The 144,179-nt window shown below is 42.4% G+C and overlaps 3 protein-coding genes across 3 annotated transcripts in view; 2 read left to right on the top strand and 1 right to left on the bottom strand.

The window, feature by feature from the left end:
* Positions 1-1,942, bottom strand: part of LRRC8B (leucine rich repeat containing 8 VRAC subunit B) — a 3,205-nt gene extending 1,263 nt beyond the window's left edge. Inside the window, exon 1 of the mRNA XM_065409878.1 lies at positions 1-1,942. This exon is cut by the window's left edge and continues 194 nt beyond it. Coding sequence (XP_065265950.1) covers positions 1-1,942 — 1,942 coding nt within the window.
* A 75,041-nt stretch (positions 1,943-76,983) lies between these two features.
* On the top strand, positions 76,984-107,045 carry KYAT3 (kynurenine aminotransferase 3). Its single transcript, XM_065409511.1, has 13 exons — positions 76,984-77,084; positions 84,440-84,498; positions 86,099-86,243; positions 90,619-90,768; positions 92,068-92,154; positions 93,209-93,334; positions 93,432-93,552; positions 100,248-100,324; positions 101,850-101,939; positions 102,653-102,839; positions 103,990-104,063; positions 104,642-104,728; positions 106,911-107,045. Exons 1-13 carry the CDS (start codon positions 76,986-76,988, stop codon positions 106,971-106,973), a joined length of 1,365 nt encoding a protein of 454 aa, XP_065265583.1. The 5' UTR covers positions 76,984-76,985; the 3' UTR covers positions 106,974-107,045.
* A 4,656-nt stretch (positions 107,046-111,701) lies between these two features.
* On the top strand, positions 111,702-139,074 carry GTF2B (general transcription factor IIB). Its single transcript, XM_065409336.1, has 7 exons — positions 111,702-111,785; positions 115,089-115,195; positions 132,502-132,635; positions 135,792-135,938; positions 136,075-136,204; positions 136,880-137,161; positions 138,599-139,074. Exons 1-7 carry the CDS (start codon positions 111,769-111,771, stop codon positions 138,730-138,732), a joined length of 951 nt encoding a protein of 316 aa, XP_065265408.1. The 5' UTR covers positions 111,702-111,768; the 3' UTR covers positions 138,733-139,074.
* The last annotated feature ends 5,105 nt before the right edge of the window (positions 139,075-144,179 follow it).

Genomic DNA, 144,179 nt, shown 5'->3' with positions numbered 1-144,179 from the left:
GGACATATGAAATGGTGTTGTGCCACAATTTTAAGCAAGATAGGTTCTTGAGATGTTGAAAGCTCATTATTTCTTCCACTGTTCTGAGATTATTCTCTTTTAAATCTATTTCATGCAAATTGTTTAGGGTGAAAATAGAATGTGGAATGCGCTCTAAATCACAGGAGATCAACTCCAAGGTTCTCAGGTTTACCAATTTTTTCAAGTTGTTTAGTATGACCAGTTTATTTCCCTCATTATTGATAGATAAGTTTTGCAGTGAAGGCAATAGGTCTGTAACCACCTGAGGTATACGGGAAAGGCTGTTCTTTAAGTAAATTGTTCTCAGATTCTTTAGATCCTGAAAACCTTCATTGTATATAGAGTTGTGGTAATCTAGCAAAAAACATCCTGTTAAACACAATTCCTTGAGGTTTTTTAGATGAAAGACCCAAAGTGGAATCCTTCCGATTTCACTGGATTTTAGACGCAATGTTTTCAGATTTTCTTCTAGAAAGTTTAGTGCTGGGTAATCCACAGTTAATGATGAATGATAAATATTAATTTCTTTGAGATTGACTAGCTGAGTCACTATTGAAGGAAGCTTGGCTTCAGGAATGAGTTCCAAGCTTAGAACTTCTATTTCAGTCAGTTCAAAGACACTGTCTGGAAGACCATTTAGCATGAAAAGATGAAGTTCGATCTTGTCCTCGGAATTTCTTATTAGTTTACTTTTCAGTTTTTCCACTGACCATTTATTGTTAAGATTTATCTGTTTCAGTCTGTTTTCACTCAAATCAGACAGAAATATTGAGAATCGTTGTGAATAAAGTGGATCATACTGATCTGCTAAGTGAAGAATAAATGCGAAGTCATTCTTTACATCAGGGATATCACTGTAATTGCTTTTCTCTCTTAACTTTTCAAAAGAATATTGCTTAAGTGAACTTCTCAACATCCACCACAAACTGTACGTACAGGTCAGGCCATAGAAGGTCACTAAAACAACATAAAATGAAGCCAATACTTTAAAAATTTCTGCAAGGGTATAAACACATTGGTACCTTTTGTAACCTGTAAAGGCTTGAACATCAATTACACAATCAATTTCAAGTGTAATAAAAGTTAAATAATAGGAGACATAAATCATTATTATTATAAATACAATTACTTTGATTATAATCTGTTTCATGTACACTCTATATATGACATCCTTCTCTTCAACATGTACTCTGAATCTTTTCACTTTTTCAAATATAGCTTTAGCTTGTTCCCCTTCTTTTTTGTCTAGAACACTCGAAGAGTTCTCTCTTCCAGTTGTTTCTAAACCAGGCTGTGTATATGGCAGAGACTGCCTGTTTGCCTCTGTATCCGTTTGACTCCCAGGTGATGAAAGCAATATTTTGGATTTGGATAGTGGCAGACTCTTCACAGACTGCTCAGCAACTGTTTCTGAGAGGGCTCGTGTTGTCCATGGAGAATCAAAACACTTGTGAAGAATGGCTACAAAGTGCTCAAGCCTTGAACTTGTGCTAGGATAGTAGAGCCAAAAGTTACTGCAAGCTGCAAAAATGAAAGTATGCAGAAGCACTAGGTATGGGAAAAATTTGGCAAACCAATGAAGCTGTCTCTCATAACACACTGCGTCAATGTAGGAATATTGCTGCCGATGAAGATCATTCTGGATTCTCGAAGGGAGAATTATTTGTGTGGCAGAACTAGAGGACACGTTAAGGTTGGTTTTAACCAAATCCCAAGGCACTGCACAACGACTGTCAAATTCTAGCTTACAAGGAAGACAACACAACACTCTAGTTTGAGTGAGCTGGAGAGCCCCGGCTAGTACAGCAACCAGCAGCATAATCATGGTGAGGTAATACCAGAAGACATCCCACCATGGTTTTAATATGTGGTAGGATGACTGAGCGTCTGCTAAATATCTGAGTTCAGTTAGCGTAATCATGACTTTCACCTGTAGGACAGCAGCAACTAGAGAAGAGAAAGAGAAAGATCCTTAGAACAAGTGCTCAAATCTATTTACTTAATATAATCGAACTATGCAATACAATTATTTTAAGTCCTGATTATTAGGCAGTTTACTCCTTTATAAACAAGCATAACAACACTGATCTAGTGGACTGAGCTCTGGACTATGGCCCAGCAATTCCCAAATTGTAATCCTAGTACTTGCATAAAATTGAATAATGAATTGGCAGAAGTCATTTAGGGCCTGATTTAACCCCCAAAGTCAATGAGAAAACTACCTAAATTAGGCATGTTCTGAGTAATTCCATTGATTCCGCCAATAGAACTTTACCAGTGAGACCAAAAACAAGAGTAGTCCCACTGAATTCAAAGTTAAGCATTGATTAAGTGCTTTGTTCAGTCATGGTCTTGTGATCTCAGTGTCACAGTTTTTCCATCTGTGAAATGGGGCTAAAACTTATGTGGCTCAAAAAGGTATTGGAAGTATTTAGAGTAATATATGTAACCTTCTATAAATACTAAGTAAATGATTAGGAAAGGCTTCAATGCTGACAATCCGACCTCAAGAGATGAACTCATTGAAGAGACCAAGTTTTGGTCCATTTCAGATAAAGTAAACATGTCTTACAATATGAACATTTAAACAAGAAGCGTTCAAACAGCATTATATGCATTAGAGATGAGACAGACCCTTTGGTCATTCCATTTTCTACTGCTCTGACACAGGAACAGCTACAAAAATGTGGAACTTAGCTAGGGAAATTCTTACTGAAAACACGAATAGCAGTTTATTGTTTAGCATTTAAAGTTATACAGTAGTAAATATTATATTGCTCCTTTTGAGAAAGGCATTTGAATCACAGCATAAAGAGTTAAGACTACTCTTGGCCATTACTTACTCCTCGGGGAATTCCCTATCACTGCGCACATGCAGAATTCATGTCCTCCCCCGCAGATTTTTTTTCTCCGCAGAATATAGATTCTGCTGGAGAGGCGCTGCAGTTATACCTTTCACCCTCCAGGGGCTGCTTTCGTGCCAGAAGAGAGAACGGCCAGTCTTCGGAGCCAGGTGAGGAGGCACGTACAGATAGAGCAGGGCACATGGGACTGCTGGGGGTGGGGTCACAGACTGGGGCTCAGAAGGGCTAGTGGGATGGACAGACTGGGGCATGGGCTCAGGAGCTAGTGGGTGATGGCATTGAACCAGAGGCTGAATGGGAGGGGGGCTACATGGGGACGGGGGCAGATGTGCCTGACTGAATGGGAGAGGCTAGGAGTCTGCCAGGGTCTGCATGGGGGAGGCACCCCAATAATCCTCCCTCTCCTCCCCCTCCAACTCCCTGCAAAAAAGTCCCTGTTTCATATTTCTCCCACCCATACCCAACAACCCTCCAGGTTCACTCCTAGGCTTCTTCCCAGCAATTACTTCCCTCTCCCTCAGTTCCTCCATTACCCCTGCCCTGACTCTGCCAAGTCTTTGCACTGTTTCTGAGGGGTGTGGGAAATATGTTTCTGTATTGTAGTTTAAATGAATTATTATTACTCAAAGTTTGTATTAATATGTCTAGTAAGGAATCTATTTGTCAAAATAACACCTCCTAAATTTTTTTGTCTGTATTGTTACAAATTTGCTGACAGGCATTTTGAAATAAATTACCAAAATAATTGAAACTGGTATGATTAAATTGTGTTATTTTGACAAATTTATGCAGAATTTTGCAACATTTTAAAACATTGTGTACAGAACTTTTAAATTTTTGGGTGTAGAATTCCCCCAGGAGTAATTACCCTAGCCAGATTACTATGGCCAATTAGTACAGAATAAGGAGAACATTTCAATCTTGATGAGATATCAGCAGTACTGCCTGACATAGACTTGCTGATATTAGATGGAATTCTGTTCAACTGAGGAAGACAGAACGCCCCAAATGGACTAGAAATGCAATACAACTTTGATGGCTGACACCCTATAATTCACATAGGCCCCCCCTCAACCCTTCTGTCTTTCCCCAGCAAAAATTTAGGAGCAGAGTTCTACAGACAAATGTACGCTTACCTACACTTGGTTTTATAAGATATGCTACAGAATAGAAAACTAGCATGGTATGATATTATAATTAAGCACAGCTAAGTGAAGAGAAATACGGATCATGACACATTGTGTTTGCATTTTTTGCTTATTCCTAATTCACAAAATTCAATAGTCAGGGTAAGTGGCCCAATTAGTATGTATTAGCAAGGCTCTATTGTATTTTACGTGTTAATGATAGTAAATAGTTGAGTTTATTTTAATTCAGCAAGTGCAAATCAATATTTATTTATATACCATACATAAATGTTCATACTTACTTTACTAGTTATACAGAATAAGATACACAACAATCTTCAATCAGGAGGTCTACACCTTTTAAAATTCCTTGGACATGCCATCTTTGCATTTATCTTCATTCTGCATGGGAAAACATTGGGAGTACAGTTGAAGTATCTGAGACTATTTTGAATAGAGAGCAAGTAGGTCAGCCTTAATCAGAATTCTTACCTCATTGCTGATGTGACCTGTTTAAAGGGTATGCTTTACAAGCATTTTCTCTAATTCAGCATGTTCTCCATTTTGCAGCCACAACAACAATATACCCAGAAACAATCTGAAGGTCAAGTTTTCTGCACCATGCCAAACCCATACGAAAAATAAACAAAAAGGAAACCACATAAAAGAACTTATCCCTAACTAATACTGGGTGGCAATTCTATAGTTTCTTGCTAAATGAATATGTGGGAGGAACCTGCATGATTTCAAAAAACGCAAGGTATAATTTAGTCCATTTCAATATTTTTTCAGCATTGACATACAAAGAGGTAATAGTTTCCATTACAAGAGTACAAATTCTACAATATGGGACAAGCTAGTAAAATATTGCCAAATACCATTAATACCCATACTCTGGATGCTACTAATCCAAAGTTACAAGATGCTAGAGCTGGGCAAACGGGTTAGAAAGTATACCTTTGTCTGGTAATCTCTGGGGTGCCTCAACTCCAAAGAGTTTAAAATGGGGAGACAGAGGGCTAAGTTTCTAGGAACCTCTTAATGAAAAGCAATTGAAGGAGGGCTCAGATAGCTATTGTCCATCCCTAAAGACAGGTAAAATATCAGCGAATCAAAATGATAGATGTTAGACTATAGATATTCTGTCCTACCTGTAAAGGACTATACTTTAAGAACTTAGGTGTATTTTTATCACTTAGCTAGTTACAGGTGTATAAAATCAAAGAATCAAAATCACAGTATGCCTGTGTATGGGCCTCCTCTCACTAGGATAATCTGAGGCCTTGTTCTTCGGCTAAGGCCTTTGGCTAAGCAGCAGGGGCAGCCATAAGCTGGGAAGCAAATGGTTGAATCCTCACATTCCAAACCACATTGAAATAAGGTGGTATTGGGCTGTTAGGCAGACAATCCTGTCCTGATAGTGCTCATCACCACCAGATAAATAAACAGCTCTTAAGAGGGTTAAAGAAAACTTAGTTTGATAGCATCCTGACTGGCAAGAAATCACTTATCAATGGTTGTGGTTGTGAAACCTCATTTCTGTATTGTTTTATCTTTATGGCCCCCACCAGGGTCAGAGCTGGTAAGGGGGAAACGGGGTAAATGCTATGCGGCATCAGAGCTGGGAACAGAACACTGGGGAACAGACTATCCGCATATAGAGATACGCTCGACTGGTGTGAAGGGCTTCGGAATATGCTTGCTTGGAAACTAACCCCAATAAACATTGCATTGTCTGCGCTTCGGACTTCTGGTCTTCTGCTTTCTGTCTATGTGACAAGAACCAGGGGAGAGGGTGAAGGGAAAGCCCTCTAACACTAGAACTCCACCAGATTTGAACATCTAGACAAACAACCTCTTTGCCCTTCCTTGGTATATGCTTGCAGAGATCCATTCTTAAACAAGATGAAAGAATCAGGGATTGCTAACTTCAAAGGTCCATTTCAAAATGAATCCTGATACTTTCTAAAAACAAATTTTCTGTTGGTATAGCCCCCTCTCTTGCTTCTTAAAACAAAACACTTAAGTTCAAGACCATGAAAAATGGTACTGTAAATATCCAAATTAAGGCCTTGATCCTGCAAATGACTTCATGTGCACCTAGCCCCACTGAAGCCAGTGAGCCTCTGTGCAGGGGTCTACCTGCACCAAGTCTGCTGCAGAAAGAGGGCTGGCGAACTGCTGCATTCAATTCCAACCTAGAATAAAAAGGCAATTGTATCTTTCCTGCAAGTTTAAGTAATACAAAGGCGTAGATCCCAATTAGCAGTGTTTAATCACATACTTAGGAGTGCAATGCACAGTAATGGAGACAACATAAGAAACTCAGAGGGCTGGTCGGAAGTTTCTGTTGGAATGATTTTCTGATTTTTTTTTTTTTTTAAGTCAAAGTTTTTAGTAGGAAAATCTCAATTTTCCAACTTCCCAGCTGCCCCAGGGGAAGGCGTTGTCAATTCTACTCTCTGCCTGCTGGTAAAAAGTGAAATTGACAGAAGCCTTTCAGGAGGGCTTCTGAGCCTTCTGACTCTCTGCTGCCTCCCTCCCACCCCCACTCCAAGCTCGAGGGCCAGACAGCTCTGCCCCTTATGTCTCCTCCCAACTCTGAGGCTGGAGAAGCCTCTCCACCTCCTGCTAGCTTTGGAACTGGGGAGGCTGAGCACCCCATCTCTCCAGCTTCAGGAGAGGTGGGGAGATTGAAAACATGGACTCTGCATCTCTGGCAGTTAGGCTGAAAGGCTCTTGTCAGTTAGACATTCTGCATCCTACACTGCTGTAGTTTATCTGAACAAAGTTTGTTTTTTGTTTAACAGTGAAGTAAAACTGCAATTCACTTTCTATGTCCTATTTGGAGTTGGAGAGCTTTTCCTCCTTCTAGACAGAGAAGTCTCACGGTCTAGTAGATTACTTGCAAGAATTTTAAATGGAGGGGCTGCTTTCATATGGATTTTAAATTAAGGTAGTTTTAAATACAGTACCTGCTTGTGTCGGCCGCTTCCAATCCCTTATTTACAACCCATTTAAGAATATCCAGCTCTTGCCAATAGGTCCCTATGGCTTTGATTCCATAAAGCATCCCTATTCAGGAAGGCTGTGTATGTGTTTTCCTGAACTAGGGCCTATGAGAGGACTTGCCAGAATTATAATATAGACACAGTTCTCTGTGTTTTATTCAGTTTATATGCAGCTCGTTTACTGCTTGCTTGCAGTTGCTAAAGCCTAATTCACAGCTATCCTGGGTACCCACAGTCCCTGGCCTAAAATAGTCCATATGTTACTACTGCCTGCCACACATTAATAACCCTTTGAAACTGATGAGGATCACCAACAGAAAGCTCTGAGTAAAATTAAGACGGTTTTAAAACAAAACAGAAAAAGTTGCCTTTGAACAGACTGCACATTAAAAAGATGTTTATTTACCTCTGCCTCACTGGACTCTCAGTTCAAATAGAAGAGAGAGACTGCTTGTACAAGACAAAGGGTTTTGCCAAGTAAATAAACCAATAAATTAGATACAAATGGGGTTTAGCAACTGTAATTGTGTCTGAATTCACTTATTCCATTTCCTCCTTTGGCTCAGAAATGGACTGCTTTTTATCATTTATTACAGGCTAAGAACAATCCAGATCTACTGTGGAGGTAAAACAAAAAATGAACTGGACACTAAAATGTAGAATATAACTTGGGCATACAGAATAATTGCAAGGAACACATGATATACTGTAGTTGTTACACCAAATTATGACAGATTCCTGGCTAACAAATCAGCTAAAAGTCTCTCATTATATTTACAAATTATTCCTAAAAAAATCCATACCATACTCAAGAGGTGTTTCCAATCAGTCAATCTGCTACTATGAGTGGGTCATAAGTACCATGTTAGACCTTATCCTTTACATTTAAAGTGTGTCTATCCTGGCAGAATATATACTCCTAACCCTTGTGCATTGTTGCTCAAGCTTATTCTTCTTGTGTAATGAGTCACACTTCCAGATTGTTTATCATTCAGCTTTTTAACTCATCCATTTTAAAAGGTTGTAGCATCGCCCAGAAAAAAATTCCTAATTTAACACTGTCAAAACACACAGCCTACAATATTTCAGTGTTACATGAATATACCTACAGGATGCATACGGGCAGTGCTTAATTTGTTATGAAAGAGGTGCCAGGGTCAAGCAAGTTTTTTTTACTTTCATAACAGATGTGGCAAGCCCAGAGGTGCCAGGGCTATGAACTGCCAAGCCTAGAGGCACAAATTAAGCACTGCCTACAGGGAACTGTGCTATAAAGATTTAAGAAACAGCAAGAAGTGTAAAGTTGCTGTCGCATCCTGCACAAATCTGCGCCACTTCCTGTTTACTCTCCCAATCTTTCTTAGACAGAGAGAGAGAGAGAAAAACCAGTTCGGAAACTGAGACAGAAAATACAAGCAAGTCTACATTACAACAGCATCAGTATGGTATTTAATCTCTTAGAAAGATTTCTTCTTGTAGCTATATAGACCTGCTTCAGTCACCAGTGAAATACTACAGGTATGGCTATGTATTTTACAGGGCTCTCATTCTCAGGCCTCGTCTACATTATGAACTTGAACTATTACTGACAAGTAATTAGCAATAATTGCAGCTGAACTGAACTGATGATGTGCCTGGTTGAACTGCAAATGCAGGGAAACTTCATCTAGCCCTTTTTCAAATGCTAGCAACAGTTCTATTTCATAGTGTAAGCAAGACCTCCACTGAATACAGCAGCCCATAGAACTCAATGTAAAATAAAGCAATACAGTGATTATCCTTCATAATGTTTGATAAAGAGTTTGCATGTCCTTTAAAAAATGATGGTAGTCAAGACAGAAAATAGCAAACTCAAATCAATTCAAAGCAAAGACTGATGAAATATGTCCCAAGATATTTTTGATAAACTAAATATCGAGAAAGCATGACCTAGTGACAGTTTCTTAGAACAGTCCTATGAAGCAAAGACTACAATGAGTTTTTGTTTATACGCTGATGGAAGTTTTCATACACACACACAAGTTCCTTTTGTCAGTTTGTAGTTCCCTGTAACACACATATCCAGAAGGTTGCTACGTTTTACTGTATATCCCAGACAGACCACGTGTTTTCTCTAGTCTCTGAGCACAAGTACATTTTTCTATTAGAAAAATTCAAGTGTCATGCTACTAAGTTTTTTAGTGTTTATACACCATCTGGACTCGTTAATGACTAAATTCTGAAACCTCTGGCAAACTATGCTTATGCATTAAAATTAACTTATAGGCATTAATCCTATTTATAACTTCAGTGTTTAATTCTGTAATATTTAAGCAATTAAATGTAATATCCCACCATTTTGTACTATATTTAATGATAATTTTGCTTAAACCAATTTTATTAAAATACAGGATCCGTATTCCAGATTGGATCTGTAGTTTGAATACGTCTGAGTGACTCATCAAATGAAATAATGTTTAAGTGTAGTGGGTTTGACAGTTCTAATTCCATCTCAGCAGCTTTTAACCCATTTCAAAGCCATAAAAGCTTTCCAAAGTGCTTTAATTTAACTGGAAATCTTTCCTAAAAGATGTGAAAAATTCATCCTTACAGTAATTCTGCCGATTTCACTGGAATTACATCACAGACTAAATTGGCCTGTCACCCTGACAGCAAAGCACTAATCAGTTTCCAGGTAAATAATTACTTCAGGTCTGAAAGTCTTACAAGGGTGGTCAATGGAAACAAACAAAACACTAGTAATTAGTTACAATTTATAAAGCATGTAGTCCCTATACCAGTGGCTCTCAAACTTTTTTTTACTGGTGACCCTTTTCACATAGCAAGCCTCCGAGTGCGACCCCCCTTATAAATTAAGAACACTCTTTTATATATTTAGCACCATTATAAATGCTGGAGGCAAAGCAGGGTTTGGGGTGGAGGGTGGCAGCTCGCAACCCCCCAGTTTGAGAACCCCTGCCCTACACAATATTACAAATCTAAAAAGTTTTGTTATACTACTTTGTCTTGTGGTCTCTAGATTTTGCTATCACTTGTCAAAGTTGCATAATTTATGCCACAGTATATATAAGCTCCAGAAGCTGCATTTTTCTCCTCTCCCCAAGAATGCTGAACTGGGAGGAAAAGGTGTGGGTGTGTGAGAGGAAGATTCACTGAACAGGAGTTGCAGTTCTAGTTTTAAAGAGATATTGCTTTTTGTTGACAATTCATAACTAGCAGTCTTTAATGAGCCCTGTTACGTATTATTTGGCTCAAAGTACAATTACATTCATTAACCAAAGAAAACAAATTTATGTAGTCCACACCTTGTCAAGCATTTTAGTTGACCCTCTAATTCTGTAGGTTCTCTTTTCCAGAAGAGCACACGCATCAAGTCTTTTCAACCAGTGTCTTTCAGAAGGCCCCTTCTGTTATTCCAGTGAGACAGGATGTACTTTCTGGCCCTGATAAGAGACACCAACAATTTTTACTTAAAATGTATCCAATACTATTACTGCCAGGTCACTGATTAGGCAAGCTGTAGTTCCTGACCTCCAACACTAATTGCAGAAGCTTTGGAGGAAAAGCAATGTTCAAAAGCAAACAAAGACTTCAAGCGAGAAGCTAAATTTAAACTTAAAGTTACATAAGGGATAATTTTTAGAAATCTGAGTGATAGGAACTATATTAGACACTAACAGTATTCCCATACTAAGGGAAAAAGTGTGAATCCACAAGGAAACAAATCACAAGAACCCTATTTTTATTCTTTTCACTCATCTTCATGTCACCTTTCATGCAGTCTCTGTTCCATCCTTCTCATTACAACCATGCACTCCACCGCCAAATCCAGTCTTTAAAAACAAAGGACCTGGCACTGCAATCAGAACTCCATGGGCAGATCTCTGACTGTGTGTCAGGCTCCACCAAAGTCAACAGACTGCTGCATAATCCAGGCAGATTCAATTGCACAACTGGCTCCTTAATTCTTTCAGCATTACACCCACCAGTATATTTATAAAAATTCTACATGACTTGAGGTTTGGCCTTTCAATGTTGCATCATATTTGTCTGAACTATTCCTTCTTTGTTTTCATGCAATTTAGATTGTAGGCTCTTTAGGGTAGATATTGTGTTTCTCTGTGTCTGTACAGCACCAAGCACAATCAGGACTCAGACAACAAAATTAAGACAAACCCTTTCCTAGCTCTTTCAGGAGGATGCTGTAAGTGAGAAATAGAACATATATGAGCATTTATCCTTTTGTATTCAATGCAACCAATAAAAATGTTTCCCAAATTCTGCAACATTGATAAATCTCTGCAGAAGGTCTTTGAGACCAGAATCACAATTGCCTTGCAGAAAATTCTTAACTAATACTAGTGTTTCCATAACCTATGAGAGTAAATCCCTTATTGAAACTACAGCATGCATATTCTTAAACACATACTGTTGCTGTAACTGTGCTTGACAATTTTCCAGCACTGTTAGCGCTGGATAAAACTGGCATTAGTTCGCAACATCGTTGGAAAATGGTTTCAAACACTGATACAATCCATAGGCTTGAGCATTTTTAGTTCTAAGATGACGGGTCTGTCTATTAATATATGGATGAGGTCTTAAAATCAGACCCAAGTGGGGAGTCACAATGACAACCTTAGCACTGTACTGCTTGATTTTCCTTACAAAATATTATGCAAGAGAATACACACGACATCCTAAGCAGACTGGAACAAAATCATCTACTTGTACCTTCCAATCAACTGCTTTTCATTTTAAAATTTGAACTGAGCTAGATTAGGTTTATTTCAATGTATTTCCCCACCTATTGATGTGCTGCTGAAACGTTCTAAAAGAGGCTGTACTCCTTGTTTGACCAAAAGTCAACTGATCACATATGACAGTGACTAAATCTCAGCAATGCATCAAGCTACAGAATATTCTCCCACGCTCAGTTAAGAACAGTCTGTGTTTGACTACAAAGGATTCAGTTTATCGTTGGTCAAGTAAGCAACCACTAATAAGATCAACTGTACCAAAACATCAAGACTGTAGAAGAGATGGAATAGATTACAAAACTTTGGGCCGAACTGTCATGAATTTACGTCAATGGAGATTTTTGCCTGATTACATCATCGGTCACGTTGGCCTTTAATCTTCAGAGGTGGGTGGGAGGGAAAATCTATTTGAGCTGTAATTTTCACAAAGCTCTGAACAAACTTCAGAAGTAGTGCAAATCACAAAAGAAAACTATCTTACTGTAAGCTGTGACAAGATCATTTTTCTAACAGATCCTGTTTATGATCCACACGTGAAAACGTCAGAGATTCTTTATGTAATTTCTCAGTATTCAAAAGCCACGTGATGCAGTGTCAAGTTCTAGGATGCTGTGTTGGTGTGGAACTACTCTGTCAATTCACTCCTGCAGGCAGCCCAACTGGGTGTCACTATTTCCAACTCAAGAGTATGAACCGTTGACAATCCCAATCACTGAGGGCTGAGAAAGTTGCTAACATTTCAGGAAATGTGAATTTAAACCAAAATAAGTGTGTCTATGCAGAAACTGGTTTAACTGTGGCTTTTTGCAGTTTAGCTTGAACTGACTGGGAATCAGGTCCAGTTAAAATCAAAATAAGCAAGTCTATACAGAAGTTTCCACCAGTTTAACTAAATCAGTTTTAAAATATTTAAGTTCAACTAGTGCAACTTTCCCATGTACAGAAAGCCCAAGACAATCATCAGCTAAGGGAGGAACAAGAGGCCTTGCCATGAGAACAATCTGCAAAATAAATGGCAGCTAGAGGTTAATTTCATGCCCATAAGTAGGTGTTCCTTCATTGGCTTCAGTGGGCATTGGATCACACCCTTCGTCATTGGTGATATCATCTGCCCCTTTATTCTTTAAATAAATTAGCTTCATCACACTCTTCATTTCTTTCTTTCACTTTACTTGCTTTCTTTCAACTGCCCTCAGTGTTTTTCTCTGCCTATGTGTGGAAAATTCTGCTTATTTATGTATTTGTTAATTTCACACAAGACTGACTGCTGATGGCAATAAGGTTTATCAAATTAACCCTGCAACTGATTGTTCCATGAATGAAACTGAGCAATGCAATCAGTGTGGTGGAAGTGCCCAACATCTCAGTATGCAGCAGTAGAATAAAAGTCTGTTCTAAAATGTACCAAATAATTACAGCTGGATTACTACATTTAAACACAGCTTTGTGGCTCCCTGTCCTTTTCTTATCTCTGTTTGGAAGATTTTATATCCAGTCATAAGGGTACACCCTATTGTTTGCGAAAGCGCTCTAGAGACAGGTTTCTATGTTTTAATCTGTGAAATAACTGTAAATAGATACCAGCCCAATTATTAGAACAAATTATTCTAACCTCTTGAAATCCTTAAGTAATAAGGGCAAGTAACTAATACCCCTGAGAAATCTTGCTGGAGAGCATAATTATCTCAGTAGCTAAACCCTCTCCAGACTTCAAACCTACACAGTGAAGATATCACCTTCCCCTGCTAGATTTTCTTCAATTTCACTATTTTAGAGTGGAGAGTTTAACTTGTGCTTTTCTCTTCAAGTCCTCATTAGGCAACATGTGCTTTATGCTGGGTGTCTGGCAGTGTGGATCATACCATCTCACCATAAGCAGATATTTTTGGCCATATCTTTATTACCTTCTTGCAAGTTCTGTGTAAGCTGAGTCATGTGGACCATTGCTAGTTTACTACTGAGACCTGAAACATAAGGCACACAGAAAACTTTTGTCCAGTTCATATGGTGAGGTGCTACACTTTGAATATTAGCCCAACAGGTCAGGCAATGAAACTTAGGACCTGTCTACAAAGGAAATTTTTTCCCAGTGTAGGTTTTTCTACTATAGTTAGACTGTCGTAACTACAGTGAAAGTACATCCACACCGCTTTGTTGATGCCGACTTAATGTACTTCCTCTGTGAGCCACTGTGTCCACATGGCTCTGAACTTTTTTTTTTTTTTTTTTAAATTGCTCTGCATTTTGGGCAGATACCTCATGTTCTGCTGCCAGGCTCAATGCGTTCAGGGATTTTTCTCACAGAGCACTGTGGGATACCTACCAAAACCTACTGGAATGCCAGGACTTGGGGTCAACAGAAATACAAAATAGGAAAACTCCCATGATTCCTCTCCTGGTATCCCATAAACTCATCTGGTTTTAGTGGGCCAGGACCATTTTCCAACTGCCCAAACACATCAGGCAGCATGGAAGAAGCACGGCTAAGCACCATGATCCTGACTGTCATTAATATGAATAAGGTGTACCAGATGTACTGGCAATCATGCAGGCAGGCGGCTTTGAATGAGTTGGAGGAGTTGGCATTACTTCTGTGATGCCAAGCAGATATCGCTAGAAGAGTGGGAGGAATACCTGAAACAGTATGGTTAATTAAAAATAGGGATACATCCACATGAACCTTTTAGCAGTATAACTCATTGTATAATAGAGTTATTTCACCAGATCAGATGCCAGATAAATTGGAAACAAAACAAAACAAAACTTGCATGGACACAAAGCAGTTTATACCAAAAAACGCTAAAGTTATACTGAAAAAAAACCTTTCCCATATAGACAAGCTCTAAGACACCGTGGTCTTTTCATTCTTTCTGCAAGACAGTCTTCAGTATAAGCACATAACATATAGTTCTGTTTGTCCACCTGGCAGGAAAATACAGATTTGGTTTACACCTGTATTTCTACTAGTTTAATAGCACTTAGAGCCAACTGCTTGCCCAGACCAAATGTGTCAAAACATTTATGTTCATCCTACTAGTTTTAAACCCCGCTCCTCAAACCTAAGCTTACTCTGAAGAGCACTTACAGTAACCTTTTAAAATTATTTTGTCAATGAAACATGGTTGTACCTTTAATTTATTAACTACAAATTTGCCTGACAAAGATTTGTACAAGTTCTGAAGCAAAAGTCCTAATCTATGGCATCTAAAATGTTGAATATAGAAAAGGCAGATATAAGAAGCTATCTTGCAGAGAATGCTCCAGATCAATTTTACAAGGAATCCAAATGGTGAATTCTTTGCTATTATAAAGGCATAGGTTTTATTTGCTCTTCATGTTTTATTTATTTGACCTTATTACAATGCCTGTTGATTTTTCTTTTAGTTATTTGATCTATACACCCACATAGAGTCTATAGTGCAATTCATTTTTTAAATGCTAAGCAGAAGAATTCTGCATTTGCTCCTTTTACTTAGTTTCTGAAGTGGTGAAACCTCTGCTTATCTTATTTTAAATACAAAGAGATAAGGCAGAGTTTTTTCAGCACTCAAAACACTCGTCTTACCTGCTGAATGCCAGTCACTTGGGAACTCTGCTGTTGGAATTTCTGCTTGACAATTCCTATAGAGATAACACAAACCAGTTATTATACATGGACAATTATGAACTGTTTTCAATATCAATAAATGCTTTAAAAACCTTAAAGGGTACACTATAGAGAACACAATATAAGATTTATAAATTGATTCTATTGGAAATCATCACTTCCAACATTTGTACAAAATGAAAATAGGACCAACTTAACCAAACTACCGCCTAGTGGAATGCTGTACAGGACCGGCTCGAGGCACCAGCAAACCAAGCATGTGCTTGGGGTGGCACAATTGCAGGGGCGGGATTCCAGCCACCTTTTTTTTTTTTTGCTTCGGCAGTTGCACTCCCGGAGGTGGTTTTTTTTTTTTTGCTTCGGCAGTTGCGCTCCCAGAGTTATTTTTTTTTGCTTCGGCAGTCAAAATATCAAGCACTTCAATTAGGGGGGAAAAGAGTTACCAATAGTGACACTTCACAGAACTGAAATATATGGCCTTCGCTCACTAGGACATCTGACACTTTTAAATATCACCAGGTATCTCAGCACCATGCAAAAACTTCCAATATGCAAAACATTAAAGTGTATCAAGAAAACAAAGCAGTCCAAATACACAGACAGGCAAAACTCTGCATGTTGGCAAAGAGGAAAACCAATTCACGTTGGCCCTCGAGAAGGGACACTTGATCACAGCAAGAGAGGTTAGTTCGCAAACCGTACAAAGAATGTGGGTGGGAAGAATAAGAATTAAGCTAGCAATGCTCAATGCACACATATTAGGGTACCCTTACAGATAAAAGCTAGCTTGTTCCCTAGAGGTTTTACTGAATATACATAACATGGATTGTGAGAGCATTATGTACCCACAGTACTGCTTGAATCTGGCAAGTCGGTTTTCTTCTGTATGACTAACTTCTTTACAATCTTTCCCATTGCATCCACATTGAGAGGGTTTTCATGATAGGAGTTTATGTAATTATATTGATTTAATTTAAAAAGCCAAGTATTTTCTCTGACTGTTGCTAAAGGCAACTCCAGCACTGTATGCCCTGCCTTTGATCAGAAGTTGGATCCAGTTACGAAGCAATTCCTTATTGTAATAGTCCAAGGCCCAGAGAGAGAAGACTGGAAAAAAAGAAGGATTTAGGTTTGGACTTCTACTTGATTTTCTAGCTGTGAAGAACTGTAGAGAGTATGTAGGAGTTGAGAAGAAGGTGGCTGTCAGTGTGAATGCATGGCTACAGAGTGGACTGATTTTAATCATGATTTAAACTCAGCAGGCAGGATATCTTGATTTAAATGGATTTTAATTGTAGCCATGTAATAATTATAGTAGATATTAGAAGATAAAGGGGTAAGGAACTGATAGCAGGGACACAAGTGACCTATAGGCCTGGAACTATAAGAATAGCTTAAGCAGTTAGCATAAAGCTTTATAGCCTGAGTAGGAATTGTTGCTCAATAAATTAGCATACGTAATTAAACTAATAGTGACCTTAAGTCATGAGATGGCACAAGACTTTGTTTATTGTTTTGTAATAATCACAAGTGTTGCAATCTGCTGGTAGGTAACCGCAAGAAGGCAGATTGCACCAGTTTAGAGTATTTTTGGAAGGGAACATCAGCAGATGCTCAACTGCAGGTAACCATGGTAATTCAACTGACATTAGTATATACTAATGAGCTTTGCCTAATTAATATACTAACCTACAGGATAAGGACACCCAATATTATGAGAGTGAGAAAGTGAAGATATGGTAAAGGAGTCCCTAGCCTCTGTTTGCAAGAAGCTAGGAATGAGCGACAGGGGATGGATCGCTTGATGATTACCTGTTCTGTTCATTCCCTCTGAAGCACTTGGCACTGGCCACTGTCGGAAGACAGGATACTGGGCTGGATGGACCATTGGTCTGACCCAGTATGGCCGTTCTTATATTCTAAATAATCATTAAACTGAACTAGCTGAATAAATTTAAATGAAGAAAATGTTCTCAGTGCACCTGCGGAAGAGGCTACTGCTGTTAAAAGCTGGTTTAACACTTCAAAAACTCTGTTTTAAGGTGCTTACCCAGTGACGTGATGTTCTTCAGAACTTCACCAGCAAATGTACTGCTGGAATGTTTTTTTAAATTTAAATCTTTCTTCTTCTCCTTATCCCCTCAACTGGGGTCAGATCATTGTGTAAGCATCCACCATCTTTGTCCATCTGAGGTGGCATTAAGGTCCGCCTGCTTACCATCTTCTTTGATGCAATCTATCCACTGCTTCCTCAGTTTCTCTTTTTTAGCACCCCCTTCTGCCAAGCTATCGTCAGCAGATCTCTTTCATTCATCCTCTGCTTGCATCCAAACTAACGAAGTTGTGTTTCCTGGATTCTGTCAGCCACATCATGGACTTGGACTTTCATCCTAATACTTCCATTTTGAAATCTGTGTGTATTTTATTTTTATTTAAATGATTATTCTATAGTAAGTTTAGGCCTTAACATAAGTTGTCATAATTTTAAGTATGTTTATATTTTTTAAAAGAAAATGTATTTAAATTAAAAAATCATTTTTTATTTTTTTATAATACATTGTTGCTTTTTAATCCACCCTGCAGGGCTATCTGCCCTAAGCTGATTGTGTGTGGTCAGAGCCACTGGTGAGCATGTTTGACCATGGCACACTGGAGAAAGCGTGATGACAAAGACAAGGATTGAGAGGTGGAAAGACTACAAATATAGTCAAGTATCTAATACATAGTTCCAGCAAATTCTATTTGCTACCCAGTGACTTGGGGCAATGTCCCATTTCAGTTTCTCTTGCTGCAGCCTTATAGATGCTGAGCTGTAAAATACTAGCATTGTTGGACTATTCAGTTCGGAGCCTTGCTTTGGTTATTCTGACAACCCAAACTACTGAAGAGTGCCAGATTGAAACCTTGTATGGGTCTCTGTGACGGGGTGTACAAACCACACCTGCAATGCATGCATAGGCTGGAAGAGGACCTTGAGCTACTCTGTTCCCCTTTTAGTTACAGGCTGCCTATGGAGGTAAGCAGATCTACAACCTGAAGCTCTGCAAAAGGAGCACTGTGGGAGGCCCGGCTACGGAGGCCCCTGACTATTGATGGTCTGACCTGCTCAGGGAAAAGGACTCTGCAAGGTGGGAGATTTATTTTGTTTACATGGCTTTGCTGTTCCCTCTTGTGTTGGGAGGCTGATATGAAGTGATCCAAGGAGGCAGACGCACAGCACTCCAGGGTGCAGGACTCAGCTGTCTACCTTGGGGGCCTGGATCAGAATTTGATGAAGAGGATGGTCCTGGGTTCCCCAACCTGCCTCCTAATATGGCTGGAGGCAAAAAGCCTATCCTTGAGACTAGACTCAGGATGAGGAAGACCCCATAACCCAGAGAGTCCTGAGTCTGGGACTTTGGCTGGGTGAAGCCTGAAGTCCCTTGCTGGGCAGTGGAACTAGCATTTGGTGGACCTTTTACATACCCCAGAAGGGGTGGACACAACTTGTGCCCTAAATGGAGGGCTGAATCACAGAGGGGACAGACCACTGCAGGGCTGGAGTGGCTATCATCAGGTGGCTCAAGACTGAAAAGTATCTGTCATGCTCTCACCCAACCACTAGGTGGCACCTCTGGGGTACAGACCCCTTCCCAGTCTCCTTATTAGCTGTCCCCTTCTATGTCTTCCAGCAGTACATGCACTAACATAGTTTATACTTTGGAGAAGGGGCTAATTGCTATAGTTGATGGGGATTCTGGTTCTGCAGGATTTGCTCCAAGGGAAAATAATACAGACAAAAATGTCCATAGATATTTCTCCTACTTTCAGACAGCAGAATGATATTTTATCAGGATCGTATAATGCAAAAACATTAACTACTGCTACCACCATCCCATCAAATAATCTAGCTAATGCTGATATCAAATATAGCCAGGGAAGCGATGCATCCTTGATGCACAAACACTTCACAGGAAACCATTTAGACAGAGGAACATAAGGATACAATAAATAATTAAAAGTTAATCTGTATTTAAGAAACCAACAAGGTGTGCTACTGCTACTTAGCAAGCCAAGCTACAATGACAAAGAACTCAATCCTACAGCATTTAGGGCTAAAATCCAGCCCCAACTGTCTCTTAGCACAGAGCTACTGGGTCCATTTTGCAAATCCATAACCAAAACGGGGGGGGGGGGGGGAAGGGGAGAGGAGGGAAAGGGGAGAAACCTCTGCACAGAGGTGACTGCATGAATGTTATGGAGCAACTTAATTTTGATATCACAGATTTCACCCCCAGTGAGCTCTGAAAAAGGGTATTAGGAAAGTGGGTGCATTCTCAGTGGCTACCTAAACTCTGAACCTGGGAGAAGGGGGGGGGGGGGAAGAGTCCCTATAAAGGGGGCTATCTTGCCCTAATTCAGTACTCCTGGCTGACAACTCTGAAACAGAGCTGTCATCAAGCACAGGATTCAAGACACCACCATTACAAACATCCCATACCAAGGAAACTTTTTTGACAAGCTTGGGGATTCCCCCTACCCCCTTATTTTCTCTACTCCTTCCCAGTATGGCAGCCCTATGAGACTTTACAATAACCCTGAAGCACCAGTAATCACCACACGTCCATATCAGACAGAAAGATCAGGATCTGCGACGGGCTCCCCACATCCTTACATGGCTATGCAGGCCCCAGACATGGAGCTCCTTCATCCTGACCTACCTCAGGCCAGCACAGAGCCAAGAGTCATACCTTCCAGCTTTATGAAGATTGTGGGGGAGTGGGCTTGAAGGCCTGAGCTCCAGTTCAAACAGCAACATTGACACAGCTATTTTTAGAGCGCCAGGAGGCAGGGCCGGCTCCAGGCACCAGCCTAGCAAGCAGGTGCCTGGGGCGGCTAATGAAGAGGGGGGCGGTACGTCCGGTGGCAATTTGGCGGCGGGGCCGTCACTCCCTCTCAGAGCGAAGGACTTGCCGCCGATCGCGACTTTTTTTGCTTGGGGTGGCAAAAACGTTAGAGCCGGCCCTGCCAGGAGGAGCCCCACTACCACAAGTCTGTGGACCCAGGCTGGGAGGCTCGCTCCCAGATGCAGTGTAGACATCTCCTAGAGAAAGAAAAAGCTTCTTCAGGTAAGGTAGGAATCTCTTCTCTGTGGCCCCCATCTTACAGTCTCTACTGTTTTTTTTCTTAACTACTTTCTGATGTGTCACCCAGGTCACTGAAAAACAAGCAGTGTCTTCAAATGCCCCTTGAGGCACCCCAGGAAGTGCAGGCACTCCTGTAAATCTACACAGGGCCAGCCTACAGTACTTCAAAGATAACCCCTTAAAAGCAGAGCTCTCAGTCAGAGGGGGTGTTTCTGAGATATGAGGTCTATGAGGGTTGTCTCTCCATATTTTGGTGCAAGGTAGGGATAAAAGGGGTCAATAGTTCTGTTAGTAGCTGACTAACAGATTAAAGCTGAAGCTAGACAAATTTAGACTAGATGTTAGGGTGTAAATTTTAACAGTGAGGATAATTCACCATTGGAAGAACTTGTTTAGGGGTGTGATGGAGTCTCCATCACTTGAAATCTTCAAATCAAGACTGGATGTCTTTCTAAAAGAGATCTTCTAGCTCAGAAAAGAAGTTTAGGGCTTGATGCAGAAATTACTGGGCGAAATTCTATGGTCTCTGTTATGCATGAGGTCAGACTAGATTACCACAATGGTCCCTTCTGGCCTTAAAATCTATGAAAATTATTCAAAAGCTGCAGGGATTCTGCTGGTCTTGCTCCAACATACTAGGACTTCTGAACACCAAGAAACTAAGATTGAAATGTAATACTCTGCTCTGAAAAAAAATTATGTCCAGTGCTATAAAATGTACAAGTGGTCATGGATTTTCTTCATCTCCATTTTACATGAACTTAAATTTCTTCACTTTTGGAACGGCTTTATAATATTGAACTATTTATGGTCTCTAGCACAGCTAATTGTAATGCTTCTGCCTGGCCTGCTGGGTCACCTTGGGCAAGTTACTGCAACTCCCCGCCCCCCACCACCATCTGTAAAATGGAGATATGATACAACCCTCCTGTGTAAAAGCACTTTGAGATCTGCTAATGAAAAGTACTACATAGGAGCTAGGCATTATTATTATAGCCAAGCAATCAAAGAGCAGGCTCACACAGAAATAAATAGCATGGCTCTACGCACTAACTACTCTGCACAATTCATGGCCAGTACTATTCCATCTGGAGTATCCATAATGGGCTTATTCTCTCTACTCTAACCTCGGCAGTCTACATGCACTCTTTATGCACTTTGTTCTGGTTAGAATAGCTTTTATATTGCTAAAATTACTTGAACGATTATCTAGTACAAATAAGCAGAATTTTTCAAGATCACTGAATCTAAACTAAAAAGCAAGCTGATGTTTTTCCAACACTGATAAGATTTACACAGCTTTGTTAGAAGAACAGTTGTTAAGAACAACAAATCTAAATGAGATTAGCAGGTCAAAATGTATATTACAAAAATACATGCATTATATATATCAAATCGATTCCCAGCACACTGAAATACAGCTAAAAGTTTAAGATTAATGCTGATTTAAAAAAACAAAACAACAACAACAAAAAACTTGTCTAGAAAGTTTTCAAGAGCTTTTAAATTTTGCTGACAGTAGATGGTGTAGTAGGAAGAGAGCTCGAGACATAAGCCCTTGTATTAGAGGCTGGTATGAGGCCTGAGCTAAAGTAGTGGGCAAGCTTTGCGGATATAAAGCAAAGTTAGCAAAAGTCAGGCTGTGAGCAAACGTCATGCTCTGTCTGCTTGCAAGTTCACAGAATCTGGCAAGAACAGGGCTGATATTGCAGAAACACACATTCCTAAGAAGTGCTAGTCACAAAGTACTTATGCAAACACATTCCAGAAGAGTGGCACCAGAACATTCCAATATCAAGGATGATACAAAAAGGATAACAGGAACATACTGACCCCTCCTAAAAGATAAGGTCAGGATGACAGTGTGATAAATAAAAATGTTTTAATCAAACCAACACGTACAAGGAAATGGGTGATAACTAGCCACATCAGGGGGCAGTAACTAACTGTGTCAGAGGGGCAGTACATAACCTGTTTGTATCAGGGTATAAAGAGGTATCTCTATGCGAGTGTCTTGGTCCAGCCGAGAGGGGAATGTAAAGTTCCGCCATTCACGGAGCTGCATCCATTGTCACAGACATACATGTCTTAGTATCCTCAAACTATCAGAGGGATAGCTGTGTTAGTCTGTAGCCACAAAAACAACGAGGAGTCCGGTGGCACCTTAAAGACTAACAGATTTATTTGAGCATTTATTCTTTTTTTCTTTCTTTTCTCTACATAAAAGAATAAATGGACACAAAATCAGACATCAGGAATGGTAAAATACAAAATCCAGTAGGAGAACACTTCAATCTCCCTGGACATTCAACAACAGATTTAAAAGGAGCCATCCTTCAACAACAACAAAACTTCAAAAACAGACTTCAAAGAGAAACTGCAGAGCTACAATTCATTTGCAAATTTAACACCACTAATTTGGGCTTGAATAGGGACTGGGAGTGGCTGACTCACTACAAAAGCAATTTTCCCTCTCTTGATATTGACACCTCCTCATCAATTATTGGGAGTGGACCACACCCACCCTGACTGAATTGGCCTTGTTAACACTGGTTCTCCACTTGTAAGGTAACTCCCTTCTCTTCATGTGTCAGTATATTTATGCCTGCATCTGTAATTTTCACTCCATGCATCTGAAGAAGTGGGGTTTTTTTTTTACCCACAAAAGCTTATGCCCAAATAAATCCATTAGTCTTTAAGGTGCCACAGGACTCCTCGCTATCCTTGTAAAGTGTACCAGGTGCTATTACCGTGCTTTGTTGACAATAAACCTGACCTAGTGCCTTCGCAGCTTAACAGATCTTGTGGTCATTGGGTGGTTTGCTTGAGGTCTACTGTGCTGGCTGTCTGCACGAAGCTGGGGCAGCACACAGGAAAAACACACATACGCAGCCAAAAATCTAACAACACTGGTGACCCACGACCGCTGATCTTATAAGTAAGCGAGCTGTCCTCTTAAAACAGCTTTTCCAAAAGGGAAGATAGGAGATTCTGAGTTTATTATTTCCAAGTCATACATCAGGGGTAGGCAACCTATGGCACGCGTGCCAAAGGCGGCACGCGAGCTGATTTTCAGGGGCACTCACACTGCCCGAGTCCTGGCCACCAGTCCGGGGGGCTCTGCATTTTAATTTAATTTTAAATGAAGCTTCTTAAACATTTTATTTACTTTAGATACAGCAATCATTTAGTTATATATTATAGACTTATAGAAAGAGACCTTCTAAAAACGTTAAAATGTATTACTGGCCCGCAAAACCTTAAATTAGAGTGAATGAATGAAGACTCGGCACACTACTTCTGAAAGGTTGCCGACCCGTCCTACACTGTAACTAAATCCATGGAAGTGTAAGTATAGGTGCAACCCTACAGAACAGAATATATATCATTCTAGCCCTGTCATTGGAAAGCTGATTTATTTTAGCTGACTAAGTTGTTCTTGGTGGTTAGTGCATCTCTTATTAAACAAGATGAAATATTTCTGGTTCTAAAAAGACTCAGCTGTGATTCAAAGTCAGCCTAGTAAGATTAAACTAATTTTGGATGTGTACTGTATATACTCGTTCAAAAGCCAAAAAACGTGACGCATCAAAGAGCGGGGGTCGGCTTATATACGGGTCTACACCAAAATTTGATGATTTTTAACTCTATGGAATCATTGAATTGAATTTCTAATACAGGGATCATCAACCTTTGGCACGCGGCCTGCCAGGGTAAACACCCTGGTGGGCCGGGCCGGGCTGCTTACCTGCCGCGTCGGCAGGTTCGGCCAATCGCGGCTCCCACTGGCCGCAATTCATCACTCCAGGCCAATGGGGGCGGCTGGAAAAGGCGGCCAGCACATCCCTTGACCCGCGCCGCTTCCCGCCGCTCCCATTGGCCTGGAGCGGCGAACAGCGGCCAGTGGGAATCGTGATCGGCTGAACCTGCGGACGCGGCAGGTAAGCAAACCGACCCGGCCCACCAGGGTGCTTACCCTGGCGGGCTGCGTGCCAAAGGTTGCCGATCCCTGATCTAATACATTGCAGTTTTGTTTACCTGGAGCGTCTGCAGGCATGGAGCCCCTCAGCTCCCTGTGGCTGCTTCCCACAGCTCCCATTGGCTGGGAATGGCGAACCGCAGCCACAGGGAGCTGAGGGGCTCCATGCCTGCAGACGCTCCAAGTAAACAAAACATCCCGACCCGCCAGCGGCTTACCCTGATGGGCTGGGAGCCAAAGTTTTCCAACCCCTGAAATATAGGGTCGGCTTATGAAAGGGTCATACAGTTTTTGCTATTTTTACCTATCCATTTTGGGGGGTCGGCTTATAAACGAACGGGCTAATGAACGAGTATATACGGTAATTACAAAGTGATATAATGGCACAAATTGATGTGGTGGTAGAGTATTGATATCAGCTCTATTGTATGCCCACAATCTTGTAAGGTCTCGGGTACTATACTTATAAACATTATGCAAAAATCTTACATCCACCTTACTATCACTGAGTGAAAGTGAATATGTATCAAATTAAGCCATAAAACCAATTTTTGTGAAGTAGTGGGGGGCAGAGGAGAAAACTATATTTCTGAGGTGGCCAAGTAACAAGAGATTTCCATTCTTCAGATAACGAGTGAGCTGCCTCCACGGTGCACTTTGGGTCCATGTTACACCCTGCATATTGTGCTGTTGCAGGACTGTAGGGCCAACTCCGTCAAAAAATTTTAAATGAAGTACTGCAATTTCCCACCCCCACTTTAGAGCACACATTAACATTGCTGGTGCCTAAATGTGACCCTTTATAAATCTTGTTACACACACACACACACACCCATCATCTCTTAATGTAACTACTAGCAATGTTATGTCTTCAAACTGAGCGCAAACACAAAAAGCCAAATACTGCACTGAGGACCTGGAATAATCTCACTGAGTTGCACAAGGTGAATGCAAAACATGACTCAATATCTGTACACACACTTACTTTTTATACTGCCATCAAGGCCAAGTTATACATTACATAATATGGGGAGTGAAATACAATGCATTAAGTTCTTTACAAGAGCGCTACTCAAGTCACCTTAAAAAGTGGTTTAAGATTGACAAAATCTTTTACTTTTGAGATTCAATATCTGCTTCTTCAGTTAGCAATATTACAGGAACAATCACTTCTCTGTAGGTTGCCTTTGAAACACCACTATAAATTTTCATCTAAATACTACAAACTCTGAACCAAGTTTAATAAGCTTACTAACATTGATGTCAATTAAGAACTTTAGCAAATACAATACTGGAGGTCCTTACCTGTGCACTTTTAGATTGTTGGTGTGAGACAGAGTGCACTCTGTTTGGCCCATCTACACAGCCTGCAGCAGCGATCCTCTCAGTCCAGGTTGACAGACTCAGGCTTGAGGGACTTGCACTATCATGCTAAAAATAGCTGTGTAGACAGCGCTCTGAAGTTGCAGCTTGGGCTGGAGATCAGGCTCTGAAGCATACCCCCTTCTCTAGGCTTCAGAGCCTGAGTTCCAGCCCAAACCACAATGGCTACACAGCTATTTCTAGTGTGGTAGTGCAAGCCCGAGTCTGTTGAGGCTGAAAGGCTGGCTGAGGTGGGCCATGTAGAGACACCATTGCCGATACTTGGTACTTGAGCATATCAGTGACCCCATCCCACTTCAGTTAAGCACATGCTTTAGTACTTTGCTGAACTGGGGTCAGTGTCACTACAACGTTAATATTTAAACAAGATGTCTAACATTTACTCACTCAGTTTTCACATGATGCTAATCCAGAAGCAAAGCAATATAGGAATTAGTTTCACTCTCCTCCATTTCTTGCAGATTAGAAATCATAAATTATCATGCTTTTGGATCAATATAAAACCACTGGCTGGAGACTCAGACATGACAATTTCAATTCAGTTCCCAAATTCACCCCTCCACAATATAGCATTTAAGTTTTCAGACTTGTTGTTCTTCACAGGATAGACTTAATATTTTAAAATTTTTATTTATTCAGATTTTATAGTGCCAATAGCATAATCATTGTATTTCAAAGAGCAATATTTTCCTAAAAAATTACAGTATTAAATGTCTAAACTATAACATTTGTCAATACAATTCCTGAGCTAATAGGAAGATACACGTTGTCAAACTGTATACTGGAACTAGAATTACTTTAAGTTATAGAAAGCTTATAATTTAACGTGATTAAGGGATTTAAAAAAAAGCTGGTATCACTTTATTATGGTTGGTGACAATATTGGTTTTGGATACAAGATTGAAATGTGCTGCATCTTTTAAAAAAAGGAAAATCTTTCTAATGTCATCTGAGTGAGTCAAATGTTTTATAAACATGATTTACTATCTAAATAAATAAATTAAAACTACAAAAAGTTAATAAAAACAGCTGCCTCCCTACTACCATGTTATATTAGTATCATCAGATTCCTTATTGATAGGTATGTATGATGCTGGTAGACCAGGTGCCAGCTCGTTCCCATGTCTCTATTGACCACTGACAAATAGATGGAATCCTGTGGCTCACCTGTGTGTTTGTATTGTTAAAATAGGCAATAGAATTACAAGAATGTGTTTAGACTTTATGAAATGCTTGACAGTTGCTGCATGCTAAAAGCTGGGACTGGATGACAGGGGATGGATCACTCAATAGATTGCCCTGTTCTGTTCACTCCTTCTGAAGCATCTGGCACTGGCCACTATCGGAAAACAGGATACAGGGCTAGATGGATCATTGATCTGACCCAGTATGACCATTTTTTTGTTCTTAACAGGCATCCCTCTATCATCCACAGACTAACGGTCTGGTAGAAAGAGTCAATTGGACATTGAAGCCTATGCTGAGGATCTATGGTATCTGGTGAGAGATCTGATAGATACCTGTAACATGGAAGGTAGTGTAAGGCAGTGGTCACCAACCAGTCGATCGCGATCGACTGGTTGATCCTAGAGGATTTCCCAGTCGATCGTGATCTCTGGCAGTGTAGCAGAGTTGCCATTAAGGCAGGCTCCCTGCCTGCCCCGGCCCCACGTCGCTCCCAGAAGCGGCCAGCGCAGCCCCGGGGGCAGGGGTCTCCCCCCACACACTGCTCCTGCCTGCAAGCACCCTGGGAATTGGCTGGGAATGGGGAGCTGTGGTCAATGGGAGCTGCGGGGGCAGTGCTTGCAGAGAGAGGCAGCGCACGGAGCCACGTGCCCCCAGCCGGGGCATGTTGGCCCCTTACGGGAGTGGTGTGGGGCCGGGGTAGGCAGGGATCCTGCCTTAGCGGCAGCCACACTGCACCACACACCAGGAGCCACTGGAGGTAAGTGGTGCCCGGCAGGAGGCCACACCCCAACCCCAGCCCTGAGCCCCCTCCCAGAGCCAGCACCCCATACCCCCTCTTGCACCCCAAGCCACAGTCCTGAGCCTCCTCCCAGAGCCAGCATCCCAAACCTTAGCCCTGAGCCCCCTCCCGGAGCCAGCACCCCATACCTCCTCCTGCACCACAAACCCCAGCCCTGCCTCCCCTCTCAGAGCCAGCACCCTGGCCCCCATCCTGCACCCCAACGCCCTGCCCCCTCCCCCTCCCACGCCCCAACCCCCGCCCCAGCCCTCTCCTGTACCCAAACTCCCTCCCAGAGCTTGCACCCCTCACTCCCTCCTGCACCCCAACCCCTTACCCCACCCCTGAAAGTGACTGAGGGTGGGGGAGAGTGAGCGACGGAAAGAGGAGGGGATGGAGTGAGCACAGGGGGCCTCGGGGAAGGGGCGGGGTGGATCCTGGGTTGCCCTTAAATTCAAAAAGTGATCTTAGACATAAAAAGGTAGGAGACCACTGATCTAAGGGGATAATACTTGGGTCTGTCATAATATTCCGAAGTAGGGTATAAGGCCTTGATCAATAATAAAGGTTGTGAACTGCAGAAAAATTAACAGTGAGAGCCTAGAACTCATGGTCTCCTGACTCCCAGCCCAATGCATGACCTTTCCATACATTACAAAGTATTTTATGGGGGAAGGTCTCTCTCCAGCACTATCTCTGAGAGGAGTGACACTTGGCTGGCCTGGTCATGCACTGGTGGAACAGGAGAAGTGCTAGGAACCCACCAAAAATGCTATACTTTGTGCTCCCACTATAGCAGCTCGCTCTATAGAATTTATCTTGCAGTGTACCATTCCCAATTCTGAGGGATGATTATTTAGTGTCGCTGAAAATTACCCAGAAGTTACTCAGCATGTTTCATCTACTCCAGATGCTCCAGTGCCCTCAGTTTGTTACAACTATACAGGAAATTCAACAGGAAAAATGCAATTGTCTTCCTCCTCGTGAGCATTTTGACTTCCTGGAAGAAAGGGAAAGTGACAGAAAAACTTAGATCAACTCCTCTTCCCTTGGCCTTTGTGGGAGAAGGATCTGTTGGTACAGGCGAGTCTCATCTTATGCGGGGGTTCCGTTCCGCGGTTAGCACGTAAAGCGAAAACCGCGTATAGTCAAAATTACATTGAGTTGAATGGCAGAATCGCCCGCACTACAGGTACAGTATTAAAATTGTTATTTTTCTCGTTTTTGTTTTTGCCGACCACGTAAATCTGAAATCGCGCATGTTAAATGCACGTAAGATGCAACAGACCGGTACTGCTTCCATTATCTAATGTTACTGAGTCCTCTCTACCTATGAAGAAAAGGGAGTTTGTAGGTTAGATAAGATAAGGTCGGGTTAGAAGATGGGAGAGAAGAACTGATAAAGATGTCAGCCTTCCAGTTTAACACCTGTAAGATAGTTACCAAAAAAAAAAAAAAAAATCTTTTCACATCTCAACAGGGCCCAAGGGCTATGCCCTAATGGTTTAATAGAAAGGATATTATTATAAAAAAGGTTGTGCATGAATATAGACTAAAATGGCATCAGAGAAGCCAGAATGCAGTTTTGTAATACATTTTAACATCACATTATTATAGCAGCTATTCTGTTAAAGTAACCATTAAAAACATTTGGTTTTTACAGTGTGTTCTTGTTTCATTAGGGTAAATCTGTTCAAACTAGGACCTGAATCATGTCAGTGTATACTTCATTTTTGTATGGATGAGCAAAAAAGTATGTTGTCACAGGCATCTTTGAAACTGTTTTTAAGGCAAAATTAACAAAATACAGTAAAATTAGGTCATTCTACATACCAACGTAAATTAGGGATTATACCAAGAATTTAATACCTAGGTACAATGAGATGCCATCCAAACTGCTTTGCAAGCCATACTATACATATGATCAATAGTTAGGATTTGCCACAAATCACATATAAGAACCACTATTTAAACTAGTACCATGCCTCCGGCAGCAACTAGTACCTGACATTTTAAATGAGGGGGGGGGGAGGGGGGCAGAAACAAAGCTCCACCCATAACTCATATAACCAGCTGGGCAAGATTATATATGGTGCATAAACATTTCTTCCTAACACACATACTCAATGCACATAATAATCATGATCATCATTCAACTTATATCCTGAGGCTTGTACTTAAATACTGGAGGATATAGTGAATTTGCACTTTACTTTTACCCCCCTTTTATTTTTTTCTGAAAATTAAAAAAAAAAAAAAACATACATGGCCACTATACTTAAAATTAGACACACCAGCTGTGTTTTGCTTTGAGGGTGTGGACATCAGGCAGGATATTAACATATGCAGGAATCCTGCCATCAGAAAGCAGGATCCTTACCCTATCAATTCAGTAAGAAAGGACAGAGAAGCAAAGCAGAGGCATAGCAGGATATGTACTCTCACACATGCAGGGCTGGCTTTAGGCCGATTCCCCCAAATCGGGCCCCGCGCCTAAGAGGGCCCCGCGCCCTAAAGAAGAGCGCCTAACTTTTTAATTTTTACTCACCCGGCCACGGTCCGGGTCTTTGGTGGCACTTCGGCGGCACTTTGGCAGCGGGTCCTTCACTCGCTCCGGGTCTTCCGCGGCACTGAAGGACCCGCCGCTGAAGACCCGGAGCGAGTGAAGGACCTGCCGCCGAAGTGCCACCAAAGACACGGACCGTGGCCGGGTATTCGAATCGGGCCCCGCACTTCCTAAAGCCGGCCCTGCACACATGAGAGTGTAAAGGACTCAGTGCCCTCAGTTTGTTACTATAGAGCAGTGGTTCTCAAACTTTTGTATTGGTGACCCCTTTCACATAGCAAGCCTCTGAATGCGACCTCTCCCTTGTAAATTAAAAAATACATTTTAATACAGTGAAATCCTGCTATAACGTGATGATTGGGCTCCAAAAAATTCGATCGCGATAAATGCGGGGTCGCCGTATAGCGAGGTTTACCATTTCAAGCCGGTCAATTTCTCTTGGGCAGAAAAGGACTTGCCTTTGCGAACTGCCCATAACTGTAACTGAAAGGGTGCAGCTCCAGCAGCGGGGGCTCTCATCCATGCAGGGAGAGAGAGAAACACTTGAGGAGAGCAGGGGAGACGTGCAAGGGGCAGAGGAAGAGCAAGGAGCAGCTGAGGAGGAGAATGGCTCTTCTCGCCAAAAGGAGAAGCGGGGGTAGGGGGGAAGAGGCAGTGGGGAAGGCACATTCCATTATTTTGTTTGTTTGTTTTCTTCGGAGGCACTGCAGCCCCTTTTTTTTTCTTTTTTGCGCTTCCGTGGCGCTCTGGCCGTTTTTTATTTTTTTTTTATTTTGGTGCTTCGGCGGCGCTCTGGCCGCTTTTTTCTTTCTTTTTTTTCTTTTTTGCGCTGTGTGTGTGTGGGAGGGGCGGGGGGGGCTGAGTTTGTGCCTGAGTCACTGATGCTGGTAGGGGTGTCCTGCATCTCAGCAAGGGCAGCATGGTTAGATTTGTAGAGCCCTCAGGTGTTACTTGGACAGCGACGCTAATAGGGGCTGTCAAGCTGGCCCTGAGCCTCTCAAGGTTTGGGGCGATTTGGTGCAACACTTCAGGGCCAGAGGCAGATTAAGGTTTCCTGGGGCCCTGGAACAAAGCAAGTGCCCCCCCCCCACCCCTTCCACCTGCTAGCCCGCCCCCCCATTCTGCCCCATCTGCCTGCGGCCCCGCCCACAGTTCCACCCCTTTCTGCTCCTTCCCTGGGGTGCCACTAAGGGTCCCCCCATTCCACACCCCCCCACTGCAGCTCCTCAACCCGTTTGCTACTTTATGTCCTCCCCACCCCCCACTGTGGCCCCAAGACCAGAGACGCCCTGTCCCCCCGTCACAGCCTGAGGCTGCAGTGGGGAGTGAGTGCCCCCCCAACTCCCCCAAGCTGTGAGGCTGCCTCCCAGGGCCGCAGTGGGGGGGGGGTCCCAGTGCTCGGGCGTCCCCCGCCACCCCCTGCGCTTCTGCCAGGGATGGGTTGGAGCGCTGGGGGCTTCCCCTGCCCCCTTCCCCACCTTCTGCTGGGGACACCGTCAGGGAGGCGCGGGGGGCCCCCAGTTGACCACTGCCCCTGGGCATTTCGGCGGCACTCTGGCTGCTTTTTTCTTTTTTTTTTTTGGCGCTTCGGCGGTGCTCTGGCGGTTTTTTTCTTTTTTCTTTTTTGCGCTTCGGCGGTGCTCCGCCCCCCCCTCTTTTTTTTTTTTTTTTTTGCTTGGGGCAGCTGGAGCCACCTTATGACCGCGTTACATCCGAATTAATGTTATCGCGGGGCGCGTTATACCGGGGTTTCCCTGTATATTTAACACCATTATAAATGCTGGAGGAAAAGTGGGGTTTGGGGTGGAGGTTGACAGCTCGCAACCCCCTGAGGGGTCCCAACCCTCAGTTTGAGAACCCCTGCTATAGCATCAACTAGAAATTAACATTTTTGCTCTCATTTCAGAAACAGTTTCCATAATCAGGACAGTTTAAATGACACCCTTTTAAAAGTAGGTTAAGCTATAGGGCAGTCAATTTTGACAGTTTTATCACTGTAGTGTAATTGACTTTTAATTTTATTGTAGAACTCAAGTTCCCCATTTCTGTTCAGAAAACTGGATCAGCTTTGCTCTAGAGGGTGGAGGCACCACCACCTAATCAAGTTTCATTCCACCACTGCATTTTGATATTTCAACACCATGGCTCGGAATATAAAGAGAAGCTGTGTTTGATTTTAGATAGGAAAGCAGCAAGTGCAAGAAGCCAAGTTTCTTTGTTTTCTGTTGAACGGTTTCTTGGGAGGAAGCCCAGAGGTATTCATTCACAATACAAGCCTGAGCTGCTAATTTCAGATCTGATCTTTTCCTACTGAGCAGATGTTCAGATCCAGACTTTGGGCCCCTCTCTTTTGAAGATCAGATACTAAGTTCACACCTGGATCTAGGGGTTTGCTCATTTCTGCTCATCAGTATTTTGGGGAGAGAAGAAAACAAGCTCTGAGGTAACCTAGACCACAGGGTCACCAGACAACACGCGAAGAAAGCCGAGTTATGTAAAGCAGAATAAAGCTTTGGGTTGGGCCCCAGCCACCCCACACACCTGCAGGCAAGGTTCACAAGAGGAACAGGTTTGTCCCCAGGCTAATTGCAGCTATGGGACATGCACACACGCTACGGGTCTTTGCTCGCCGAAGGATAATCCCCCGTTTGGGGGAGGGGGGGCAGGTAGCCAGACCCACTGCCCCCCCCTCCCGGGGGGGCACAGCAATGTAACTAGGGCCGGACAGAGACACTGGCAGCAACTTGCGTGCCCCCGCCCGGGCCGCCCCGCACACGCAGGAGGCTGATCCCGGGAGCCCACCTCCGATGGGAGATGCCCGGGGGCACACAGCGGGCGGGAGCAGGCCGCTCCCCCAGCCTCCGGTACCGGGCGGGCAGCTCACCCCGGTGCTCCCGGCGGGCGAGCCGCCCCGGTGCTCCCGACTCCCCCAGCCTCAGGCCGCCGCCCCGGCCGCACGTCAGGGGCAGCCAGGCGCTTGCCACGGCCGCCGCCCCCGCTTACCTGGCCGGTCCGCGTCCCCCAGGGCCCAGCGCGCCGGGCGCTCAGCCTCCCTGCCGCACGCTCGCCCCGCGGGGGACCGGCTCCAACCGGCACCTCAGGCTCCGCCCGCCTCGCTGGTCACGTTACCGCCCCTCCGCCAATGGGGGCCCGGCTGGCGGAACCGCTGACCGGGGGGCCTGGAGACAAAGGCGCAGAGCTTCGCCCACCCCCTGCCTCCTGCGAGAGCCGGCGGCCGCCCGCTGCGCCCGGGCCTGGCCGGCGAGACACGCCCCCAGCCCGTCGGGCGCCCCCAGGGGACCCGGCCCAGCCCGGGAGGGAGGCGGCTGGCGAGAGCCCAGGAGCTGCCTGGGGTCCCCGGGCAGGGTGGGCGCCCGGCGGAGCAAACCCTTCCTTGGACTCCTCTCTGCTGCAGCCGGGCTGGGCACATCACTGCGTCCCTGCCCGCGCCTCTGCCCCCCAGGCATCCGCAGCAGTGATCGCTAGGGTAGCACCCCAAAGCCCCAGTCAGGGTAGGGGCCCCAGGGTGCTGGCTGGGCACCCGACAAACACCTAGCACCAGAGACAGCGACTGCTCGCAACAGCTTGAGAGCAAGATCCAGCGGCGGGGCGACGACGGACGATGTGAGAAGCAGCTGTAAGTTCGCATTGTGGTCACAGAGTCCAAGTATGTGCTAGCCACAGCGGTGAAACACCACCTCCTTCACCCATGCGTGGCTGAAATGGAGGCAGTGGCCTTCCTAGGACCTGGCCTTTGGACTCATATATAGTCGGAGAAGTTACAGGTGGACGGGATCCTTTAGGTCATCTAGTCTAGATGTTCCCAAATTGTGATTTTAGATTTACTAGTGTTCTGCAGAGCACTTACTGATTTCATGTCCATAGACAGCTGGCGCTTCATTTCCAGCTGCTAAACTGCATTAAAGAATTTAAAAATACATGTTTTACCCAGTATTCTTATTCTAGGTAAAGGAATGTTGCCACAGGAATATTGCGTGTTTATTAATGGGAGGGAAGCCGGCCAAACGATAATGCTGCTATTAAATGTGGTCCATACCAAGACAACTCCTGATCCAGTCCAACTCTCCTCTGCAGGGGCTAGAGCAGGATTATCCCCTATAATATATTCCTGGCAGAGGACATTTTTTGCCATGGGTAACTTTTCTAATGCTTAGGATTGCTATCTTTCTTGCTGTGTTCTGTGGGGAAAATATCTTTGCAGCACAAAGATGTGATGATGCATTGATCTATTCTTATGTATTTCCTGTGAAGCACCTGGCACATTTGTGCATTCGAAATAATAATAATAATGTTGCCATTCTGGAGTGTTACAATGGAGTTGTACTCAAAGTACATTTAACATCTTTACATTTCCTGCAAGCATAAGTGACCCATCAAAATCAAAGCTGGTGGCAGCAATCCTATGAGCTACTGCAGCAAGGATTTTCCTTTGTATCCATGCAGAAACAAATGCTGTCTGAGTCACAGTAATATGATCTCTCTGTCTGTGTGGATAGCTCTTCCATGCCAATTCAAATTCTAATGGGAACCCTAGAATAAAATTAAAAGGTTCACTAATATGAACAATTCTTTAAATATATATCCACATATTTATTTGAATTTCCATCTTCACTTCCTCTTTCTATAACTGACAGTATAAACTTTCCTTTCAAAGGCCTGGTCTACACTATGACTTTAATTCGGATTTAGCAGCGTTAAATCGAATTAACCCTGCACCCGTCCACACAACGAAGCCATTTATTTCAAAATAAAGAGCTCTTAAAATCGACGAGCGTAGTAGCGCCAAAATCGATTTTGTCATTTCGAATTAGGGTTAGTGTGGCCGCAATTCGATGGTATTGGCCTCCGGGAGCTATCCCACAGTGCACCACTGTGACCGCTCTGGACAGCAATCTGAACTTGGATGCACTGGCCAGGTAGACAGGAAAAGCCCCGTGAACATTTGAATTTCATTTCCTGTTTGCCCAGCGTGGAGAGCACAGGTGACCACAGATAGCTCATCAGCACAGGTAACCATGCAGGCCGATAATCAAAAAAGAGCACCAGCATGGACTGTACGGGAGATACTGGATCTGATCGCTATATGGGGAGAGGATTCAGTGCTAGCAGAACTTCGTTCGAAAAGACGAAATGCCAAAACTTTTGAAAAAATCTCCAAGGGCATGATGGAGAGAGGCCACAATAGGGACTCAGATCAGTGCCGCGTGAAAGTCAAGGAGCTCAGACAAGCCTATCAAAAAACAAAGGAGGCAAACGGTCGCTCCGGGTCAGAGCCGCGGACATGCCGCTTCTACGCCGAGCTGCATGCAGTTCTAGGGGGGGCTGCCACCACTACCCCACTTATGACCGTGGATTCCGAGGCAGGGATACTCTCATCAGCTACACCTGAGGATTCTGCGGACGGGGAAGAGGAGGAGGAGGAGGACGAGCTTGCGGAGAGCACCCAGCACTCCGTTCTCCCCAACAGCCAGGATCTTTTTCTCAGCCTGACTGAAGTACCCTCCCAACCCTCCCAAACCAGTATCCAAGACCACGACCCCATGGAAGGGACCTCAGGTGAGTTTACCTTTTAAAATATAAAACTTGTTTTAAAAGCAAGTGTTTTTTAATGATTACTTTGCCCTGAGGACTTGGGATGCATTCGCGGCCAGTACAGCTACTGGAAAAGTCTGTTAACGTGTCTGGGGATGGAGCGGAAATCCTCCAGGGACATCTCCATGAAGCTCTCCTGGAGGTACTCCAAAAGCCTTGCCACAAGGTTTCTGGGCAGTGCAGCCTTATTCCGTCCTCCATGGTAGGACACTTGACCGCGCCATGCTTGCAGCAAGTAATCTGGTATCATTGCATGACAAAGCCTGGCAGCGTATGGTCCCGGTGTTTGCTGGCATTCAAGCAACATCTGTTCTTTATCTCGCTGTGTAATCCTCAGGAGAGTGATATCGCTCATGGTAACCTGGTTGAAATACGGGAATTTAATTAAGGGGACAGAGGTGGCTGTTCCTACTGGGCTGTTTGCCTGTGGCTGAAAAGAAATCCTTCCCTGCAGTTAGCCAAGCGCGGGGGGGGGGGGGGGGGAAATGGCCCAGAGCTTTTCGCGTTTGGCTAGCAGGGATCTTCCCTGATACCAGCCACGCGGTGGGGGGAGGGGTAAAGCGATCATCCCAGAGAATTCATGGCAGGGTGGGGGGTGTTAGTTTGGTTCCTGCAGGGATCTTCCCTGATACCAGCCACGCGGTGGGGGGAGGGATAAAGCGATCATCCAGAGAATTGGAGGGGGGGGGTTAGTTTGTTTTCTGCTGCTGAAGGTTAACAGGAAAACCGCAGCACTCAACGGGCTTTGCTTGGTATGTGGGAAAGGAGGGCGCAGAAGCCGAAAGACAATGGCTTACCATGGCCGCATGCAAGCCCAATTCTGTTGCCCGGACCTGCGTCTGTGATCTCTAGCAGCAAAGCCACAGGCACTCAATATTAAGAGGCAAAATGCGACCTTGCACAGAAATCACATGTGCTACGTAATGTGAATAGTGTTGGTCACCGTGAAAGAGTATAAGCATTGTTCTACAAAATGTATCTTTTTAAAAAATTCTCTCCTTTTTTCCCTCCCTCCAGCAGCTGCAAATTCTTCATGCCTCCCTCCTCCGTCCCGAAGGCTATCTCAGATAAGGCGTCGGAAAAAGAAGACGCGAGACAATATGTTCGCAGAAATCATGGAATCCGCCCGCAGTGAAAGAGCTCATCTGAATGAGTGGAAGGACACGGTTTCAAAGTATAGGAAAGAATCCAGTGAACGTGAGGACAGGAGGGACCAACGTGAAGACATGAGGGACCAACGTGAGGACAGGAGGGACCAACGTGAGGAGAGGAGAGACGCTCGAGATGAGAGGTGGCGGCAGGAAGATCAGAGGAGGCAGGATGCAACGCTGGGGCTGCTGCGTGAGCAAACAGACATGCTCCGGCGTCTGGTGGAGCTTCAGGAACGGCAGCAGGATAACAGAGTGCCGCTACAGCCCCTGTATAACCCCCCTCCCCCCTCACCATGTTCCATAGCCTCCTCACTCAGACGTGTAAGAACGTGGGGGGGGAGGCTCCGTACACCCTCCCATTCCACCCCAGTGGACGGCCCAAGCAAAAGGCTGTCATTTTTTTAAACTTTTTTTTAGTGGCCTTTTCCTTCCCGCCAATCCTCCTCCCAAACCCCACCCGGGTTCCCTCCCTCTTTTTTACAATCAATTAATAAAGAATAAATGATTTTTAAACGATAGTGACTTTATTTCCTTTGAAAGCAAGCTGGGGGAAGGGGGAGGGTGGGTTCCTTACAGAGAATGAGTCAATAAAGGGGGCGGGTTTTCATGAAGGAGAAACAAACAGAAATTTCACACTGTAGCCTGGCCAGTCATGAAACTGGTTTTCAAAGCTTCTCTGATGCACAGCGCTTCCTGGTGTGCTCTTCTAATCGCCCTGGTGTCTGGCTGCGCGTAATCAGCAGCCAGGCGATTTGCCTCAGCCTCCCACCCCGCCATAAAGGTCTCCCCCTTACTTTCACAGAGATTGTGGAGCACACAGCAAGCAGAAATAACAATGGGGATATTGGTTTGGCTGAGGTCTGAGCGAGTCAGTAACGATCGCCAGCGACCTTTTAAACGGCCAAATGCACATTCTACCACCATTCTGCACTTGCTCAGCCTGTAGTTGAACAGCTCCTGACTCCTGTCCAGGCTGCCTGTGTATGGCTTCATGAGCCATGGCATTAAGGGGTAGGCTGGGTCCCCAAGAATAACTATTGGCATTTCAACATCCCCAACGGTTATTTTCTGGTCCGGGAAGTAAGTCCCTTGCTGCAGCCGTTTAAACAGAGTAGTGTTCCTGAAGACGTGAGCATCATGAACCCTTCCCGGCCAGCCCACGTTGATGTTGGTGAAACGTCCCTTGTGATCCACAAGTGCTTGCAGCACCATTGAAAAGTACCCCTTGCGGTTTATGTACTGGGTACCCTGGTGCTCTGGTGCCAAGATAGGGATATGGGTTCCATCTATCACCCCACCACAGTTAGGGAATCCCATTGCAGCAAAGCCATCCACTATGACCTGCACATTTCCCAGAGTCACTACCTTTCGTAGCAGCAGCTCAGTGATTGCTTTGGCTACTTGCATCACAGCAGCCCCCACAGTAGATTTGCCCACTCCAAATTGATTCCCGACTGACCGGTAGCTGTCTGGCATTGCAAGCTTCCACAGGGCTATTGCCACTCACTCCTCAACTGTGAGGGCTGCTCTCATCTTGGTATTCTGGCGTTTCAGGGCAGGGGACAGCAAATCACAAAGTTCCATGAAAGTGCCCTTACGCACACGAAAGTTCCGCAGCCACTGGGAATCGTCCCACACCTGCAACACTATGTGGTCCCACCAGTCTGTGCTTGTTTCCCGGGCCCAGAATCGGCGTTCCATGGATAGAACCTGCCCCATTAACAACATGATCTCCAAAGCACTGGGGCCCGCGGTTTGAGAGAATTCTGTATCCATGTCCATGTCCATGTCCTCATCATGCTTGTCGCTGCGCTGCCGTCGCCGCTGCCTCCTCGCCTCGTTTTTCTGGTCCTGGCTCAGCATAAACTGCAGGAGAACGCGTGAGGTGTTTACAATGTTCATGACTGCTGTCTTGAGCTGAGCGGGCTCCATGCTTGCTGTGGTATGGAGTCTGCAGTGTTCACCCAGGAAAAAAGGCGCGAAATGGTTGTCTGCCGTCCGTTGCTTTCATGGAGGGAGGGGTGAGGCTGTACCCAGAACCACCTGCGACAATGTTTTTTGCCCCATCAGGCACTGGGATCTCAACCCAGAATTCCAATGGGCGGGGGAGACTGCGGGAACTATGGGATAGCTATGGGATAGCTACCCACAGTGCAACGCTCCAGAAATCGACGCTAGCCCCAGTACATGGACGCACACCGCCGAATTAATGTGCTTAGTGTGGCCGCATACATTCGACTTTATACAATCTGTTTCCCAAATTCGAATTATATAAATTCGGATTAATCCCGTAGTGTAGACATACCCAAACATGATTGCAAAGAGCAGCTTCCCCTCTGCCTCTGTCCATTAAAGACTGAAATTAGTTTTTTTATTCCTACTTAGATTTTTGCATCTAGCTCTTATAATCTGGGACAGGAATGCTCCTGCCTCCTAGTGACTCAGACAGACAGCCCAATCTATTGGCAGAATTTTTATGCCCAGCTTTCATTCTTAGCAGCTCTTTAACAGAGATTCATTTAAAACTCAATTTACAATACAATATTACTCTTTATACCCATTCCACTATAAAAAGCCATTTATCCAACAATCAGGTTGGCTTCCAAGAAAGTGGATCTAATTTTTTTTCAGAAAGGCACCAAACTTTCCTTTTCTGTTCAGAACAGGAGAGAACGGCATAAATCAAATGGCACAAACTCTAGATTTTGTGAAAATGAGCACATGCAAATCCTAAAAAGATAATTTTGTTTTTAGTTCCAACTAAAACAGTTATTTATAAAAATACACACTCCCTTGCAACCCAAACATCACAGCACTAAGAGCCTGAAAATAAAATAGACTCAAAACAAAAGTGAAACTGACTTCATTGTCCAAGCTGAGAGAAATACAAACTGTAAACAAACATCATAAACAGTGAAATGTAAATTTCTTCTTTAATTATTATTTTTAATAATCTAAAATGTTATTAGTAACCTAGGGAAGGAAATGTTTACAAAGTTACTGTTGTTTTAAATCCATAGTATCCCTTTAACCTGCAGGGTATGGACTTTGATTAGCATTACTCTAAATCATTTAAGTGATTACTGTCATGTCAACAAAGAAGATTGAATGGAATTGTCTTCAGTTACTGAACTCAGAATTCTTCTTAATTCCTGGCAAGCACTAGATAGCTGGCTGGCAAATTTCTCCTTTAAAAAGCAATTGCCATTTGGCTCATGACATTCCTATCTCCTCGGCTGATTGCACCTTGATTTCCATCAGAAAGATAAATCCTCTGCTATGTCTGTGCTTTCCTGATACATGATTTAATCTATTCAGTTGTAATAGAACTATTGTCCCTCTTGTAAACAAAATAAAATATCTCCTTATCCTATAATTTTTAATTCTGCTAAATTTTAAAGCATGAGCTATATCCAGGATCTGCCACATTGTCTCATTGTCAGCAACAGGATTAGTGCCAAAAGAAGATGAGTTAATATCCTGTTAAATTACAAAACTAGGAATAGTTATGACAAACATTCTGTTGTGCTAAAAATTAAAGTAAATGTATCAGATTAAATCATAAAACTGAATCTGATACCTCAAAAGCTGCATAACAGCCACATTAACAACTCATAGGAGCCAACCTGCTAGGTTTAGCAGTTCTCTGTTCTGTTACTGACTTAACAGAAGGAAAAGCATAGGAGGACCACTCAACGCATCAATTGCACCTTGGAAAAGTCAAACGGATGAAGATTAACGGTGTCCAAAGGGAATAATTTGTTAGCCACCCACTGAAAGAATCAACATGTCTTCATTTGTGCACCTATAGTCTTACATTTAACAGGCCATATTCATTGTGTTCATATAACTTCATTCTGCAATGGTGTTACACTAGAAATGAATTTCTCCCAACCTTCCTAGTGTAGCACTGCCTCAATAAAAGTTCTCCACACTACATAATATGCATTGGAGATAGCTGGCTACAACAGGACAATCCAAAGTGTTTAAGAGTTCACTTTTCATAAGCCATGCCATCAGACAAAGCTTTTCTAGATTGGTGTTTGGACACTATGAAAGTAGTTACAAATCTGCCAGAATTCTGGTAAGCAACATCAATTTCAAATACTATACTCTGTGTGACCAATGTGAGACAAACATCTACTCTGATCCCTTCAATTTCACAGTTCTGAGAACACTGGGGATATAAAAAAAAGACAGGAGCTATGACATACATAAGTGTCCCAATATATTTTAGAGCAGTGGTTCTCAAACTTTTTTTTTTCGCGGGCCACTTGAAAATTGCTGAGGGTCTTGGCAGACCACTTAATGATCTTTCCAAATATTGTTTGTACCGTTAGCTAACTATTGTAAAGCGCTTTGGATAAAAGTGCTATATAAAAAAAACCTTACTAATAATTAACGTTTTTTGTTCTACACATAAAAGCACACAACTTATTTTAAAATCAGTAGTCTTACCTTTCTAATGCAATGGATTTGCCCTCTCTCCCCCGCTGTGGCAGCCCCCAAGCTGGGGCTGGGAAGGAGGGGGGTCTCTCCCTCTCTCCCCTGCTGCAGCAGCCCCCAAGCTGGGGCTGGGAAGGAGGGCCCCCCCCCCGCTGCAGCAGCCACCGAGCTGGGGCTGGAAAGGAGGGAGGTATCTCCCCCACCACAGCAGCCACAGAACTGAGGCTGGAAAGAAGCCCTGCATGGTCCAAATTCCCCCCACCCCTTCTTCTCACCCCACTGCCCCCTCCCACCTACCCTCTATTCCCCCCAAGGCCACAACCTCACCTTACATGTGCATCTTCTCCAGGGTCCAGGCACCTAATTAGTGGAGTCACGCCTACGCAGCTCCACTAATTAGGTGGGTAGCCCTTCATTCTTTTGTGTGCGGCCGCCCAGGCATGCACCTTAGAGGGAACTATCCACGGACCACCTGAATGGAGCTCATGGACCACTGGTGGTTCATGGACCACAGTTTGAGAACCTCTGTTTTCGAGAAAAGCCATCCACTGCTCAGGTTGCTGGTTCTCTGAACCTACTGCAAACTGTTGCTAACTGAGCTTTCTTCACAGTGCCAGAGAGATCAATATGTGGCTCCCCATTCCAGTGCTGGATAAAGAGCAAGCAACTCAGGAGGACCTACATTTAAACTGGGGATGAAAGGGGGAAAAAAATCCAGGAGTAGACATGTGACCTGTTCATTTTGTGAGGAACTGGACAGGATTTTGCACAACTACATACCATCCAACCCAGAAATGTTGTGGATGCTGCTGCCCACTCCTCCCCCCTGCCCCGAAGACAACCAGCAAGAATTACTAGATGATGGAAAGGCCAATGAGGAGCTGTCCCATGACAACCAGATTCTCTTTGGGACTCAGGACCCGGACTGCAGCCAGGTTTGGGACTGAGAACCCGGATGCCAGCCAGGTTTCGGACTCAGGACCTGGATGCCAGCCAGATTGAAAGAGAACCCGATACCTGCCATGCTAGCTTCTGTTCCGGGTGACGCAGCCATTTTAGGCGTAAGATCCTGAGTCTCCAGCCCCCACCTTCCTCCCTCCTACGGCCCACACTGTCTGTTCAGTCCCCAATACACATTTCCAAGATGGCAGCTCCCCTGCCCCGGCAATTGGCCTCTGTCACATGCTAAAGACCTGACCATCAACCATTTTCAGGCCCACACAACAAAGGACACATGTCCATCTACCTATTTTCCTTTCCCCTCTCCTGCCCAGTGAAACCCCTTCTCAACCGCCATTTGCCATCTCTAAATGGCAGCCGGTAACATGGTGCAGCTGCGGCCTTTACCTTGTTGCTCGGCATCTGCTTTGTGGCACAGCCTTCCAGCTGTGTCACCATCCGGTTTCCCCCACTTCCGTGGGACTCCTCCAACAAGAGTCCAGACACTCCTCGCAGCAGCTTGGCAGTCCACAGCCAGGCTGCTCCTTCAGTGGCTGGGGGGCGGGGAGGGGGGCAGGCCCACCCTCTACCCTGCAAACAGCAGCTTCCTGCTGCCTCTTCCGTCCAGCTCACTGTCTCTATTCCCTCGACCACTTCCCCGCAGCCTCAGTTCCTTCTGCTCCTGCCTCTGGCTCCAGCTCCTTTGCCCTCTTCCCAGGGCCTTGAGCCTGTAAGTCCTGGCAGCCCATCAGGAGCTCTCCCTAGCTCCCGGGACCCTGCTAGCACCTGCCCTTCCCCAGGTGCTGGTCTCTCTGTAGCCCTCTGGGAAGCCAGTCTTCTCCCTAGGGCTCCCTGCAGCAGACTAACTCGCCCCCTCATATACACATATGGACATTGTATGAACATAAAGATACAAAAATGATTGCTCCCTGCTCAGGTATAAATGCCTATAACATACATTCTTACAGGAAAAGAACTGACAATTATTGCAGAACTTATCTATTTTTCTCTACACTTTCTCCATGTCTGCAGGGGAGAAAAAGAAAAATCTAAGTCTGATGACATGATGCTCTTTGCTACAACCACTGTTGCAATGCAATGAATGTGGGAGTCTCTAAAACAGTTAGTGAGGAATATGGATGTAGCAACGGGGTGTGGCCAACCTCCCACATGAACAGGGAGACTCCTTCACCCACCCCCTGATGGACGGAGCCAGGGCATCCACACCCCAATAATCTCCTGAGCATTACCAAGCTTTATAACCCCGGGTGACAGTACCTCTTCCATTGTGTGACAGAGCTGCATGAAAATGGCCCAGCAGTTGATCTCCCCATGCCAAACTGGTTGACTATGGACCAGTAGCATTTGAGGATGGCCAGCTTCCAGATGGCAGTGGTGACCCACTTCTCCATGGGTATAGGGCATTGCATGTTGGTACCCTTCCACTGCAGCTCCAGGGCTAGCTCAGCACATCTCTCAAATAAGGTTGCTTTCCCCATCTTGAAATTTTCTGGTCATCCTAGGTCTGCAGAACAATCCTTTCCCACCAATCCACACTGGTTTCGCAAGCCCAGAAATGGCACTACATGTTGGGAAGCTGCTCTAGGAACCAATCCTCTAGCATCAACTGCTTTGTGTCCCTCTCTTTTTCATTGTCCTCATCCCACTTCCTCTGCTGCTGAATCTACTCCTGATGCTGGAGGAGCTGTTGCCACATCATCTGCTGAGTGGTGCAATGGGCGAAGATCAAAGCTGGACGTTTGAGTGCTGAAATACAGCCCAAGTAGCCTTTTCCTATTTGCAGTTGCCACATAGTGGCGTGGAGCACTGTTGGGTCCATGCTGGCCAACAACAGCAATTCAAAAAGGGTGTTAGCCCACCCAGAAAGGAAACATGGGCAAAGAAAGTGGGATTTTTTAAAAATTTTGAACCCGCCTGGCTTCTGCTTTGCATCCTACAATTCACAGGGAAAAAAATAAATCCTAGGATGCAGACTGAGATACTGTCTGAGAACACCACATGCTTGGCAGGCAGTAAAGCCACCACTGTGTGTATACAGGATGCAAATTGAAAGATGGAACAGGTGTTTCATTTGCATGCTACTGGTGTGGCTTGCATACTGTGTGTTACCTTATGTGCACCCCCCCCACACACCATAAACAAGCCCTGAGCCAATCCTCTTGAATGAAGAATTTGCCTGATAGATAACTTCTTCCGATGATCACCACGTGCATCTCTGACAAAGCTATGGTAGCAATGTTTTTTCTGGCCTGGTTTCTGCTTCTCCCCATCCCATTTTCTGACCCAGAAGACAACAGCTGCATGGTCTGGCTGAAACAATATAGAATCAGCTGATCATCCTGAGAGGCCCATGGAGCCCTTCTGACAACTGTAATCTAAAAATACCATTGATATTTCTACTAGGGCCACTGGCTCTGATTTGAAGCATCTTGAAATGTGGCACCTCAACACTATAGGTTCACAAATACTTTACTTACAATCCTTTGGGCTTTCCCTATTGGTATATTCAGGAAATCTGATACTATTCAATTGCTTCTTTCTCTTACTAAAGTTTCTGTGTCTCCTTTTGTAATTCCTGAAATTGCATATCATATATGTTTAAATCAGAATCTATCTTGAAAGGATATTTTAGAGCAACACTGACCTCTACTGGATATATAGGAACTTACAACTGAATCCACATGTGGTGGACCTGCCAAAATCTTGTGGCACTATATAGGCAAATAAGTAATTCTGCCAATAGCTTTTAGAACAGCATCAAGCTTGCATAAGGATTCTTAATTAGTTCATCTAAGGATTGTGGCAAGCAGAAAAGTTTTATCCGGCATCTGTTGCTTGGGAAGATCAGTGTAGTCTCTGCTTGCATGACGACAATCCCAGAGCCTTGGATATTACAGACTAAAATCAAATAGTCCAGATTCTCACCATTGAATTGGCTAATCTGCACGGTTTGAAATTCTGAGTCTCCAAAGCCTAGTCATATTAATCCTGTGCCTTAATTCCAGTCATTTGGAAAAGAAGAGACCAGAGCAGCCCTGGTAATATGGAAGCAGCCAGTATTAGGCATATGGGGCCAGGATGATCAGCTGCTGCTTTGTTAGTTGCAATGCAATGAGAAATGTAAGGCTTGTCTACAGAAGGATAGCCAAGAAAATTAATGTGAACTAACTAAGGCCTGGTTTACACTAGAAAGTTAAGTCATCTTAACTATGTAGCTCAGGGGTGTGAAAAATCCACCCCCAAGTGGCGCAGTTAAGCTGCCCTAACCGCCCCAGTGTATACAGTACTAGACTTAGTCTACACTAAAGAGTTAGATAGACGTAAGGCAGTTTACGGCGACCTAATTATGTCAGTGTACACATTACAGCCTTGCTCCTGATGATGTAAGTGCCCTACAACACCAACATAATAACTCCACCTTATGTCGGTGTAGTTAGGGCGATGCAGTGTCCGTGTAGACACTGCAAGTTATTTACATCAGCTGTTGGCTGTCATTCTTGTCAATTTCATGGCTCCGGCGGGGAGCTGAGAGCCCAAAGGAATGGGGATCGTGTGGGTGTGGGGGTGGAGCCAGCTCCCAGTGGGGAGCTGCGTGTGAAGCTGAGAGCCTGTTAAGTCGGGGAAAGCACTCCTGGTAAGGACGCGTACCACAATTACTGGGATGGATGTAAGTCGACCTAACATAGGTCAACTTAAGTTTGTAGTGTAGACATGCCCCTACGTCAATGGAAGAATTCTTCCATCAACCTAGTTACCATCTCTCAGGGAGGTGGATTACTTACACTGACAGGGAGACCCCTCCCGTCAGCATTGGTAGTATCTACACTGAAGCACTACAGCAGTGCAACTGCAGCAGTGGAGCTGTGCCACAATAGCATTTCAAGAGTAGATAAGACCTAAAGGTCTGAATTTGAAGTGGATTAATTAAACCACATTAAATCCCTGTGTGGACTGTTATTCAGAATTAAAGTGGCCTTAATTTGGTTTATCTTAGGGTATGTCTACACTACGAAATTAGGTCGAATTAATAGAAGCCGGTTTTATAGAAATCGGTTGTATACAGCCGATTGTGTGTGTCCCCACATAAAATGCTCTAAGTGCTCTAGTCGGCGGACCGCGTCCACAGTACCGAGGCTAGCGTCGATTTCCGGAGCATTGCACTATGGGTAGCTATCCCAGAGTTCCCGCAGTCTCCGCCGCCCATTGGAATTCTGGGTTGAGATCCCAATGCCCGAATGATGCAAAACAGTGTCGCGGGGGGTTCTGGGTACATGTCGTCAGGCCCCTCCCCCTCCGTCAGAGCAACGGCAGACAATAGATTCGCGCCTTTTTACCTGGGTTACCTGTGCAGACAACATACCACGGCAAGCATGGAGCCCGCTCAGCTCAGCTCACCGTTACCATATGTCATCTGGGTGCCGGCAGACGTGGGACTGCATTGCTACACAGCAGCAGCAGCTAACTGCCTTTTGGCAGTAGACGGTGCAGCATGACTGGTAGCCTTCATCGGCGATCTGGGTGCTGGCAGCCGTGGGGCTGGCAGCCGTAGGGCTGCATTGCACCAGCCCTTGCCTTTTGCCTTTTGGCAGTAGATGGTTTATTACGACTGGTAACCGTCATCGTCGTACAGCAGTGGCTGGAACTCCGTATGTCCCCCAGACCCCCATCCCCCCAGTCATATTCTGCTGCCTTCACAATGATGATGATGGCTATCAGTCGTAGTATGCCATTTTCTGCCAAGCGCCCATCGCACATTAGCAGAGTCTTCCCTGAGCAGCAGATCGTGCAATAGGCCTGAAGGCCATCGTCATCATACAGGAAAAATGTGGCTATAACTGCCAAGCGCCCAGTATTTGCTGCCAAGCACCCAGAAGATGCCGAGGGCTATCAGTCATGCTGCACCGTCGTCTTAAGATGTAAAAAATAGATTTGTTCTGTATTCATTTGCTTCCCCCTCCCTCCGTCAAATCAACGGCCTGCTAAACCCAGGCTTTTGAGTTCAATCTTTGGGGGGGGACATTCTGTGTGACAGTTGTTTGTGTTTCTCCCTGATGCACAGCCACCTTTGTTGATTTTAATTCCCTGTACCTGTACGCCATATCATCACTCGCCCCTCCCTCCCTCCTTCCCCTGGTCCGTCAGATACTAGTTTCGCGCCTTTTTTCAGACCAGACGCCATAGCTAGCACTGGGATCATGGAGCCCGCTCAGATCACCGCGGCAATTATGAGCACTATGAACAGCACGCGCATTGTCCTGGAGTATATGCAGAGCCAGGACATGCCAAAGCAAAACCAGGACCAGCCGAGGAGGCGATTGCAGCGCGGCCACGAGAGTGATGAGGAAATTGACATGGACATAGACCTCTCACAAGGCACAGGCCCCAGCAATGTGGAAATCATGGTGTTCCTGGGGCAGGTTCATGCCGTGGAACGCCTATTCTGGGCCCGGGAAACAAGCACAGACTGGTGGGACCGCATCGTGTTGCAGGTCTGGGACGATTCCCAGTGGCTGCGAAACTTTCGCATGCGTAAGGGCACTTTCATGGAACTTTGTGACTTGCTTTCCCCTGCCCTGAAGTGCCAGAATACCAGGATGAGAGCAGCCCTCACAGTTGAGAAGCGAGTGGCGATAGCCCTGTGGAAGCTTGCAACGCCAGACAGCTACCGGTCAGTCGGGAATCAATTTGGAGTGGGCAAATCTACTGTGGGGGCTGCTGTGATCCAAGTTGCCAGGGCAATGAAAGACCTGGTGATATCAAGGGTAGTGACTCTGGGAAACGTGCAGGCCATAGTGGATGGCTTTGCTGCAATGGGATTCCCAAACTGTGGTGGGGCGATAGACGGAACCCATATCCCTATCTTGTCACCGGAGCACCAAGCCACCGAGTACATAAACCGCAAGGGGTACTTTTCAATGCTGCTGCAAGCCCTGGTGGATCACAAGGTACGTTTCACCAACATCAACGTGGGATGGCCGGGAAAGGTACATGATGCTCGCGTCTTCAGGCACTCTGCTCTGTTTCGAAAGCTGGAGGAAGGGACTTTCTTCCCGGACCAGAAAATAACCGTTGGGGATGTTGAAATGCCTATCGTGATCCTTGGGGACCCAGCCTACCCCTTAATGCCATGGCTCATGAAGCCGTACACAGGCAGCCTGGACAGGAGTCAGGACCTGTTCAACTACAGGCTGAGCAAGTGCCGAATGGTGGTGGAATGTGCATTTGGACGTTTAAAAGCGCGCTGGCACAGCTTACTGACTCGCTCAGACATTAGCGAAAAGAATATCCCCATTGTTATTGCTGCTTGCTGTGCGCTCCACAATATCTGTGAGAGTAAGGGGGAGACATTTATGGCGGGGTGGGAGGTTGAGGCAAATCGCCTGGCCGCTGATTACGCGCAGCCAGACACCAGGGCGGTTAGAGGAGCACAGCAGGGCGCGGTGCGCATCAGAGAAGCTTTGAAAACGAGTTTTGTGACTGGCCAGACTACGGTGTGAAACTTCTGTTTGTTTCTCCTTGATGAAGCCTCCGCCCCCCCACCCCCACCCAGTTAACTCTACTTCCCTGTAAACCAACCACCCCCCCCTCCCCTACCCCCCCCTTCGAGCACCACTTGCAGAGGCAATAAAGTTATTGTTACTTCACATTCATGCATTCTTTATTAATTCATCACACAACTAGGGGGATAATTGCAAAGGTAGCCCGGGATGGGTGGGGGAGGAGGGAAGGAAAAGGACACACTGCAGTTTAAAACTTTAACTCTTATTGAAGGCCAGCCTTCTGATGCTAGGGCAATCATCTGGGGTGGAGTGACTGGGTGGCCGGAGTCCCCCCCACCGTGTTCTTGGGCGTCTGGGTGAGGAGGCTATGGCACTTGGGGAGGAGGGCTGTTGGTTACACAGGGGCTGTAGCGGCGGTCTCTGCTCCTGCTGCCTTTCCTACAGCTCAACCATATGCTGGAGCATATCAGTTTGATGCTCCAGCAGCCGGAGCATCGACTCTTGCCTTCTGTGTGCAAGCTGACGCCACCTATCATCTCAACTTGCTCTGTTCATCCCGCGATTCAGCACGCCACCTCTCCTCTCGTTCATATTGTGCTTTTCTGAAATCAGTCATTGACTGCCTCCACGCATTCTGCTGTGCTCTGTCAGCGTGGGAGGACATCTTTAGTTCTGTAAACATGTCATCACGCGTCCTACGCTTTCTCTTTCTAATCTTCACTAGCCTCTGTGAAGGAGAAACATTTGCAGCTGGTGGAGGAGAAGGGAGAGATGGTTAAAAAAGACACATTTTAGAGAGCAATGGGTACACTCTTTCACGTTAAATTTTGCTGTTCACATTACACAGCACATGTGCTTTCGTTACAAGGTCGCATTTTCCCTCTTATATTGAGGGCCTGCCGGTTTGGTGTGAGAGATAACTCACGCAGTGCCAGGCCACAGATTTCAGCTTGCAGGCAGCCATAGTAAGACACAGTCTTTTGGCTTTTTTAACCTTCTTAACATGTGGGAATGGTTTCAAACAGTAGTGCTCTCATTTCCCATACCAAGCACCCGTTGGGTTGGCCATTTAAAATGGGTTTGCAATGTAAAAGGAGGGGCTGCGGTTTCAGTGTTAACATGCAGCACAAACACAACTAACTCCCCTCCCCCACACACCCAATTCTCTGGGATGATCACTTCACCCCTCCCTCCCACCGCGTGGCTAACAGCGGGGAATATTTCTGTTCAGCAGAGCAGGAACGGGCACCTCTGAATGTCCCTTCCCCTTAATAAAATTGCCCCATTTCAACCAGGTGACCGCGAATGATATCACTCTCCTGAGGATAACAAAGAGCGATAAGGAATGGATGTTGTCTGCATGCCAGCAAACACCGGGACCATACGCTGCCATGCTTTGTTATGCAATGATTCCAGACTACGTGCTACTGGCCTGGCGTGGTAAAGTGTCCTACCATGGCGGACGGGATAAGGCAGCCCTCCCCAGAAACCTTTTGCAAAGGCTTTGGGAGTACATGAAGGAGAGCTTTCTGGAGATGTCCCTGGAGGATTTCCGCTCCATCCCCATACACGTTAACAGACTTTTCCAGTAGCTGTACTGGCCGCGATTGCCAGGGCAAATTAATCATTAATCATTAAACACACTTGCTTTTAAACCATGTGTAATATTCACAAAGGTACACTCACCAGAGGTCCCCTGTGTGCCCTCAGGGTCTTCGGTGAGTTTGGGGGTTACTGGTTCCAGGTCCAGGGTGACAAACATATCCTGGCTGTTGGGGAAACCGGTTTCTCCGCTTCCTTGCAGCTGTGAGCTATCTACATTTTCTCCATCCTCCTCTTCCGAACCCTCTTCCCTGTGTGTTTCTCCAGTGAGGGAGTCATAGCACACGGTTGGGGTAGTGGTGGCTGCACCCCCTAGAATGGCATGCAGCTCCGCGTAGAAGCGGCATGTTTGCGGCTCAGCCCCGGACCTTCCGTTTGTTTCTCTGGCTTTGTGGTAGGCTTGCCTTAGCTCCTTAATTTTCACGCGGCACTGCTGTGCGTCCCTGTTATGGGCTCTGTCCTTCATGGCCTTGGAGACCTTTTCTAATATTTTGCCATTTCGTTTACTGCTTCGGAGTTCAGCCAGCACTGATTCATCTCCCCATATGGCGAGCAGATCCCGTACCTCCCATTCTGTCCATGCTGGAGCTCTTTTGCGATCCTGGAACTCCATCATGGTTACCTGTGCTGATGAGCTCTGCGTGGTCACCTGTGCTCTCCACACTGAGCAAACAGGAAATGAAATTCAAACGTTCGCGGGGCTTTTCCTGTCTACCAGTGCATCTGAGTTGAGAGTGCTGTCCAGAGCGGTCACAATGAAGCACTGTGGGAGAGCTCCCGGAGGCCAATAACGTCGAATTCCGTCCACACTACCCCAATTCCGACCCCCTAAGGCCGATTTTATCGCTAATCCCCTCGTCGGAGGTGGAGTAAAGAAACCGGTTTAAAGGGCCCTTTAAGTCGAAAGAAAGGGCTTCGTCGTGTGAACGTGTCCAGGCTTAATTCGATTTAACGCGGCTAAAGTCGACCTAAACTCGTAGTGTAGACCAGGCCTATATTCACTTTGGAAGTGAACCATGCGGCATGAACAGAAAGACAGCCCAAATTTAGGACATCCTGCATTATGCAGGGCTTTTGAGAGAGATGTATTTTCCTTTTCCTCTTTCACTCTGTGTTGTTTCCCATTTTCTGTGACTGTTTGTGACGAAGTGAATGCAAACAAGATAGCGATAGCAGCAAGACAGCATCGTTTTTTGCCCTATTAAAGGGCAGAGGCCCTGAAAAATATAAATGACTCTATAGCATACATGGTACTTGGTAAGGACACCTCTATGCATCTGTTGTCTGATGGTGCTTTTTATGGATGTAGTCTATATCAATTTTTAATTCCTCTTTAGTGACAAGTGGAACCATATGACAGATGAAGCATGAAGTTAAGTCAGTGTTTAAAACTGCCTTCAACCTGGCAAGGTGGGTGAGATAATATCTTTTAATGGACCAACTTCATGCTTGTCCCAAGCTTGTTTCTCTCATGAACAGAAGTTGGTCCAATTAAAGATATTACCTCACCCATCTTGTTTCTCTAATATCCTGGGACTGATATGACTACAGCTACATTGCATCCAACCCTGATAAGCATGGGATTTCCTATGTAGGATGCATATATTGGGCACCATGGCAAAAGGTTACATTCCCCTAAAAGAGATTAAACACTGTTTATGCAGTTTGTGACTCATAAAGTAGCCAAAAACAATGGTACAGTATATTTAATAACTGGGTCCTATATTTCCTGCCTGGCCATCTGTTCCATCCTGCTGGTAATAACCAGAGTATTTGTCATTTTAAATGACTTTTTGACAGAAACTGTCACATCCAGATGCATCTTCCTGTATTCAAATCACACTCTTGTTAGAATAGTGTGTTGTGGCCATCAAACCTCTTAGTCAGAGGTTGCAATTACATACTAATACAGAAAGAGAGTGAGAGAGAGAGAGAGAGTGTGTGTGTGTGGGGGGTTAATCTGCAAGATGAGTAGATAAGAGGATTGTACCATGACTCAAACTGCCCTTTAGGTGGAGGAATATACTGATTTGGGCCCTATTTCAGTGAAGTATATATTTAAATCCCATTTAAATTAATGGGACTTAAGCATGTAATTAAGCACTTTGCTGAATAGGATACATGTAAGCATATGCTTAAGTTCTTTGCTGAATCAAGGCTGTGGCTGGGTTTCAAACCAGCTATATTTACACACTTCAACAAGCATTAGTCTCACTCTGGTTCAACAGTAAAAAGTGCCAGCTCCATCAAAAACATGGATGTAACTTTAATTTTGGCTTAATTGTTCCTTTGTTACCTTTTGCTTTGATGTCCTAAATGTACTGTCCTCCAAAGAATGTGACTCCCATGCAGCATCTTGGAGGGGGCTTTTTAGAAATATTCTTTACACCTCAGTGGTTTAAAAATAATTACTTGAATCCTCCCAACTAATCATTATGTCAGAAAGAGGATTACTACTTCAAAGATGTGTGTGTGTGGGCGGGGGGGGGGGAGTGAAGGGAGAGGGGGGAATGATAGGAGAAGCAGCAGGTACTGATATACTTTCAAAATAATACACAAAGCATGTCAATACAATAATAATTAGAGCTTGTCCCAAAGTGCAATGTTTGGGTCTATCCCTGTCTCTAATAATAATACAATACAATATTATTTGTATAGCATCTTTTATATAAACTATTTTACTAGTTAAAGCAAAACACTTTGAATTACATAACAGTTATAAAGTTAAAATAATAAATAACAGAGGAAAGAGAAATTAAAGATGTATAAGCAAGGGAGAAGACAGATGAAGAGAGGTGCAGATGCTGCAACATCTTGGCTTTTTTGCCAAGTGTGGTGTGATTGTGTGTAGAGCCCTGCAAATCTGCAGATATCCACTTTATGAGCTTGGTGGAGTTTAGAAAACTGACACTTGAGGGTATACTAAAAAAAAAAAAAAAGAAGCTGGACTAGGCAAGGCAGGAAGAGATGAAGGCCTGGATGAGGATTTCAGCAGACTTAGACCTGAGGCAGTGGAATACATGAGCCATATTTTAGGGAGGTGATGGCACCTCCCTAAAATATTACACATGAGATGTGGGGGTTGAAAGGAAATTCAGCAATGCTGATGCCACAGTTACAGTCTGAATTAGGGAAGGAGAGAATGAATGAACTATAAAAGGATACTCTTCTTTCCCATTAAAATCATGATAATCTTTGAGACAGTTAGGATCTGGATCATGAAGCTTACTTAGTCAAGACAGATAAAGAAGTGGAATAGAAAGAAGACACTGAAGTTGTCACAAGACTGAGTAAAAGTGGTACCTATCATTAAGAGGCAGAGTAGCTGACAGCGCTGAAAACTGCACTGAGGTCAAGGTGGATGAAAGAAGAAAGAAAGAAGTTAATTACATAGAGGAGAGTAGTTTCTGTGCTGTGGCCAGAGGAAAACCCACATTGACAACAATTAAGGATCTTGTGTGGAGAGATGGTGAGAAAGATAAGAAATAAAGATATTTTGAAGGAGTGTACTGAGAAAGGGAAGGTTTGAAATAGAGCAGCAGCCAGCAATTGGAAAGTCAGGCTCAAGGAAGTGTTCTGAGTAATGAGAGGAAAAGGAAATACAAACAGATATGGTATATTGTAGAATAAGCACTGCAGTGCTTTTTCTAAACAGGATGTTTTCCACAGTCATCAGCTGTTCTTTAAATGCTGGTGAAGGATGAGCAGGGCCGGATTAACTTTTTATGGACCCAGCGCTAAACATATTTATGGCCCCCCCGGGGAATGATTGTGAAAGGGGCCGGGGGCAAACGCACAGTGGGGTGGGAGCTAAGGTTGGTCCCCGGAGCAAGGGAGGGGCTGGGGAAAATTGCAAGCGCAGCAGGGCTGGGGAGGGGGTAAACAGGATCTCCCCCTCCCCGCCCACATAGAGCGGGTACCTACCTGGTTCTAGCCCATTCTCTTCATCTCTCTCTGCACTGAGCTGCCCCTCCTCCCGCAGCAGTAGGACAGGTTCTCTTCCAGCCCTCTGGGGTGGGTGTTGGGAGTGGGAGGAGCGGAGGCTAATGTGGTGACTCCTATAACCAGACTTTTAGTTTCCAGTCAGCACTGCTAACTGGACACTCAGGTTCCGTTTTCTACTGGTGTTTCCAATCTAAAACTGCATATCTGGCAACAGGGCTGCCAGAAAAACCTTGGGGGGGGGGGGGGGAAGCAAGGGAGTGGAGAGGAACTAGTGGGCAGGGCCAGGTCTGCTGTACTGCCCAGGTAGGTTGGAGACTGTGGGGATCAGTCGACACAGTATCCCCAGCCCAGGTGATGTGACAGCCAGTGCTGGATTTAGAGTTAGTGGGCCCCCCCCCATGCGCAGCTTCATTTTTGGGGCCCCTCCTTGGGACCCAGCCAAGAAAAAGAACATTCTCTCTTATCTCCCCCTTCTCCCGTTTTCCATTCTTTTTTTCTTCATTCTCCTCCTATAAGTAATAGCAAGTAAATGAAAATAAAGTGAGGTACCTTGATTGTTTTTGTAGTCTAACTTATTTTTTTCACAGAACATTTGAAAATCGCAGAGGGTCTCGACGGACCACTTAATGATCTTTCCAAATATTGTTTGTACCGTTAGCTAACTATTGTAAAGCGCTTTGGATAAGAGCGCTTTATAAAAAAAATGTAAATAAACATTGAGGTGCGGGGTCTGGCCAGGAGCTAGGGTGAGGGAGGGGGCTCAGGGTTGGGGCAGGAGGTTGGGGTGTGGAGCGCTTACCTGGGGCAGCTCCTGTTTGGTGTGAGGGGTTGAGGTGGGAATGGGGGTGGGGGGGGTGCAGAAGCTCCTGTTTGGTGCTCAAGGTGGGGGTGGGGATGTGGGGGGGTGCAGGAGTCAGGGCATTGGATGTGAGGGGGTGCAGGAGTCAAGGCAGGGGGCTGGGGAGGTGTGAGGGGGTGCAGGGATCAGGGCAGGGGGCTGGGGGTATGTGAGGGGGTGCAGGGGTCAGGGCAGAGGGCTGGGGGTGTGGGCTGGGGTCGTGGGGGTGCTCATGGCAGGGGGCTGGAGGGGGGTATGCCCTGATTCCAGCCTCTTCCCCAAGGCCCTGCCCCGCCTCTTCTCCTCCACAGAGTGAGCGTGTGAGGCGCCACTCTTCCCCCTCCCTCCTGCCAGCAAACAGCTGATCGGTGGCAGGGAGAGGGGGAGGGGCAGGGACGTAGCATGCTGGGGGAAGAGGTGTGGGAGGGGGGAGATTGGCTGCTGGCGGACAGAGCCCCAGGAGCCGGCAGCACCAAGCTTCTGCCCCCGCAGGAGAGAGCAGGGGGCGAAGAAGAGCGGGCCGGGCTGGGGCCCCTTTGGACCGTGGGCCCAGCGCCATGGCGCCACTGTTCGGTACTGAGGATGAGGATTACACTCCACTACTCCAAGGCTTTTCATCTGGTGATGCCAGCACACTGTTGTCATTTGCTAACACTGGTGTCTTTGTCAAAGATTTACCAAGACAACTTCTAACGCAGCCTCTAACCAAGCTAGGCTCAGAAAGGGGAATTTTCCTTCTCTTAGTAACTTTCAACACAAAACAAATATTTGTTGACTATGGCAGCCCTGCAGGTCCAGAAGGCTGCACGTGACACTTTAGAAGCGCTTGATCATTACAACTATGACTCTACAAAATTGCAGTTTAAATCATAACACTTTATCTGCAAATATTTGGAACAATTTTCTAGTGTACAAGAAAGGAAAATATACTTTAATGCATTCTTATTGAGATCCAGGCTTTTCATTTGGGCTCATCTCCTTCTTTCCCTTACCCTTTCTTGCTTTTTGCATTTAACTCAACTTGGACATGGAAAATAGCTTTCTTGCCCTCAATTTTGTTTGGTTAGTTTCAGTTCCTGGTTCTTAAGAACTAGCATAAGACTATAATGTTTAAGCTGCAAACACTGCAACTAAGTTGCTTACACCCAAACTAAAAATTGTATTTTTAAAGAATAATTTCCTTAAAACCTTTAGGTTTTGTAAAACCCTTTACAAAATAAAATACAAAATATCTGGGCCCAAGCTAGATGATGCTCCTTTGGCAGATAGCCAAAGTTGTAATCTAAATTCTAACAAAAACTTTAACTGTCTAGCAAAAAGAGGCAATTACAATCTTATATAATATACTGTATTTACAAAAGGTTATAAACCCATATCTAGCTATAGGTTGAATCCAGATTAAGAAACTTCAGTGTCCAATATAAGACTGTAGGATTTAGTAATAAAAAATCTTGACTTATCTGTCTCCTATAATATAATTTATAATGTAGTATAATATTCTAGATTTTATTTAAATGTTTCATATACTGTGGTTGTATTTATTTTTAATTAGGAAGAGGACTAAAGAAATTTGTTTAAGAAATTGCCCCTTAAATGGCCTACCTCACTCAGTGAATGTCATTTACTGACAAAAATAACATTAATAAAACTCCTTAAGAAACACATCTACAGTACTTAGCATCAACACTTCAGTGTTTTCAAATTGATGCACCTTCCAGCATGCATATGCCTTTATCCTTTACAAAAAGTGCTAAAAAAACTACCAGTGTGGCCTCCCAGCTCATCAGCTCTTAGGCTTCATTTCAATAAGCTATGTCAACTATCACAGAATCATAGAATCGTAGGACTGGAAGGGACCCTGAGAGGTCATCTAGTCCAGTCCCCTGCACTCATAGCAGATCAAGCATTATCTAGACCATCCCTGACAGGTATTTGTCTAACCTGCTCTTAAAAATCTCCAATGATGGAGATTCCACAACCTCCCTAGGTAAGTTATTCCAGTGCTTAACTACCCTGACAGTTAGGAAGTTTTTCCTAATGTTCATCCTAAACCGCCCTTGCTACAATTTAAGCCCATTGCTTCATCTCCCGTCCTCAGAGGTTAAGGAGAACAATTTTCTTCCTCCTCCTTATAACAACCTTTTATATACTTGAAAACTGTTATCATGTCCCCTCTCAGTCTTCTCTTCTCCAGATTAACCAACTCCAATTTTTTCAATCTTCTCTCATAGGTCATGTTTTCTAGACCTTTAATCATTTTTGTTGCTCTGCTCTGGACTTTCTCCAATTTGTCCACTTCTTTCCTGAAATGTGACACCCAGAACTGGACACAATACTCCAGTTGAGGCCTAATCAGCGCAGAGGAGAGCGGAAGAATTACTTCTTGTGTCTTGCTTACAACACTCCTACTAATACATCCTGGAATGATGTTCACTTTTTTTTGCAACAGTGTTACACTGTTGACTCACAGTTAGCTTGTGATCCACTATGACCCCCAGATCCCTTTCCACAGTACTCCTTCTGAGGCAGTCATTTCCCATTCTGTATGTGTGCAACTGATTGTTCCTTCCTAAGTGGAGTACTTTGCATTTGTCCTTATTGAATTTCATCCTATTTACTTCAGACCATTTCTCCAGTTTGTCCAGATCATTTTGAATTTTAGTCCTATCCTCCAAAGCACTTTCAACCCCTCCCAGCTTGGTATCATCCGCAAACTTTATAGTACTCTCTATGCCATTATCTAAATCATTGATGAAGATATTGAACAGAACCAGACCCAGAACCGATCCCTTCAGGACCCACTCGTTATGTCCTTCCAGCTTGACTGTGACCCACTCATAACTACTCTCTGGGAACAGTTTTCCAACCAGTTATGCAGCCACCTTACAGTAGCTCCATTTGGTTGTTTTTCCCTATGCAGTGGGACTTCGGATTTCTGCCCTGGGCCCCAGCAAGTCTAACACTGGTCCTGCTTGGTGGACCCCCTGAAACCTGCTCGTGGCCCCCCAGGGGCCCCCTGACCACTGGTTGAGAACCACTGGTCTAGGATGTATTTCATCAGGCCCTGGTGACTTGAAGACATCTAACAGGTCTAAGTAATTTTTAGTTTGTTCTTTCCCTATTTTAGCTTCTGATCCTACCTCATTTTCACTGGCATTCACTATCTTAGACGTCCAATAGCTACTAACCTTTTTGGTGAAGACTAAAACAAGAGAATCATTTAGCACTTGTCATTTCCACATTTTCTGTTATTGTTTTTCCCCTCTCATTGAGTAATGGGCCTGCCCTGTCCTTGGTCTTCCTCTTGCTTCTAATGTATTTGTAGAATGTTTTCTTGTTACCCTTTATGTTTCTAGGTAGTTTAATCTTGTTTTGTGCCTTGGCCTTTCTAATTTTATCCCTACATACTTGTGTTATTTGTTTATATTCATCCTTTGTAATTTGACCTAGTTTCCACTTTTTGTAGGACTCTTTTGAGTTTCAGATCAAGGAAGATCTCCTGGTTAATCCAGGGTGGTCTCTTGCCATACTTCCTATCTTTCCTACGCAGTGGGATAGTTTGCTCTTGTGCCCTTAATACCATCTCTTTGAAAAACTGCCAACTCTCTTGAACTGTTTTTCCCCTTAGACTTGCTTCCCATGGGATCTTATCTACAACTCCCTGACGTTGCTAAAGTCTGCCTTCTTTAAATCTATTGGTGTTTTAGCATATACATGCCTGTCTAAATGGAGATGGAAGCTCAAAGCCATTTTGGTAAGAAAAGATCTAATCAGAGTGTTTTTATTTGATCATTGTTGCCTTATTTGCTTTTATTAGATGTGTGTTTGCTCTTTCAATGTTTTGCAATTTCTTTTTTCATAAAACCACAGTCAGTGATCTACAAGCTGGGCTCTTGTGGAGTCTTCTATTATCTGGACTGTATCTTGATCTATCAGCATGATAGATACTTGATAACAGTATTGGTTACTTATTTTAGCAGTTATTTCTTTCCCTTATTATTCATGCCTGTAGGTAGATCATTGTGGGCATTTGTCTTACAAACAAGACCATGCACTGAAAAGCATCTAATTTTCATCCATCTATTTCATTGGATGTTTTGGGGCCATTGATATTATATCAGTCTCGGGGGAGCTGGCATTACTAGTTTCAGAATATTTGCAGCTCTTCATTTTACAAATATTCTTACAATTAAAGAAGAACCAAATTTATGGGTTCATAATCACTAGCATAGTTGATGCACTTCCAGTCGAATATAGCATATTATATAAGTAGTCAGCTTTATAGGGGTAATATAGCAACCTTTACAGACTGATCAAAGCACAAGAGTATGTGAATACTCTATTATCTTGCAGAAAATACATTGTATGAAATATAAAACTAACGATCAGTTTTTCTTTTCCTTTGTTTTCTTATCGTTTTCATTTTGTGTTTGGGGATCCAGACATTAGAGTATAGGATCTTCCCCACCTAACTGACCCTACTACAATAATGGGGTCCACTTAGCCTTATAGGCTCAGACCATAAAGAAGGGCTATCAGCTCAAGAGAGTTGTAGATAACACCTTTGGTTTTCAGAATGGCTTCATTCTGGGCCTCTACTTACCCTCACATTAGTTCTAGTCTTTCTTCTTTTCATATATCTGATCTGTCAGATAAGACACCCATATAGCCCCAATTAATTCCTATTACTCTCTACACAGGGTGAAAGCATCCCCTCTGTGCTATTTGTAGCCCTACCAGACTTTGCTATGTGATAGTATAAGAAATCACTAAAAGTAAATTCTACTTTGTGATATAGTAACTCATCACCAAAAAAGTGTTCCATAAATGCAAAGGGCCTGCCTTTTGCTGTCTTCGGGCTGCTAGAATGGCAAGGTGAAAAGATTTATTACCCCCATGTCGAAATTTGTCAGAAAATAGTTCACTGGCTCTGCCAATTGCAATGATTTATGTTTTGGCTCAGTAGAGAAAAAAAACCAACTTGTTCCATGAACTTCTATAGGATGTAAATCTGTGAATAATTTGATGAAGAAGTCAAAGAGATTTAAAAAAAAAATAGGATAAGATGGTAAAAACTGCATGAATATTAAGTAAAAAAAACTGACTGACAAAACTAAAAAATGCAGTCAAGTCATCCACTCCGTGCTTTACTCAGCAAGTTAAGTAAAAAAAACTGACTGACAAAACTAAAAAATGCAGTCAAGTCATCCACTCCGTGCTTTACTCAGCAAGTATCATAGGGAAGGGGGATATATATATATATATATATATAATATAAAAACATGTGATGTCATTAGGAACTGAGAGTTCTCAGATGCTAAGAGGATAATGAAGCAAAGCTAATCCTGACACTTGGCTCAAACTAACTGGCTGTGATATCTTTTTTAACATCGCTAGCGATCGTTTTTTGGTACAAACTGCTATTTCCTAATTAAATGTTATTCTGCATTCCATCAGGCAAAAGGATCATATGTTTTGAATGAGAAAATCATGTGTGTAACATACACAAGAGACAAATATGTGTGTGTAGTTTGGTGTAAAGAGTTTAGTGGCATGTATTTAGGATGCTTAGTTACAAAAGATAAAGTGAGTCATCTCAAATGAATGCTAACACAGACGCTTACCCTGCAAAGACTTACGTACATGCTTAACTATATGCACTGTGAGTAGTCCCACTGAAGCAGAAAGCTAAGCATGTGTGTAAATCTTTGTGGAGTTGGGGCCCCAATCTTTTTTCCACACCATTTTGTGTTTTGTTTAATGCCACACACTAATTTCTTAGAGCAAACTCTTTTAGGAATGGGACAGTTCTCAATTTTTATTGATGCTATTTTTCAGATATCTGCCTCTGCTTGAAAACCCTGTGCTTAGTATCATGAGTGCAAGATACATTTTAATTCTCTACAAATAATCTAAAATAGTTTTTCTATACATGTTCTGTCATGATTTATAGTTCAATATCATAGTCTACCAGAGCTAGATACAAAAGGTTTACATGATTGGAAAGGGGGCGATTCCTAGCTCTCCAGTGGTATATAGTACCTGTTTCTAGCTCTGAAGGCTTGTGAACTATTGCCCTTTAAACATGTTAATGGTCCTAGACTGAATACCGCTTGTCCTCCTCAGAAATGTATAGTTAGGAGGAAATTCTACAGTTGTGTTAAATAAAAACATTCTCAAGCTTGGCTTTTATAAAAAGAAAAGTGCTGTTTGAAAGCTACATAGGTCTCTATCCTGTATACACATATTCATGTGCTTAACTTTAAGTTAAGTTTCCACAGGCATCCTCCCCACCCCTTTTCTAAGCATCCAATTTATAGGCCTTCCTCACAGGATCTCTGTTAGAGGAGGGGGAAACTGAGCTGAGGCTAAATAATTGTTCTCAGGGAAACTGGTAGTACCACTACAATCTGGATTTTTTGGATCTGCCACTGTCAGGCAGACTAAAAAGCCTTCTCATTCATACTAATGCTGCCACATGCAGAGACAAATAATAAATTATCTCTAAATATATAATTCAGTTAATTATAGTCCATTTGACATAGAAGGAATTTATTTACATGGTATATGTTTATTTATGTGGTTTTTCAAATACTTTCTTCTTTAAGGTTTGATATGTATGCACTGTATAATTCATGGCCTACAGTGCTGCTTTAGGAAGCACTAGCTATATCCCAAGAGAAAGCTGCCCTACATTGTGTGCTTTGCATCAATATGTTCATTGGACCAAGATGCAGGTACTGTAGGCTCTTGTCTGCACACAACTATGGTAGATAACTCCAGCAAACAAGACAGCTGTTCTTTCCATTACAGTTAAGAGTGTGATCTGAACTACATCCAAGTTCTGCAAAGGAATTTTTTCCAGTCTAATTGAACTAGCTTACAATAATCTGTTATAAACTGTGGAGACTCTTGACCATAACTCCTCTTTTACAAATAAGATTTAGCTGTATTATAGTAAAAGAAAATCAGATTTAAAGACTTTATTTCTTACTTCTCATTACAACAGTTGAAGACAGAAATGAATTTCCTGCTATATTTTTTTATTATAAATTCAAATCCAAGTTTTGTTAAAAAGAAACAAACAAGGTGTTATGTGTGATAGTGTGTTAGGCAGGGATATACAGGATACAATACTGTGTATTAACGAAATGTGTAAGAAACTCATAAATTCAAAGTTAATCACAGATATTTCCTGCTCTTTACAATTATGCTACGTTACCCTTTGTGTGGATGTTGAATTAATTAATTATTCTAAATATAAACAATATCTTCTCTTTTCTAAATATGACAAAGAAATCCACAAATGCAAATATCTAGCCACACACCTAAAGGTGTACTTGTTATAGGTAGGTCTTGGGGTTTTGATTTGTTTTTTAATTTTACTAATACTTTGGAAAGTACTGGTTATAAACGTTTATTTAATCCATCAGATCAATAGGTTCAAATGTCATTGTTCCTGCTTTCACTATTGTGGAATAGCTTTTACAGTTACTGGTGTTTGAAAAAGAATCTTTTAGTGTTAAGCTTGCCAACAACATGACTAAGGCTTTGTCTACTAGCACTTCTGTTGGAAAAACTTTTGCCAGTCGGGTGTGAAAAAACACACCTGTGACCGACATAAGTTTAACTGACAAAAGCACCAATGTGAACAGCGCTATGTTGGTGGGAGCGGCTACACAGGAGACCTTACAGCAGCGCAGTTGCAGCAACACAGTTGTGCCGCTGTACGGTCTGTAGTGTAGACATAGCCTTAGGCTTAGTTGCTTAATTAATTTACTCTAAAAGAATCAGGAAGCAAGAGCTTTCTTCAAAATCTTCTGACTGAGACATAAAAAAGTCTGTGCAGCACAGAGCACACAAGGTTACAATATGTAATTAATTAAATTGTTTGTCAAATTTGGGAAGAGCTTGTAAGATGTTAGGTAGTACAGAGAGTAACTAGAATTTTCAGTGTGGTCAGCTAACTAGTTGCCAATCACTATAGCAGACTTAATCAATTAACCATGGTCAGGGGTGAAAGTAACATTAAGCACTATGGGGCCGGCTCTGGCCCCCGGAAGGGGTGGGGCCTCGGGTGGAAGAGGCGGGCTGGGGGTCAGCATCCCCCAACCAGCCCATCTGCACTGCCTGGCCTGTGCCGCTTTGGGTTCCAGTGGTGATTTAAAGGGCCCGGGGCTCTGTAGCAGCAGCAGCGGCCGGAGCCCCGGGCCCTTTTAAATTGTGGCCCCAGGACAGCTGCTCCTTTTGCCCCCCTCCCCCGTCGGTGGCCCAGGGGAGGGCAAAAGGGGCAATGACAGCAGTGCTTTAAGCAGGGTCCTTTGCTGTGGCAGTGCTTTAACGTCAGCTGAGTACAGGCCGGTACCGGCGGCCACTTTTTACCGGTATGCCGTACCGGCCCGTACCCAGGGCCGGTGCAACCACTAGGCGGACTAGGTGGCCGCATAGGGCGCCAAGTGGTTGGGGGCGCCAAAAAGCTGTGCCCCAAACATTTTTTTTAAACAGCGGAGCACAAGGCTGCCGCTGCTCCCCACCTTCCGGCTCCAGAGGGGCTGCCTGCGGCGCGGCCAATCCCTCCCCGCAGGGGAGCAGCCAGCGGTGGAGTGGGGAAGAGGAGGGTCTAGCGCTAGCAGCTGCGCCTTCTTCCCCACGCCGCGGGCCGAGTCGGGCTCCCCGCCGCCCCCGGGGCTCTCAGCGGCGGCGGCGGCGGCAGCAAGCTCAGGCGCGGGGGGGCTGGCTGCCTGTGCCGCCGCTAAGAGCCCCGGGGGCGGCGGAGAGCCCGTCTCGGCCCGCGGCACAGGGAAGAAGGCGCAGCTGCGCTCTGCTCTTCGGGCGGAGAAGCTGGGTGTCTACTCTACCTGCAAGGTACCTAGCTAGGCCGCAGGGAGCCGCACGGGCCCACGGAGCACCGGGGGGTGGGCAGGTCCAGTCCCTGGCCTGGGAAATGGTGTATGTGGGAGCAACCCGGGCACCCCTCCCCCATCCAGCACCACCCCCTCCAACACCCACCGACCAGCTACCTTCTCCCCTGTGCACCCCCCGTCCCAACAACCCACCCTGTCCTGCCACTTTTGCCTCTGGGCAACCTCCACCCAGCAACATCCCCCCCCCGCGCCAGCCAGCCACGGTCACCTTCACCCCTGCATCAACCTCGGGACACCCCCCCACACCTGCCATCTCCCTTCTGCCCACTCCTCCCTTGTGCAAACCCCTCCATGCCACCTTCACCCCCCTGCAACAACCTCGGGTACAGACACCCCCCTGCCTGCCAGCCCCTTGCAACAACCCCCTTCTGCCCACTTCTCCCTTGTGGCACTCTGTGCAATCTCTTCCCTGCCACTACACCCCCGTCCCCTCCACCTCTTGGCCACCTCCACCCCCTGCAACAATCCCATGCACCCCCCTCTCTGCCACCTTCACCCCCTGGAAGAGCACCCATACGACCCCCCTCTTTGCAGCCCCCCCGCCGTGCCCCCTGCACTTTGTGAACATCTGAGCCCTTGGGGGGAACTTGGCCGTAGGAAGGTGGGGGCTGGACATTGGAGGGGGGGCGCCAGGTGAAAGTTTCGCCTAGGGCGCAAAATATCCTTGCACCGGCCCTGCCCGTACCAGTTTACTTTCACCCCTGACCACGGTCCTCCTTTAGTAGCTGGATCTGCTGTGTGTGTCCTACACATTACTGCAACTGAGACTTAAACCAAGACCCTCGTGACAGGCAGGAAACAGCTGTATCAGGTTAGCCAAAAGGGAGCAGTTCTCTAATCAAGGCAGTACAAGCGCTACTGGTGCTCTTTGCCATTCTTGCACATACAGTTATGCAATGGATTCTATTCACCCATATGTGTACAACCTCCAGTATCACAAAAAGGTTGTTTGGTGTCACTTAATTAGCTATTAAACTAGATCCTCCAGTTTGGCTGAGTTGTGATTGTTGTAGAACTAAAGGGGTGGGGCAAAAGTGGCTTTAAGCTACTTTTATGTTCCCCTGAAGTGGTGACCAGACCTGTCCCTGACATAATTTATGCAATTCAGGGACTGATCTAGTGGCAAAAGAGTTGTTTCAGCAGCTCGGGATCAGCCAGACTCAGCAGCATCCTACCCATGTACACTTCACCCAAGCTTGTGGAGTGGGAGGTTGTGTAGGTGCTGGTATGGGAGTATATACCCATCATTGCCTGGATTTTTCAGATGCATGTTGTCTTTGTGCTAGCAGACTTGTGCAAAGTTGCTGCATCAAGACCATGAATCTGGCTCAAATCTTTCTAAAATTAAGGTCTTTCCGGCTGTTAAACATTATTGTGGCAAGTAAAAGTTTATCATCTGCTGCCCTCTGGTGGACATTTTGAGAGGTTACTTTGAAGAGTAGGTCCTGTGGAAGCTCTACTTTGGAAACATTAGATGATTAGAATGAAGTATTGTTGCTAAGGCCTTGTCTACAGGGAAAATTTGATCTAAGCTACGTAAATTGAGTTACGTGAATAGTGTAACTCAAACTGACGTAGCTTAGACCTCCTTAGTGCGGGGTCCACACTACGTGATGTCAACGGGAGACACTCTCCTGTTGACTCCCCCTACTCTTCTTGATCTGGTGGAGTACAGGAGTCAACGGGAGAGCGATCTGCGGTCGATTTAGCGGGTCTTTAGTAGACCCGCTAAATCGACCTCTGATGCATCGATCGCTGCTTGTGGATCTCCCGGTAAGTGTAGACAAGCCCTAAGTGTTAATGAAAAAAAGCTAAATAAAATGTTCATCTCTTTGCAAATCTTTTTTCACATGTGGCTTCCTCTTCTTAGCTCCATGAATGCTGCCTCTAGCTGTCTGACTACTTCTAGCTATTAGAGAGACAAGGTGGGTCAGGTAATATCTTTTATTGGACCAATTTCTGAAAGTGAGAGAGAAGTTGGGCCAATAAAAGCTATTACCTCACCCATCTTGTCTCTCTAATATCCTGGGACCAACGTGGCTACAACTACACTACATAATTCTAGCTATATCTAGGCAGGTTTCTTCTGGTTAGTTTCTGACAAACTGATTCTCTTCAACCAACTCCTTCTCTCTTACTGTATATGTATTAACAGATATATACACACATTAAATATGTACTGGTAATATCCACGTAATACATTTATCATCTGCATTCCAGCCTGATAATCTCTCTCTTCCATTACTACTACTGACATGTTAAGCCTCTTAGCAGCTTCACATCGTTCCCATTAAAAAATAAAATAAAAAATCACCAGAAAATGGATTCTCCTATCCCTCTCATGTGTAATTCCCCATCCAAATAACACTCGTCTATGGTGCTGGATGTTGTAAAACAAGAATTGGATTTAAGATCTAATATCTTGCAACATCTATGTACCCTTGTAACAGGAAGATACATGCTGTTTCTTCTAACTCGGCAAGGTTCTATGATATTGGACCTTAAAAATCACAACATTATTTTGCACAGAAAAGCTACTTAAATCATATTTGGAGTTTTCTAAAATGTGTTAGTGTGGAGAATAAGGGAAATATCATGTACACCTCAATTCACCTGGCTGATATTATGCTGCCTGACTGCATAGTTAAATCAAAGGAGGCGGTTGAGGGGAAACAAACAGGAAACAAAACAATGGAAAAGATAAGGTGCAGTGAGAGAATACTAATGGTCTTTGATGAAACAGTGGGAAACTGTTGATTGGGGGATAACCCCAGCCTGACTCCAGAGAGGCTGGCAAGGTTTATTTTTCCAGGACTCAAATCTAGGATCAACTGGTACTAAAGCCTTAGAGATCCTGGGCTAGAAGGAAAGGACTGGGGGAGTGAGCAGCAGCGACTGAAACGCTGACAGAGAAAAAGAAAGAGTACATACTGCAGCAGGGCATCTTGTTTTTCCCAGACAGAAATTGGAGTAACTGGGCTGAAGGGAACTTACAGAAGCCTGCAAGGAAGGATTACCATATATGCTGTTTTCCTGCTTTGCTCTGTGTGCTATATATGTTTGGGTGAAGAAATAAATAATGCTTTGTTTTGAAGAAGCTGCTTTTTGAGTCATTTTAATCAGTTGCTGTCACAGGCTACTGGAGTAAGGCCTGGCCTACACTACAGAGTTAGGTTGATGTAATTACTCATAAGCGTAACTCTGTAAGCGTATACAGTAAAATGGAGCTCCCACCGATGTAAGTCGCCCACTACCTCGACTAAGGCTATGTCTACACTACAGATCTTAAGGCAGCACAGCTGTACCGCTACAGCTATGCCATTGCAGGAGAGAGCTCTCTCGCTGGCATAATTAAACCATCCCTGCTGACATAGTGCAGTCCACACCAGCACTTTTGTTGGTGAAACTTATGTCAGTCAGGGGTGTGTTTTTTCACACAAGTGGGGGGCTGCCAGACTGAGATCCAGTCTCAGGGTATGTCTACACAGCAGTATGTACCCAAGTATGTACCTACGATCCTGGGCAGGATTGTACTTCCGTGGCTAGCCCATGTTGCTGCAGCTACACTGCTATTTTGAGCGAGTTAGCTTGGGTAGGCCTGCATGGGCTGCAATTGCACCTCCCAATTGCTGTGTAGACATACCTCCAGAGTGGTTGAACCATGTGGCCACACCCACTATAGAGAGAGAAGAAGCCAGGCCAGTCAGCCAAAGGGTCCACTCAAGGAGGACAAAATGGAGTCTAAAACATAGCTTGCCCTGTGATTTGACAATTAGTTATAAACTTTCCCACTCTCTCAAAATCTTGTACAGTTGGATTTATGATTAGGGCCCTACCAAATTCACAGCCATGAAAAACACATCACGGACCATGAAATCTGGTCTTTTGTGTGCTTTTACCCTATACAATACAGATTTCAGGGGGGAGATCAGCATTTCTCAAATTGGGGGTCCTGACTCAAAAGGGAATTTCAGAAGGGTCACAAGGTTATTTTAGGGGGCGTCGCAGTGTTGCCACCCTTACTTCTGCGCTGCCTTCAGAACTGGGCAGCCCGAGAGCGACGGCTGTTGGCTGGGTGCCCAGCTTTGAAGGCAGCGCCCTGCCAGCAGCAGCACAGAAGTAAGGCTGGCAATACCATACCATGCCACCCTTAGTTCTGCACGGCTGCCTTCAGAGCTGGGTGGCCAGAGAGTGGCAACTGCTGACTGAGGGCCCCGCTCTGCAGGTATCAATGCAGAAGTAAGGGTGACAATATCATACCATGCCATCCTTACCTCTGGGCTGCTGCTGGCGGCAGCTCTGCCTTCAGAGCTGGGCTCCCAGCCAACAGGCGCCGCTCTCCGGCCGCCCAGCTCTGAAGGCAGCACCACCATCAGCAGCAGTGAAAAAGTAAGGGTTGCAGTACCGTAACCCCCGCTACAATAACCTTGTGACCCCTGCGACTCCTTTTTGGGTCAGGACCCTTACAATTACAACACCGTGGTATCCTGTGACCTGTATGGTATTTGGTACCACACACAAGCTGTACATTGTTTACCATTTTGTATTTTTTAATAATTCTTTATGAACATTAATAAAATATTAATCACACACACAAATCGATCCTGGGAAACCTGGATAGGTGGCTACATACCCTGCTTGTTCCATGTAGGGATGGAAGGATTAATCCCCATCTTGTTGCTGTAATGGGGTGGGGGCATGACACCTGTTGTAGGGGAGATGACTGAGGTCCCTGCATCTGTTTGGGGGGGGAGGGGGTCACATGCCCTGGTTGCTCTATAGAAGTGGTTTTCAAACCGTGGGTCGTGAACCAGAATTGGGTCGTGGAATGGAAGGCACTGGGTCGCGGCGGCTCTGGTCAGCACCACCGACTGGGCTGTTAAAAGTCCTGTCGGCGGTGCTGCAGAGCTTAGGCAGGCTAGTTCCTACCTGTTCCAACATCGCGCTGCGCCCTGGAATCGGCCAGCAGGTCCGGCTCGTAGGCAGGGGGTGGTGGGGCCCCACAGGGCTCCTTGTGCAGTCCCCACCCCGAGCACCGGCTCCGCACTGGGAGTGTGTGTGTGTGTGAGTGAGGGGGGGCAGTACCTGCGGGTGAGAACCACACGGAGCTGCTTGTGGTGCCTCTACCTAGGAGCCGGACCTGCAGCTGGCTGCTTCCGGGGCGCAGCGCGGTCTGCGGTGCCAGGACAGGTGGGAAGCCTGCCTCTGCACCCTGGCTCCGCCGCTGACTGGGAGCTGCCAGAGGTAAGCCTGTGCCCCAATCCCCTGCCCTGAGCCCCCCCCGAACCCAGAGCCCCTTCTGCACCCCAAACCCCTCATCCCTAGCCCCACCCCAGAGCCTGCACCCCCAGCCGGAGTCCTGACCTCTTCCTTCAACGCAAGCCCCTGCCCCAGCTCTGAGCCTCCCCAAACCCAGAGCTCCTTCCTACAGCCCAAACCCCTCATCCCCAGAGCCAGCACCCCCACCCCACAGCCCTCACCCCAACCGTCTACCCCAGCCCTGAGCCGCTCCCACACCGCAAACCCCTCATCCCCAGCTCCGTTGAGTCACGGGCATCAACAATTTTCTTCAACTAGGTCACCAGAAAAAAAGGTTGAAAACCACTGATCTATAGGGTGGGGGACACGCGCGTGGAGTGGGGAAGGGACGCCCCCAGCGCCCCGCCCGGCCGTGCGGCGGGGCATTTCTCTGCTGGGGGTGGGTCCTTAGGGGCAGTGACGGGGTCACAAAGGGGAGGGGAACCGGCCCGGGCACAGACAGTCGCCTGGAGAAGGAGGCCCCGGCCTTGCCTCTCTCCCTGTCCCCGCCTCTCTCAGGTGGGGCGTGCCGGGGCTGGGCGAAGCGGAGACGGTGAGTTGCGTGTCCCCTGCTCGGGCTGGCTGGGCTGCCGTACACGCTACGCCTGGGAGAGGCCGCGCGCGGCCCCGGGGTAAGGGGACAGCTGGCCTCGGCCTGCTGCCCGCGCCTCGCTCCCTTCCAGCCATTTCCCGGGCTCCTGCGGACTCCGCAGAGCACAGCAGCCGCCAGTGGTAGGCAGGGGGCTGCGCCCGCGAGGAGGAACTTACAGAGAGCCCCCAGACTTCGGGGGGAGAGGGGAGGACTGCAGAGAGCCCCCTGGCTACAGAGGAGGAGGAGCACGGGGGGCAGCAGAGAGCCCCCAGGCTACAGGGGAGAGGGGGCTGCAGAGAGCCCCCAGGCTACGCGGGTGGTGGGGTGTTGTAGGGAGTACGGGGGGCAGCAGAGCGCTCCCAGGCTATAGGGAGGGTCTGTCTGTGTGTGTGTGTGGGGGGGGGTCTCCCGAGAGCCCCCAGGCTTGTTTGGGGGACATTTCCCACTGTCTTCTACTCCCCAAACTTCAGAGAATGGGGAGCAGACTCCAAAGCTGGTTCTAGATTTTTGCCTCTATCTCTGTAATGATCTCTAAATACCAAACTATGTTGAGGCTCAAAATCAGGCTGCAAATCTAACCGTGTGCGACAATCCTAAATAAATAAATCTGTGATTTATAGAGTGGCTGATGGCTTGTGGGCATCCCAACAAAACTGAAATGGAGGTACTGGCATTGTAGCCGATTCAGACTGGGTCTACAACTTAGGTTGACCTTGGGCTGGTCTACACTGGGGTGGGGGGATCGATCTAAGATACGCAACTTCAGCTATGTGAATAGCGTAGCTGAAGTCGAAGTATCTTAGATCGATTTACCTGGGGTCCTCACGGCGCGGGATTGACGGCTGCGGCTCCCCCATTGACTCCGCTACCCCCTCTCGCTCTCGTGGAGTTCCGGAGTAGACGGGGAGCGTGTTCGGGGATCGATTTATCATGTCTAGATGAGACGTGATAAATCGATCCCCAATAGATCGATTACTACCCGCCGATCCGGCGGGTAGTGAAGACGTACCCTTAGTTACATTGAATGGGGCTGTGGAAAATGTCACATCATTTGTAACATAGTTAGGTCAACCTGACCTCTGCTGTAAATGCAGCTAGGTCTATGGAAGAATTCTTCCATCCATCTAGCTACCAGGAGGTGGATTTAGGCCATGTCTACACCACCTCTTATGTCGGCAAAATTTATGTCACTCGGGTGTGGAAACACCCCCCCCCCCCCACAACAACATAAGTTTTGCCAGCATAAGTGGTAGTGTGCACAGTGCTATGTCGATGGGAGAGTTTCTCCCGCTGATATAGCTACCGCCACTCATGGAGGTGGTTTTATTACGTTGACCTGTCGGCATAGAGCAACTACATGAGCATAGGTGCTGGAACTAAGGCTGTGGGGGATGCTACAGCACCCCCTGGCTTGAAGTGGTTTCCATTATATACAGGATTTACTGTTACAGTGGTGTAGTCACAGTGCTGCTGCAAAGCTTGTAGTGTAAACCTACCCTAAGGCAGGTGTGTCTCAGTGATATGGCCTTTATTTCACTGTGAAAGCATTTCTGCAATTCTTCATGTTACTCTGCTAAATCATAGGGAAAAAAATGTATGTTGAGAGCACTTAGGCCCTCATACTGCAAGGTTACACCCATGTGTAGCCCATTGAGGTCAATGAAGTTCCATATGAATTTAAGGGGGTTAGCCCATGCCAATCAGATTACAGGACCGGGGCCACAGGGCCTTCCATTTCTGTGCTGCAAATGTTACATGCTTCAGGATGAAAATAATCCGTAGTGATTAGGCAGTTATCAGTGAAAGCATGAAAATAAATATAATATTAACCCACTAAATACTAAAGCTAGAGTGGAAATTAAAATTACAACTCAGCTCCCTGCCATACAGTACATTTTATGTTCTCTTCTCATGCAATATGAATCTAACACGGAAACAAAAATGATGAATCTTGCCCAGGATGACAACATAAAAATGGGTTTCATGCACATCAAAGACTTGTGTGTCCTTCCAGAGAATGGCCTGCCTGTCCTGACCGTACCCCTCTAATGTTAACTCTAGCAATAATTGGACAGTGGATAATCTCTTGGGTTGACCTATCTTGTATTTTATAAAGGGTATAAGTAAAACCTTGGAGTGAACTCAGTCAGAGGAGACCCTTTCCTTGCCCTAAGCCTCTATGCCCCAGACATAGCAGCCACATATGAAGGCACAAATCTTAGGTTTGGTCCTTGAAGCACTTGAAAACAGGAGAGAAAGCTGGTTTGAGATGTTGACAAGCTCCTATATTTGCAAGTCCAACAGAAAATGTAAATATACATTATTTTGAGGACTGAAGTGTTTTTAGTATTTTTGAGTATCATCTTCCTCACCAGAGCACACAAGGAAATGGGGCTACTCACTGTGTATAAAACTACATGCAGGCTTAACTCTGTGAGATCAAGGCCCAGGAGAGTTTCTTCAAGCTCGAGAACAATGAACTTTAAAGGGAATTAGAATTGTTACAAAAATTGAAAGATAGCTGGAAAGTGAAGTGTTGCTTTTGGTCTTTTATTTAAAAGAACAAAACAAACAAATCCTCTCCCTCACACAAGTTAATTTTATTTTGATCTAACTTCTTGTCTTTTCCCACTAGATAGCTCCGTGTCCTGGTTACAGACCCATACAGGAACTACCTTGAAGATCCTGTTTGGTCAAGAGGTTGAGCGATAGTGCAGAAGATGTTAGGTCTGATACTGGGTTACTTTGCCAGGAGGAGTCAGGTGCTGGAGAGCAGGTTATGGGTAGGTGGTGCAGAGTAGGGATGGTTGGGATCTGATCTTGGTCAGAGAGGAAAGGTGTTCAGTTGTGTACCAGGCAGTGGGATACAGATGCTGAGCAGAGAACTGAGGAGCAGCATGAGACCAAGACCAGAGGCAATTTACTTGAATGATAGGGGAGCAGGAGGACCAGAGGGCAGCACTAGGGATTGCCAATAAGAGGAGACCGTAAGAGCAGCCACTAGTTCTTTTCTCTTCCAGGTAGCTTCGCTCTAGGGCCTAGAGGCATCAGGGGCTTGAATTTCAGAATGGCGGAACATCCAAAGTGCCCTTTGATTACAACCAGAGGTCCTCAGCTTCTGTGAAAATTGGGCCCCAAGTGTCAGATCTTCTCATCCACTGCTGAACACTTTGGGGCTCCCAGTCACTGCTTCTTGCCCATACAGGAAGCCGTCCCCAGGTAGTCTGGCCACCTAGTGCAAAAAGAGAAAACAAATTTAAGAGACAATAATTTAACACCTCACCCCCCCCCCATAAAAGACCAACATTTTTATTTCTAAAGAACGTCTCAAATTAGCATAACTATGATTCAGAACACCTCTAGAATTGTAGTACACTGCAATGATGGAGTTTAATGTTCTTGAGCTGGAAGGAGCTCTGCATTTTCACGAGCAAGAACATAACATAGGAACATAAGAACGGCCACAGTGGGTCAGACCAAAGGTCCATCAAGCCCAGTATCCTGTCAGATAAAGGTTTATTCTGGGGCTTTATAAAATATTTCATCCCCCACTCAGAGCAAATTAATTGACAAACTGTTTAAAGTGACAGAGCCCAGAACTGAACTCACCTTAAAAATAACATTTAAAAATCCCCCTTGATCCTGTAGAATGTATCAGTCTATCTTGTACAACACAGACCTAAATGTGTAGGTTTATGTGGAGGCAAACACATAGCAGGTCATGTTGCCTTTGCTTTTCTCCTGAGAGCAGAGTATGGACTTATAAAGGAACCGCCTGCTCTTCCCGCTGGAGAAGACTCTGTTTGGAAGGAGTTAATCTGGGTTACAAGAGGGAGAAGACAAATATTTCTGATGGGCACAAAACTGAACACACTTGCACAATCTAAATAATGGTCCCCTTTAAATCTGAACAAATAAACCAAAACGTGGCACCAACAGAGGCTATCTTACAAGTCTAGATTGGTAGTTATTGCATGCTGAGACTCTGGTCTTTCTCTGTTGATATTGTTCAACAAAATGTTGATAATTTTCCCGCACTGTGCCCTTCATAAAACTTTCACAATTCGGTGTATTTTAATGGTGATAACAAAGGTCTCCCAATTTTTAATTCCAGATGTTCTTATTGATAGCAGTCAAACATCGGCAGGGGTCCAGGACTGCTGCTCTGTACTACAGCATAATGCATGCTACCTCTTGCTGTGCTCAGACTTCAGCTTGCTTGTCCATTGTGGTGCTTATCATACTTTCTTTTTTGGTGTACAACATTTTGACCCTGTTGTAATAATCACTTACATGCACGAGTAACTTCGCTCATGGGAAAACTTACTCGTGTGCATAAGGATTTGCAAGATTTCAGTCCTTGTTTATACTTTTGTTCTGGTCTCATCTTCTGCTTCTGTTCCTATTAACTCAGCAACAGCAGTGCAAAGCAGACAAGCTTCAGTGTGGAATAACTGCTGAAAATGTTTGATGCAGTGCTGCATGAGAACTATAGGAAGGCTGTCTATGCCTAGCAGTTGGAAAAATAGTGCTATTGTGTAATCTTATAAAATCAATGCTATCCATGGTGTTTATACTAATATACACCTCTACCCTGATATAACGCGACCTGATATAACACGAATTTGGATATAACGCGGTAAAGCAGTGGTCCGGGGGTGGGGGCAGGGCTGCGCGCTCCGGGGGATCAAAGCAAGTTCGATATAACGCGGTTTCACCTATAACGCGGTAAGATATTTTGGCTCCCGAAGACAGCGTTATATCGAGGTAGAGCTGTATTTATAAAATAAATTAAATATACCTACAGGGGCCTTCAAAATCTGGGCTGATTTCACAGTTACTATAAATGATCATATCACATGGACTAAGTGCTATTCTGAAAAATATTTGTAAAAGCAGATACAAATCAAACTCAGCAGACCTGTTTCTTTTCTATATTCAGTCATATCTGCTGACTTTAGTGTCAAAAATAGGTTTTGTTGTGTTTTTTCTGTTAGCCCAGCAGTTCACAGAGCTGATGAGGCTACTGGATACTATTTCTATTTGTTGATCATCGACAGAATTGTTTACTGAGTTCCAATCAGCTACACCTTTGCAAATTTTTGAAGGTAGTAAGACTGCGCAGATGTCAGTGAGGGTCTAATTTGGCCTGCAGGACTCTTATTACTGGTGATGGCTGCATGAGATGGAAAGAACCTATTTTGGCTCTCAGGACTGTGATAAAGTTTGTAGTTCTGGCATATAGTGGTGGTTGGGAATCAGTATACTTTTAACTGGACACATTTGATGTGGAGTCATTGAAACAATACATATGAAAGTTCAAGATGCTTTTAAAAAAAGAATATTTTTTTGGTATGAACCACACTTTAAGGACAAGGTACAATCATTCGTCTTTGACAGAGGATCTGTCCTCAATGCTGAAGTTCTGTGCTCTTCTGGAATTAAATCAGACCCTTTCCGTTTTATTTGCATAGTTTCCATTGCATTTGTAGTCCACTAAATCTTTCTAGTTTAGGTACATATGGGCAGCCTACCTCTCTCTTTATTTTTTTTTTTAAGACATTATTTCTCAGATTCTCTTTAACATCTCTCTCCATCCCCCATTGGATATAGAGTCTGTAGTTTTCCTGTTCTCTAATCATTGAGCTTTGCAGTACAAAGTTAATAATTATATTGCTGTGATGTTACAGTTCTGAAGTAGGTCAGTTAGGTTACATTGGAAGTTATTAGAGAAAAACAATCATTTTAACATTGTCATCCAATACATTTACTTAAATACACATTCTAAAAGTGGCTGTCCTGTAGTACCAGCTTTTATTCCTTCTTTTTTGTGGTCATGATTTACTGGGCTCATTTTTTCAGGTCAGTGAATGGTCTGTTACTCTCTACAAAATGTCTTCTGTAGGTATATTATTTTCTGCTCTGATAAATTTGATGTTTGCCAAACCAGTTTAAACTTGATAGTTACTTTTATATAAAAGTAACTAAATAATACATAGGTCTTGATTTCCACATTGACTAGTGATTTTTTTTTTTTTAGGCATCTCAATTTTGGCTTACCGAATTTGACACACCTTAAAGGGGACTGATTTTTTTCAAGGATGGATTCTTAGTACTTTAAAATCAGTCGCCTTAATAGCATTTCTCAGATGGGTACTACCAACTGTGATAGTAATTTTTTTTCTTTTTTGTTCGCTATGTGAACACTTGTTCATAAAAAATCCATCTGCAACCACTAACTTGTTTCAAATATGCTAATGAAAAGCCATCAGATGATGGTAATTTTTAGTTGCTCCAGACCTGGCTGGATTTGAAGTAGTGGGCTAGAGACAAGTTTCCATATCCCATTATCAATCCCCTAGCTGTATAGACTTTGGATTTAGGTTTTTGTTTTTGTTTTATTTTCATCCATCTCTTGGTGAAGAGACCATTATTTAATTCAGTTCTGTCAAATAGATTAAAACTTCCTTTTACATTATATTAAAAAATGTCTTGCAAACTCACTGTTTAAAAAGCTTCACCCCTATATTTAGGTATGATAAGGAAATAAGCTACTAGGGTGGGTGTGGGTAGGTTTGGGAGAAGAAGAAAAATCTCAGGCTCTAAAATTGCTTAACTTTGTGTAGGAAATGCACATTTCTGGTCTTGCATCTGTAAGTACTAGATAAAGGCTTATCTTTTTTTTAATCTTATAAATTATTGTGCAGGCATGTTTTTTGCTCAGCAAAGCCTCAGCTGCCTTGGCATTAGGACACAGCTACTGAAGACAGTTTATCCTGTAAGATTCTTCAGATTTTCGACCTCTGCAGTATGTATTCCATCAGTTTGTAGATTACACTATATGTATGTCATGCTGTATTTATTTTAGAGATGCACTCATTTTGTGATGCTGCCGGTAAGTATATATTGGATTGGATGTCTACTTGGTTTAGTTCACTGAACCGATGATAAAAATGAGATTTTTGCCAGGCAGTTTAAGATTCATCCATGTTCTGTGAGGAAGTCCACAAAGCATTATGTTTTCTCCATTTTTTGTTGCCTTAATCCCAGACATTTAATATGAAAACTGCAATAAATTATTGTTCAAATCAATCAAATGTTAAACCACACTAGCATGGTTGTTGTTCTACATATCTGTTTCATTCTTTAAGGCAATATTAGTGGACACTGGGGAGGAAAGATGGTCCCGTGGTTAGGGCATTAACCTGGGACTCAAGAGAGAGGTTCAGTTCCCTGCTTTACCATAGATTTCGTGTGTGACTTCGGGTAAGTCAGTCTCTCTGGCCCAGATCCATAAAGGGACTTAAGTGCTTAACTCACAGTTTTAGACCATGGCAATTCATTGCTGTCACCTAACTCTGTAGTTGTCTAAACTCACTTGGTCCCTAAATTTTTCGCTGTAGAAGTTCCCTAGGCACCTATGTTTCTGAGCATGTGCACTGCTGCCTCACTCTAGGTGTCTGGATGTCCATCTCCTGCTTAAGCCCTAGTACAATCCACAAACCAGGGGATGGTAGACGTTTGCCGACCAGCCCCAGTCCAATATGCATGCTCAGAGTATGCCTACCAGATCGGGCCCCATTCAAAAATAAGAGGTGATGGTGAGGCCTCCCTCGTGGTGGTTAGAGCACTCATTTGGGATGCAGGGATCCCAGGTTCAGGTCTCCCATTTGCCCGATGGGGAGAGAGGATATGAACTGGGATTTCCCACTTCTCAAGAGAGTTGTCTAATCACTAGGCTATGTGATATTGTAACATGGGTATCTTAGTCTTTCCAACGTGGAACACCTTCAACAAGAGAGACTGAGAGCGCTCAGTCATTTGAATATTGTCTAGCCTAGTGGTTAGTGTACTCTCCTTAGAGGTAGAAGACCCCTGTTCAGATCTTCTTTCCCCCTCATGTGGAGGGGGGAATTGAACCTAGGTCTCCCACTACAACCACCTTCTCCTCTGGCATTTCTTACAAGAGCTGCCTAGACACCTAAGCCACCTGACTTCAGGAGAGAGGTTCCCAGCTGTGGACTGCAAGCAGAGATAGGTACTTCCCTGCACTTAAGCGCCTAACTTTTTGATGGGGTGGGACTTAGAACACACATCTTTCATAGGCATCGCCCATTGGCTAGCTTATGTGCTTCCCATCTAGCATGCTGGCATTTGTCGATTACATTCTTAGGTGCGTATCTCTCCCCATTGACTGTATAGGGACCCTAGATGCCTAACCCAGGCTTTGTGGATCCCACTGTTGTTCTAGTGATTTTTGTAGGTGCCTAAAGCTTAGGTGTTGCAATGCCTAAGTCCCTTTGTGGATCTGGGCCTCCATTTCCCATCTATAAAATGGGGATAATAGTATTTCTCACAGGAGTGTTGCAGGTGCTGAGATACTATGCCAATAGGAGCTAGCTATACAGGTACTTGAGAGAGAGCTACACTTGATTAAGTGTATTGACTACAATATATTCTTGAAGTCTCACTTAAGTTGCTTATGGAATCATGTGACACCATTTTATATCTAACTTTGTCAAAAGAAGGTGCAGTTTTTCACCATGATAGAGGAGATGCTAGGGACAGTGTAATGGAACATAGTAATTACATTACTGGATCAGTCCAGCATCCTGGTCTCAGACAGTGGCCATCACTAGATACTTCAGAAATAGGTGCAAGACCCCCATAGTGTACAGTTATAGAATAAATTCCCCTTGGGGGAAGTTTCTTAAAGTCCAAGCCAAGTTGGCTTATGCCCTAGAGCAGGATGTTTTATATGCATTGTGTTTTATATCTTATCCAATAATGGCGTAGGTGTTGTAATTGTCCGTACAGATCCTTTTTTTGAATCCTGTTAAGTTCTTGGCTTCAATAATAGTTCATGGCATTGAATTCCACAGGTTAATTATGCATTTTGTAAAAGTACTTCCTTTTATCCGTGTTAAACTTTCACTTTCATTGGGTGTCTCCTTGTACTTCTATTATAAGAAAAGGTAAATAGCACCTTCTCTGTCATGTCCCCTCTTATTCATCTCCTTTCTAAAACAACCATTGCTAATAGGGTCTGGATGTGCTTGGAGGCCATGAATTTAGATCTTGAAGGGGGAATACTTTGTGTTGCTTAACACTGATCCACTTCAGGTGATTAAGACTCTGCTAGCACTTCATCTTAAATAAATCACTTCCATTCCTTAGCTTGAAGGATGGTAGAACCAATAATGTAATTGAAAGAGTAGTGTATGATATAAAATAGGGAAATTCTCAGCATTCTCACTAGCATCTGGACACACTTCAGTAGTGTTTTTTCTTCTCCCTGGAAGAAAGCCCCATTCTCTTAACTGAAATTATTAAAATGAGGTATAATTAATTGCTTGGCCTTTTAAAAGTTGAAGTAAGCAGAGCTAGAATTCAAAACTGAGCTGAGACCCTTGATAGCCAATACCGGGTCATCAATTCCATTTTATGACATCAGAATCAAAGCTAAGATCAAGGTACATAGGGAGAGAAAGCTGTAATAATTAACAATTGAACATACAATGTTCTGTGATATGAAGGCTGAATCTTTTAGTTCTCAGTAAGATTTCAGCCAGGAGAGAGAGATTTAGTACCGTTTAAACTTACTATAATTCAGTCATAACAATCCTGCTATTGATCAGCCTGTTGTGGTTAGCTAATTGAAGAGATCTTAAGAGTTGGTCAATGCAATGAGCTACCCACTGGACCACACAGAATTCTGATTATTAACTAGAGAGATTCAGCGCTAGACTTCTCAGTTCTACATAGTAAAAAAAAAGTAGTCTAGCATGTGAAAACAGGGAAGCTGCCAGAAGTGCTTATTTGAAAAGGGCATGATAAAATATTCATATTATTGGGGGGTGTATTCTAGCCAAACACTAATCTCAGTCTGCATTGTGCTCATCAGTGCAGAGGTTGAGTACTCTTTTTAGACACCTGCATATGCCAGAGTAATCTGGTAAAGGACCATATCTAACCAAAACTCCCTTTTAACCACAATTTGGATATGTCCCTTGGCACATTCACTTGCCAAGTTCTCCAAAACGGATTTGATGTCTTGTTGGGATAAATGGGACCTGTAGTATGCTGAACTTCGTTGAAATTTGTGCCATGTGTCTGAGATTAGAATCTGGCCTGTGCAATAAAATTATAGTGAAAGAAGTGATTTGACATCATAGGCCCCTATCCTGCAAACACTTGCAACATGGGCTTAACTTTACTAGCACAAACAGTCCAATCAAAACCAGTGGGGGCTACTCACACCAATAATATTAAGCATGTGTATGTTTGCAGGATTGGGGCCTGTTAGTATTAAATTAGGTGGAATAATTGGGCCAAAGGTGTTAATATAACCCAGATACTGTCCGACATTAAATAGTTTTAAACAAGGTTTGGGGTTTGGCATACAAAGACCTCAGCCTCCTTAGTACAGTACCATGGCAAACACACCATTAAAATTTTTCTAAGACTTTATTATAGATACAGAAAAAGAATGAAAAACAGTTAAAGCATTTGAAATGTAAAGTATTGAATAAGGCTTTTGTTTTACAAAATCCCTTGTTCCCTTCCCTTTACCTGGAGAGGTGGTTTGACAATCTCTTAGGTGGTATCAAAGATTGAAGTAACTGTCATTTTGGGTGGAAAGAGAAGAAGTTAGTTGAGATGGGCTGGAGCTGCTGTTGCTGCTATTAAAGTCAAATCCCATTTCGTAAGAGGAAAAAACAAGACACAAACAAAGGGGGAGAGAAAAGAATAGCAAAGAAAATGTAGCTTTTGTCTCTGAAGTTGACTTTCACTTGCAAACCTCACTGCTGGAGAAAACAGGCACGGCACACCATCTTATTAGCCATTCTGGGACTCAACAAGCTCATCCCAGCATTGGGGTGCTTCGGGCATTACTTTTAGCTGCCTCTCTGGTCACAGGCTCACAGCAGTGTTGCAAAATATGCAGTCTTGGCTGACTAAGCCAGGCTCATATTAGACAGAAGGAGAAAGGGGAGAGCGATAGGAAAGAAAAGAAATGTGGTACGTAAGGAAAAGAGCACAGCGGGGGTGGGGGGAGTGAAGTTTTACATCCCAGGTTGTGTTCAGGATTTAGCTGAAACTTCTGGAGGTTGTGATGTCATCTGGCTCCCTCTCTCTAGCCCAGCATGGTTAGGAGGGATTAGGATGAAGATGGTCATGGGTTCCAGGAGACAGTGGGGGTGGCAGTCATGATGGTGAAGCTTGCTTGACAGCCCTAAGTCGCTTTTTTGAAGGACCTTGAAAGGTAGCGATGGGTGGAATATCCCATCCCCTCAATATTTTTGTCCACCAGTTAGGCCTAGTTTCTGACACAAAAGTTTTGGTTCACTGATTTCTGATCCCACACTTTATGCAGGCATGATCTTAACGCAGTTATTGAGTTCTATCATTGAGTTACTGTCTGCACTATAAAGCGGGAGGCAGGGGGGATGGGTTTGCACTTTTATTCTTTGTTAGACTGTATGAAGAAGGCCAGAAGAGTTTTTCCTGCTTTCTCTCTCTTTCGGTGTGTGTTGTTGTGTTTGTAAACTTTAAAGATACCACAAATATCGGGTCTGGTTATCCCTGGTTTTATAGGAAGGATCCTCGGAGGTCTATTATATGTGAATTTTCTCAGCCCCTAATTCAAGAGCGTGTGTGTTTATAACAAAAACGTTTTCTCCCCAGTGTTTGAGATAAATAAGTGTTAAAAAGTTTTGAGTAGTCTGAATAAAAATACTTTCAATGAATCTTAATGACTATTGCAAACTGCTCCAAGTGCAATGTCCATGTCTTTGACCTTGCCTTCTCTAACAAACAAATAGCTATATATATATTATATAAAATATAATTAGGGCTGTCAAGCAATTAAAAAAAGTAATTGCGATTAATCGCACTGTTAAACAATAATAGAATACCATTTATTTAAATATTTTGGATGTTTTCCACGTTTTCAAATATATTGATTTAAATTCTAACACAGAATACAAAGTGTATGATACTAACTTTATTTTTATTTTTGATTACAAATATTTGCACTGTAAAAAACAAAATAAATAGTATTTTTCAATTCACCTTATACAAGTACTGTATTACAATCTATGTATCATGGAAGTTGAACTTACAAATGTAGAATTATGTACAAAAAATAACTGCATTCAAAAACAAAAATGTAAAACTTCAGAGCCTACAAGTCCACTCAGTCCTACTTCTTGTTCAGCCAATCGCTCAGACAAACAAGTTTGTTTACATTTGCAGGAGATAATGCTGCCTGCTTTTTGTTCACAGTGTCTCCTGAAAGTGAGAACAGGTGTTCGCATGGCACTGTTGTAGCTGGTGTCACAAGATATTTACATGCCAGATTCGCTAAAGATTCATATGTCCCTTCATGCTTCAACCACCATTCCAGAGGACGTGCATCCATGCTGATGATGAGCTCTGTTCGATAATGATCCAAAGCAATGCGGATCGATGCATGTTCATTTTCATCCTTTGAGTCAAATGCCACCAGCGGAAGGTTGATTTTCTTTTTTGGTGGCTCGGGTTCTGTAGTTTCCGCATCGGAGTGTTGCTCTTTTAAGACTTCTGAAAGCATGCTCCACACCTCATCCCTCTCAGATTTTGGAAGGCACTTCAGATTCTTAAACCTTGGTTCGAGTGCTGTAGCTATCTTTAGAAATCTCACATTGGTACCTTCTTTGCATTTTGTCAAATCCTCAGTGAAAGTGTTCTTAAAACAAATAACATGTGCTGGGTCATCATCCGAGACGGCTATAACATGAAATATATGGCAGAATGCGGGTAAAATAGAGCCAGGGACATACAGTTTTCCCCCCAAGGAGTTCAGTCACAAATTTAATTAACACATTTTTTTTTAATGAGCATCATCAGCATGGAAGCATATCCTCTGGAATGGTGGCCGAAGCATGAAGGGGCATACAAATGTTTAGCATATCTGGTATACCTTGCAATGCCAGCTACAAAAGTCCCATGAGACTGTCTGTTCTCAATTTCTGGTGACATTGTAAATAAGAAGTGGGCAGCATTATCTCCTGTAAAATGTAAACTTGTTTGTCTTAACAATTGACTGAATGAGAAGTAGTACTGAGTGGACTAGTAGGCTCTAAAATATAGCATTATTTTGTTTTTGAGTGCAATTATGAAACAAAAAAAATCTACATTTGTAAGTTGCACTTTCACGATAAAGAGATTCCCGTTATACAAGTACTGTGGTGCAATTGAAAAATACTGTTTCTTTTGTTTATCATTTTTACAGTGCAAATATTTGTAATAAAAATAATAATGTAAAGTGAGCACTGTACACTTTGTAGTCTGTGTTGTAATTGAAATCAATATATTTGAAAATGTAGAAAAACATCCAAAATATTTAATAAATTTCAATTGGTATCCTATTGTTTAATAGTGTGATTAATTGCGATTATTTTTTTTGAGTTAATCACGTGAGTTAACTGTGACTAATCGACAACCCTTTTATAAATAAATAAAACAAACTGATAGAAAAAGATGCTTCACTGCACATAGTTCTCTCCGGGGGCAAGAGGATGACCAAACACCAGAACAGATGTGCACTACTAAATGGTGCTCAAATACTCTGGAGATGAGCATAGTATGAGAACCTGTATAGAACAGAATGATGTTTCATTTCCATGGTATTTCTGATGTCATAATCCTACCTGTTCTGAACTCACCCATAGATTTTTCTAGGGAAAATTGTGTAGAAAATACAAATTTTCAAATCGGAAAGGGAGGAAAGTCACTCAGCCCTTCAGATCTTTATATATATATATTTTTTTTTTTAAAAAAGGGTTCAAACCCTTTTTTCCCATTTGTAGGTCACTGGCAAATGCTGTTGCACTAAATTCTGCCGTGACCTCCATCACTGCCCTGACTTCAGTGAGTTTGTGTAGGGGTAAGTCATAATGTAGGGTATTTTGTTTATTTTCATGTTAGACTGAACTCAAGCTATTATGATCCATTAAGGCTTTTATAATATCAGCAATGGTATATTATTGAACTTGTTCAGTTATGGTATCTTTGAAAGGGCATAGGAGAGGGTTTTTCATGCAATGTTACAATGTCTAACAATATAAGACTTTGTAATTCTTAACAAAACCCCTTTGTTTATATATTTTGATCTTGTAGACAATGGCCTTCAAGCACAAAAACGCAAAACGAATCGAAGGGCTTGATGTCAATGTATGGTAAGTGACATATTAAAATATATGTAGAATTCTAAAAATCAACTAGTGTGTTATCTTTTCTAAACTGATTATTTATCCAGCACCACAGAGATATACAACTCTTGTTATCCCTGGTGCTGAATTGTATCCACACGCATACCTAGAAGATAGATTCAGTGGGCCAAATGTGGTGGTGGTGATGTGTATTAAGCCAATACAAGGTCATAAGCTGTGACTAAGTTAGAATTCTGAAGTGCAGAATGAACCAACATAAAACAAAAGTAATTCTCAGCAGGGGTGCTGAAACAATTTGTATATTGGGGGTGCTGAGAGCTATTGAACCAAATTGTAAACCCTGTATATGATGGAAACCACTAGTTCCAGCACCTGTGATTCTTAGGTATGGTGGCAACACGGGGCTACAGATTTATAGATTAGTTTTGTTGAACAACCTAGCTTTGCTAATTTACACTGGTTTCATTTAACCATCTTGAACATGTCACTGTAGAAATTAACCTAATATATTTTACTATATTTTTATCCAGGGCTTAAATTGGTCTCAAAGTAGCATCAGGTGTGTCATTGCCAACTAGTGGGATTTCATTAGTTTGTAACATTAATTGAGGGGTTGGACAGATTGTTTAAATGCACTTAGTGCCCTCTCACTAGTGACCATCCTGCCTCAGACTCCTCGCAGCAATTTCTGTTATTGATGGCTGTGTCTGTGACCCTGTAACCGTAATTTTTTATCTGGTTAACATTTGGATGGTGAGGGAAGGGCAGAAGGAAAGAGCACACATAAAAGGAGGAAAAATTCTGTAATTAGCTTTTGGCAGGCTTAATGGAACAACTAACAAACTGTATGAATCGGCCCATAGACTGGTATGACTAGGAATGTTTACAGAGCTCAGTGAAAGCAGCAAAGAGTCCTGTGGCACCTTATAGACTAACAGACGTATTGGAGCATGAGCTTTCGTGGGTGAATACGAATCGCGGGTGGTCCACTACATGCATCCGACGAAGTGGGTATTCACCCACGAAAGCTCATGCTCCAATATGTCTGTTAGTCTATAAGGTGCCACAGGACTCTTTGCTGCTTTTACAGATCCAGACTAACACGGCTACCCCTCTGATACTTGAGAGCTCAGTGAGAGGACTGGCTAATGCTGTGAGTCTTGCTGGCTTAAATGTTTGCTAGACATGTCAGGTTAGATTCACCCCAGTAACTGCACCTGCCTGCTCCAGGAAGATGCAATATGTTCTGAGTGGGGGGATTCACCCCAGCAGTATTGTTTCACTGCTGCCTTCCTTTAGGGAGTACGTTGGGGGTTGTCAGTTTTTGTTTGCAGCCAGGGTCCCATATGAGTCCTGGCAATACAGGCTGTTCAGGAGATATGCTCTGGAGACACCATCTCACCAGATGGTTCTGCTCACGCTTGGGGTTCCCAGTAGCTTTGCACTGCCCCATCCTCTCCTCTAGTGGTTTTTCCTTTGCTAGAGGCCAATTGCCTTCTGTGAATTTGGCCCACTGTGGATTCAGCCCATTGCTTTTACATTTAAAGTATGACAAATGAGCAGGATAATTTTTTTGGTAAAACTTTTAACACACATTTTTCCCTAGGGTTGAATTTACTAAGGTGGCTGCAGACCCCTCAATTGTTAATCTTGGTCAAGGCCTTCCAGATATATCCCCTCCTAGCTATGTTAAAGAAGAGCTAGCCAAGGCAGCAGCAGTTGATAGGCTGAACCAGTACACACGTGGCTTTGTGAGTACATTGAACTTTGGGGAAAGTTTGTTACATGGGAAACTTTAAGACTTGGTTTTAAGTTAGGTGTATAACTTTGTTCCCTTTCATCTTGGCTCCTCTTCCTCCTCCGAAGCGTGGGTTTCTGTAATAGAGCTTACCAGCTGCGGATCAACATCCCCAGTGTAGGTTTATTTAAAGCAGAGTCCTTCACTCAGATCATTATCTTATAGTGCAGCATGTGTACCCTGTCAAACCTCTGGCCAGGTCACTTGTGGTCTCACCCCTTCCAGGGAATCCAATTCCAGTACAACAATAGTCCAGTAGCTTCATGCCAGGTCTTCAGCCCAACTTCACATTTACAGGGGAGTCGCATCTTACGCGGGGGTTAGATTCTAAAGTCAGCGCGTCAGGCAAAAATAGCGTGTAATCAAAATTACCCGTGAAAATTCCTTAAATTGCCCATAAAGTACAGTATACTGTACATGGTTTTGTGTCTACAACTCTGTACAGTAATATGTATAATGTATACAGTAATGTACAGCATATAATAAAGAGTACATATGCAAAATATAATTTTACAGTATTTTTAATTACATGAGAGAGAGAGAGACGGAAGAATGAAAGAATAAAAAAGGAAAACAGTAAACCTAACCACTCACCATTCATCCTGGATATTCTTGCTAGTCTATGATGACGATAGTGGTGATACGATGACTATGACAATGGTGATGCGATGACGACGAATGATGAGACGATGAAGATGGGCGCTGTACACACTCTGATGATTAGTCTTCCTCTTCCTCTTACAACACTATTGGGGGGTCGTCAGGGCTTGATGTCGATCCAGGAGACGGAGGTGACGGAGAGCGAGTCGTAGACGAAGTGGTTGGCTCTGGTTCAGCTTGAGAAGTTGATTGGGTAGGCTCATCTGCTGCTGGTTGTTTTTTCTTGAAAAACATGGTGATTGGCAACTGTCGCTGTTGTCTCTTGAGCTGCTCAAACATTTCTTTATACGGTCTCAAATCGTTCGTAATACTATGTGTGATTTTGAGGCTTTGTTCCATAGAGGGATCATATTCAGAAATTAAATCATTCAAGTGTTTTGCTGCTTGGAACACTTCAGCAAATTTATGAAGATTATAGCTTGCTGGCTCTTCCTGTTCGTTGTCCTCATCTTCGTCTTCTGTAGACGATTTTATCAGTTCCTCTAACTCTTCGTTAGTCAATGTTTCTCTATGGCTCTCAATTAATTCTTCAATTTCTTCCTCAAGGATGTCGACGAAGCCATCACCACCCACTTGCCTGGTCACCTGAACAATGCGTTTCACTTCTTTGTCAATGGTTGGGAAACCCTTAAAATCATTCACACGTTCTTTCCATAGGTTCCACCAACATGCATTGACTGTTTCAGGCTTGATTGCATCCATTGCCTGTTTAATATAAGTGATGCAATCGGCAATGTTGAAGGACTTCCAACACTCCATCACATTAAGATTGGGATCAGCATCCATAGCGCTATATATCCATGAGAACGTAAGCCTCGTGTACGTGGCCTTGAAACAGCGAATCACGCCTTTGTCGAGAGGTTGGAGGATGGAGGTGGTATTGGGGGGGAGAAAGACTACTTCAATGTTGTTATGCACAAACCGGAGTGCTTCAGGGTGGCCAGGAGCATTGTCTCCGATCAGCAACACTTTAAAGTCAAGTCCTTTCTCTTCGAGGTACCGCTTGACCTCTGGAATGAAACACTTGTGGAACCAATCCAGAAATAATGCTGCCGTCACCCAAGCCATTTTATTTGATTGCCAGAACACAGGCAGGAGATTTTTGTTCTTGCCTTTTAGGGCACGGGGATTTGCAGCCCTGTATAGCAAGCCTGGCTTTATTAAATGCCCAGCCGCATTGCCACAAAACAACACAGTCACATGGTCTTTAGCTGCTTTGAAGCCAGGGGCTTGTCTTTCTGATTTCAAAGTGTAAGTGCGGTTGGGCATTTTTTTCCAGAAGAGCCCAATCTCGTCAGCATTAAAAACTTGTTCCGGAAGATAGCCCTTTTCTTCTATGATTTTCTTTAATTGTTCGGGATAGGCTTTTGCTGCCTCTTCATTGGCAGATGCAGCTTCACCAGTAGTCTGCATGTTTTTGAGGTTGAAGCGGTTCCTAAAACCGTTAAGCCAACCTTGGCTGGCTTTGAATTCCTTCTCGTCAGAAGGCTGTCCCTCTTCGGCGGGAGGTTTGAACAGCGCATAGAGGCTAAGAGCCTTTTCTCGCAGCGTGTTGCCATTGATAGGCACACGTTTACAGTTCATGTCTTCCAGCCATAAGTTTAATGCCTTTTCAGTCTTCACTAAAGTCTTATCACGCACCTGGCTCATCACCTTAGCAGTTATTGGAGCACTTGATGCCACGGCTTGATGAATTTCTCTCTCTCGAATCTTGATGGCACGGATGCTAGATTCGTTGCAGCCATATTTACGTGACACGTTGGAGACCAACATACTGTCTCTCAATAAGTCCAACACAGCCAGTTTTTCCTCCAGCGTTGGAACAGATCGCTGTTTCTTTGGTTGAGCACCAGATGAAGTAGTTGGCTTGCGTTTAGGGGCCACATTGTACGAAAAATACGTATCTTTAAACACTAGACTCACACTCAGCGCGGCGAGATGCTCACACTATGAGAGGCATGCAGGAACCGAGACTGACTGAGGGAACAGCAGATTCATGTCTCCCATCTCCTGCTCACTCTGGGGCATACGCTCATTGAGTGGAATGGTGGGCGGAATCGCCCGCACTACTGTATTTAAATTGTTATTTTTCTTGCCGAGCGTGTATAGTTGAATTCGCATAAGTTAAATGTGCGTATGATGCAACTCCACTGTATTGGCCTTCCAGCCCTTGTCTCCAGGAATCTCCACACCACCATCCTCAGAGGGTCAGTAGGGGAAGTAGACCCACCCTTCCCTGTGGGTTCCAGTCCAGGGACCCTGCAATAAGTTGCTAAGGTATGTCTATTCAGACTTTCGCTTCTTCCGTAGGTTACTTCCTACCTCAGCCTGGCCTCAGATTCCAATAGGAGAGTAAATTAGTTACAGGGAACAAAGCAAAGTCAAAGGTTGTATACGAGGCCTATGTTCCCCAGAGAGACTCTGGCATCTAGCAGTTCCTAGTTTTCTGCTGGGTCCAGCTGGCCTCTCTTCAAGGGGCTAGCACAAGAAATCCGCATCTTCTCCCAGTTAGCCACTACTAAGTTGGGCCGAGGCCCTAGAAAGTTGAGACTTCCTTGTCAACCTCCTCCTGGTGCTGGCCAAGATGGCCATCCATTACACCAAGAGGAGGAATCTGGACAGGTTCTGATGCTCTATGACTATGGGGGTCTATTTCCAGTCTCATCCAGTTGCCTCCAGGCAGAATTCCTCTGGGCAATACACAGACTCCTTAGATGCCTTTAAGGAGTAGTGAGTGCTGTCCAGGGTTCGCTGCTTGGTGTCCCCTTCTGGTTCCTGACTTTTCAACCTTTCACTCTAATCTCTTTTCCCCCCCCCCTTTCTTTCTTTCTTCATTCATTGTCCCAAGAATTCAGTTGTGGCCTGGGTTCAGGGTCCCCTTTGGTCTAGTTCTGGCAGGCCTAGGCCTGCCCATCTCAGTACCCACGATAAATACTTAAGCCAGGCTTTTCCTCTTTTATCTCCTCCCTCCAGGCTTGACAGCTCTCACAGGTGTAATGGGTTGAGGTTTATTGAGCCCACAGGCTCTCATTAACCTCTTTCCAGCCAGTGGGGGGCCTATATACCCCATCACAATACAGACAGATGGGGGAGTGCAAGGAAAGGAAACAATGTTACCTCTCCCTCTCTGTGTCCCTATAGGGGAGGGGATGAAATGGGGTCATATATTATCCTTCATAACTGTCCTAGCACATCAGAGGCTCCTGGAGCTACTTTTGTGGTAGGATGATGCTAAACTGGCATTTTAGAACTCAAAACCATCAGATGTAGAAAGAATTGCCTGGTAGGAATCAAGAAATTGAACCTCTCCTCCTTCCCCATCACCCACAAACCCCTTTAAAACCCACTAGTGATTTTTGGCTAAAACTCCTAGTAGTGTAGGGGGTCACCTCGTATTTTTCTTCGTTTCAAACAAACAACCTCCCCCCCATCCCTCGTTTTTATTTTTGTATATGAAAGAAATCAAACACTTGCAGCACAAAATCTCCTCTAAATCATCCCAGTAATCTCCTAACTATTAATAATTCTGCCCTCAGTTATTTCTGTTTATTGAGAGGTAAGGCGTGTATGTGTGTGTAGATAGATTTTGTATTATCAGTTGTCTGTATTACCTATTACTTAATACATAGCGCACACACCCAAGTGTGTTTTTTCTTTATTTTGAACAGGGCCATCCATTGCTGGTGAAAGCCTTGTCCCAGGTATATGAGAATGTTTGTGGAAGGAAGATTGACCCTTACACAGACATCTTGGTGACAGTGGGAGGATATGGATCTCTGTTTAGTGCAATACAGGGGTTAATTGAAGAGGGAGATGAAGTAAGCTTTATCTGAAGTATTTTATTATAGCTACCAAAATAAAATTAATTATGTTGATGTTTTGTTTTTAATGTTTTTTAAAAATATATAAATTGCAGTTTTATCTATTTGGCCTATGCCAAACAATTAAGAGCCCTGTCATGTAGATGAGGGGCTGGCAAACATTTTTAGAGATTAGGCCAGTGGTCCCCAACCTTTTTCGTCTGGCGGGTGCCAGACGACGAGCCACAGAGGACCCTGGCGGCAGACGAGCATCCACCGAAATGCCGCCGATAAGCAGCAACGTCAATAGGCATCACCGCCAAAATGCCAGTACACGGGTGCACTTAGACGCCCCGGCGGGCACCGCGTTGGGGACCCCGGACTAGGCCACATCTCAGTAAGGAGACTGTCTCGTGAGTGCCTCCATCCCATTCACCAACATGTAGGCCTCCTCTCCTATTTATTGTACTCTTTGTAGCTTCTACATCATTGTTGCTGTTAACACCCACTGATTCCTATTTTACGAACTTTGTGGGCTGCTGTCTGCATCAAGAAGCTAAATATGATGCAAGGTATCTGTTCTCAATGTTTGAATAGCCATTATATTTCAGATTTTGTTTCAGACTATTATATGGTACCAATGTGAAGGGGGAAAAAAAGTATACGCATTTTTAAAGTTAGGATCATACCCCAGTATTTGTGTTCATATGTCAGGTCTGATGATTTATCCTTTCATTATTGTTTTGTTTCCCACTGCTACCAGATACTTGAAATGGCTTTTTGGGAGGCACTGTAACTGACAAGTGCTTTTTCTGGTGTGGTACATTGGCTTTTTTCCTTAAGACTACTTCTGTTTTGTGTTTTCCTCTGTTTTCTCTCTCTTCCCGGTTGCTTTGATCTTCTCTCCCTTTTTGTCTCTGTCACTCTTTGAGTCTTTCGTATTACCCTAATCCTTTGCCATTGTTCACTACCCCTTTTGCCTCCTCTCTCCACATTTTAATACCTTTTGTGTCTCTGTCTGTAAGCACTTCTAACATTATATGCTTGTAGCAACTGTAGCGTCTAACTTGAGAAGAACTGCCCACGTCTAACCTCTGAAGTACTACCAATAATTAGTAGTACCTCTAATTTTCAGATTGAGAACATTGCCATATGATGTCCTAAGACGATGAAAATGTGCATTATCAAACCAAGGTTGAATGCCCAAGGTGCACAGTAAATTCATATGGCCAAAGTAAATCTGAAGAAAGTAATATGATGTTACTACACATAGTAATTTCTCAATTCTAGGTCTTGCTGACTGTGTTTTAATTTCAGGTGATAATAATAGAGCCATTTTTTGACTGTTATGAGCCCATGGTGAAGATGGCAGGAGGAAAACCTGTTTTTATCCCATTGAGATATGTATGTTTTTTTAAAAAAATTATTATTATTAATCACCAAATTCAGAATTCTTTTGTGAGACTAATAACATTTGATAATTACATTATAGGAGATGGTCTCTGTCTAGTTTTCCTTAACACAACTATATAATAAATGAGATAAAATGCAACAATATAAGGCTCAGAGGTGATGCTATCCAAAGCATTATAGACATAGTGTTCTACAAGTGTTGTAAAGAGTAGGGCCCTGTTTCCCATTTAATTCAACTTCTGCATGCTGAAAGCTCCTAAAGTCCTTTTGTTTGACACCATCAGAAAAGTTTTGAAACACAAAATAAAGGAAGGGTGATCACATGCCCATACAGTTTACATATTTTTTATTTTAAAGAGTTGGTTTCTGATCCTGTTCAGCAGCTTGTGAAGTGATGGGATATAGTCTCTATTCCAAAAACTGCCTACTAAATTAGGAATGGTCTTCCATTTACCACAAAAAGTGTTTTAGTTCTGGAGATGAGCAATTTCTCTGTGGTTGATTTTCAAATAGCAACACCTCAGATATTTGAAAGAAAACTACTAATTAGTTGTAATGAAAGGACCAGAAAACTTTTGTTCTTTAGAACAAAAATCAAGAGGGATGGGTATTGAAGCATCCTAGTATATTATTCTTCCAGTCTATGGAAGGCATTATGCCTGCACTCTGTGCAGTTGAGCTCTCACAGTTTTGTGGGCAGCAGAGCTGGGGATAACTGTTCTACAGCATTAGTAACATCCTGAAGACTTGCAGGGATTTCCCTGTATAAGAAATTTTGACCCTGTCATTGTGAACGTAGGTGAACTCCAGCAGTTCTTATGCCATGTCCCTCACTGTAATGTGTAACTGTATGAAGCTTAGAAGGGTCATGCTCCCTATCTGCTCCATGATTGGCTGAAGCTTTCTCCTCTTGACTACATGTTGCAGCAGGGCACAGATAGTTTCCTAACTTTGGTCTTCCTGTGGGCTTTGCATGGAGAAAGGTATGGTCTAGGCTAGAATGTGTGTTGCACTTAAGTAGTACAGACATTTATTTCTATTCTAGAAAACTGTTGTTGGGAACTCTGCATCTAGTGCTGATTGGGTCTTAGATCCCACTGAACTTGCAAGTAAATTTAATTCCAGAACAAAAGCTATCATACTGAATACTCCTCACAACCCTATAGGCAAGGTAAGACTTCCATTCTAGTTGAACATAGTAGCTCTAATTTCAGAGTGTATCTTAAATACACTGATTAATGCATTGGCCCTCCCTTTTTGCATTCTAGGTATTTACCAAAGAAGAACTCCAGGTAATAGCTGATCTCTGTATTAAACATGACACCCTGTGCTTCAGTGATGAGGTATATGAATGGCTGGTGTACAAAGGAAATAAACACATTAAAATAGGTACTGATTTTTGTATAGCTACGCAGACGGTTGTGGAAGGCTATCATAAATGTGCATCTCAAAGTTAACTGATGCTGTCAAGTAGTTCAAACCATAATTTTGGTTTAGTTTAAAATGATGAAACTCTGATGAGGAACGTCCTTTATTTTCTAAACCTTTATTTAAAAGATTAAAGGTGGAATTTTCAAAAGCATCTAAGTGACTGAGGCATACAAGTCCCATAGAAAGTGGATGGGCCTTGTGCTCCTAAACCACTTGGGTCCTATTGAAAATCCCACCCTAATTCAATTCTTTGTTGCCAAGAATAAGATAATCACTGTTTAAGTATCTACATCTCAGTGGTGTGCTTTGATGCAGAGCTAGCTGAGGGAAGGGAACAGGAGATCACTAACAAACCTCTTTCCTGGAGCTCTGCTGATATAATCAGTGAGGCTAGTGCATAATAAGGAAACCACATTATTGCTTGCCCCATAATAAACGGGGGGGGGGGGGGGAAACATTGGCAAAAGGTAAAGAACAAAAGTGTAGGAAAGATTATTTCCTACACCCTCCTCCCAAGCAGAGGGTATTAAAAATAATGGGCATTTCAAACAGTGAAATAACTCTGGGGGCTATGTGGAGACGTGCTTCAGTAGTTCTCTCAGGCAGAGATGCTATGTGGACAAACTAAACCATTGCAAGGACAAATCAGACAACTAAACATTTAATGCTATCATGGACCCTGCAATATTTTCCTTTCGTAGGGCCTGATCCATCTCTAACTGAAGTCAATGAAAACCATTCCACTGACTTCACTAGGAGCTGGATCTTAGTATAGGCACATCCAATATATGCTGCCAATAACCCTAATGCAAATTCTGCAAACACTTTTACATGTGCTTAGTATTACGTTTATGAGTAGTCCTATTGAAGTCTATGGGATTGCACAAGTGCTTAAGTTAATCAAATGTGGAAATGTTTGCAGGTTGTGGCCTTAGTTTGAATCCTAGTTAGTGGATTGTGAGAAGTCTGAAATCCCTTGCCTTGCTAATTAGTACTAAGGATTATCTTCTCAGCTATACACAGGTTTTGGTTCTGGAAGTAGCTACTTGCATGAACACCCAGCTGAAAGGTAATGGACTGTAGAGTTATACAGTCCCATGTTATCACAAGGAAGGTGAATTTTAATGATGCCCAACAAAGTAGCACTGTTGAAATTAAAATGTTAACCCAAAAGGCATAAAATTAACTTTCCTGACAGTCGGAAGAACTGTGTTCTGTTCCTGGCTCTGATGCTGATATAATGTGTGGCCTTGAGCAAACCATTTTATGTTTCCATGCCTCGGTTTCCCCATCTTTTAAAGTGGCAATCATTATATCCTTCTTTATAAAGTGCTTTGAGATTGACAGATGAAAACCACTAATTTTTATTAATGATAAAATTGATATAATTAACTAGGAATACGCAAATATTGTTTTTTTTGTCTACAATGACTTTGGAATGCTGGTAATTAAGATGAGTTTAGTGTAACTGAATTAATGTATTGTTTTCTGCTTGCTGAAAATGCAGTCCTTTTGCACGCTCAGCTCCCACTGATACCCGTGGGATGTGCTGGCCACAAGTTTGTTTTTTGCTTTCTAATGCTATTTAAAAAAAATGGTGGCCTAATGATAATATCATGCAAGAGGCCTGTTGTCCACTGGGACATGGAGGAAATAAAACTCTTAGTTTTATTAGTATATTATTAGTATAACTTTGTTTTAACGTTTTGAAGGAAAAATACCAGATGAATAAAAAGCATTTTTATTGCACAACATAAAATTTACAATTCCAGTGTGATAATGACTCAAGTTAAAGCTTAGAGTGTTAGTCAACTGGGTTTAGCTACATGCTCTAACAGATCCCATCAAATGATCTTACAATTTATTGTTAAAAACCTACAAACCATAAAACCTTCAGAGTAAAAATGTAACTGATAAAGTCATTTTACTAAAAGAAGCAAGACTTTTTTTTTTTTTAACCTCAGCTTCTTAGTTTTTATAACTGTACATTAAAAATAATACAAGAAAAAAGATTCACTACTTAAAAGCTGCAAGGTTTTTATATTAAGCTTTACATACTCAATCAAATGCAGTGACACTTCTTACATGAAAGATGCAAAATGGATATTACAGAGTCTGGTGGTGGTTCTTATTATATAATCTAATAGGGTAGCTAGTCATATATCATAAAATTAGCATAGTCTTTATTCTGTCGCCCAGGCAGTCTTCTCTAATATAGAACACTTCATCATGTCTCTAACCCTTATCTGACTTTTGTAAAAGTGCAAATCTCTTATGAGTAACCATTAGAGGTATAGTGGCAGATTTAGAGTTCTCATATCATAACTGAGGATTCTGTTGGCATTTCAACAAACAGAGTGCCAGCCCAGGTAACATGCTTATACGTGTTACCTTACAGATAATTCCCAGCACTTGATTGGTGTTAAAATGATATTAAACCATACTGAGTTTGAATATAATGATACTGCCATATGGCATGGAAAAAATGCTCCCCATTCCATTTAATCCTGCGTATTAATTTATTGCTTGTGAAAGTGATAGACTGCCCTTTTCCCCTCCACTTTCTCCCTGCTATTATTGTTTGGAATGCTCCTGCTGTCTGTCCCCAAGCTTGAATTCCTGGGAATAGGTTGCAAAACAGTCTCAGGTCTACATTTAAAAGTTAGGTCAACGAAGCTATGGCGCTCAGGGGCTTACCTGCAGCTTCCATTGACCTAGCTACCACCACTTGGAAAGTTGGATTATCTACTGTGAAGGAAAAACCCCTTCTGTCACTGTAGGATGTGTCTCGGCTAAGTGGCGTGCTTGTAGCTGTAGCACCTATAGTGTAGACATGGCCTAAATAGAGGGAACCTGGCTTTGAAATTCACTCGTCCTTGCAATATGCTAGAGACAGTTTGTCAGCCTTTAGGACATGGTGCTTAAATACTACAGCCTACATAGCTGAATCGAAGATGCATCTGTTCAAACTGACTTTTTGTTTTCAAGATTACTGGTCAGTTGGAGTGGGTAAGTGCTGGTTAGGGGGAAGATCAGGGCCAGCGCTTCCACTAGGCGACCCTGGGCGGTCGCCTAGGGCGGCAGGATTTGGGGGGCGGCAGTTCGGCGGCGGGGGTCCTTCCGTTCCGCGTCTTCGGGGCGCTTCAGTGGCGGGTCCTTCACTCGCTCCAGGACCTGCCGCCGAAGCGCCCCGAAGACGCAAAGCGGAAGGACCCCCGCCGCCGAATGCTCTGAGGAGGAGCGCTGCCACCTAGGGCGGCAAAAACCCTGGCGCCGCTCCTGGGGAAAATGGGTCTCTCGTTTGCTAATTGTTTTGTGCTTTACATTTGTAAATGTGCCGCAAAATGACAGTGATGGGCACTGGCTTGAACCAGTTCTAGTGCAGGGAGGTACTGTGAAAACTTGCCTATGGAATTTTGCCATTACGTCTATGACAGCCTTGCTTATGGGCCTCCCTAGAGAAAACTCCTGACAGTTGTGCTGGATTTGGCAATAGCTCTTTAGTATAACAATATGGTAGAATGGGATGCAACAGGACCACTAAAATCACTACTCCTTGTGCCCTCCTCTAACCTTATATGTAACAACTTTGGGAAACACATCTGGGTTTATCCTATGAAGTGATCCATGGATTGTGAGAGTCAGAAAGGACATTCCATTGAAGCCATCTGTGAAAAAGCCTGCAGCTACAAGAAAAATATTTTGCTCTACCAGAATTAAAATGGCCTTAATTTGGTTTAGCATAATTCACTATATATTATACCAACTGAAGGTCACTTTAATGCTGAATGGAGTTTCCACACAGAAATTTAATGTGGTTTGACAAATTCACTTTAAATTCTCAACTTTAGTTAATTTGTATTAACTTTCCTGAGTGTCCCCAGCTACCATGTGTTCGATAGCATGAGTTAAGAACACACCTTTTTTCCTAGTGAAGAGGCACCCTGAAAGGTGTGATCGCTCATTCATCTCAATACACTATTAATTCTGAGGCCTGGCAATGACAGTGTAATTGTCAAGTATCAGGGGGTAGCCGTGTTAGTCTGTATCCACAAAAACAACAAGGAGTCTGGTGGCACCTTAAAGACTAACAGATTTATTTGGGCATAAGCTTTTGTGGGTAAAAAACCTCATTTCTTCAGATGCATGGAGTGAAAATTACAGATGCAGGCATTATATAATGACACATGAAGAGAAGGGAGTACCTCACAAGTGGAGAACCAGTGTTGACAGGGCCAATTCGATCTGGATGGATGTAGTCCACTCCCAAAAATAGACGAGGAGGTGTCAATTCCAGGAGAGGCATAGCTGCTTTTGTAATGAGCCAGCCACTCCCAGTCCCTATTCAAGCCCAAATTAATGATGTTAAATTTGCAAATGGATTTTAGTTCTGCAGTTTCTCTTTGAAGTCTGTTTCTGAAGTTTTTTATTGGGAGTGGACTACATCCACCCTGATCGAATTGGCCCTGTCAACACTGGTTCTCCACTTGTGAGGTAACTCCCTTCTCTTCATGGGTCATTATATAGTGTAAATGTCAACATTCCGTACTTCTACACTTGAATAAAAGCCCTGTGGCACAGTCATGGCTGGCTCGAGTCAGCTGATTCAGGCTTATGGGGCTCAGGCTGCAGGACTAAAAATTGCTGTGTTAGGGCTTGGGCTGGTGCCCAAATGTCTACACAGCAATTTTTCAGCCCTGGATCCTGAGCCTGAGTCAGCTGACCTGGGCCAGCTGTGGGTTTTTTATCCCAGTGTAGACATATCCACTGTTAACTAATTCACTGCTGATCATTGTAACAGACTTGTCCAGCTAACAATCCCCGTGTAGCTGGATACTACAGAAATCCGAGATGAAAGAGCTATCAAGGTCTGTGGCATAAACCAACAGCCCAAGAACAATCCAAAAGTGTTGAGAAAAGAGCAAATAACTCCTGGATTTAGCCACACTGCAGCTGGGAGGTGTAATTCCGGTAAATCTGCCAGCTCTGATCAAGTTAGTGTGCTAAAAATAGCATGGGTGGCAGCTCAAGCTAGCTGCACAAGCACAATCATGTCTAAGATCCTAGGTATGTACTCGGGTGGCGGCTCTGGCTAGCTGCCTGCGCTGCTGCAGCCACATTGCTATTTTTAGCACACCAGCTTGATCAGAGCTAGTGCCTGTATGTCTACCTGAGTTGGGAATCATACCTCCCACCTGCAGAGTAGACCTATTGTATATGCTAGATAGTCGGAACAGATCTGGGAGTTTCAACCAAAAGCAGATAGCCAGGGATGCTTTTGGAAGTCTCATTCTGTAGCTCAGGTCAGCTCTACAATGCAGACTTCTGCCAGCATGGTTATGTCTGTCAGGGATCACACCTCTGCACACTCTTGACAGACATAACTATGCTGGCAGGTCAGGAGTGTGAAGAGGTTTGATCCCTGACAGATAAAGCTGTGCAGGCAGAAACCCCTGGTCTAGATGCAGACATGCCAGCAAACCTGTTTTCATTCCTGGGAGGTGGTTTTGCTATATTGGTACGAAGCGCAGCTTTGCCAGTATCTCTGCATCCACACTAGGGCACTTTGCTGGTATAGTATAGCACTAGTCCTATACCAGTAAAGTCCTCCTAATGTAGACATAACCTAACTCTGCAAAACTCAGTGAGGAATCCACTTTCTGCAAGTCTGAAGGCACATTTTGACTCTCAGCAGCTGATGAAATCTATTTAAGTACGTTAATATTAAATTTTGGTGGGAAATAGCACCAATACCTGTAGTCATAAGGGTTTGACATTGATTTTTTTTTTTAAATTAAAGCTTAAATTCTACAGAAATTGAGGTGTTGAGAAACACTTTGGCTGGCTGCAGGAAGGCTGAGACTGTGCATTACAGGGATACAGTTGTGAGTCTCAGTAGTAGATGTAACAGTTCAACTATTCCCGTGTATTTTATAAACGGTAGCGAAGATTGGCAGATACTATGGATTTTGAGATACACTGTAATCAATCCCATGATGATTATTTGGATTTTGCTGTTATCCGGTGACAGCTGAGAAACTATTTCATTGCCCTTTCTTTCACCCCCTCTTAGTTCGAAACTTATTCTCAAGGGATAGATGTTTTTCGAGTTGCTGACGTAGAATTAGTAGATGTCCGGGGGTGTGGATGGCTCAGTCACCACAACTGGCACTGGTTAATATTCCTAATGGCAGCACCAGCAGAGTGGACAAGGACTGAATGGCCATAGAGGAGGTAGATTTCTAGGGGTGATCCCTCCAATTCAGATTAAAGCACAATGAGAGGGAAATGTAGCATAGCTTTCCAGTGGTCATGCAGCATTTGTTCTGTGGTTAGATGAAGGCCTTGGTCTCCAGGGCTGACAGTCTGGTACTTTTTCACAAGAACAAAATTCATACTAAAACGAAAGATGTTTTCACTCTGTGTGTCTTGCCTCATTCCTTAACTTTCTTCTTTTGTTGATCCTTGCCTAATTTCTATTCCAAAATACATTTGTCCATTTTTCATTTAATTTAAGAATTTTTCTCCTAGCGTTGTTTGTTACAATATTATATTTAAAATACTGTTGCTCTGAGCTAGGAACAGTACAGGTTTTGTGATTGTATGGAACATGAATGTGCACTGGCAATCAAGTCACTTTATTTTATGTACAGCTACACTGCCAGGCATGTGGGAGAGAACAATAACTATAGGAAGTGCTGGAAAGACGTATAGTGTCACTGGCTGGAAGGTAAGAATAACAAGAGGAAGAGATCTGTTACATAAATAATACGTATTTATCTGACCTGAACCCTGTCTATTTTTGCATTCTATCATTTGAAAGCTTACTGTGCATCCAACTCACAAAAAATTACAGACAATATTCACTTGGAGATGCTACCTACCTTTAATATGCACTCTCTAACAATGCTCTTATTAATTGTAAAAATAAACGCTTGTGAAAGTGAAACAGAAGGGTGAATATTAAAAAATTAAGTACAAAACACTATTTGCTTTGCAGAAAGAGCCAAGACTGCCGAAGGATAAACACAGAGTATTGTTTAAAACCTGTTTCCAGTTTTGTGAAGCGGGTGTAAATGTTGGCATTAAAACCTCTAAGGATCTTATGGTTTCCACAGATCTGTCTAGAACACCATTGCTTGTGTGCACAATTATTTTAGCCTACAAAATTGCACCCGTAATACATTGGAAATGCAACAATTCAGGCTAGCTTGAGGTCCCATTATTTGTGACCAATAATATTTTATTTCGCTCTGGTAAAGTAATGACAATGCTTTATACTGATTACTAAAACAAATACAAAAATATTAAAACATCTAGCAGCAGATTTTCAACTTCAGTTGCAACAAGTATGTTAGCAAAAATATCCGTAATCTGAGCAGCACCTTTCTCTTCTTTCTTATTTATCAGCTGTATCCAGTCTACACCATGGCACATTAGTTTCTGTGTGGCATTTGGCCAAGTGTATATTTGGTTGTGTATCACACACAAAACATTTGTTTTTGCCTTTTATGGCTCCTTTATAAAGGTGGCTTGAAACTTTAATTCCCCCACTTCCCTCTACCAATGATTTGGGGGAAGGGGAGGAACAGTTCAAATCATGGCCCCATATAACATCAGTAGTGAAGTCCTCCAAAAAGAGAGCAAAGCAATTAACTGATACTTCTAACAGTTTAAAAAACAACAACAAAAAACCCCCCCAAACTGGCAGGGTAGGAAAAGAATAAGAAATTTGACGGCATGGTTACACACTATAAAGGGACAGCAAAAGAAAATACCACTTTGTGAGTAAGAGACAGTCACTCCGCTGCCATTTAGGGACTTGTATACCATTGTGTAGTTTTTGATATATTTTGGGACAATTCCATGCATCTAAAACACCTGTGTGACATGAAGAAGGTGCCTAGGAAACAAAAGATGGAAGTGTTTATATAAAAAAGCCAGAATAACTTTAATTATTACAGTGTAAACACTCAGTCTGTTTTCTGCCCGATGGTATGCGATGCATTAGGTTTGTGCTACACAACAGCAGAGTTCAGGGAAATTTTAATTAGTATATATGAGTCTTATCTCCAGCATTTCTAAACCTGCCGTTTAGCAAAACTTGTACAGTTTCTATGTCAACAAAAGTGCACTATTGCTTCTTCCCACTGTGAAGACCTCGAATTCTTTCAACTTTTAATTCTTTATTATGAGTTATAATTGCTAACTTGCCTTATGTTTAAGATGTGTCTGTGTTTTCTCCTCTCCCTTAGCTTGGATGGTCCATTGGTCCACAGCATTTGATAAAACATTTGCAAGTTGTTCAGCAGAATACGCTGTATACATGCCCAACTCCGTTACAGGTAGATACAGATAGGACAGGAGAGAGGTTCTGTTTGTACTGTGTCTTCCATAAAGGAGCTGGGGCCTCTAGGCATTACTGCAATACAATTAATACAAATTAGTATGAATTTTGAGATGTCTAAATATTTTTATGTAGATTCTTGGGGATAAGCGTGCAAATTCTTGCAAATTCTCACTGCATTAATCTGCAAAGGTGAGCATTGTTGCACAAAGCCTGGCAGCCTCACTCCTTTCTCAGCAAAAATGTAATTACAAGATGCTGCAGTGACAACTCATATTGCTGTGAATTACTTTTACCAAACAGTCTACAGTTTATTTCCTAGTATTCTATCATGTATTAGCATCAATAATTAAAACTAAACTATACTTCAAATTACACTGTAAACTCTTGAGGCAAGGACTGTAACTTCCTCTGTCTGGAGCAATGCCTAGCAGAATGGGGCCCTGATCCTGATAGGGACTTTTAGGTGTTACAATACTAGAAAGAGTAAATAATAACTTGTCAAAATAAATGCACAAGTTACATTTTGTGATGCAGTGGTTTGGGGTATTTGTGGACTCAGTAAGACCCTGGTCCTGCAAAGGGATCTATGTGAGAAGGCCCATACACCATGCAAAGTCCCAGTGACCTCTCCCAGTAACTTCAGTAGGACTCTGCAGGAGTGCAAAGGTCCACCTGCAAGAAATCTTTGTATGCTGATTATGTTTGCAGGAGGCGTTGGCACAAGCACTTTGGATCGACTTTAAACGCATGGATGACCCAGACTGCTACTTTTACTCGCTGTCTCGAGAGTTGGAAGGCAAGCGTAATCGGATGGCTCAGCTACTCCAAGAAGTTGGATTGAAACCTGTCATTCCAGATGGAGGATACTTCATGATTGTTGATGTTTCTGCACTCAGTTAGTGAAGGTTTATTATGGAGGGAGTGGGAGCATATGCTATAGTTAAGATTAAAGTGCAACTTCCATTTTAACGGCCCCTTTGTCTCAGTTTTTCATAACACTTTCAAGCAAACTCTGTTTTGGGCTAAAATGTTCTGTGTGTGAACTTGGCCCAGAGGTGATTATTATTGTAAGTTTTGGTAAAATCCGTTCATCCATTTTTGAGTGGTGTGATTTCTAATTACTGCCTTTGTATTACTTTTTCATTTAATCAAGTCTGATGGCTGTTGCAGGGAAGATGTGTAATTAGGGTTGGGAGAGAAGGTGGTTAACTGGATTTCTATTTTAGGAAGGTATATGATTTGCAAAAGTTTGAGAATTACTGATCTGTGCCTTAAAATCTTGGGCCCACACCCACAGACTTTCCTGTTCAGTTTTTCCCCTTAATCTAAAGTCACTCAAACACTGGAGGCACTGTAAAGCACTTTAGTTCAATCAATATTTAAAAGGACTTTCAGATTTCACCAGAGTTTACCAATCCTTCCGAAAGTTCTGGATATCATAATATCAGAGGAAGAATTTACCCTAGAATTCATTCCTCTAGGGATGTGTACATTTAAATCGCTACAGAGGCACAACTGCAGCTGTTGCACTTCAGTGTAGGTAGTACACTGATGGGAGGGATTCTGCCAATGCCATAGGTAATGGACCTCCTTGTGTCAAAGGAAGAATTCTTATGATTATGCTGTCTACGCCAGGGGCTAGGTCATTATAGCTGCATCTCTCAGAGGTGTGGATTTTTCCTAGTTCCTAGTGTAGACCTGGCCCCATTCTCATGTCTTCCATTGACTGCCTGTAATAGCACTTTGCACTTATGTTAATTAGGCCTCATAGTACCCCTTTGAAATAGGTAAATATCCCATTTCCCCCCCCACCAAAGTCATGCAAGTCAGTGTCAAAACCAGGATTAGACTCTGAATGGAGCACAAGACTTGGTTCAGTTCTTCCTAGTGTTTTTGTAGTGATTCTAGTATCAATAAAGAATTGATACTTTAATACTTTATTACAGTATTCTGTAATAAAGAATACTGAGAGATAAGTGTCCTCCCACTGGAATCTGGGAGGTCCTATAATATTATGCTCCATTTTACATTCATTTTTATTTTAGATGTGGATCTGTCTGATATGGAGGCGAATCAACATTATGATTATAAATTTGTGAAATGGATGATAAAATCTAAGGTAAGATGTCTCTTATACCCAGTCACTCTGATATACATTAAAAATTAGGAATATTTTTATACCTAAAATAAAAATATACCTGCACCTATAAAAGGATATAGCTCAGATATTTACATTTTAAAGCATGCCTAGAAGTTTTGCTGTGCATATCACCCTAACTGTGGGAATCTAGTGGCTAAAATCCTGCTGAACTATAACATCCTACTGAAAATGTAGCTTGTAGTCTTAGCGCAAAACAATAAAGACAAGTCCCAATAATTGCTGTTTTCCACACTTACATGTTTGCAGTAGGCAAGATCCTGCTACCAGTCTTGCCTAGAAAAAGTGGTTGAGTTTGGGTCAGACTTAGCTAGCACATGCCAAACCTAAACTTGATCACGCTTCCTAATCAAGATAAACCCATTGATTTCACTGGTGCAGAATTAGGTACTTATATTTGATATGTGAATTCTGAAAATTGTCAATTCAATTCTAATGAAGGAAGGGAAGGCTCCAAAATCTTGGCTGTACAATTTATCAAACCTAAAATTGACGTTATCTGTGTGTAATAGGCAAATCATTATGTTTCATCATTTCAGAAACTGTCAGCAATTCCTCTTACAGCATTCTGTGGCCCAGAGACCAAAAAGCAGTTTGAGAAATATATACGTTTTTGCTTCATCAAAGTAAGTTTGTGTCCTGCTCTAGAAAACCGTTCTGATAGCAGTGTTGCTTATTACTAAAGTGTTTGTGCTGGTTTAATCTAAAGGAGTTGTTTTGTGTTGTTTTTTGCTGTTAAGCAGTTAGTTATTTAGTTGTTTTTATACTGACATTTTTAATAGCATTACTGAAAAGTTAGTTTTATTAAGAATGCAACAATAAACACATGGAAGAAAAAAAAAAATACAGGCCCATGCTTATTTGAAGCAGGAACAGAAATGGCGAGTGGTGAGGTTGCAGAAACACAAAGCAACCTGACTGCCTCTTTTCCCTGCCCAGTATGCACAGAGATAATTTCTAAGAAAATTCTAGGCAAATCAAGCTATAGACTACAAGTGCGACTCACAGGGCTATAGCCAAGTCACAAAACTGTCCAGAATATGGAATACCCATGCTTGGAGTGGGGGGGGGAAGGAAAGAGAATTCATAGCACAGCTTCATTACATGGGTATTTAAAAACAAAAAACCCCACCTTTACACATAGGGTAGGTTAACTATGCTAGCATGACTTCAAATGTAGCCTGGACAAGACCACTACTGTAAATGCAGTAGATAGCAACACAAATGTAATGGGAGTGATTTCTACATACGTTTAATAGTATTGACACTAAGGAAAGCAAAGAAGTTGTTTGGAAATGATATTTTTAATGTACAAAATTTTATAATAATTACAAGAAATCTTAACTTTGAATTCCTTTCTTGGTGTACCCTCTAGATCAGTGGTTCCCAAACTGGGGTTTGTGAACCCCTGGGGGTTCGTGAAATGTTACAGGGGGTTCTCGGGGAAAAATTCCCTAATGGCGGACAGAGCTGTCCCTAGGGACCCTGGGCAGCATGGGTCAGCAGCCCAGATCTCCTGGACTTCCAAGAGCTAAGCAGATCAAAGCAAGCATCTCTATCACACTGAGGAGATTTAAAGTTCAAGATTCCTTATAAGAAATGGAAAGGGAGGTGGATATTTTTTGCTGTTTTTAAAATTAAATAGGCAGCTAGTATTGGTTTTTAAAATTATTATGAAGAACGAGTTTAAGCTTTGTTGTAATGCGCATTGTTTGCCTGGACTGCTCAAGACCTGAATGCTTGTGTAGGAGGCAGGGCCGGCTCTAGGATTTTTGCCGCCCAAAGCAAAAACAATTTTGGCCACCCCCCCCCGTTTTTTAATTACCCCACCCCTGGCCCCGCCTCAACTCCACCCCTTCCCTGCCTCCTCCCCCCAGGCTCTCAAGCCTAGGAGGGAGGGAGGGGGAGATCCCGAGCGGCTGCGGCGCGCGAAACAGCTGTTTCGCGCGCCGCGGCGACTCGGAGTCTCCCCCTCCCTCCCAGGTTTGAGAGCCTGGGAGGGAGGGGGAGACTCCGAGTGGCCGCGGCGCGGGCGCCGCTTCTCCCCCTCTCTCCCAGGTTTGAGAGCCTGGGAGGGAGGGCGAGTAGCGGCGCGCGAATCAGCTGTTTCGCGCGCCGTGGCAGCAGCAGCGGAGGTGAGCTAGGGCGGCCGGGCCACATTTTTAGGGGCGGCATTCTGGCGCCGGCCATGCCGCCCCTAAAAATGTGCCGCCCCAAGCACCAGCTTGTTTTGCTGGTGCCTAGAGCCGGCCCTGGTAGGAGGAACTCTTTGAGTTGGCTTCTTAAATACCTTCCTGCTGTTTCACATCTGATACTCCTTGATGAAACCTAGGAGTCTTGTCTTATAACAGGCTTATTCAAAGTGATACAAGCTACGAAAGTGAGAGCTTGGAAGTGTGTTGCCGTTTTCATAATGTAATAAAAATACTGTCACGATAAATGATCATTAATAATAAATAATGTGTAATAAGCATGTCATAAAAACAAATTTTATGTTTCCAAGATCACTGCTTTTATAATTTATACTCAGGTCAAGGAGAATATCCCTGGAAATATTAATTTTTAGGAGGGGGTTCGTGAGACTTGACATTTTAGTGAAAGGGGTTTACAGGTTGTTAAAGTTTGGGAACCACTGCTCTAGATATATAGTTACAAAGTTTAGTGGCAAATTATTGAATCCTTTGGATATTTACAAGATACAATTGTAACTTTGTCAAAAAATACTAGTTTGTAGTGCTGTAAAAATGGCTGATACTCTATTTTGTAGAGCTCTGTACCTACAATAATTGTGGTATTCTATACTTGCAGCAAGACAGCACACTGGATGCAGCTGAGGTGATCCTGAAGAACTGGAATAAACCTACATCTTGATTTTTATATTTGTATTAGTTATTCCATCTGGTATAATTATTTTATACATAGGTATTTCATTATACCATTAAAAGCTAATGTACTCTAAATACAGTACATGATTCATATGGAATTGCAAATAACTCTCTGGGAGGCTACCTGCTGAGTAGCTAAAATAACAATTTATCCATTGCAAATAATGTGATCCAAGGAATTATTTTCAGTCTTTCCAAAGTATTGGCTATTTCACAAAATAATCACGGGAATCCACATTTTGGGGGTGGGAGATTTACTAGGGCACTGAAAAAATAAATACATCATATAACTGTGTTAGGGCTTAGGAGGAAGAAGTCAGAATTAGAAGAATAAGAGCTGTTCTGATGTAATGGTATAGGAGCCAGTTGGAAATAGCAGGATTTGAAGATGGAATGTTGTGTTTCACATATCATCATAGCTTGATGTGAGGGGAAATTGAGAAATGCTTTGAAATGGTGCATGTTAGCTAGCTCCAGGGACTTAGTACCTAACAGCTTATGAACACACACAACAAAATTGATTTAGTTAAACCAATGCAATTTTTGGTGAGTAGACAGTTCTAAATGTGTTTCATTACTGTTTTAATTTCCCACAATTACTTTCAAATTACTATTTTTGAAAGTACTTAATCTTCAAAGTTCTAAAATAGCATGTGGTGTAAGAGTTTAAAAGTTTAGTTTGATTTATATATGCACACATAAAAATAAGAGACCTTGCTCTAGATGCTCCTTGACAATCCTTAAATATACAACACTGGAATAGATCACTCCTGTAATTCCTTTTCAACTCTTAATCAGCCTATCCCCAACCACCACCAGTAACTCCACAGCAAAACACATATTTAGAAACCTTAACTAAGATCTCTGGAAAACAGGAATGGGCCTTGCATTGTGCTATGAAGGTTAATAAACTTAGGTTATTTCAAGCTAAGGGGATGAGGGGAGTGAGTCCTAAAGAAGAGGCTGTTATGGAAAGTGCTCTACCAGCTGCCTCATCTTTGAATATCCTTGAGGCTCTGTGTGGTTTTACCAACCTCAAACTGGTTCCCAATTGAATAGAAGTAATCCAGAGCAGACTGCTTCTAGAGGATGATTCCTGTGCTCTTTTTTTCCATGACTTTCATCATTGTGGTCTTGCACTGCAGAGTTGGAACAAACTCAGAAAACAGTTCTAGAAATATTCCCTTCCATGTTCTGGAATCTGGAGTCAGTGCTGGTTTTCTGAAGTCTTGAGAACAATTTAGGATATGTCTACTCTGCAATCAGAGGTATGATTGCAGCATGAGGCATACCCATGCTAGCTTTAATCTGGCTAGCACAGTTAAAAATAGAAGTGTAGAAACAGCACTGACTTCAGCACAGGTTAGCAACAGGAGTACAGGGTTCCTGGCAGATTTTTATAGCCTGTGCTGAAGCCTGTATCACCACACCTTCACTGCTATTTTTATGTCAGTCCATGATGCAATTACACCTCCGACTGCCATGTAAGCATATCCTAAATCCAACCAATCTGTGGTCATGGGTTTAATCCAACAGTGCCTTTATCCACAAGTAAACTGTACAGCCATGGAGTGGGCTGGTAGCAACAGTCTGGCTTCTCTCTCCATTCCTGATCTTGGTCCTGGGCTTTCAGCCAGAACATCCTCCATTGTCTCTTTAGTTACTTTGTACTGCCATCTCAAAAAAAAAACAAAAAAACAAAAAACAAAAACCCTCCACCAGAAACCCCTTATAATAGTGGAGATTGAGTAGAGTTAGATCAGGTCTCCATGCTGAAAAAATAATTTGGCGATGAAATTGGCTCCAGATGAGTTATGGAATACATCCCCCGGAAATTCTGAGATTCCAGGGGCGTTATGGCAGTTTGACCTCTCCTTCCAAAAATCCCATAATCTCTGAGGTAACCCACACTACCTAGTGAAATCTCCCAGTGTGAACTGTACCTGGGAGCTGTGCCAGGAACTGTGGGATATCTACCTAGAGCAGTATTTCTCAACCTTTCCAAACTACTGTACCCCTTTCAGGAGTTTGAAGCCTGAGATCTGCTGCTCAGGGCTGAAGCATGTAACTTAGCTTCATAGGGCCCCCTGTCGCATGGGACCCAGAGTAATTGCCCTGCTTGCCACCACCTAATGCTGGCCCTGCACTTGCAACTTCCCTGACCTAGAGGGCATTACAGTAGAATCTGTTGAGCAGAGTGCTAGTTTGGGTGCAGGACAAAACTGTTAGTGTTGTTAACATGCGTCAGCTTGTAGCATGCTTGTACCTCAGTTGGTGCAAAACAATTGACTCAATTACAAACCATCTACACTAGAGAATATGGAATTAAGCACATAGGGAGAAGGCAGGTGGAGTAGAGAAAGCCTCAGTATTGTTTCCCCTTAGAGCTGCCATTTTTTCAAGCACTGTCAAGTCTCTTAAAATTTAACAAATCTGCTAATATAAATATAACAAATATATAGATTTCTGTATTTCTGTGAGAAACTGCGTTCCTAGGGTATAGTATGAGTTAAATTTTACTAATCCCTTAGACTGATGATACAAAATAATACAACACTGGAATTTTGGCTTCTGACCTTAGAAACAAGAGTTCTAGTACCTTACACAATTCAATAGTTTATAATTGCCTATCAAAATGTAATAGTAAATAACCATAGTGCCATATCTGTATTTGAAGATAGCAGATTTGGAGCATAACAAATGTAATACTGATTAGAGATGCCAATTATTTCTACAGCTTATGTTGAGATGTCCCCAAGATAGCTGTTTTTATGTCCGCATATGAGCTTTCTGAGTAATTGGGATGAATGAGTGATTAGACATAGCCTCACAACAGCAATAAAACATGGCACAGATTGCTCCATGTGAATCTCAGTGCTTGTGAAAGGCCGACTTCTCCAGAAAGTCATGGTTTAACATTATTACTATATTTGTATTACTGTAGCATCTAGGAGTCTTGGTCATGGATCAGGACCACAGCAATGTGCTAGGATGCATGTAATCTGCTTATCTTTTCATTTAATCAAAAGTCTAAACACACAAGCGGTGGCGCATACATGAACTGGCATGTTGGAGTTGATTCAGCTGTCCCACCTCCTTACAATTTCCATAATATGCTCATTTGAGGTGTGTGACTGCTGCTAATGTTAGAGAATGAATGTAGGCTAATTTATCAACCCATTAAAAATGAGAAATTTACCAAATCTACTATTTTGTGTCTCATTAAGGCCAAACATGCACAAAATAGTGTGTTCATGAAGACAGTAAGTATCCCATTGCATAATACTGTGAAAATGGTACCTGTAGTATCAGAAACATAATTGCCAGCGGTCCATCTAGTGCTGTCACTGACAGTAGCCTGTACTGGATGCTTCAGAGGATGTTCAGAGGCTAAAACTTTCAAAAGTGGCCACTGATTTTGGATGCACAACTTGAGACACCTTGCACCTGGTTCAACTTTTACTGTTCACTGTAAGTAAAAATTAAACATGTGTATGTTTGCAGAATTGGGGCCATAGGTGCCTAAATCAGGCCTTTAAAATTCATATTTTGGTATCTAAACCAACGTGGCCTGACTTTCAAAGATGCTGAGGATCTGCAGATGCATGAGGAAAACTGTATTAAAGTCAGTGGTGCTTTTCTAAATTATATCTTGAATTAACAGTCTGTCTTGAATCCCAATGAGAGGGGATGTTGCAAAATCTTCTACTAAAATTAATGGAGCGTAGTCCAACCAAACTCTGGATAGATGGTAAAGGGATGGGGCTACCGAAGTGGTCGTCTTGTCAAGTCGTCCTACTGCTTCCTGCTGTGTCCTGTGCACATGCGATTGCCCAATCATTGCACTCTGCCAGGTCACTGGAAGAGCATTCACAGGCAAGAAGCTGGCATTGCAGGAGATCCTTCATATTTTGAAGCTCTCTGCCACAGGTACAGGGGTCAGTAATGTAGCCTCACTTAGTCACTACGTCTCCAGACTGGCCAACTCCAGGGCAGAGTCTATTAAGGTAATGCCACATAATTCAGGGTGGATGTGTGTTACCCGGGGTTCTCTCAACCCAAAGCTTGGGGGTAACTGAACTCTTTGCAACGCAAGTCAGGAACAAATCAAAGGGGGGGGACAGTGCATCCATCTGATTAAAGCGTGGCACAAACGCAAAATGCTTTCATCCAAACTTACTATTCCATTAGATTTCAAGCACCCACGTCTGAAAAAGGGTTAGAGCACCCCCAAGGAATAGTGACCCACAGTCTGCGGGGGTCTTGAGTGGTCGAACCACAGGGTGCAAATGGCCAGCGATCTGCCTGGTGCTGGGGATTCCAGAAGGTCAGACCCCAATCCCCCAGCCCGCTCTACTCCTTTTAGGTTAGTACCGGTTACAATTACTGCAACAACATGTCAATCAAATAAAAACCATGAGGCAGGCACTTAAGCCGTTAGCCCCGCAGCTGTATTTCCACACGACAGTCCAACAACAGCCTCCAGAGGCGGGACAAAGTGAGCATCAGACCCAGAGCCGGGCTGAGGGAGAGCGCGTGACACCAGCCGGCGCCCCGTCCCTAGTCATTGCCCCACAGGCGGGCACCGCCTCCAGGGGCTCAAGTTGAAGCAGCTGAACGCGAACCCTTTCGTTTTGTCCCTTCGCGCGGCCCGTACTGATGGCCTGGCAGAGCCCCGCCCCCAGTGGCGGAGGATATATAAGGGAGTGCGCTGCGTGCTGCTCCTGACCCGGCCCTGTGCAGAGACAGCACACCCTGGGACGAGGAAGGAAGGAAGGAACATGGCGTCTACCAGCCGGTGAGTGGAGCGAGCGGCGTCGTGGTCGTAGTAGTAATGGTGGTGGTGGTGGTGGGTGGTAATAGAGTGTCTGACTGGAGCCCGGGAGCGGGCGTGTGCGGCGATTCCGGACTATCTGCCGGGGAGAGAAAATGGCCGCGTCTTCCCCCACGTTCAGCTCCTGGGACAGCAACGCTGATGGGTCCCCCCGTCCCCACCTGCTGTCTCGGGGCTTAGTTCCTGCTCGTCAGTCCGGCTCCCTTCCCCCGCCTCGGACCCCTTCGCTTCTCCCCCACCCGGCCCCCTTTTCCCCTCCCTGTCCCTGCGGGGGGAAGAGGGGCTCGGCCTCCGCCAACCACCCTCTTCCTCCCGGGGGCGGGGGGAGATTTTCCTCTCGCTTTGGTGCCCCATCTCCGTTCCCTGGCCCATTCCCGGCGGTCCTTCCATATCTGGTTTCTGCTTCTCTCTTTCTCTCCCCCCCCCCATTCCCCCCTCTTTCCCTGACTTCTTGTGGCAGCGATGAGTTTGTCCAGAAAGGCTCATGATCTGGTCTCCGGTCACCTGTGAGTGATTTGCAGCTTGGCCAGGGTGACTGGTTCTGCCTGAACTCTAGTTTCAAACGTTTTTGTAAAGCCCGGAGTCCGTAAGTAATGGGGTGACATGTAGGCTAGTGACGGGATCTGCTGCTGCTGACAACTCGTAAATATTGAAATAGGAAGTCTGCGATCTCCAGCACGGGGTTCTCAAGCTTCATTGCACCGTGGCCACCTTCTGACAACAAAAATTACTATATGACCACAGGAGTGGGTACTGACTGAGCCTGCTGTGTTCCGCAACCCCAGGTGGGAGGGCCAAATCCTGAACCCTGCTGGGGGCAAAAATCAAAGCCCAATCTGCCCCTCCCCTTCAGGTTTTCAGAGGAGAGGAAGGTGTATGTGAGGGTCTCTGCTGGGCGTAGTGGTGTTGGCACTGACCTGCAGGTTGGGTAGCCTGCAAAGATGAGTCAAGGGTGGAGGTGGTGCTCCCTTCCTGAGCCCTGCTGCTCTGCCCTCCCCACTCCCACCTGTTCCTTTGGGTGCACCTACCCCATTTTGAAAACCTCTGCTTTATAGTGCTTTTTAAAAAGTTTAATTTACATCCTTGATGATTTGAATAAAGATGCGTTCTGGTCCGAAACCAAGGCCTGCTAGAAACTGGATAGTCTGTTACCCCTTTGTTGCTGTATAAAACTCTTGTGCAGGTTAAATCAGGCCTTTACACATCTTGTATTTTAATGTAAATGGAAGAGTTGCTACAGTATGTCTGGATGCTTATTCTGTTTCTTCTGAATTTTCCCAGTAAAAAGCCCCTTTCAGACTTTTCAGGGCTTACTATAGAAAGATGTTTACAGCCCCCTTCAGTTTCCTTTCTTGTTTTTTGGGGAAAAAAAGAGTATTTCTTCACACAGTGCCTAGGGGAACTCATTGCCAGGGGATATTGTGAAGGCCAAAAGTATAACGGAGTTAAAAAAAGAATTAGAATAATTCAGAATAACTTAATGGAGGATAGATCCATTAATGGCTATTAGGCAAGAAGGTCAGGGATGTACCCCATGCTCTGGCTATCCCTGAATCTCCAACTGCCAGAAGCTGGGCCTGGACAACAGGATGGATCACTTGCTAATTTTCCTCTTCTGTTCATTCCCTCTGAAGTATCTATCCACTGTCTTGAAGACCGGATACTGGGCTAAATGGACCATTAGTCTGACCCAGTATGGCTGTTCTTACGTTAAAAGCTCTTCCATTCCACACCCCATAAAATTCGTTGTTAGGTAACATTCCATCATCCCCAATTTTCCTTGTCATGATCATGTGGTATAGGTAGGCCCCTGTTTTGGCCCAGATTAGCAGCACTGAAAACTATATCTAATTACTCTTTTTGGGTTCCTGTCCCAATTTTCCCTTTTTGACATTTATCAGCAGACGTTAGTGATTGAATGGACCCAGTGCCTGAACTATCCTTTATGGGTGAACAGTGTTCTTTCAAATTAGGTACTGTGATGGGACAGCAGAGTGAATCTACTTCCCCTTCTGTATCTGCTCTAAATTTAGTGAACATTTTCCAGTGTTATCACAACTTCTAGCAGCAGTGAAATAAATGCCATGCTTTAATAAATGGCCATGAATTTTATTGAAATATTGCAGTGTACAGGATGTATAAACTTCAGGGGGAATAATGTATATGTCCAGTGAAATGGGCAGATTTTACACTGACATGCTGCTGATAAAAGATATTGTCAGAGACCGCTGTTCTGCTTTGTGGATCTGGATTCAGTTTACTTTTTATTTAATATGCAGTCAGCCTTGTGAATATGGGATGCCTATTTAAATGCTCCACATGGCAGAGAGCTGTTGCTTACGGACCAGCACCCCTTTTGTGAGTTCTCTGAAACTTTCTTCATAGCTCGTTTTTTGTTTTGTATTAAAAATGTGATGCAGCTGGAATCTGTTCATAGAATCATAGAATCATAGATTATTAGGGTTGGAAGGGACCTCAGGAGATCATCTAGTCCAACCCCCTGCTCAAAGCAGGATCAATCCCCAACTAAATCCGCAAATGGCCCCCTCAAGGATTGAACTCACAACTCTGGGTTTAGCAGGCCAACGCTCATGTCTTCAATAAAATTTACTTATTTTAGTTCTTGCTTCTTTAGTATGTGCTTCTGTGAATCGCTGCTGCTTTATTATCTTACTAAAATTATTTAATGTAAAGATTTCCCAACTAGCAAGTTATGCTTTAATTTTAATTACTTTATATTTTAATCTGGTTAAAACTTTTTTTTTAAATTTATTGATCAAGTTGATGAGAGTTGTTTTCTAAAACAGTAAAGAATGCACTGCTCACTAAAGGAATAGCCTAATTGGATTAAAAAAAATGTCTAGCCAAATGCAGGAGTGAATATTTAGAATGACATGGTCACCACTAACTTCTGGTAGGCATTTATTTAGCAGGAATGGATTTTCCAGTAGACTAGTAATTTAACTTTTTTTTTTTTTTTTTTTAAATTAGAGCACTTTATTCAAAGGAGGTAGCCTTTTGGATTTTAGATGGCAAGATGTTTCAGAGTTCTAATTTCCATAAATCCTAGGTTACCAAATTGTTGTTCTCTGCCCTAAATTACTCAGCTCATTTGTGCTGTATGTTAAAAATAGCATTAAGGGCATGTGGCTTGAAGTTTTCTTCCATATTGTAGTTTAAATTGCTTTCCTCTAACTTGAAATCTTTTTCTGGAAATAAACTTTGTTTGAAATATTTTGAATGCTGTGTTCAATCTTTTTCTTTTAGTTTGGATGTGCTTCCCAGAGTGACATGTCCAAACCATCCAGATTCCATTTTAGTGGAAGATTACAGAGCTGGAGACATGATCTGTCCTGAATGTGGACTAGTAGTGGGTAAGTAGTTATTCAAGTTGTTGTGACTCACTCTCAAAATGGAGATCAACTATCTGAAGAAGTAATTTGTTTTTTCTCATGGTTGGTGTGTGAGAAATTAGCACCGAATAGATATTTTTCCTTTTCTAAAAAGAATCTACCATTTTGAAGAGGCAGTGTTCTGGTAATGGCTGGCACTTTTAAACAAATGAGCAGTATAAAGTTCCATAGTTATGTAGCAGATACCCACATTATGGAGAATATAATCGACCACTGCTGCTTGATGGAAGTCAAGCTGATAGCCTTTAAACCACCGACTTTCCAAATTCAGGGGGAAAATGGGGTTCTTGGACTAAAAATAGCCATTTTAAATAACTCAATTTTGTGAGAAACATGAGATGTCTCAAATATATATATTGGAAAAGGGTTGATCTTTGCAGTGTTAGAGGCATCTGTTTCATTTAAAGCTGGGATGCTTCATATAACATGGACAAATGTCAAGATTTTACTGTATTACAATTCATGGCCGTTACAATGGTGACACATGTAAATTGGGATACTTATTTAAACATGATATAAAATTAAGCATGGAAACTCGGATTTCAAATGCGATTACCAGCTAGTTAGAAGATCTAACAAAAGGGATTTGATTAATGTATTGTTTTCAAAATACTTTGAAAATGTTGGTACAAAGGAATGCAGTAATTGCTATGTTGAATCAGACCAGCGTGTCATCTAGTTCAGTCTCATGTCTCCGGTAGTGACCAGTACCACTTTTTTTCAAAGGAAAGGGCAAGAAACCCTGAAGGTAGTTACGGAATAACCTGCTCGTAAGAAGTTTCTTGCTGATCCCCATTTAGGTTGGCTTCTGCCCTGAAAGAGGCTTTATATCCCTTCCAAAACTTAGTAAACTTTTAAATCCTCCGTGTTCTAACTTTGGTTATTCTTATCCAAACAAATGCCCACTCCTTTTTAATCCTGTGAAGTGCTTTGCCTCAGTGGTATTTTGTGACAGTAATTTCCACAGGCTAATATTTTATGATGTATGGAAAAAGTATGTGTTTATTGGGGGATGTCCCTGACAATTGGAAAAAGGCAAATACAGTGCCCATATTTAAAAAAGAGAAGAAAGAGAACCCGGGGAACTACAGAACAGTCAACCTCACTTCAGTCCCTGGCAAAATCATGGTGCCAGATCCTCAAGGAATCCATTTTGAAGGACTTGGAGAGGAAGGTGATTAGGAACAGTCAACATGGATTCACCAAGGGCAAGTCATGCCTGACCAACCCGATTGCCTTCTATGATGAGATAACTGGCTCTGTGGATATGGGGAAAGCGGTGGAAGTGATATACCTTGACTTTAGCAAAGCTTTTGATACGGTCTCCCACAGTATTCTTGCCAGCAAGTTAAAGAAGTGTGGATTGGATGAATGGACTATAAGGTGCATAGAAAGCTGGTTAGATTGTCGGGATCAATGGGTAGTGATCAACAGCTCGATGTCTAATTAGCAGCCAGTATCAAGCGGAGTGCCCCAGGGGTCGGTCCTGGGGCTGGTTTTGTTCAACATCATTAATAAAGATCTGGATGATGGGATTAATTGCACCTTCAGCAAGTTCGTAGATGACCCTAAACTAGGGGGAGAGGTAGATATGATGGAGGGTAGGGATAGGATCCAGAGTGACCTAGACAAATTAGAGGATTGGGCCAAAAGAAATCTGATGAGGTTCAACAAGGACAAGTGCAGAGTTCTGCACTTAGGAAGGAAGAATCCCATGCACCGCTACAGGCTGGGGACCAACTGGCTAAGCAGCAGTTCTGCAGAGAAGGACCGGGGGATTACAGTGGACGAGAAGCTGGATGAGAGTCATCAGTGTGCCCTTGTTGCCAAGAAGGCCAATGGCATATTGGCCTGTATTAATAGGCGCATTGCCAGCAGATCGAGGGAAGTGATTATTCCCCTCTATTCGGCACTGGTGAGGCTACACCTGGAGTATTGCTTCCAGTTTTGGTCTCTTCACTACAGAAGGGATGTGGACAAATTGGACAGAGTCCAGCGGAGGGCAACGAAAATGATTAGGGGGCTGGGGCACATGACTTATGAGGAGAGGCTGAGGGAACTGGGGTTATTTAGTCTGCAGAAGAGAAGAGTGAGGGGGGGATTCGATAGCCTTCAATTACCTGAAGGGGGGGTTCCAAAGAGGATGGAGCTACGCTCTTAGTGGTGGCAGATGACAGAACAAGAATCAGTGGTCTCAAGTTGCAGTGGGGGAGAGGTCTAGGTTGGATATTAGGAAACATGATTTCACTAGGAGGGTGGTGAAGCACTGGAGTGGGTTACCTAGGGAGGTGGTGGAATCTCCATCCTTAGAGGTTTTTAAGGCCCAACTTGACACAGCCTTGGTGTTGGTCCTGCTTTGAGCAAGGGATTGGACTAGATGACCTTCTGAGGTCTCTTCTAACCCTAATATTCTATCAGTTTTAAATGTGTCATCAGTCACTTTCACTGAATTTGTGTGTGAATAGAAAGTTCTGTATATCTCTCTATATCATTCATTACCCTATTCATTTTTATGATGTCCCTTATACTTCTCTTCCGTAAGGTAAACAGTACCATTCTTTTCCATCTCTTCATATGATTTTTTTCCCATGCCTTTAATCACTCTTAGCCTGTCTCTGAACCCCCTGTATTTCAGCTATATCCTTCTTGAGAAAGAGTGACCAGAAGAACACTATTCCAAGAGAGGGCATGCAACTGACCTATACAGTGGCATTCAATTTTCTATATTCTTATCCCATTCTTTTAGCATCATAACATTATCTTTTTTTACTGCTGTCACACATTGAGTTAAAGCTCTTCATTAAGTGCCAAAATCTCTTTCCAGAATTATAACTAACTCAGAAATAATGCTTTAAGGGAAGTGTGGTAAACAGGACCTATTATACACTCTTCTAATGAAAAGCAAACTGATTTTAATTCTCAATTAAATTACTGTGGAAATTCTGTTTTAAGTCCACTGTATATTAACTGATCTAGACACCCTTTTAAAATGTCTTTAATGCCTACAAACCCAAATAAACAGTGTCATTTTAATTAAATGGGTCTAGTTGAAGTATTGTTAATTCTGAAGGTTTGGATGTAATTCTTAGCTAACTTGATGTTGAACACCTAATATTCCTTTTTTTAAATATGCCATTTGCCTTCTGGTTTGTAGCCTAATAAATAGTATTTCCAAGTCCGTGTGAATTTATTTGCAATGGTGAATAATGTATGAACCAGGCTGAAGCTGTTTCTTGGATTATTCTAAGCAAAGTCACAAAATACTATCTTAGTGGTGTAACCTTAGTTATAGGTTGATGTCAGCCACCTTGTGTTTGCCTGTAGGAAAAAGGACGAGTGCAGCTGACATAGTTTCACAAATAAGTGCACCAACTGTAAGTTTCAAATTTATCAGAAGTAAATATTGAAAGCCCGTTCTTGGATTTGCCCTCTCGTTTCCCATTAGAGATGTTTGCTTTTGGGATTCAGTTTGGCCTGCTTTAATTTTAAATTAACAGCTCTGATTATTTCTTTGTAATTCTAAAGCAGGGGGCTCTCAAACTTCATTGCACCGTGACCCCTTTCTGACAACAGAAGCCTGAACCTGCCCAAGCCCCACTGCCCTAGGTGGAGGGGCCAAAGCCCAAGCCCCACTGCTCTGGGTAGGCGGGCCAAATCTGAAGCTCAAGGGGGCCTGCAACCTGAATCCTGCTGCTCAGGGCTGAAGCCCTCGGGCTTTGGTCATGGGTAGTGGGGCTCAGACTTCAGCCCCCGACCCCTGCAAGTCTAAGCCAGCTCTGGTGACACCATTTCAAAGGAGGTCATGACCCACAGTTTGAGAACTGCTGTTCTAAAGCAACAAGAATTTTTTGTGGCCAGGGATTTAACAAAATACTATGTTAACACAGGGGTTCTCAACCTTTTTCTTTGAGGCCCCCTCTTCCCCCCCCCACACCCTCAAAAACCTGCTATTAAAAACTCCACGGTCCACCTGTGTCCCAATAAGTGGTTTTCTGCATATAAAAGCCTGGGTCGGTGTTAAGGGATAGTAAGCAGGGCAGTTGTCCAGGGCCCCATGCCACAGGGAGCACAGTGAAGCTAAGCTCAGGCTTCTGCTTCAGCCCCAGGTGGTGGGGCTCAGGGCCCCAGGCTTCAGCCCCATGCAGTGGGACTCCAGCTTTCTGCCCTGGGCCCCAGGATGTCTAACACTGGTCCTGCTTGGCGGACCTGTGAAACCTGCTCGTGGTCCCCCAGGGCGCCCCGGACCCCTGGTTGGGAACCACGGTGTTAACACAAGCTTGACTGCTGGTTGAGTCATATTGTGGAGTGGTTCAGAGGGCTTATGGCATGCACAAAATGAACTTAAATCCTCTGGGCTCCTGTTATTGGGAAAACATGCCTTTTTCTTCACAGGTAGAGTTCTAAGCTTTCAACAGTATTGAGGTGTGGGGGTTTTTATATGGATTCAGTGTTAAAAGGATCTAGCATTTACATTTATTGTGCAAAATAGTGAACTTAGTTTTTCTTATTTGGACTGCCCTTTTTAGCCGTTCGGTTTTCCTGCATGTGTTGAAGTCTTTACTTTGGGTTTATATGAGTTTGCTTGGAAAATTAAGTGTATTAATTAAATGAAAGTAAAAGATAACTAAACAAACTGGAGAGATCACCAGACTGGAGAAATAATAGTGTGAACATTTATCATAACTTCCCTTCTGTTAGCCTCTAAAGGAATTTAAGTGAAGTACCAGGATAGCAAACCCATAAATAAACTCAAATCTTGGTTCCTGTACTTGATAAGTATGCAGAGCCTGGAACCTTTAAAAGTGTGGAGCCAAAATCTTCCATTCAGGCCACAGAGCTGCTCTGTCTGCACTGCTGTAGACTTAAGGATGAAATAGCCTCCACAAGACATGCATTCCCTCTATATGAGAAGCCGTAGTTGGGCCTGCTATTGGAGCCACAAAGTCATGATTTACAGTTCAGCCACACCAAACCAATGTAGATTAAGACTAATATAGAGCACTGCTGAATGGTGAGCAATCTTTGTTGGTTTCTTATGCCCTGTACAGCAGAAATGGTAATTTCAGTTGCCCATTGCACCTGCGTGTGTGTGTGATTGCAAAGCGCAGGCTGAGGATTGGTAAGAATTTCTTTAGAGTAGTAGATCAGTAAAGTAAATAAGCCTCCTGTAAGAGAGTGATGAATTCAGTTTAAAACACCATTTCTATACTTCAGCATAGAACCAGATTTTTGCCTTTGTGCCCAACTACATTTGTGAAGTATATAATAAAATACATTTGTGTATAATTTGCTTTTTGGAAAGATGACAGACCAGGCAATACAATAAAAACCAAATTGGTAATGAAATCCTTTTTGAGTGAATGTCAAATTGCCATTTTTCTTAACTCACTACTTTAGCTGTTACGAGTGTCAGGTATTAGTCAAAAGGTGTATTTTTGTTTGTTCGTTTAATTACAAAACAGAAGTTGGCCTGGAATAAAATACCTGTAACACATTGATTCCCAAAACCTGAAAAGTCTGACTTTCTTGGTTTTCTTTTTTTTTGGTTGTTCAACTTGGACAAAATCAGAAAATCAGTACTGTAATTCAGGTGACATAGTTTATATATCCCCATAGCCTCTGGTTGAGAGGGAAAGAGGGAGAAAAGGGAAAGGTGGAGGGAGGAATGGGGGGAGTTGGGAAAGCTGGAGAAATGCACATGTCACTTATTCTTCACACCATTATTTTTGCCTTTGAGTACTGCAGGAAATGCATATATCCCTTTTTTCATAGAAGGTAATTAAGAAATGTTGGTAGTGATTTGATTGGCACTGTTCTGTGTCACTACTTGAAACAGTGCTTTATCTATGGGAAACTGCTGTTGGAGATGCTCTCTTTTCAATGGGATTTTAAACAGATCTTGACTACTTTTAAGGCTGAGGATTCTTTTTGAACCACTTGTAAAAGCTGAGGTTTTGCCCTCTGTGTCCTGGTAAAATTCAGTTTGATTAAATTCAGTCTGCTTACAGTCCTATTTTCATTGCAAGGTAGTTGTCACTTTGTGTCCTAAAAGTTGGTCTGCATTGTTAAAACAGCTTTCACTCACTTTGTAGCTGTAATTTGTAGTGAATGAAGGTCTTAAACTGCTTGAAAGTGGTATTATATGTTAATTTATTCAAGCAAGGACTCGCCTTCAGCTCCTCACTACCCTTCCTTTTACTTTGGCCCACTACTGCTCTTTCCTTTCCTTGCTGCTCCGGAACTGTTACTCAGCTGACCTTGTTTCCTGTCTCCCAGCGGCTAATGTTCAGCCCCTCTAGCTCTCAATTAAGAGTGATTATGGGCCAATATTTGTGTGTTAATGCTAGAGTCTCAATCTGGATTGACCAATACCTGAAATGCTATGGGGATATGATCAGGTTAGGCCCCAGATCTGTTAGAATTTTATTAGGGGAATTTCTGCGTTTCACGAAGTTCATCTGCATTACTATTGCCAAAAATTCAACTAAGCCACTTTTTTGTAGGATGTACAGTACAATAATGTGTTGTGCTTTGTGTGCTGGTTCAGTAGATGCTCATGAATGCAGCTCTCAGAGTTGAGATATCATCTCCTGAAGAAAGTGGCTGTTAATTTCAAGTTTGTTTAAAACACTGACCATAGGGCAATAAGGGAGGCTGGGATAGTGCTGAAAAACATCATGCTCAGCAGCATTGACCTGCCAGTAAGTGCAGAGTGTGGCTACAATTGCTGAGTGGGAGTGAAGTAGAGAGTACAGAGCTGTCTTTGGGATAAAAGACAAGGTGGAGCCTAGCAGCTAGTTAGACGGGAGAGGCCTATGTGAAGTCAGCCACATTCTTAATGCATTGGGTGAAAGGGACCATGGACCTGCTGAGCATACCTGAACCCCAGTTTTAATATATGGGCTGTTAATATTCTGATCAGAAGTCTGTGGTGACTAGGAAGAGTGAGATTGTGGGTTATGTCTACACTGCAATTAGACACTTGTGGCTGGCCCGTGCCAGCTGCCTCAGGCTCATGGGGCTCAGGCTAAAGGAATGTTGAATTGTTTTGGAGATGTTTGGGCTCAAGGTAGGGGATCATCCCATAGTGCAGGGTCCTAGAGCCCAGGCTCTAGCCTGAGCCTGAACATCTATACCACAATTAAACAGCCCCTTAGCCTGCGTCAGCTGGTATGTCAGCTGCAGGTTTTTAATTGCAATATAGACATACCCTGGGTCTTATCTTTCCATCTGCAGTCAGGTGGCTCAAAGACAGTTGCCAGAAAGGCAAACAGTTTAATTTTTCTAACTAGGTGGAGGTGGCAGTGTAGCAACTTTTAGAGTTCTTTTAAGCCCTATGTTAAGGAAACTAGTATTCCTGTTATCTGATATTGTAAGTTAAAAATAGTGGTTATTTTTCTATTCCTTGATAAATTTGTGATTCTCGTATTTCAGTGTCATTAAATTTGCCATAAAGATGAGAAAAATGCAATAAGATAAAGTTCCTCCTAGTCTTGGAATAGAATTAAATTAGAAGTGATGCAAGAACAGTGCTGAAAGTGTGTAGGTTGTAGTGAGGTCCTTATTTGACAAGCTCCTCATGCCTGCTCTCTGTAAAGAAGCTTTACTGCTCAGACTCAGTGTAAGCAAGCTGCATGCAATACAGTCAGTCTTGTGGGTCTCTTTAGGACACAGGAGAGAACCAGTGTCTAGTTCAAATTAGTCATCTTTGCTTTCCACCTTCACTAGATCAGCAGTGAAGGAAGGTGACCTAAAACATTACCTTTCCATTTCAAACTTGCCTAGTGGTTCATTAGATGTAGTCCTGGTATTCTAGCCCCTTCAGCTAGCATCTTTATGCTTAATGTTCATGTTTTCCTTGAACTTGTCACACTAGCTTATCCTTTTTTTAGCTTCTTCAATGGATGTATAGTGCCAAAAGACAGAAGACCAAAATAATTTCCTTGGTTAGCCTCTTTGGATAAAGGAGAAAAGTCTTATTCTTCAGGTAGTAACAAAAAATCCCGAGGCACTTAACCTGGATCCAAAGCTTCAAAGTCGGTAACTGCCCATATAAATTGAACAGATGTTTATTAGCTATATCTTGTCTGTCAGCTTAGGCTGTGTTATTTCATGTAATTTTCATTTGTCTAGGGTTTCTGCTACAGTATGAGCTGTAAGTGGCCTGTCTTCATTTAGATTATAATTTCTATACTTCTAAAAACTTGGATTTGATTAACATTAGCACATCTTTTGCATGAAATATAAATCTGTGGCACCATAGGACTTCATGGTTACCACTATATTACACGTCAAGACTGTTTAGAATTTCAATGACAATCGGATAGAACTCAAGTCCTCATTTCAAGAATTAAGGTTCCTATAATATGAGAGAGCGAAAATTCCTTTCGCTATTGTTAGTATAGTCTGTGTCTGAGAAACATTTGAGCAGCTCTGATTTTCATTTAGTAGAGGGCAGTTATAGGCACTTCACTTGTAATGTTTGTTCATTGTATGTGTATAATACTGTGACGTTGTGCAGTCTATATGGTTTTATAAAAACATGATAATAAGTGAATAAAATGTAACTGGGATATGCTTCATGCAAAAGGTCTCTTGTAAGGTATCATTACAAAGCTTATAATCTACTGAGTGTGATCATCTGGTTTGTATAAATGTACCACTCTTGTATCTAAAACTAGAAATATAAAATATAACTCTGAGGGTCTATTGTAATTATGTAAAGTGTGGGCCATTAAGGATGGTTTGGAATCTTGATGACTCCCATTGTCTGCAGATGGCTGTGTTTACCTGTGAGTCTTCCTGTATATGTGTGTGCTGGCAAGTGAGTAATGAAGTCTTGCAGTGACATGTGATCATGTCACCTGAACTGGAATCCATCTTTAACCTGGTGCTTTTCCAGTGAGGGGGGTGGAAACCCAGAGGGACAAAGGGTTCCCACCTTATGCAGAAGATATATAAAGGGGTGGAAGAGAACAAAGGAGGGAGAGGAGCCATCATGAAGAATCCCCTAGCTATCACCTGAGCTGCAACAAGAGCTGTACCAGGGGAAAGAATTGTGCCCAGGCCTGGAAGGTGTCCAGTCTGAGAAAAAACTTACCGAAGCATCTCTGAGGGTCAGATTATCTGTATTCAGTTTGATTAGGCATAGATTTGCGCATTTTATTTTATTTTGCTTGGTGACTTACTTTGTTCTGTCTGTTACTACTTGGAACCACTTAAATCCTACTGTCTGTATTTAATAAAATCACTTATTTAATAATTTACTCAGAGTATGTAATAATACCTGGGGGAGCAAACAACTGTGCATATCTCTCTATCAGTGTTATAGAGGGCGAACAATTTGAGTTTGCCCTGCATAAGCTTTATGCAGGGTAAAACGGATTTATCTGGGTTTAGACCCCATTGGGAGTTGGGCATCTGAGTGCTAAATACAAGCACACTTCTGTGAGCTGTTTTCAGGTAAACTTGCAGCTTTGGGGCAAGTGATTCAGACCCTGGGTCTGTGTTGAAGCAGATGGGAGTGTCTGGCTCAGCAAGACAGGGTGCTGGAGTCCTGAGCTGGCAGGGAAAACAGAAGCAGGGGTAGTCTTTGCACATCGGGTGGCAGCTCCCAAGGGGGTTTCTGTGATCCAACCCGTCACAAATACCATATGAAAAATCTGTTCCACTTTAAAGGTTTCCTTGTCAAAACTGCAAACCTCTAAAATTTGAAATGCCAAATGTTAAATTTTACTTACTGGTGATGGAGAACCGAGCATTAGTGATAAACAGCTATTGACTCTTAGAATTTTAACCAAAGCTTTTCCCTGCTTTCTTTCAGTTTTCTAGCCCAAGCCATTAACAAAGGAAGTGTTCCTTGTCAAAAGTGTCATTGGAAACTTAATATCATCATCATGTTATAGAACTGTACATTAATTATGAAGAATGCGGATACTTCTAAACATACTGAACAAAGTTAACCTTTGCATGAACATATGGTCATTAACTTGTGTAGGATGTGTGAATAGCAAGCCCTTTTGTTAGGCACTTCAGTCGGCATTTCAAAAATGTTTGTTTTAAGTTGAAGAAAACCAATTTTTTTTCTTAAACTTAAAAAAAAAAAAAAAAAAGTCTGAACAAGTACAGAACATGAGTGCCAAACAATTGTTTTGATTCAAAATGACATTGTGTGAGACGGGGGAAATAAGGTGTATAGTTGAACCCTGGATAGACCACTGGCAGTGGGAAAAGGGCTCTCCATAACCTTGTTCTTTAATTAAAACTTTCCCTATACAGTTTATTATTTTGAAGACTTTTGCCTGAGAGCGAAGCATGAGGACACCTTTCCAACATACTCCCTCCTGAAGGAAATGAAGAGTCTGAGAGCTTGACTTGCTTTTATGACTCAAACATCTCAGGATAGATAAAATTCAGTAGTTTTCAAATATGGGGTTTTTATTTAAATCAAAAAACTCTAAACATTTTGTGTTTAAAAATCTATTTAAATTAAATTTGAAATTAGGACAAATTATGTTGAAGCCTAAATTTACTATAATCTTAACTTTTTTATTTAAATTAAATTTTAAGTAGTACATATTTGCTGCCAAAGTGTTTTTAAGAGTCAAACCACTGAACTGGTGGAAGTCACTGGTGAAGCACCTGGGACCAGTTTAAAGTGCTACCAGCTATTGACAGCAATAGCCTCTTCTGCAGATGCAGAGAGAATATTTCTTCATTTCATTCAGTTTAATGACTAGATCATTCAAAGTTGAGAAAACGATTGGGAGTTGAAAAGTCAGGAAAGCTTGTTTTTCTTTTTCTAATATGACTGAAAGCTAGGTGAGAGAATGAGATCGGCTGGCTCTAAAATCATGAAAGACAGGCGACCAGGCCCAGTCAGTTGAATTTACTAACTAAAGATAGTTTTTACTTAACTAATAAAAAAAAATTAAATGTTTTTACACACTTTTAATTAATTCCAAATTTCCACCAAATAGAGCTTAACACAAATCTCAAATAAAAATGAACAGTCTATTAAATAAGAAATGCATCACTCACTGTTTTCCGACATAATTGTGTGGTTTAAAAAAAAAAAAAAGAGCTAAGCTACATAATTGCTTAAATGTATCTATATAGATATAGCATCTTGTCCTGGTTAGCAAAAGGTATCCAATTTAGTGTAAAAGCTATATTTAGTTGCAGACCAACATCCTTATTGGTTGGTAACCATTAAAACATCAGCCTTCCTTTAGAAAAATAAAGTACAAAATAAAGTACAAATTCAAAATGTGATTAAAATCAACTATCTAAATCAAGATTTCTGACTTGATTTAAATTAAAATCTGATTTAAATTGCTTTTATTTAAATCATTCCATTCTGAAACAGCTTGTTTGGAGTCAAGTATCAGGTTAGTGTTTCATAGTGAGCCAATACACCTTACTGACTTGTTTCAACAGATGTGTTCCTATCAGGTCAGTAAGGAATGGTCAATTTAACTGGTGGCACTTAAGATTAAAGTGAGTGTTCTTCCATTTAAGATATCAAGTGAACTATTTCAGTCTTACTAGACTTAAACCACCAGAACCCTCCCCCACCCCAAGCTCTCCAGTTCTACCTGTATCTGAGCTTTTTGATTGGTTGTAGTGATGTTTACTCTTCAAAGTGGGATTCTTGTCTAATCTAGCATAAACAGAGGTAGATACCTTACATATGCGTATGACATGCTTGTATTTGGTCTAAAAGTATTTTAGGTTTGAGTGTGTAAAGTTGCATATATATTTTTTTTGAGGTAATCATTTTGCATACTTGAAATTTCTAATAGATCTTTCATACGGGATTGTTAGTTACCTGTAGGTAGAGCCTCTGTTAAGAGGGACTGCCATTTAACATATTTTCTCAAAAGGAGTACTATCGTGGAAAAGATTGCCAGAATATATTGATGTGTCCAGAAGTCACTGGTTGGTTTTCATTCTGTTTTTTGCTTGATGCTGCAAGATCATGGCTCTTAAAAAGAGCAATAATTTCAATCATCACTAGATGGCAGCACATTCCTTAATTAACTATCGGAACAAAATTAACTTTAATTGAATTTTAAAATGGTTCTGTACTGTATTTACAGTGCTCTTGTAAAATACAAATTTTACTGATAATTGCACATATTTAAGACTAAAGTGCTGAAGTCTATAAGGTGTACTTTCTTTTGGATGCAAATTTATAGCTTCCCTTAAAGCACATCAAGAGTGAAAATGCACCTAAAAACAAATTGCAGTATTTCCACAAGGGGAAACTTTAGAGACTATTTCAAGGTGCAGTATGACAAGTAAACTGTGAATCTGTTACTTTAGGTTCTAATTTTAATCCTGTTGATCTTTATTTTGCTTAAGCATTTCCAGTTTAAGCTATGCTTTCTTTGTATTACAAATAAGATTAAAAACCCATTTTTCAAATGGAAAACAAAATCAATAACCATGCATACCATTTCAGATAAGGTATTACAAATGGGGAGTGTACATCTACTATAAAATAGTTGGCAGCATTCCTTTAAGGTGTATAATTGCAGATAAAATGTTCTCAACACTAAGTTTTGTTGCTACAAAAATATTTCCTTCATTGAGAAGTCGTTTACTATCAGTTTTTTGTAAGACTACAGTACATACTGTTTATTTGACAGACATTTTTTTAAACAAATCCTAAAAAGAAAGAAATGTGAAGTTATTTAATTTTAGATGCTGACTTGAATAGACTGCTGGATTCCTGTAGTATTTCCTCCACTGCATTTGTCAATTGTGGAAAAGGGCAAATGTTAGTCTGTTTTCCGTTTTGAATTCTACTAAATGAGCTTTTCAGATTGGGTAACCTAAAATCAAAGTGGAGTTCACTGTCTGAATTTGTTTGTCTAATGAACTTCAACGTTTGGGTAATATTTTTAAAATGTAGCTGCATACCAGAAGACTTGTTTACAGAATGGAGAAAAAGAAATGTTCAGGCAAAGAGTGTATTCATTTGTCCCGTAAGATACTTCATTAAATTAGTCTAGTAATAGCTTTCCTTGAGAACGGACCCTATCTACTGAGGATTTCCAAAAAGGGGAGAAAGTACTTAGATTTACTTGTCTTACCGACAAAAGTTAAATGGATTTTAACCCTTCAGAGTGCCTATCACTGCCTCCAGCTGGCATTACAGAAGTATGTATTAACCGGTTTTGGGATTCTGCATAAAATGGGAGACTTGGAAATAGAGAAGGAAATGTATACCCTCCCCTGTATTGTACATACTCTTCCACTACTTATGACAGTTGCAGTAAATAGTTATAACCCATTTAAATCGTCACTATGCAGAAACTTAAAAATAAATTTCAAGATTTCAAAAGTGCTGACTCACTATTTCCAAAACATTGGTGTTTGTAATGAGGTGCCATTTTACAGATGCTTCCAAACAAGGAAGTCCTTTTGGTAGGATTAGACCTAGGAATTTCAGCTCAGTATTTGGATGCATGTCTCAGGAAAATTCAGTTGTTCTAAATTCTTTTGCTTTACACTGGTTGTTTTTTTTTAAATATACAACTTGTATTAAAACTTTGAAGTTGTCTGCTTTTATCATTTATTCAACGGTCACACTTAATTTTGTGGGCCTCAATCTCATCAGATTTTTAAAACAGTGGCTTTGTTCATTTTAAAAAAAATAATTTTTTAGCAACTTGTTGCGGTTAAATTGGTAATTGGCTACTTGTAAGAGTACATCTTTTTCTTGCTAATGTAAAATGTAAGAAATATTTGCATACTGCATCTAAATACATATACCACCTTATATTCAGTGGTTGTTCTAGTTAATCCTTTTTTACTATATTGGCATAGTAATGTTGGTCTTCTGTTTGTAATATTTTGTGAAAGCAGGCAGTGATATAATGCTTTTTTCATTAGCGCAGGAATGGCTCATAACTCACAAGAGGCAGATCTTTGAGTGAGTCATTTAGGTCATTCCCATTTGTGTGGAAAATTATTACATCATTGCCCTGTACTCAGTGTTCTATTTATACCATGCCAATACTTTTAAGTACATTTTGCTTTTTTTAGATGCAGTAAACAGTATTTGGGGAGGTTGTCTTGAAGTGAAGTTATTACTAGGCCATAGAAGGAGCACTACTTAAATATTTACAGAGTTCAGGAGCCAGAGGAGCATGCTGTCTGCTAATTTGAGTTGGGAAGATGTGAGTAGTGGAAAGGATGGATATCTGCTTTCCTTGCACCATACATGCTATATTTTCTTAAGCTTCTACCTCTATACTTTTAAATGCAGTTCTGGTTCATGCTGATGATTTTTATATTCTTTGGTTTGTGTCAAAGCAATTAAGCGTCCAGGGTGGATTTGATTTAAATCACTAGTCAGGAAGACTCGATTTAATCATGGATTTCTTCATAAAAGTGCATTCTAATAGATTGTTATAACTTTAATGCATATTCTTCACAACTCAGATGTAGGTTTCATTTTTAGAAGGTATACACTATACATTTTTAAAGTGATTTATTTTGAAAACTTTTCAGATTAATTTTGCAATTTATAGTTAATTGTTTAACTAAAATATTTTTTAAAAAACAATCAATTGTCAGCCAGGTCAAGGTGAGAAACTAAAATATTGGCTTCTGCAGCTAACTCAGTCGTCTTCATCTTCATTTTCCTGTTTGTTCATAATCTGGAAAAGAAAAACAAGCTTTTCTACTTTTTCAGGTCCCAAATAATTTCTCAATTTGGAATGAATTAGTCCAAAGGAAGAAAAATATTCTTTCTACACCGGCTGAAGAAGCTACTGCTGTTAAAAGTGAGATTATCACTTCAACAGTCTCTGAATCCAGTTGTGTGAATTTCTTTAAAACATAATCAGCAAACATATATTTCTTGAATGGTTCTTATTCCCAACTGGGTCTCTTTTACAGCCTGCTGTTATAGGTTTTCCCTTCTAGAGAGAGAATGGTATGGTAGATCTCAAATCAAAGAGGGCTACACTCAGAAAGACCTCAAGATTTCTGAAATATGCTGCTCAAAACAGTTTTGCTTTTGTTTCTGCCTTCTCACATTTATCTCAAGACTTCTTCTCCTTGTCCAGATCTATTCTGCCCCCAACAATCTTCTATTCATTGAGCTTTTTGAAACTGTGCACTTTTAGAGAGGACAATAGGGTTGAGGTCTGTTATTTCTCACCCCTCTATATATTTATTTAAAAACATTTTTGCTGTTAAGCATGTTCTCTGGAGACACAAATCCACAGTTTGAGAACTGCAAAACTAAACGTCTCTGATGGTATCTTCTAGACTAGTCCTATTGGGTAGATAGAAAGATTAACCTAAATCTATACAGAAGCCCCTGGAACCCCATAAGATTGGGTCCCTAATCCATGAACTATTGGAACTCATTTACAAAACTTTTCTTAAACATTACATGAATATATTCTCATACTATAAAATTAGAATTTATAATCCCTATTCCATGATGAGATATCTTTGAGCTATGATAGGTTTTTTCCTCAAAGCATTTGATCAAAACTGATTTAAATAAATCCATTTTTTAATTTTTTTTTAAAAAATCATTGATTTTTATCCACCCTGTAAGTGTGATGCATGGGTATGAATATAGTTAAGACAGACAGCTACCTATTGGGTTGAACAGCTAAATAGGCTTATGCTATGTTGGTAAGGGAGATATAATTATTCAGTATTATCTAAAGATGTTTTTGTCTCAAGTTGATTAGCTTAATGAACTTCAGACATGCTCCTCATGGTCTTCATGAAGAAAATGTTCCCTTTACAAAAAATTTTCCTATGAATTTTTGCAGTTGGGCCTATATCCATTATTCTTCACACATTTCTTCCAAAAGGTCTTTCTGAGGGAAGTTTATGCTTTATAACTTGGCAAACTATTACTACCTCAGAGTACCAATGTCTGTCTTGCTATTAGTTGCTTATGGTTATCACCATTCTATTTGAATCCTTACCTAATGACACAATTACATTTCCTTATGCTAGTCTTGCTAACAAGCCTGCTTTTGAGGGTCTGAGCACTGTTCATCAGGAGTAAAAATCAGACTCCAGTTTATACTAATCAGATTTCCATAATGGAAATGTATCATGCACTCTAATTTATATTCTAGATAATACTTAGCACTGCCTCAGTGCAGGGGACTGAACTAGATGACCTGTAGAGTTCCCTTCCATTCCTACAGTTTGATTCTATTCAGATTTTTGCAGACATTCCCTTGACTTGGACATTAAAATTCTCCGGAAGGACACTGTTCTAGAATCTTTCCTCAGATTTAGTTATTTGCATCAGTGTTACTGCATTGTAGGTTTTTTTTTTCTAATTAAAAAAAAAAGAGAGAGACCTGAGCTACTTCCCAGGTCTTACTGGGTTATATCTAATGAATTTCTCCTTTTCTTATATGCTGGTGTTTTCAAATCTGGCTTGGTGATAATTAGTCCAGAAGGAGATTGGGACAGACAATGGAGTGGAGCAATAGGGGTGGGAAAAGCTGTCAGGAAGGGACAACCGCAATGTTCCTCAGACCATTACCATTTGCTCCCTAAACATGATGCGGGTATAGAAACCCAAAAGTGTATCTGAGGCAGACAGTCCAGTCACAGAACATGGGTTTAGCTCTTTCTTCTTAGTCTGAATTAACACTGATAACTTAAATCACATAAATAACATAACATAAATATTCACATACACACACACACACCCTGTGATGCTGCCAGATGTTAGATTAAGCAGGGTTAGACTGGGTCAGGATTTAGGTGGGAGAATACTAAGGAACATAATTGATGCTGCAAGAAGTGGTGGTGATGGTCTAGTTAGGTGACACACTTCCTTTCAAGTTGGTATTTAATCAATGCCTTAGAAAGCCCACAGGGAGCAATAGGCTCCTGTACAGCTGCCTTGAAACTAAGGTCTTAATTCCTTTTGGTCATTAAAGATCCCATGGCAGTCTGTAAGAGTAGGAAAGTTAACCCTGTGTATCCTGGTTAAATTCCTACATAGGTAATTACATTCTCCCTACTTAAATCCTTCCGGCAGTTTCAGTTGCACTTTATTTCCTGCCCCTCTCGTGTTTTGCAGAGTTAAATAGCTACTGCACACTATCCCAGAAGTGACTGTTCCAGTGGTGGATGACATGATCCCTAGTTATAGCAGATACCTCAGAGGGTTGCAGTCTGCATAGTGAGGCTTAATGTTTGCAAAATACTTTGAGGCACTGTGTTACAATAATGCAAATTATTACTTTTTATGAATTCAGGTGACCGGGTCATAGATGTAGGGTCAGAGTGGAGAACTTTCAGCAATGATAAAGCAACAAAAGACCCATCTCGAGTTGGAGACACCCAGAATCCTCTCTTGAGTGATGGCGATTTGACTACAATGATTGGCAAGGTAACATTTTAAAATACAAATGTTTAACATGTTAAATAAAATTTTATGTTAAGTACATATTTATATGGCAACAGGAAACCTATGCAGAGAATTGAATGCCATAAAAATAAAATGTTTGGTATAAACTGAATTCCTCACAATAACTACTTATGGTCCAGATTTGGCAGTCTCCCCATCTGTGTGTAGGGAGGGGGTAGTAAGAAGGAATACTTGACTAATCGAACTTTCTAGATAAGAAGTAAAGCTTATTGATAGTATTGCGGGACTACTTGCATTGCTTTTCCATTGCTGCTGCTAAGGAAAATGCAGTTACACAGCAGTCATTTTTCTATCCCTAAGGAATCATACGTAGATTTGGAATTGCAGAATTTTTCACATTTGGAATATACCAGAAAAGCCTGAAAATACTTTGAGGCATCAGTTAAAATTCTGTATTCAAAATAGGCTGTTTCATGAGAAATTTTGTATCAAATATAATATTCAAGATGAGAAGAAAGAGCATTCCTGATGGACATACATGCAGTTATATCTAACTGTTCTAACAGTATTAAAAATACAAATTTGGAATTCTTTCCTAGTTCCTGAATGTTTCAAGTGTTTATTTGTAGTGTACATTATTTCTGACTGGCTTAATGTACCGTTATCCTGCTGCATTGTACATGTGTAGGATTGTAAAACTAGTCAGATGGAAATTTAGTACCAGTTTGAGAGAGAAGTGTGACCCATGTAAAAGTTTATTTGTTTTCATACTGTAAACAGTCTTCCATACTTCATGCCCTGAAGTGCATTTTGCACTGTGAAATCCCATTTTATTCAGTGAAAGGTTTCCCACATAGATAGTGCTGGTTGACCTTCTAACTAAAATTTGCGATCCATCTTCCTCCAGCACACTTAATACATTTCATGAGCTAACTAGAACAATGAAAAAGTTTCAGTTCAAGATTGTTTTTTTGAAAAATAAAACTTAACAATGTGATAGGTGAGCCTGTCTTCTTAGGAAAGGTGTTCCATACTAGGTTTAATTTGATTGACAGGCAATTGTGATTATCACTACCAAAGGAAATCTAACTTGCAATGATACAGTGAAAACTAAGAACTTCTGTAACTAAAGCTTGGTATTCCTTCTTTAGAGACTACAAAATCTGAGTCCAGTAGAGAAAGTTAATTATGGGCGCTTGTCACAGGAGAGGTGTCTTACAATGGTCAGATCAATGCTATAGAATCAAGAGCACCTGGGATGAGGGGTGGTTGGTCCACCCCTTTCTCCTGTGTGGCTCATAATAGAAAATAATCGTGCACGGAGTCTGAAGTTTCCTCAATGTTTGAGTTGCAGCCGTTTCTCAAGTTCCCCAAAAGCCTGAAACCAGGAGGTAATCAAGTTTCTTCTTGCACATGAAGATAAATTTCTATTTTTATGATGATTTCTACCTTGTTGTGGATAGAGAACACTTGTATTCTCTCTGGAGTGATGAGTTCTGCCTAAGCACCCAAAAATGTCTGAGCAAGTTAAGTTGTGTGCTACCCACAATGAATTGTTTGAAGGTGTTAGCAAGGGAAGTTTGCTGATCATTCAGAAAAATCTGAATTTGTCCATAATTTAAAGAATTGTTCTTTACTTTGGGAGCCATCTCATTTCAGTGTGAAAGGAGTTAATAGTGAAGGGGACTCATCACACAGACATATAGAATCAAAAATTAATTGAATGGCCTGCAATAAAGTTTACTACAACAGCTGGTTTTCAGGCATTTGAAGGCAAGAAGAGGCAATAGGTGCAATGTTTTGGATTTGTGTAACTAAATCACTGTTCTTCCCTGACATTCTGTAGTATCTGTGCACATTGCAATATATCACTCCCATCGAAGGTGGAAAACTGACTGCTTCTTGAAATGTTCCAAATAAGTATTCTCCTGTTATGCATCCAGGCACAACTCTAATAAAGAGCAAGGGGCTTCCAAGAGAGCCATCTGACATAAGCTGTGTGGCACTAGAGATATTGGTTAACTCAAGACGAATTACAATGTAATCATTTTTCCTTCCTTTAGAAGGCAGTTGTTCTTGGGCATCTTCAGCCATGTTGTTAATCAGACATGCATTGTTTGACAAAGGTGCTGTTTTCAATTTGGTGTTCCATTCAAGTCCTTTAACTTTTGAAACCATCTGTATTGGGCAGGAATGATAAGATTTTTCACAATAGCAAGCACCTTATGCTTATGTAAATTGTAGAGACCTGGGGGCGGAAATGCATACAGGGAGTATGCATTGACATTGCCAAGTTGAGTAATTTTTTCTTAAATTTTTCTCAATTTTTCTTGGAGTGAGGGCTGGAATCCTTAGTGTGTGTTTTTTGTTTGTTTGTTTCAAGCATAAATGTTTGGTTTCTGAATATGGCAACAACATAAAATACTTCATGTTCTAAGCAAGCAGCATACCACAAATTGGTTTTGGATCAATCATTATGAATTGATTCAGCATTTGACTTTGTATTTCCACCTTTTCGTGTGAGCCATCATTGGAACAACTTGTCACCGTCCTAATCATAAAACTTCATCTTTCCAGTCTACCATTCAGCCAAAAATGAGCTGCAGCACAGACCGAATGACACTCAAGCATTAGTTATGTGAGATTTAGCACTGCCCTTGGGCTTTAGCAATTGTAATGGGTGCATCCAGTGTTCCAGTTAAGCAATATGGCTTGTGCTCATTGTACACAATAGTATAATGGAGGTTTTGTGTAAGGTATCTAGGCATGCTTAAAGGCCTAGGTTTAATGCTTTATTAGCAGAAGCGCTAGCAAATTGTGCTAGTCTACAATGAACCAGTGGGGATGTCGAACTTCAATAGTAAGGTTGTTTAAAGGGACAAATTACCTGTTATGTATCCGTATTTTCTTTTAGATTGAAACTTTTTTGCAAGGTCTCCTGTTAACCCTTCTCCCAAATCTTCTGATTTTCCTAGGAATTGAGATTCACGGTAGTATAGATATTACACGCGCAGTTTGGAAGGCTGTTTGATTTTGAGATTTTCACTTGTGTATTTATGTAATTGTTCCAACTAAAAGTCTTGAAATAGAATTTTATAAACCTGGAAAATTACTTCTTGAAATATTAAGTATGGAATCAAATTCAAGTTTTTTAACAATAAAATTATACTTTTTCAGGGCACAGGTGCAGCAAGTTTCGATGAATTTGGAAATTCAAAGTACCAGAATCGCAGGACTATGAGCAGCTCTGATCGAGCAATGATGAATGCTTTTAGAGAAATTACTAACATGGCAGACAGAATCAACCTTCCCAGAAATATAGTTGTAAGTTCATGTCTACCTTCCTTAAATTGTTCTGGCATTGACTTAGTTAGCATAATATAATGAGCACATGAATTTTTGATATTGCTGCTAATTAAATGGCCTAGAGTTAATTAAATTTAGTCTTCTTGCTTTAAAGGATCGAACAAATAATTTATTCAAGCAAGTGTATGAGCAGAAGAGCCTGAAGGGGAGAAGTAACGATGCCATTGCTTCTGCTTGTCTCTATATAGCCTGTAGACAAGAAGGTGTTCCTAGAACATTTAAAGGTAAGTTTTCAGTTGTACAGATGAAAGATATTTATTTTTATTTGATAAGTTTAGCTAGTATTATAGCAGTATGTCGGTAGTATCCAGAAATGGGGCTAAAGTGAATGTTAATTTCAGCAACAGGCTACATTTGATTTGACTAATTTAATTACTTGAATAGTACTACTAATTAGGATTTTCCTATATGCAGCCCATTACTTCAAATGGACTATTGGGCTTAGCTATCTTGGAAGTTAATTGTATTAAGGATATTCCTGAGTTACTATTTAAGATTATTCAGAATGACATTTGAATACCAATAGTAGTATCTAAAAGGTGTTGCCTGATGATCGGAGCATTGCAGGGATTGTTCCATCTAAATTTGAACCAACAGCAACATGATTGAGTGGAACACATTTTTTGTGCATCACATTTTCCTCTCATAAGATAGTCAAACTCAATGGGCATTTGCAGAACTGTTAGCAGTGGATTTGCATGATTTGAAAATTGCCTGATTTAACATTAATACTTCTACCACATTGTAAAATTATTCTTAACTGTTTATGGTGGTGGCCTGCTTTTGTGACAATTCTTTTATAGAGAGGGGCTGAAAAATACAACATATGGAGAAATTTACTTGCTTAAATTGTAAAACAGACATAGCTAAGCCTACATTTTAATTCTTTCTTTGTTTAGAAATATGTGCAGTGTCCAGGATTTCAAAAAAAGAAATAGGTCGGTGTTTTAAGCTTATTTTGAAGGCTCTTGAAACCAGTGTGGATTTGATCACAACTGGTGATTTCATGTCAAGATTTTGTTCAAATCTGGGTCTTCCTAAACAAGTACAGATGGCAGCGACACACATAGCGCGTAAAGCTGTGGAATTAGACTTGGTTCCTGGGAGGAGTCCGATCTCTGTAGCAGCTGCAGCTATTTATATGGCATCACAAGCCTCAGCAGAGAAAAAGACCCAGAAAGGTAAATCTTCACAATCCATCTTTCCTACATATTTCCTGTTTGAAATAATGGATAAACTTAGTTTAAGGCAAAAAAGAAAATCTGTTTCACTGATTCTGCTTCATAAGCCACCAGTTCATGGGTGGACAATGAGACCACAACAACTGGCATTTTTCTCATGATGCTTGAAATGTAAAAAAGTTAAGCACCATTTAGCTGTGTTCCACAAATTGACTTCCAGTTTGTGTGGTTTAGTAACTGGACTGTTTAAATTATGCTAGTTTGAGTGTACAGCCACTGTTTGCCCAACCAAGCATTTGTACACTTACAGCCTGCTTTTCTGAAATATTCAGAATGTAAACGTGGTGGTGGTTATATCCCTATTGTAATTATAAACCACTCTGGCAGCTGGGATAGGCTGGAGATTGCATCTTGGCTATGCCATTTTCCTCCCACCCCAAATCATCTGTGTTCAGAACTGCAAGGGAGGATGGCTCTAGGCTAAAATGGTTTTGCACAAAGCAGTCTAAAGTAGCCTTAGTGGAACCAGAATCTGGTCTTTGGTGTTCACTGTGCCCTGTTCACAGGTAACAGTGAAGTTGTAAGAAAGGACAGCTGCCTTGGGATTGTGAAATGTTTTTGATTTTATGAATATTCCCAATTTACAATTAACCTGATAAAACTGGAGTTGGGAGTGCTAATGGGTTGTGGAATCTTCCAATTCAGAACTATGAAGGACTGACAGTTAAAATTGAAATGAGGAGTTGGTCTGAGGCTAGTTCCTAGTGGACAAGAGCTTCTCTTGGGTAAAGAAATCTCAGTCTTTCTCTCTGACCTTCTGTTGGCCTCCAACAGCTGTAACCTTGGCTTTGTCCTTTCCCCAGAACTATTCATCCCACCCCTCATGTCTACAAATCTTTCATCAGCTCTGCAATATTTCCTGTATCTACCACTGCCTACACTTCAGCTCTGTGCTGTGCCTTTGTCTCTCACAACTCTTGTGTGGTCTTCAGACTCTAGAATGCAGCTTGCCTATCTTTCACATACACAAGTAGAAATGACATTCCTCTGCACTCCATGATCTTCAAACAATTCCACAGGCCTTCATTCACTTCATGATCAAGTTCAAAATTACCATACATGAACTAGTTCCTGCATACCTCAAACTGTTTCCTTCCCTTACTTCCTCTGCTTGTCCTAACACTAGCTGCTTCTATAATTTCCTCTGTTGGGGAGTGATTTCTCCCATCTCTTCATTTAGATTCATTGTAGATCTTAGCCCCCAAAAAGTATTTTCTTCCTTACCTTTACCTCTAGGTGCTTCTGGTATTTTTAACTCTAATTGTGGTTCTGATTAAATGCAGAACTCAGGAACTTGATAACAAAATGGTGTTTGAGTAAACCAAGCAAGAGAAAATGGTTAATCCATGCTTAATTTGCTTCTATTCCTTTCCCTAGAAATAGGAGATATTGCTGGTGTTGCTGATGTTACAATCCGACAATCTTATAGACTTATCTATCCACGAGCTCCAGATCTCTTCCCAGCAGACTTCAAATTTGACACCCCTGTGGACAAACTACCGCAGCTGTAAAATTGCTAAGGTTACATTTAATTTCTAAAGAACATTTGATTTTTGCCTATAATAAAGGATGTGTATATATATAAAGTGTTGCTACTGAGCCTTCATATTGTGGAACTGAAGGAGGATATGAAAATCAAACTGCTGGAACACAGCACACATTCCAAGGGTAAACAAAATAATTGTGTGGCATTTTGTATGTATATATTAGTGGAAGTAAATATTTAATGACTGTTGGAACAAGTTAAATTTCATATTATACTTTAGATTTCTTTTGTAGGGAATCTAGTAAAATGTATTTTGGAAAACAATTGAAATTATGTAATTCCCAAATAAACTTTTCCAAAACTTTTACTGGCTTGCATATTTCACTAGAATGTGATGTAGTTGGAGTAGTATAAGATTGAACATAATCTGGCAGATCTTAATACTAAAATGGGTCCTATCAAGGATACTTTCACACTCACTTTCTTGGCAATTTTTAATCTCTAGTGTAGTTTTAATATTTGTAGTTAGCTGCAATTTACAGTATGGTAGATTAACCCACAGTGCAAACAGTTGCCCAAAAGCAGCTTGAATATTTGCACAACTGCTGCTGAAGGTTTCTGAACTTGTTATGAAAAGATTAGTCATTGTTGGCACAGCCTCCTTGATTCTCATTGAGATCTCACCCTGTTTCTGTGAATTTCACTTAACTCTGAAGCAACTAAAAAACACAGACTGACTTATTTGAATTCTTGGGAACTTTGACATCTGGTATTCTACAAAAGATGATCAAGTATGTCAAATACTGATACTGTCCTGTCACTTTAATCTATATTAATAGCTAAGCTTTTAGCACTGATGCATTCTAAATTAGCACTTAGTATTTGAAATGATAGTCCAGGTGCTGAGGAGTTAAGTCAGAAGTTGTCTCCCCTCCCCCAAACTAATTGCTTCCAAAACTGGATGTCTATTGACAGTGTCCCTTTGTGTTCAAAGCAACAAATGTACTTCTGGTTTCTGAACAAAATTTGCATCACAGGTGCAAGACTTATTTAATTATCAAAATGAACAGCTGAGGGGGTCAGGCTGCTACACATCTGGTCCTAATCCATCCAAGGGAGGGCTTTGTGCCCAGTGCTAACATTACTAATTGGCAATAGTGCTGACTGTTTTCTTGCTGCTTCAGTTTTAATCCCTTTCTCTCACTGAAGACTATTGAAATATGGCAGCTCTAAGCTTTGTTTTTAGGCCATTGAAGTCCTAACTACATGTGATCATTAAAGTTCCCATTACATAGGACTAAAAGGTGGTATCCCCATATCTCCACCCAGTTACTCCAGATAAGTTGTATTCAAGCTTCATAAATTTTCCCTTGATTGTCAATAGGCTATGCTATTCTTGCCCTAGACTACTGGTGTGTGCTGTTACTTCCATTGCCTGTGAGGTAAAACATGGGCTTTCTATGTCCTGAATAGTTAAGGTTCTTAACAGGTTGACTTGTGTTGTGCACTGTGTGTTAAGGTAACCTTAACATGTATTGTGCTTGAGCTGAAATAGATGTACACTAACTTATTTTAAGAGTTAATTTTTAAAAACTTTGAGGGGACATACATTTTCAAGCTGCAAGTACTATAAGGTCACCTTCAATGGTAATCCAGAGAACTTTAGCTTTAGACCTAAAGAAGCATTTTACATAAAATCTGGGAATGAGGGAGATGTCATCCTGCCTGCCCCTCCAGCACAGAGTGTGGTAAAGTGTTGAAGACCAGAGAGAAGAAAAGTAGGAGCCTGCTTCAAAGATTGCTGTAGTGGCAGTGAGGCAACCCTCTAGCCACTTAAAGGCACAAAAATCCTAGAACTATAGAGCAGTTTGAAGGGGACTGAGGTAAGGTAGAAGCATGGGAGGCTTGTAGTAAAGTGTATTATTCCTCATCTCTACAAGGCAGAATTGATCTGAAGGCTTAATGTGAATGTTGCTCTTGAATAAATATACCTGAAGCAAAGTGGTTCAGCTAACCTAAAAAGCAATAGTACAAAGTTAACCTATTGTGTGTTCCCATTTAGCTAAAAAGCTAGTGCCAAGATGTAAAACTTCCCCTTAGCCCTTCCATACACAGCAAAAGCACATTTTGGGGAGGGGGGGAAATGTTCCAGACAATAGCCTTTTACTAGTCTGAAACAGAGTAAAGGTAATGCTTAATCATTTTCTAGCCTGCCAGAGGCTAGAATAGAGGTGCTATAGAAGAGATTTTCTGAAAGTAAAAGGTACTTAACATACAGAAGATAGCAACATTGGTAACTGGATGGGAAGTTTGACAGGTTCCTTCCCTCTTATAGGCAAGGTGCTGCCTTTAGAAGAGCTGTCCAGGGGAACCCCTTTGGGAGAAAGATCATGCAAGGGTCTAACAATTCTTACAAACCATTTGAGGTTGAAGCTAGTCCATCACTAAAGGAGAGGAAGCAGATAAAGGAAACTTTTTTTCTAGGCCTTGCAGCCTTTGATACCTCAGTCCTACTACAGGAGTAAATAGGGGTTAAGTGTAGAATATTTTCATCCCACTTTTTGCCCTGGTGGTGCTTTATAAGCTCATCTTTTTAAAAACAAGATCCTAAGTTAAAACTGATAGTTATATACAATTTGGAGCTTAACTCCCACTGAAAGAATTAACTCCCCTAGATACTCTTAACCATGTGTTCTTCCATGCATGTCACATTGAGAACCACTGGTCTAAACAGCACCACACACTTTTTCCCCCCATGGATCACTTAAAATTGCTGAGGGTCTTAGTAGACCACTTAATGAACTTTCCAAATGTTTGTATTAGCTAATTATTGTAAAGCACTTTAGATAAAAGCACTATTAAAAAAAACTTAATTTTTTGTTCTACAAATTAAAATTGTTTCTGTCACCTTTCTAATGTAATGGATGTGCCCTCTTTCCCAACCTCATCTGTGGCTGCTGTGGTGGGGGAGAGGGCCATCTCTCCCCACCCACCTCCTATTTTCCCCAATGCCACCACCTCACCTTACATGTCTTCTCCAGGGTCCAGGCATCTGATTAGTGGAGCCCCACCTGCACAGCTCCACTAATTAGGTGGGTGGCCCTTCCTTCTCTCATATGCTGCCACCCTGACAGAACTATCCACAGACCACTGGTGATCTGCAGACTAAAAACCTCTGGTTTAGACTATTTTTAAAAAAAAAAGCCTTAGCCTAAAAGCTTAGCCTTTTCTGAATGGTGGTACCCTAATAATTCAGAATACATGCTTTTGCTGGTCAGTGTACATGTAGTTACACCATTTTTTCTATACCACTTGTAGGAAATCTATTGGTGGAGAGCACCACATGGCTTCTGTAACATTAACCTTACAATTTCTTGTGGAAGTATAAGACATGCTACACTGAAATGTCTCCACTTAATTCACTTTCTGGACTGAGTGATAAAGAATGGTCCCGATGTTTTATGGGTGTTGGTAAAAAAAATTTAATATGTAAAGGAACATGAGATCTCCTACTCTGGTCCCCTTAGGCTGCTCCCTGGAAAGGAGAGTGGCTTTTTAGGTTCAGCACATAACCCATGTTCAGAATACTCATGGTCCAGCCTTGAGGCACCTGTTTAGGAAAGAATGAAATAGTACAGCACATGATGCATGCTCTCTATCAGCCCAATTAGTGAAGGGGCAGGGTTCCTGTACCACACCACCAATGACCTGGACATTTAGATTTAAAGTAGCTTTTAGACACCTATAGCAGCACATGAGCAATGCCTACTGCCTTCATACTAATTAAAATGTAAGTGAAAAGTTGCTACAACTTCTTAAAATGAACAATGGTAAAGTTTGGCTTTGCTTAGTCAAGAATCAACCATGTTCCTATTAATTTAAAAACAAAATCTTTAAATGCCATTGTCCCTGTTAACATTAAGCTATTATAAAGGGTGCTCTTCCACAGCTGGTCATATTAGCCTCCCTAGGACTGCATCCCAGTGTAAAGTAAGCAGCAGTTAGTAACAAAAGTTCAATATTCAGAAAGATATCTGTGGGGGAAAAAAGTGAAATATGTAAGTCACTACTCAGTCAACCAGTAAAATCATATTGGGACACAAGTTACAAACTATTTAAACTTTAATTTGTGATATTAATGACTGCAAAACACTTAATGACATTGTTAAAGGCACATTTCATTTTAATGCATAGTGTACCATTCTAAAATATCCTAATTTCCTTACAAAGTGCTTGAGCAGCCACATACAGATAAAGTATAGCAAAATATATTTACAATCTAGTTTAAAATCTTAATCTGCCTAAAAATAATTTTAAAAAACTACAGAGATAAAATTAGTGCTTTCTTTCAGCTTAACTGTGTGAACATACCCTGCCCTAATTTTTTTTTAGTGATTTACTTAGATGAAAAATAATTCTGTACAAGATGTAGTTACAAAAAGGTATTTCCCAGGGTGCTTTTTAAAAATCTAAGCATCCTCTTTTAGACTTTTCTATATATATATTTGGGAGACCAAAAGGGTAAACAGACTGTACCTCAAAAGTGTTTAGTGTTAAATTTAAGTTGTCTTTCCCACCTCAAAGATAATCAGCATCTTGAAACAAGTTAAATTATATTGTTCCCACTTTAAGACCTTCATTTAATAAACCAAAAACATAATTTCTATATTCTGTCCTGTTGCCATTCTTCCTTTTTGCCTAAAAGGCAGTTGTCTTGTACATTATTCAGGTTTATCAACCCATTTTCTCCCACAGGCCTCTTGGTTCAGGACTTCTGATCTGTAGTGTTCTAACCAACAGTCATTTACTTACAAAAGGTTCACTTTTCAAAAGTAACACCTTGGAGTTTCACTACTCCATTCTTTGAAGATCAACATGGTTTGTGTTTCTTATATATTTTATTTGGAATATTTAATTCCACAATCTGCACTCATTTGACTTTGGATTCTTACAGTCTTTGCTCTCCAGAGACCAGGATGAACCTACAAGAAGTAAGTACAGGATCAAATATAAATGTTATTAGTGAGTTAAGGAAAACACTGGAAACTTGTTTTCCAAGAGTGGCTGTTTACCTACAGAACACTGACAGCCAAAACTAGGTCTATGACTGAGTTTAAAAGCGCACACAGTATCTGGTCTAAACTGACTTTTGAGGTACAGTTTTTAGTGTTGAGGTTTATAAAATATACACATCAAAAATATTTATACATTCTGTTACAACATATTGCTTTTACCCTCAGTAATTGCCAATCTAAGTTCTGGAATTCAGTGGCCCAAAATGTATACAAATGTTAGTCTATTAAATCAGAGTTCGATGATGTGTTCACATGGCCACTGTGCAAAATTCATGAAGTGGTACAATTAAATTACATGCCTGCAATTAAGAATGCATTACAACTTCCAAATATACATGTTCACACCATGTATACATTGAAAATATTTGTTTTTTAAAGATATGATATGTAGTAGACA

Source organism: Emys orbicularis, chromosome 8, assembly GCF_028017835.1.
Source record: "Emys orbicularis isolate rEmyOrb1 chromosome 8, rEmyOrb1.hap1, whole genome shotgun sequence".
Lineage (NCBI taxonomy): Eukaryota > Metazoa > Chordata > Testudines > Emydidae > Emys > Emys orbicularis.
This window is presented reverse-complemented; position numbering and strand designations above follow the sequence as displayed.

Bases quoted from the DNA above. Each gene is read 5' to 3' on its own strand.
- KYAT3 (XM_065409511.1), top strand. From the start codon at position 76,986: ATGTTTTTTGCTCAGCAAAGCCTCAGCTGCCTTGGCATTAGGACACAG. The intron at 93,335-93,431 runs GTAAGACTTCCA...TTTGCATTCTAG, and splicing joins CTCACAACCCTATAGGCAAG to GTATTTACCAAAGAAGAACT. The intron at 104,729-106,910 runs GTAAGTTTGTGT...CTATACTTGCAG, and splicing joins TACGTTTTTGCTTCATCAAA to CAAGACAGCACACTGGATGC.
- GTF2B (XM_065409336.1), top strand. The intron at 115,196-132,501 runs GTAAGTAGTTAT...TTATGAATTCAG, and splicing joins TGAATGTGGACTAGTAGTGG to GTGACCGGGTCATAGATGTA. The intron at 136,205-136,879 runs GTAAGTTTTCAG...TTCTTTGTTTAG, and splicing joins TGTTCCTAGAACATTTAAAG to AAATATGTGCAGTGTCCAGG.